Source organism: Macaca nemestrina, chromosome 8 (genome assembly GCF_043159975.1).
Source record: "Macaca nemestrina isolate mMacNem1 chromosome 8, mMacNem.hap1, whole genome shotgun sequence".
Lineage (NCBI taxonomy): Eukaryota > Metazoa > Chordata > Mammalia > Primates > Cercopithecidae > Macaca > Macaca nemestrina.
Window position 1 is genome coordinate 2711924 of NC_092132.1, and position 141890 is coordinate 2853813.

The window sequence follows — 141890 nt, forward strand, 5'->3', positions numbered from 1 at the left end:
GGGGCATGGTGATGGGGAGGGGAGCCCGGACCTCCCGGTCCTATCTTTCTGCTGTGCACCCACAGAAGACCAAGCTCACCTTCCTACGCTGCGCCATCTTGCTGAAGCGGAAGTTCCGGAAGGAGCTGTTTAGCATGTTGGCGTGGGGCCACAGGCTGGGCGCCGAGAACCACATTTTTATCTTCGTGGTAAGATGTGGGCGCCCTCTCGGAGGAGGACCAGCAGGGCCGGGGAGGAGGGGAGGGCTGTGTGCGGGAGCCCAGCACCCTGAGGGGTGTCTATGTGAGGATGGAGCAGCTGCTGGAGGGTCCAGGCGGCAGTGGACACGGTGAGGGGAGCCTTGCGGGCCTCAAGTCCCAGGGCTGACCTGAGGAGGGCCCTCAGCTCACAGAAGCCCACCCCACAGACCCTGCTGAGCCCAGTTCTCTGGCCAGGAGCACGTCCTCGCAAGAGGCAGATGAAGGGGGAAGGGGCGAGTGAGAAACACCACTTCTCTATTTTCCAGCTGCCAATTTCATCTCTGACTGCAGTCTCTCATTCTGTCCTACAAGTGGGGAAGCCAGGGTGGCAGCGCCAGGCTCTTTAGCAGGGCCAAGGTCACTGGTGGGCCCAGCAGGCCTGATCTCCACCTGCACTGATCTCGGCCCACACGGGGTCCCTTTGTTTGGGTACTGGGTGCCGTGCCCAGCGCTGGCTGCGGGCCCTGCCTCACTCCAGCTGCTGGGAGAATTCCTCTGCCTGAAAGCCCCACCAGGCTCCCAAAGGGCTGGGGAGGAGCCCGAAAGCTGGAAGGTTTGCTGTTGTCTGCATTCTTGACCCTGTCACCTCCTTCCTGCAAGGGGATGAAGGGAAGAGCCACTACCAGTGTGAATGCAGAGGGAGGGGAAATCCCAGGGGGAAGCTCCTGAGGCTGCCGCAGCCGCAGTGGCAGAGGTGAGCGGTTAGAGGTCAAAGAAGGCCGTGTTTCTGTGGACAGGAGCAATCAGGGAGAGCTTCCTGGAGGAAGCAGAGGCTGGCGCTGGATGTGGGGAAAGGAACAAACATTTCCTGAGAGGGTGGGGATTTAATTCTCAAAGGCAGGGGAGGGCGGGAATCTGATGGAGCAAAGATTCCCAGGAAGAGATACATTTAGCTTCTGCCGGGAACCCTGAAAGCTGGCGAGCCAGAGCTGGCCGGGCCAGGCTCCTCTGCTGTGAGCTGCCTGTGCAGATCTTCTCCGCGTCCTATATGAGGTTGTCTGTTTCACTCGGAAAAGTGTGGGAATTCTTTCTATGCTGTGCCTGCATCCTTAGCCAACTATTGGCGTTGCAAATATTTTTGCACAGTTAGTGACCTGTCCTTTGACCTTGCTTATGGTGTTACTGGTTGGACAGAAGTTTTTGGTTTTAATGGAGCCAAGTGTATTCCTTTTCTGTGCTTCGTGCTTTGGGGTCTTTTTTATTCTGTTTGAGACAGGGTCTGTCTCTCTGCCCAGGCTGGAGTGCAGTAGCTATCCACAGGCACAATCCTAGCTCACTGCACCCTCAAACTCCTGGGCTCAAGCAATCCTCTCACCTCAGCCTCCTGAGTAGCTGGGACCCCAGGGGCCCGCCACCACACCCAGATGATTTTCGTACTTTTTGTGGAGACAGGGTTTTGCGATGTTGGCCAGGCTGGTCTTGAACTCCTGAGCTCAAGTGACCCTCCTGCCTTGGCCTCGCAAAGTGCTGGGATTAGAGACGTGAGCCACCGCGCCTGGCCGGGATCTTTTTGAGAACTTCCTCCTTGCTCTGTGGAATTGTGCTGGTACTGGGAGGGGTCCAGGAGATGGATCAGCAGTGACAGGCTCAGGGCTGGGAGGGGCTATGCCTTAGGATGTGAGTGTGGGTGGCGCCAAGCTCCCTGCCGTGGGAACGGGATGCTGGCTGCCCACTGTGTGCCGTGGTGCCGTCTGTCCTCAGGCTGTCACCCCTGGTGGATAACAGTGACAGTGGAAACATTGACCTTGGGAGCCCAAGGTCTGCTGCCCTTAACCGCTAGAGCATAATTGGGACGTGAGTATTCTGTATTGCTCGGAGCCCGTTCCTGAGATGGGCACCACACAGCAGTGTGAGCAGGCAAGTGCGGTGTGAAGAATGACTCAGTGCCACGGGGAATGAGAGTTCGAAGGGGCTGGCTGGTAAGAAGTAAAGAGTGCTCTGAAGAATGCAGCAGCGGCAGGAATGACGCGTCTGTCGGACATTAGCGTGTGTCCTGTCACAGAAGGCGGAAGAGCCCCTCCCTGGGCTGAGGCAAGTGCCCAAAGCAGACCTCCTCTCCTGGGCGACCGGCTCCTGTAGCAGAGATGCCAGCGGGTGCAGAGACTGCTGTACACGAGCCCTCTGAGGTGCAGGAGAAGTCGCTCACAGGGAGGCGTCTCGTGGGTGATACTCCCTTGCCAAACCGCCCCAGGGGGTTCGGGCACAGCTGCCCCTTCCCGTGGCTGGCCCCATGCTCTGCAGGAGCTGAGTGCTGGGGCAGTGGTCACAGTGCAGGAGCCTGGCCCTGGAGATCCTGCAGCCCACAGAGCAGAGGGGCTGCCTCCTGGGGTGCCTCTCACTGCTGTCTTCTGACCACACCCCAGGACCCACCAGCAGAGGAAGGTATTCAGGGGCTCACATCCATTTGCACACACCAGGCAAAACGGGTGAATTTGAAAAGGCAAAAGAACCAGAAAAACAGAAACCACTTGAGGGGCACAAAGATCTCACACGTTTGCTGTGAGTGACCTTCTCAGCCTGTTCCAGTCCGTGTGTCTTAAGCGCGGTTTCACATTTTCTATCTCTTTTATCTCTCGATGGTGCATTTTGGGTTATTTTCCCCCGGGTTTATCTCCCAGTTCATTTTTTCTCTATCCCTGATTCACTCTTAAAACATCCGCCAACTTCATCACATCAACAGTGATGGTCTTCACTTTGTCTCCTGCGCTGTGTTCCAGGTGCACCTGTTCTTTCTCTGTAGTGTCTTGCCTTTTTCTTAGGAGTTCCTGTTTCCCACAAATGTAATCATTTAAACAACACCTTGTCATCTCTTCTGCATGGCTCGCTTCTGGGACATTCTCAGGGTCTGGCCTTGCCGTTGCCTGTGCTTTCTCTCTCTTGCTCATGATGGCTTCTCCCCTGCTCACGTTGCTTCTGTGTATCCTGAGCTTCTCCGTGAAGCCCTGGCATTGGGCTCAAGGCTATGCGGCAAGGGTCTTTGTGTTTGCTGCTGATATGGGATGAGTTTCTGCATTAACTCCCCAGCTCTGGGGTCCCCACTGAAAGCCGGCAGTGGAAACTGAAACCCTAAATCCTCCTGTGGGGCTTGACCATGGTTATCAACCCTGAAGAAAGCATCTTTTTCCACAGGCCGAGACAGACACAAACCTCTTTGGTTCTCTCTACCTGCCCTCAGAGTCTTTCCGGTCCAGTTCTTAAGGTGCCTGTTTTAGGCGGGGGTCCCTCTTCCTCCCGACTCCTGGGCCTCCAGGCTGGTCCTTCCCCGGGGTACCTGGGTGGTGGCCTTGACGCCTGGCCTCAGCCTGGGAGATTGCCTGGTGCCTGGGGCAGCTGGAGCTCAGTGCGCATCTGGGGCCCTGGCTCTGTCTCTCTGTCCAGCTCCGCCTTTTTATTTTAGCTGCTTCAGTTGAAGATTTTATGAGAAATTTGTTGTTAACAGATTCTTTCATTTTGGAGGTATTTTTGTGCGTGGAGAGGTATATGCACTACCATTTGTATTTTATTTAAACCCAGTTTATAGGCTGGGCACGGTGGCTCATGCCTGTAATCCCAGTGCTTTAGGAGGCCGAGGTGGGCAGATCACCTGAAGTCAGGAGTTCGAGACCAGCCTGACCAATATGGTGAAACCCCGTCTCTATTAGGAGGTCAGGAGATTGAGACCATTCTGGCTAACACGGTGAAACCCCATCCCTACCAAAAAAGATACAAAAAATCAGCTGGACGTGGTGGCGGGTGCCTGTAGTCCCAGCTACTCGGGAGGCTGAGGCAGGAGAATGGCGTGAACCTGGGAGGCGGAGCTTGCAGTGAGCCAAGATAGCGCCACTGCACTCCAGCCTGGGCGAGGAGCGAGACTCCGTCTCAAAAAATAAAATAAAATAAGATAAACCCAGTTTATTAATCTTATTAATTTATGAAATAGTCCACCTTCTAAAGCATTGAACAGTCAGCACTGCTAGCATTACAATTACCCTTACTAAGACAATTGATCCATGAAAACTCACAGAATTAACAAACTTCTCAACATTTACATATTGCTTACAAACTTATTGACACAACTCTAAAAGCTTAACTACAATCCTAGGTTTAAACATCACATCCTCCCGCGTTTCAGGCACTGCGGACGAGGAGCCGCACGGCGGCGTTGGGACTGTGCGGGTCATTGGGGTGTGCGCCCTCCTTGCCGGATATTTGCGTCCTCCTTCCTTATTATTGTTCTTTCTTCCCTGCACAGGCCTTCCTGGGTTTTCAGGGACGTACCCATTTTCACACCTCCCTAGAATTTCCATAGCTTTAAAGATCAGACCCAACAGAAACCAGCCGCCCCCCTGGGCCATCGCGGGTGTTGGGAGCTGGTTGTCCACCAGTGCCCCTGGGTGAGCGTGCCACTAGGTGTCCCTGGCTGCAGGGGCCCTGACCACCTGACCATTCACCTGCCCCATCACATCAATTCTACTTCTCAAAAGTCAGCGTCTTTCCCTGACATCTCACCTTGTTTAAGTTTCGGCCGGCCGGCATCCCTTTCCGGATGGAATTCCATTCCTTTCATGGTGGTCAGGTGGCCCCTGACCTGCAGGTGTTACTGACAGCAGGTTATGTGTTCATGACCAGTATTTTAAAATAGGCGGCTCATCGCTGTCTAACGCCAGGCTGCTGTCTCATGCTGCACATGGGGGCCCTGCAGGCTGCTTGGGAACATGGGCTGAGCCTTGGCCATGGCCAACCACTCCCTCGAGTCCGCACAGCACCCCGAGGCCCCCGCCCTAGCCCCCAGCCCCGGAGGCAGGGCGGTTTATTCTCAGCCCCGCCTTTATTCTTTCTTGACTCCACTGATGGGAGCAAGTTGATGTCATACCACGAGTAGAAGAAACACAAGACATGCATTTAAACTCTTCCGTTAGTACCCAATAGGTAGTTTTACAATTAAACAAACACAAACAAAAGAACAAAAAATGCTTCCCTCCTTTTGAACACCAGTAGAAATTAATGTGTGTAGTGTGTAGTCTCCCTTCTCTGTGATCTTCTCCTTCCTGTTTACTTTCCGTGAACTCCGCTCTTTGGAGTGATCTCGAGGTCAGGGCCTGCACGTGCTGGGCAGACCTCTGTCACCCAGAACCACATGCCTGGTGGCTCACATCGCGAAGACGCACCCTCTCACGGTTCTGGAGGCCAGGAGTCCAGACGAAGGCACCAGCAGAACCCTGTCCTCGGGTGGCGCTGGGGCGGCATCTGCCCGCCTCTCTCCTTGCTTTCGTAGGTCCTTGGCCTGGGGCGGCGCCGCTCCCATCTCCGCCTGGCGTCCTCCCTCCGCGTGTCTGTGTCCCAAGCTCCTCTTCTTGTAAGCACACAAGTCCTGCTGGACCAGGGCCCACCCTGACGACCGCATGTCACCTTGATCACCTCTTCAAGACCCTACCCCAAATACAGTCACATCTGAGGTACTGGGGTCAAGGCTTCCACATTTGAGTTTGCGGGGACACAGCTTAGCTCATGAAGACTCAGCTCAGTCCCAGGAAGCGCCACACCCATGGTGACCATCCCGGCGTGAATGTGCAGGGGCCACAGCCTGGCCAGCAGCCCCTTTAACCCACCCCTTCTTGCTGTGAGCGTTGCTCCCGGACCCCAGTTTGTGCTTTTGCCCCTGGGCGTTTTTTAAAGCCTCCTTCCTTCTGGTAACATTAGAAGGTTCAAATCCTTCCTAATTTTTTTCCACTCCGAGACACGGGATCAGCGCTTGCAGGGCCCCTGGAGCCTTTGAGTGGGAGGTGTCAAGACAGGCCAGAGTCTGGGCCCCCAAGAACGTGTGAGGTCCGGTGGGGGCCAGCGCTGCCGTCCAGCCCCTAGAGCGGCCCAGAGCAGGGTTGTGGGTCTCTCTAAGGTCATGGGTTCCTGACCGAGTTTCCAGCGTGTGGGCTTGCTGGCGACTGGGATGCTCTTCTGCATGGACAGCAAATTGGAGCTCGTGTGTCCGGAGTGTGGAGACCCCAGGGCACCTTGTGGCTGAAGCTGCAAGTCCAGGCTGCGTCTGGGGCTGTGGAAGGAGAGTGGGAAGTAAGCAGGCTTGGGTGGGAAGGGCCACAGACCACAGGCAGCTCTGAGCTGGCCTAGCAGCAAGAAGCAGGCAGGTGGGTCCCAGGTTGGGCAGGAATGGCCTGGTGTCAGTGTCCCCACTCTGGGAACAGCCCAGGAGCCCATGCCTGGGCATGGCAGTGGTAGTAGCCCAGGGGCCTGTCTGAACTACAGGGGATGTGGTGGCCTGGGGGGTAAGGGCCAAAGTGAGGCGGGATTCCTGGTGTGCACGTGGCAGGAAAGCCAGTGCAAATAGGCTCAGACAACAAGACAAGCTCGTTTCTAAAACCCAAAAGCCTCAGAGGATGCTGGTCACTGAAGAGTTTGTTCTAGCAGGTCCCATGAAGCTCTCAGCACCCCTGCACGCCCACTGCCCCCTCCTTCAAGTTAGCTTTGTCCTCGGGGTTCCACGGTGCCCCCTGTCCTGGACGTGCTCTCCTCTATTGGAAACCTGGGGCCCAGCACACCCCAGGAGGGCGAGAAGCCAGTGAGCCACACCTGCTGTGGGGGCCAGTGTCCTAGGCCTCCCATGGGCTCTGACGGGGCTGCAGACCCAGCATGGGGACAAGCGTGACCGCCGTGGGGTGCCATGGGCACAAGGCATGGGTGGAGGGTGGAGGCGACTCTCAGAAAGGATGACTGGGCCCAGCTCCCTTGACCCGGACTCCCACCCGGGGTGGGGCTGAGTCTTGAAGCTGGTCCTGCAGAGCTCAGCTCTTCCTGCCTCTGACCCCACAGCCTGCCGGAGCCCAGGTGCCAGCTCTGGCTCCTCATGTCCAGGCCATGATCAGTGAGAGGTAGGGGCTGCGGGGGCTGCCAGGGGAGCCTAGGCAGAGCCAAGTCCCAGAAGTCAGGGAGCCCAGTAGGCCCCCAGCCTGGCCACAGGCCATCTGTTCTCTCCTCCCCAGGTAGAGAGCAACTTCAACAACTACCACCAGTTTCTCATATAGGCCTTACTTTACCTGGAGAGCCCCCACAGGAACCTGAAGCTGGTAGCCGTGAAGTTCATTGGTAGGCGCCGGGCCGATGGCCACGTTCATGTCCCCCGGGGCCTGCTCTTGGCATAAATGGCTCTAGGCCCAGCAGGGTGAACAAGGTTGACCCTCGAGTCAAGCACTGCTTTCCTGACCCCTTGAGCCAGCCCAGCTCCCCCAGTGGGCAAGGGGCTTCCCCACCAGCCTCGGGGGAACAGGGCCTTGGCCCACCGCTGCTCCCCACAGTTATCCAGGGGGAATTCTGCAGGGCTACTTTTCCAACCTCTGCTTCTACCTGATCAAAGGCGACGTGAGAGTCCTTAGGAGACTTAAGCCGGGAACTCCACCCTGGCCCGTGGGCTGTGTGACCGAGGAGGGCTCCCCTGGCCAGCCTGTCCTGAGAACGGGACATTGTCCCCTCCTTCACACTGGAGGACGGGACAGGGCTGTGCTCCCCATCAGACGTGGCTCCCGGCACAGGGCAGTGACCCCTCCCCACCCCTCTCAATGGGACGCCCGGGACAGGACTCCCAGGCTGGGGCTGGGCAGGCTATGGTCGTGCAGTCAGCCCCGAGGTCTCTACTGCAGACTCAGAGGCCCTCAGGCAGGACGAGAACGCCATGTGCCGCGAGTTCTCCCTGACCTTCTTGGAAGACGTCATGGGATGTCCCAGTATGTAGCCTGAGCCCTGGGCTTGTTGCGGTTGTCAGCGGCTGGTCGTTGTGTTGATTTCTATCTTTATTAAATGCTGACAGAGTTCGCCACGGCCCCTCCTCGGTGTATCCAGGGCCCGGCTGGGCTCTCCCCTCCAGATTCACACAGCTGTGGGGGTTGGAAGGGCCCTGGCAACCCAGGGCTTCAGAAGCTGCTGGGATGGCTCTTTTGGCCAGTGTGAGCTGAGGACTCACCTGCTGACACTGGGCCATAAACAAAAGGATCCCAGGACCTCGGGGGCCATTCTCACAGCCCCTTCCCCACTCCTCCCTCCCCAGCAGGGCCGTGACCCTTCCTCCTGCATCCACAATCATCCCTCCCACATGCCTGCCCTGCTCCAGGCTCCCCCTGCATCCCCTCCACCCTGCATTCTTCTCCAAGTGATCTCAGGTCCCTCCCACCCTTGGGGGCCTGTTTAAGCCTGGAGTGGCCCTGGGCCCTGTATCTGTGCCTGACCTATATCTCCGCTCCAGCCATTGAGGGTACCCCTCACACTTGCCACATCCAGGCCTACAGAGACCCCCTCCCCGGCCACCCCGCCTCGCCTCCAAAGGGCTGCATCTGCTCTGCTGTCTGAGCTCCTGGTGCAGACGTCACTGCGCCCTCTGCAATGCCTTCCGTCCCTCCCCACCCCTTGCCCAGGGGGCTTTCAGCTGTGCCCATGGCCCTGCTGTCTGTGGTGGCTTTGGGGCCATCTCTGCGGAGGGCATCCAAGGCTCCTCCTAGAGTCTTTGGCCCATGGTCACCACTCAGGGAATGTGCATCGCATGCCGAGTGCAGGCGTTGCTGGGAATGCGGTGCTCGTCCTCGGGGCGCTCTGGGGAGAACAGCAGATGCGTCCTAGGCTGCAGGCCAGGGCATGGGGAAAGTCACCTGGAGACCTCCACCTCCCAGCCACTGCCCCGGGAAGGGAGCTTCCTGGAGAAGTGGTGCTTGAGCTCAGCCCTGGAGGACATCAAGACTGAGATGGAGGTGGGAGAGGGAGGGCACCACACCCAGAGGCCATCTGGGCTGGAGGAGCTGCCCAGGCAAAGGCAAGAGGCCGGGGCATGGGAGGAAAGTCAGCTGAGGGGCCACCGGGGGCCCGGGCCTGAGCCTGCCCGGGCTGTGGAGCCAGTGGGCATGCCGGGCAGGAAAGCAAGAGGGAAGTGCCATTTGTCCTGGGCCTTTCCCAGCAGGCTGAGGGCAGAGGCCTGAGGCCCGAGCTCTCCCCTGACAGCGCCCGCCTCTCAGTGCTCACCCGCGCCCCCCGTCCCAGCTAAGCACTATATGATGGGAGGACAAGCGGCCAGGAGGAGGACAGGTCCGGGGACCAGGTGCATCTGGCCCAGTCAGAGAGGCCAAGGACAGCAGGTGTGGGCCTGGGCACAGGGTCGGCTGAGCCGTGGTGATGGGTGTGCAGCGTCAGCAGACAGAAGACGAGGAAGCCATGGTGTGGAGGAGGCTGCTGGGGGATGAGGGGGCCAAGGACTGCACCTTGAGGAATTCCAGCGTTTCATAGTTACTTGGAGGAGAATGTCCCAGCAAGGGACACTTAGAAGCAGCAGCCGCCGAGAAGGGGGGCACTGGGGTGGTGTAGACTCACAGGAGCCAAGAGGGTTCAGCTGTGAGAAGGAAGGGGCGGCAGACTAGGTGGGGTGCTCCCCAGAGGCCCTGATGAGGAAGGTGGGAAGGGACCCACATCTGTCCTCAGAGTACTGTGGGAGTGGGCGGGTGGACAGGGGCCGGGACGGAGGCAGCACTGTGGGAGTGGGCAGGTGGACAGAGGCTGGGACAGAGGTTTCCAACCTCTGCAGTGTGCAGGCTAGGTGCTCCAATGATCCCCCCACCAAAATACAACTAGGTCTTACATAAATGACAAGAAATGCAGCTTTTAATGTATCCCCAGCTCTCAGAAAAAGCAAGGGAAATCTCTAAAGGCTTAAAAATGAAAGACAAATGGAAGAGCCCAAAACAACTGACACTAGAATAGCGAGTGAAAAACAATGAAAAACTCGGGGTCACTGTTGGGAGCAGGAGCTGAAACTGGGGCTGGGTTGGAAGACAGGTCTTGGTTTCCCAAGAGGAGGGATGGTGAAAGCTGAACCCCAAGGCTGCAACAGGCCAGGACTCTGGAAGGGGCCTGCAGGGCAGTAGCACCCACTGATTCCAAGCAGAAGCAAGTACCAAGCAGCTCTGGAGGGGGCGCTCCCATCCAGGCCCTCTACAGCAGACAGGTTGGGTTAAACCACAGGTGAGCTCCCAGAAAAAGCTGGCAGACGTGAGCAAAGGAGCCCCCCAACTGAGAGTCAGCAGAGAAGTCACAATCACTTTCAGGGGCGGTGGCATGCATGGAGCTGTCCCCTCCTAGGGCAGCAATAGCTTTCCAGGAACTTCAGCTACTGTCATTCACAAATACAGCACACAAAATAGCCATGTATGAGCTCTTCAAAGAAGCAAAAGACAGACCCAAACAATGAGCAAGATAAGGAAATATCGGAAGTGACCAAGCAGATGTGAAAAAGCATCAAACAGGACTTCTAGATAGGAAAAATGCAAGTGGTAAATTTTAATGGCTAAATGAGATGGCATATTAGACACAGCTGAAGAGAGAATTAATTAGCTGAAGGCTAGATATGAAATTACCAGGAATTCTCCAAAATTGATAAAACACAGAAATTCAGGCACAACCTGTATCTAACAAGATAAACAGATTCCACATGCAGACATATTGTGTAGAACGCAAAAGAAAAATCTTAAAAATAGGCAAGAGGAAGAGATTCCCCCCACCCCACGCCCCCACCCAGGGATGACAAACCAGCAGTAGAATCAAGAATAGCAACCATGGAAGCCAGAAGAGGGTGGAACGAGATTTCGCAACTGTGTCTGATCCTGTCTCCTGGGTCAAAAGCCTGGGAGGTGGGCAGACTGCTAGAGGTGGCAATGAGAGGGCAGCTTGAGGCCAGCTTCTTAAGTTCCATTCATGCTGCCCCCACTGGGCCACACACATCTTCCCTTGGGGGTAGTCAGTGTCTGCCCCTTCACTGAAGAACTTGGGGGCAGCAGCCCAGGTCCTAGTGCAGGGGTCCTTGGATGACACTGAGGACTAATGCAAGATGTTAATAATAGAGGAGACTCTGGGGGTAGGGCGAAGGTGTGTGTATGAAACATGATAAAAATAGAATTTAAAAAATGAAAAGTAAAAATGTAAAAAGGACCACATGGAAATTTTAGAACTGGAAAGTACAATAACTGAAATAAGAAAAATTCACTGGTTGGTCTCAATAGCATACAATGGAGATAAGAGGAGAAGAGTGAACTTGAAAATCAATAGAAATTATCAGGTCTAAACAACAGAGAGAAAAGTGATGGACCAAAAATGAATGGAACCTTAGGACCCACAACACTAGCATTCATATTAAGAGGAGACAGTGAATGGTTTGGGAAAATTCAATAAATAGGAGCTCAAATTGCTTGAATCTTAGCAAAGACAGAAACTTACAGATTCAGATATGAACACAAAACAGGATAAACGAAGAGAAATCCATGCCAAGAAACATCCTAATCAAGCTGCTGAAAGACAAAAACATCTTGCGGCCAGCCACAAAACAATGCCGTAGACATATGAAAGAGCAAGGATTTGAAAGACAACGGATTTCTCACCAGAAACCATGGAAGTCAGGGAGCAATGGAGCAAAATTTTTTAAATGCCAAAGAAAAAGGAATGGTCAATATGAATTATCTATCTAGTGAAAACATTCTTTGGGAATTTAGCTGGAATAAAGGCATCCTCTGATGAAGGAGGACTTGGATGTAATTCTTATACCTTATATAAAAGCTAGCTCAGATGGGATGTAAACATAAAATGCAAACCTATCACACTTTTAGAATCAGAGAAGAGTCCTTGTGACCTGGCAAAGAGGTCTTACATATGACACCAAAAGCTCAATCAATGGGAAAACAACTTCGTTCTGCAAAAGACATTCTTGAAAGAATTAGAAGAACAGCTATGACAATAGCCAGCAAGGAATTCTTGAACCATTGTTGGTGAGAATGCAAAATAGAACAGCTGCTCTGGAAAATCGTTTGTCATTTTCTTACAAAGTTAGAGATACACTCACCATATGCCCTAGCAGTTCCACTCCTAGGCATTTGCCCTAGAGACATGGAGATATTTCTACACAAACTCAAGCATGAATGCTTATGTCAGCTTTTTTCATAGTTGTCAAAAACTGGATATAACTCAAATGTCCTTCTATGGGTGAATAGATAAACTATAGTGTGCCCATACAATGGAATTCTACTCAAGAATAAGAAAGAAATAGGCTGACCATGGTGGCTCACGCCTGGAATCCCAGCTCTTTGGGAGGCCAAGGCAGGAGGACCGCTTGAGCCCAGGGGTTTGTGACCAGCCTAGGCAACATAGCAAGACCCCATGTCAAAACAAAACAGGCCAGGCACAGCGGCTCATCCCTATGATCCCAGCACTTCAGGAGGCTGAGGTGGGAGGATTGCTTGGGCCCAGGAGTTTGAGATCAGCCTGGGCAATAGAATGAGAGCTTGTCTCTACAAAAACCTTAAAAAAATTAGTTGGGCAGGGTGGTGTGTGTCTATAGTCCCAGATACTAGGGAGGCTGAAGTGGGAGGATCACTTGAGCCTGGGAAATAGAGGCTGTAGTGATCTGTGACTGTGCCACTGCACTCCAGCCTGGGCAACAGAGTGAGACCCTGTCTCAAAAAAAGGAAGGATTGGTGCACAGCACCGGGATGGATCTGAGCAGTGTGAATGCTGAGGGGAGGAGGTCATCCCAAGGGGCTGCAACCCTGCGTGATTCCATGGACATGGCACTCTGGAAACGGGAAAAGTGCAGTGCAGTGATCTGCTGCATCCTCTCCTATTAGCCAGTGATGGACCATGTGCTGCCTCCCCTCCTGTTAGCCAGTGATGGACCATGTGCTGCATCCCCTCCTGTTAGCCAGTGGTGGACCATGTGCTGCCTCCCCTCCTGTTAGTGATGTGTCATGTGCTGTAACCCCTCCTGTTAGTGATGGACCATGTGCTGCCTCCCCTCCTGTTAGTGATGGATCATGTGCTGCATCCCCTCCTGTTAGTGATGGACCATGTGCTGCCTCCCCGCCTGTTAGCCAGTGATGCACCATGTGCTGCATCCCTGCCTGTTAGTGACGGACCATGTGCTGCATCCCCTCCTGTTAGCCAGTGATGGACCACGTGCTGCATCCCCTCCTGTTAGTGGTGGACCATGTGCTGCATCCCCTCCTGTTAGTGGTGGACCATGTGCTGCATCCCCTTCTGTTAGCCAGTGATGGACCATGTGCTGCATCCCCACCTGTTAGTGATGGACCATGTGCTGCATCCCCTCCTGTTAGCCAGTGATGGACCATGTGCTGCATCCCCTCCTGTTAGCCAGTGATGGACCATGTGCTGCTTACCCTCCTGTTAGCCAGTGATGGACCGTGTGCTGCATCCCCTCCTGTTAGCCAGTGATGTATCATATGCTGCATCCTCGCCTGTTAGTGATGGATCATGTGCTGCCTCCCTGCCTGTTAGTAATGGATCACGTCCTGCATCCCCGTCTGTTAGCCAGTGATGGACCATGTGCTGCATCCCCTCCTGTTAGCCAGTGGTGGACCATGTCCTGCATCCCTGTCTGTTAGCCAATGATGGACCATGTCCTGCATCCCCCCCTGTTAGCCAGTGATGGACCATGTCCTGCATTCCCTCCTGTTAGCCAGTGATGGACCATGTCCTGCATCCCCTCCTGTTAGCCAGTGATGGACCATGTGCTGCATCCCCTCCTGTTAGCCAGTGATGGACCATGTGCTGCATCCCTGCCTGTTAGTGGTGGACCATGTGCTGCATCCCCTCCTGTTAGCCAGTGATGGACCATGTGCTGCATCCCCTCCTGTTAGCCAGTGACGTACCATGTGCTGCATCCCTGCCTGTTAGTGATGGACCATGTGCTGCGTCCCCGCCTGTTAGCCGGTGATGGACTCCATGTACAACGGTGATCTCATAAGATTGTAACAGAGTTGAAAGTGTCTGTCACCTAGTGACATGCTAGTGGCCATTTCTCCCACGTGTGGTGACGCTAGTGTAAGCAACCCTACTGTGCTGCCAGTCTATAAAAGTCAAGTTCATACAGTTATGTACATTACATAATACTTAGTAATAAATGAGTCTGTTACTGGCTTATGTGTACAATACTTTTGTTATTTTAGAGTGTACTCCTTCTACGTATATAGAAAAAGGTGAACTGCAAAACAGCCCCAGGCAGGACCTTCAGGAGGGGTCCGGAAGACGGTATTGCTGTCCTGGGAGGGGACAGCTCCATGCATGCCACCGCCCCGAGGACCTTCTAATGGGACAAGACTTGAAGGCAGAAGACAGTGAGGCGGGTGATCCTGACCCTGTGCAGGCCTAGGCTACTGTGTGTGTGTATGTTAGTTTTTAAGAAGAAAGTTTAAAAAGTAAAAATAAAAATAAAAATAAATTTTAAAATAGAATAAAGCTTATAGGATAAGGATACAATAAAGGAAAATATTTGTACATGTTTGTGTTTTAAGGTAAATGTTATCACAAGAGAGTCAGAAAGTTATAAAAATTAAAAAGTTTATAAAGTAAAAACGTTACAGTAGGATATCGAGGAATGAAAATATTTTTAAACAAACTTGGTGAAGCCTACATGTACAGTGTTTACAAAGTGTCCAGTAGTGCACAGGGACATCCGAGGGCATCCCATTCACTCGCCACTCAGACACTGGCTCACCCAGAGTAACTGCCCGTCCTGCCAGCTCCACGCATGCCAAGTGCCCTATGCAGATGGACCATTTCTAATCTTTTATTTATTCTAAAAATACTGTATTTTTACTGTACCTTTTCTATGTTTAACTATACAAATTCTGTGCGGTTTTTTTTTTTTTTTTTTTTTGAGATTGGGTCTTACTATGTTGCCCAAGGTGGTCTTGAACTCCTAAGCTCCAGTGATCCTCCCAAGTAGCTGAGACTATAGGTGCAGCCACTGCACCCGGTTTGGATACACAGTTTCCTACCATTGTGTTATAGTTGCCCACAGTATTCAGTACAGTCACAGGCTGAGCAGATTTGTAGCCTAGGGGCAACAGGCTGTACCATACAGGCTCAGTGCATCAGCTCGGCCAGCTAGACCTGTGTGAGTAGACTCTGTGATGTTCATGCAAGGAAGAACTCATGTAAGAACACATTTCTCAGAATGCATCCTTGTCGTGAAGTGACACACGATTGTACAGGGATGAAGCATACAGCAGTGGCTGCCCCAGGGGGAAGATGGGGAAAGGATTTCACTAGAAAGGGACCTGCTGATGGGATGTTGGGGGCTGGTGGCACTGTCCCACTCATGGTGACAGTTGCATGGGTCTGCCAGAGCTGTGCACTGTCTGATGGTGGCAGTGGCTGAGTGTATACATATGGCCAAACCCATCCAACACTTAAAATGGACGAATCTTGGTATATTTAAGTTGTACCTCCAAGTTAAACCAAAAATGCAAAATTCAAGTACGCACACCAATATTAGTTGCCATACACAGAGAATGTCATTACATACGGCTTCGTCTCATCTGTGGTATACGTTTGGCTGTATTTTATATTAAAATAAAACACATCAAGAAAAAAATGAAAAAGAACAGATGAGATGCACACATAGCAACCCAGATGGATCTTTTTTTAAAAAAAAGTGCTTATGGAAAAAAGTAAAAAACAGATTGAGATCTATAACGATATAGTTTAAATAAATAGACACTTTGATAATTGTGCCATGGTTATATAAGATGTTAATGATGGGGGAAGCTTGTAGGGGGTAGAGCAATGCTTTCTATAAAATCTTTGCAACTTTCTGTTGCCTGAAATTATTATCAAATAAAAAGAACACTTGCAAAAAAAAAAAAAAAAAAGACACATTAACTAAATTAGAGTAGCTGCTTATCAGTTGGGGGGCAGATTATGGAGATTCAAGAGAATAAGTAAGCAAGAACGGGGCTTCCCATGGGCCAGCATGATGCCAGGCCATGAGTGGGATTAACTCGGCCTTCTCCATGTGGACGACAGAGTTACAGTCAACAGGTGTCTGCCAGCAGGACTTGGAAAGCCTGTACTTTGCGAAGAAGGACAGCATGAAGGAATGGTGATGAAGGAATGGCTAAACGCATAAGTACATATAACCAGGGCTGTCTACTGACAAGGATAATCCTGTCTCACGCATAGGGTTGTACATATACAGCTCAAATCACAGAAGCCCAAGGATAATGAGTAAAGTCTTCCGAGGTCCTTGTACTGTTTGAAAGGGAGTTCATAGATTGACTCATTTTAGACCCGGTTAAATAATGCGTAAAATTTCAAAGGTAAGCTGAAAAGGAATAGAAAGAATCTGTAAGATTTCCATGTGAATAAAAGGTAAAACTGCATTAAAAATAAATACTTTAGGTCAGGCATGGTGGCTCATGCCTGTAATCCCAGCACATTGGGAGGCCGAGGCAGGAGGATCACTTGAACCCAGGAGTTCAAGACCAGCCTGGGCAACATAGTGAGACCCCATCTCTGCTAACAAACAAATAAACAAACAAACAAATTATCCAGGCGTTGTGGTGCACACCTGTAGTCCCAGCTACTCAGGAGGCAAGGGCAGGAGGATCACTTGAGCCCAGGAGTTTGAGGCTGTAGTGAGTTATGACTGTGCCACTGCACTCAGCCTGGGTGACAGAGTGACCTCCTGCCTCTAAAATAAATAAAGAAAGAAATACTTTAAAAATGCAGTCACTTTGAAAAATCAAAACAGGAGTTTTGTGGTTCTCTGTTTTTTTTTTTTTTTTTGGGAGACATGATCTCACTATGTTGCTCTATCTGGTCTCACACTTCTGGCCTCAAGCAACCTTCCCACCTCAGGCTCCCAAAGTGCTGAGATTACAGGTCTGAGCCACCATGCCCAGCTGAGAAAGGATAATTTTTTTAAGTAAAAACAAGATGCTGATGGGGCACTAAGACAGAGTACCAGATCTAAATACAGCAGCCATCACCCAAAAATGGGAAAAAAAAGGTTAAAAGCCAGATTCTCTGATTGGATTATAAAAGTCCAGTTCTATGCCCTTACATGAGACATACCTAAAATTTGAGAATAAACCCACAACAAAGTTATTTAATAAAGGATGATGAGGGTATTTGTATTAATATCAAATGAGATAGACTTTAAGTCAAAAGCAAAAAACATTATTGTGTAGAGAAATGGTTACTTCAAAATGACAAAAATTCAAATATCCAGGAACATATAATAATTCTAAACTCATGTTCCTCAAAATATACAAAGCGGCCGGGCACGGTGGCTCGAGCCTGTAATCCCAGCACTTTGGGAGGCCGAGACGGGCGGATCACGAGGTCAGGAAATCGAGACCATCCTGGCTAATACGGTGAAACCCCGTCTCTACTAACAAATACAAAAAACTAGCCGGGCGAGGTGGCGGGCGCCTGTAGTCCCAGCTACTCGGGAGGCTGAGGCAGGAGAATGGTGTAAACCCGGGAGGCAGAGCTTGCAGTGAGCTGAGATCCGGCCACTGCACTCCAGCCTGGGCGACAGAGCGAGACTCCGTCTCAAAAAAAAAAAAAAAAATATATATATATATATATATATATATATATATATATATATACAAAGCAAAATTGGGTAGAATTACGAAGAAAAAAGAGACAATCTGCTATCATAGTGGGAGATTTCAATACTTCTTTCCAATTCTTGACAGGTCAAGCAGATTCAAAATAATTGAAGGTTGTAAGAGATGAGAAATCCGAACTGAAGTGCTTCTCTTCCTCCCTCTCACAAACTCAATATGGCACATGGCACTTCTGTGACCAGCTGCGAGGTCGTTTCCCCACACACTGAGCGACACTGCAGAGGACACCGGCTGGGTGTCCTCAATTCAATTCCAACGCCATCCACCTGATCCCGCAAGTAGGGGCTCAGTCTCACGCGATGGCCCCACCTCCAATGCTAGTGCTTCTGACCAACCTGCCATGAATCAGGGTTCCTATGACCCCCTCCTCGGGTTTGATGATTTGCTGGAGCAGCTCACAGGACTCAGGAACACACTGAGCTGCGTTTACCCATTTATGGCACAGGCTGTGATGAAGGTGCGGATGCACAGCAGGTGGAGGAGACGCGGGGGGCAGGCATAGGGAGGGGCACGGAGCTCCCAGGCCCTCCCAGCAGCACCCCCAGGCACCTGCATGTGTTCAACTATCTGAGGACTCCCTGAACCCTGTCCTTTTGGGGTTCTGTGGAAGCTTTATTAGGAATGCGTGATTGATTACATCATTGGCCATTGGTGATCAACCTTCAGCCTCTCTCCCCTGCCCGGAGGTGGGGAGTGGGGCTGAAAGTCCCAACCCTCTACTGCTTCCTTGGTCTTTCCAGTGACCAGCCCCATCTTGAAGCTATTTCAGGGCCACCAGTCATCTCATTAACATACATAAGAAATGCTTGTCACTCTGAAGATTCCAAGAGTTTCAGGAGCTGTACGTCAGGAAATGGAGATGAAGATTAAATATACATTTCACAATATCACAATGAGGTAGGAAGCGGGACTCAACTCTGGAGGTGGGGCTCAGGCACAGGACCAAGTTGAGGACTAGCTAAAATAGTGGCAGGGTAGAAAGACCTTTCCAGAACACACACGCACCAGGGTACCTAACGGTTTACTATTGCCATGGCAACACCAGAAGTTACTGCCCCTTTCCATGGCAGTGACCCACTGACCTGGAATTTACCACTCTTTTTCTTGAAACTTCTGCATAATCTGCCCCTTAATTTGCATACAATTAAAAGCGGGTATAACTATGACTGCGGGAGTGCCTCTGAGCTGCTTCTCTGGGCTCACTGCCTACGGGGTAGCCCTGCTCTGCAAGGAACAGTCCCTCTGCTGTTGCTGTACACGGCCACTTCAATCTAAGGTGCTTCTAACACCACCGGCTTGCCTTCAAATTATTTGCTGAACAAAGCCAAGAACCCTTCCAGGCTAAGCCCCGCTTTGGGGGTCACCTGCCCTGCATCCACAAGGGTACAGAGGATTTGAGCAACAGAATTGACCAGCTTGGTTTAACTAACATATAAATAACTACGCACTCAGCAATTGTAAAAGAGGTGTGAAATATTTATAAAAATTGGTCACATACTATGCAACAAAGCAATTCACATACAGATTACATTTTATGACAACATAATTAGAAATCACAAAAAGATAGGTTTCTTAAATCCCATGGTTTGGAACTTTAAAAACACATATAAAACAACATATATCCAAGGAAGCAATCATAATGGAAATTTAAAAACCAATACAACTGAATGGTAATGAAAATAATACATACAGAAACCTTCAGGGGGAGCTAAAGTAACGCTTTGAGGGAAATTTGTAGCCTAAAATGCTTATATTAGACAATAGCAAGGGCTAAAAATGAATATGTTCAGCATTCAGCATAAAAAGTTATCTTCATTCCTAATAAAACCAAAGAAGAAGGAAAGAGGTTATAAAGATAGGAGTAGGAATGAGTGAAGTGGGGGGCATAACACAGGGGAACCACAAAGGCAAAAGTTTGTTCTTTGAAGTGAATGATAAAATAAACAAGTTGAATAACATAAAGAGAAAAGGCACAATTCAAATGGTGTTAGGGGTGACAAAGGGGACCCGATTACAGACACATCAGAAATAAGAGAACGTTAGGAGCAATGTGATTCCAACACATATGAAAACTTAGTTGAAGTAGTTGGATTTCAGAAAAGCACAATGCACTAGAAGTGACTCAAGAAGAAATAAAAAGCCTGAATAGCTCCATAGTTAGTTGCTAATGAGAAGGACTCTTAAGGAGAAAGGCTGGAGAGTGTGGAGAGAGGGAAAGGCCTCGTGTAAAAGACCCTACGAGGAGCTGATGGGGAGGGAGGTAGGCTGGGGCTGGAGGTGCTGGACCCAGCAGAAGCAGAGAGCACAGCTTCTCCACTGCGAGCTCTAGGAGAATGTGAGAGGTGGGGCACGTGGAGCCAGTGCAGCTTTGAAGACGCTGTAGGTGCCTCCCACCTGAAATCTGTGTCAGGGCCTGGCCTGCACTTAAAATTTATTTGACCAGCACTTCGAATAGTCCAGGCCCAGATAATACATCAACATAGGGTCTTACTTCTTGCTTTGTTTTTGGAAATGGAAATTGCTCTATTTTTTCCCTGATAATACTCCTTCGTTACAAATACGTCATGCACAGGTGCTCAGTGTAGACCAAAAATAAAATTCTAAGTCCCCCAACCGACTGAATGGACTGCGCTCTTGGCCAAGGAGATTCCAAAGAAACCTAAAAAGAAAAAACGAGTTCAGGTTATGATGAGAAGGAGGGATCAGACATGCCTCATTATACTCTCCTTTCTTGGGAATTCAGACACAAAATTGATCAGCATTAACATTAAACAGAAATCTTAAGACAGACCAAACAGACTTTTTGTAGAAAAAACATACCAAATTCCAACCTGACCCCAGCAGAGCATCACATGATACTAGGCTCTGAAAGAAATCAAAGGATTTTACCCCAAAGTGTATTTCTTTGACATGTTTTGAAGTGGCCCTGCAAGGCTGTCTCTTGTGGGGGAAATTTACATTCCATAGAGAATCCTCTTCCGTTTCCAGGTCTTTTTCTGACCTTGAAGAGATTAGCTGAGAGTGTAGCCTAACATCTTTTAAAGGTTGAATAGCAAACATTTGCCATCTACTGCCTCTAAAGGTGGCCACCTATGAGATTTCATCTACAAACTAACTTTGCTCTCCACAACCTCTTATCTAATTTAAACACCCTTTCTATTGATTCCAGGTCTTTAGAAAATAACTCTTCCAACCAATTGTGAATCGGAAAATCTTTAAATCCACCTATGACCTGGAAGCTTCTGTTTCAGGGTGTCCCACCTTTCTAGAACCAATATATATGTCGTATGTATTGATTGATGTCTTAAGTGTCCCTAAAATGTATAAAATCAAGCTGTACCCCAATGACTTTGGGCACAGGTCCTCAGGCCCTCCTGAGGCTGTGTCATGGGTCATAATCCTTAAACCTGGCGAAGTAAACCTCGAATGATGACGCCTAAGTACACCACCACGACAGCCTGGATACCTGGGTTTGAATCCCACCACTGGTTTAGCTCTGTGACTGGGCAAGTCACCTACTCGCTCTGTGCCTCAGTTTCCTCTTCTGTGCTGGGTGGTTGTTACAAAGGCCTGCATCACTGTCCCTCATCCCCTTCATCAGTGCCATGGGTAAGGGCACGTGTCATTCTGTGATTCTCTGGTCTTCACTGAGGTCCCTTCTCTGGGAGCTTCCACTAGGAGTCCCTGAGCCACCAGCATAATCTCTACAAGCCTGGTGCATACCCGGGAGGTGCTGCATCGAGACCTGTGGGCCACGGAGACCAACGGGACCCATGAGATGTGAACAGCCACTGCCCTCCACACATGGCTGCTGTTCCTCAGCCTGGACCCCTGGCCTGGCCTCCACCTCGCCCCTCCTCACCAGGCCTGCTCGGCTCAATCTGCCCTCTTCTCCTCCTACGGCTGCCTGTTCCTGGTGCATTGCAGGCACACACCTGGAGGCAGGTGCAGGTGGCCCCTTCCCAGAGCACTCTGTGGCCTCTTTCCCAAGGGCCCCTCTCAGACTTCTCAGCAGTCAGATGCTGACAAGCGCCTCCTCTGAGCATACCCCATGTGCATGCCAGGTTCGGGGGAACCGCTGTCCTGCAGGAAACTGCCTGCCTCCCCGCCAAAGCCTGCTATAAGGCACATGGCTTTGGAGAGACTCAGAGGCAGGGGTGTTGTGAGGCCAGGACAGTGAAGAGGGAGGCACCACCAAGGTTTGGGGCCAGGAGTGCTTCTGGCAGCCACAGGCACAGATTGCCTGGAGGATGGCAACAGTCGGGTGGGGGAAGGGGTTGGCCAAGCGGTGGTCCAGGCCTGAGCTGTGTGACCCTGGCCACACCCCATCCTAGTGACCTGTTAGTGACCTGGGGTGGGCCCAGAAAGTAATCCCCCGCAGCAGCCCCAGGGTGGGGCCTGAGCGCTGAGCCCCTCTCTCCACACCAGCAGGCAGTGGGCTCTGGCGGCAAGCCTGAACCTCCTGAACCTCCTAAACCTTCAAGGGGTACGGGCCCTGGCCCATGCTGCCCATGCTCCCCATGCCGCCAGCCTTGGCTCTGCAGCCACTGGTGACATCAGCAGCCTCCAAGGCTGGCCCTACATGGGTGCCAACCACTGTCCGCCTCTGCTACCTCCGGGTTCAGCCAGGTCCCTGCCTCCAGGAAGCCTTCAAGAGTGGGAGGTCCAGTCCCTGCCCTGCACCCTCCCTGCCTACCCTCAGGGTCCTGTCACCAGACTGTGCCCACCCCTCTCCTCCAACAAAGCAGCCCCTGCAGACCTGTCCCTCCCTCCTCTTCCCTGCCCCGGTGCCCAAGGCACACCCTTGTCCTTCAGGAGGTTAAGCGTTACCCAGTGGAGGAACGGGGGGAGTCCATCAGAAGCTTCCCCTCTAGGGGTGGGGGTCCCTCGGCTTCAGCAGGGGCAGGGAAAGATCAGGAAGGACATGGAGGAGAGGTCGGGGGCGGGCAGCGAAGGACCACCTCACCCCTGTGCACACTGCAAGGCAGGAGGGGATGGGTTCCTGGGGTCCCCAGCACCTGAGCAGCCCTGGAACCCGGGCTTGTAGCCCACCCTCACCCCGGAACTCCTGGGAGGGGCTGAGGGGGTTGCTGCTGGGGGTGCTGCCTCCTGCCTCCCCCCACCTCCCCTTCCTGGACAGGGTCCATATGGTGTTCCCAGAGAGCCATATTGAGCCCGGCGACACCGCCTCTGCCTTCCTGGGAGAGCTGGGAGCCATCCGCCATTCCCCCAGAGGCTGGCCGAGAGGCCACCATGCTGCCCCTAGCCCCAGGGGAGGTCCCTGCTTCTCCTGGGGGCTGGGCAGGGCTTTGGAGCCAATGTCTTCTGCGATTTGGGGGAAGGGTCTGAATTTGATTATCCTAAGATTGCGTACGTTTAAATACAAGTTTCTAGGCTGGGAAATGCTTCGATTCTGTAATTATAAATTTCAGGACCTCTAACGGGAAGGGCTGCCATCTCTTAATGGGCTCCGGGTGCCTAGAATGATTCAGGCTGCCCAGGCCTCTGATCCGGCTGCCGGCCCTCTGGGAGAGACCCTGTGGCTCTGGGAGGGAAGGTTCTGGAACACAGCTGACATGAGTGGTGATGGTTCAGGCTTCCGGCTCTGCCAAGTCCTTATTTGGAGGAGTTTCCGCTGTGCATGGGGTGGGCGGCTCGCACGTTCACCAGCTATTCGTAGACGTTCCTCCCTCCCGATTATTTTTAGGACCTGACAAGATACTCCAGAGCCCGCTGCTTCCGACACCTTGAGAAGCGCCAAGTCACAGACTGCTGGCCCTGGAAGGACCCTCAGCTGGCACCCGTGGGGAAACTGAGGCCCGGACGGGGAGGGTCCGAGGCAGGGCCAGGAGCGGGCCTGGGCAGCCAGGCACCCTGGGAAGAGTCTCACCTGTGTTCAGGTCCCTTCAGGGGCTGCTCTGAGCTGACCCGGCCAGAGACATAGGACACCTGGCGGGCAGAGGTGTGCTGCTCAGGGTCTTCAGAGGGGCCTGTGCCATCACTGCAGGGATCTGAGAGCTCCCTGGGCCACAGGGAGCAGACGGCAGAGCAGGGCTGTGGTGGAGGCCCACTGGCCCCTCCCACTGATGCACTCCTAGGTCTGGGCCTCCAGGGAGGTGCTCGGCCCTCCCTAGGACCATGCCTCAGAGCCAAGAAGCTTGTGGGGCTGTAGCAGGGCTGGGGAGATGGCGCTGGTCAGAAAAGTCTGCCTGGTCCCTCCTGACCCTGCTTACCTCCCAGGGTGGTGAGCAGCTGGAGTGGGGTGGGCAGTGCCTGGGTGAGACACCAGCTGCTCTGTCACCTCAGGGGCACTTCAGAACCCTTGCCAGGGGCCCTCCAGACCCTGCACTCCAGACACAGCCCCTACCAGGCTCAGGCCTCTCCAGGCCCTGCACTCCCCCTCCAGGCCCAGGCCTCCCCAGGCCCTGCACTCCCGCTCCAGGCTCAGGCCCCTCCAGGCCCTATACTCCCCATCCAGGCCCAGGCCTCCCCAGGCCCTGCACTCCCGCTCCAGGCCCAGGCCCCTCCAGGCCCTGCACTCCCCCTCCAGGCCCAGGCCTCCCCAGGCCCTGCACTCCCCCTCCAGGCCCAGGCCCCTCCAGGCCCTGCACTCCCCCTCCAGGCCCAGGCCTCCCCAGGCCCTGCACTCCCGCTCCAGGCTCAGGCCCCTCCAGGCCCTGCACTCCCCCTCCAGGCCCAGGCCTCCCCAGGCCCTGCACTCCCGCTCCAGGCTCAGGCCCCTCCAGGCCCTGCACTCCCCCTCCAGGCCCAGGCCTCCCCAGGCCCTGCACTCCTGCTCCAGGCTCAGGCCCCTCCAGGCCCTGCACTCCCCCTCCAGGCCCAGGCCTCCCCAGGCCCTGCACTCCCCCTCCAGGCCCAGGCCTCCCCAGGCCCTGCACTCCTACGCAGATGCCTCCCCTGCTTCCTGTTTCAGGACAGATCATAGGGAGCTGGGGGTGGGGGCAGCAGGGCTGAAAAGGGAACTCCTGGCTAATGGAAGGTTCTGGAACAAATTCTGGAGTAGGGCACACACTATGCAATTGCTCCTCTGGAGTTGAGCCTTCTGGGAAGCAGGGCCTGGGGAGGTGGGTGGACCCAGCAGGAGGGTGTGGCCTTCATCTTGAATGAGACCAATAGAGGTTAGGGGACAGCCCCACTGAATGGTCATGATGCAGCCCAGACAGTGGTGAGGGGGTGGGGTCAGTCAGGATGGAGAAGGGGAAGAGGGCGAACCAAAGAGCAGAGTCTGCTGAGGGGAAAAGGGGCCCTCACGTTGCAGCACAAGGCATGCAGGTTAGACTCGAGGAAGGACTTCCTGACAGCAAGCTCTATTACTGCTGGATTGGGGCCAGGGAAGTGGGGTGAGAGAGGTGGTTGTGAAGGGCCTTGCCGGAAAGAGCCTCTGGCCTGCCTAGAGACAAAGCCACTTGGTGCAGGGGGTGGGGAAACCTTCTTAGGCTTCCTTCCCCTTCTGGCATTGTTTGTGTCGGTGACAGGAAGGGGAATGAGCAGATAGGAGTTAGGTGTGAAGGAGCTTCCTCCTCATCTCAGGAGTGTGGGTGCTGACGAGACGCACAGCGCCTGGGTGGCTGCCACTCCTGTCTGCTCCACCTCCAGGTGACTCAGAGACTCTAGTCATTGTCCTTATGTATCCTTTCTTCCATCTACCCATCCATCCTCCATCCATCCATCCATCCGTCCATCCATCCACCATCCATCCATCCACCCACTCATCCACCCACCTGTCCATCCACCCACTCATCCACCCATCCATTTATCTACCCATTCATCCATCCACACGTCCATCTATCCATCTGTTCATCACCATCCGTCCATCCCCCATTTGTCCATCCTTTCATCCATCCATCTATCCATCTATCCACCCTTCCACCGTTCCACCCATCCATCCTTCCATCTATCCACCCATCCATCCTTCCACCCATCCATCCTTCCACCCATCCATCCTTCCACCCATCCATCCTCCAGACACTCCCAGTTTATGGGAGTGAGGAACAGAGTAAGCTGGCAAGATAATAATTTCCAAACTTGGCCGGGCGTGGTGGCTCAAGCCTGTAATCCCAGCACTTTGGGAGGCCGAGACAGGCAGATCACGAGGTCAGGAGATCGAGACCATCCTGGCTAACATGGTGAAACCCCGTCTCTACTAAAAAAAGTACAAAAAACTAGCTGGGTGTGGTGGTGGACACCTGTAGTCCCAGCTACTCGGGAGGCTGAGGCAGGAGAATGGCGTGAACCGGGAGGCGGAGCTTGCAGTGAGCTGAGATCCGGCCACTGCACCCCAGCCTGAGCGATAGAGCGAGACTCCGTTTAAAAAATAAATAAATAAATAAAAAATAATTTCCAAACCTATAAGCACCATCATTACAACAGAGATCATGGTGTCTGCTGTCTTGGGCATCACCAGCACCCAAAATCACTCTCCAATATCATCACCGTCACCACCATCATCATCATTATCACCATCATCATCACCATCACCACCACTATCACCGTCACAACCATCACCACCATTATCACCATCAGCACTACTGTCACCATCATTATCACCATCATCATCACAACCACCAATATCTCCAGCCCCAGATCTGTCCACAAAACTGTCACCCCCACCTTTGGCCCCCACAGTGCTCCTGCCTATCACAGTGGCCTCCACCATTCTCAGTCCAGCAGTTATCCCAAGGGCAGGTGCTGCTGATGGTGACAGATGGAGGATGTCAGAGGAGGTGGTCTCAACTTCACCAGTGACATGTTGCTGAGGAGGATGGCACTTGTACAAGGAGGCCAAGACAATAGAGTAAACACAAGGCCCATGAAGATCTTTCTGGCAAACTGGTCAGCCCTGGACTCCACAGGAAAGGAGTAGCTTCAGGTGGAGGGAGTGGCAGATGGATGTGCCACTGGTACCCTCAGGAAAGCACCCCGTTGTGGGGAGGGTCAGGGAATTTGAGGTGGGGGCGCTGCATTGTGGGTATAACCTTGCTCTCAACGCCTGTGGGACGCCAGCCAGCCTGAGTCTGGGTATCCTCTCCTACAGACAGAATCGTGGTCCCTGCCTCGCTTAGTGCCAAGAGCACATCACTGCGAGCAGCTGGATGAAGCAGAGGGAAACCAGCAGAAGTTTGGGAAGAGGCACCTGTTCCAGCTTGGGGCATCTCCATGGCCTCGGGCCCAAAGCACTGACCAGCACACGGCTCACCACAAGAAGGTGCCTGGGGCAGACCCAAGGGTTTGATGAATCTCCAGGGATGATCCCTGGCCAGCTTCCTGCTCTGAGAGACAGGGGAAGAGAGCAATTTCTGTGATGCGTCATTGTGAACGCTGGGGCCAGGGCAGGACACAGGATATAGCTTCTCCTGGCACAGACATGGCCTTCTGGGAGGGGCGGACCACAGTGAAGGAGAAACGGGACTCTGGCTGCCACTTAGTCTTGACCATGGGGACACTGAGCCCTGCCCCAATCACACGTTGAGCCTGACCTTGGCCACACTCTGAGCCCTGATCCCGGCCACAGGCTGAACCCTTATTCTGGTCACAGGCTAATCCCTGACCTGGGCACACTGTGAGCCCTGACCCTGGTCACTCTGTGTGTCTGACCCCAGCAGCTCACACTGTCCCGAGTTGCTTCTGCTCCTGGTCACTCTGTGTGTCTGACGCCAGTGGCTCACACTGTCCTTAGTTGCTCCTGCTCCTGGTCACTCTGTGTGTCTGACCCCAGCGGCTCACACTGTCCTGAGTTGCTTCCCTTGCATGCAGGGCTGTGTGGCTTGGGTCCCTTCTTGTTATTCGTTGTTTTGTTTTGTTGCAGCTTCTCCTGTCACTGGGTGTGAACATGGGGCCAGCAGGTCAGGGAGCTGGCCAAGAACCTGCTCTGGCCCCTCTACAAGGATGGGGTGACCTGAGTGGAAGCCCCACCTCCAAAACCTGCCCCAGGCTCTGTGCTGCCTTCTGCAGAGGGGGTGCTGGGCGCTCAGCGCTTTCTCCACCTGCTCCCAGGGGCCATCCTTAGTTTCTTTCCGTAACTACGGATGAGGAAGGGACCACAGTCCACAGCCTCTTACCTGAAACCCCGGTGCCAAGTGGAAACTGTTTGGGTTAAGAAAGAAGGTGTGATGGCCGGGCGCGGTGGCTCAAGCCTGTAATCCCAGCACTTTGGGAGGCCGAGACGGGTGGATCACGAGGTCAGGAGATCGAGACCATCCTGGCTAACACAGTGAAACCCCGTCTCTACTAAAAATACAAAAAAAAAAAAAAAAACTAGCCGGGCGTGGTGGCGGGTGCCTGTAGTCCCAGCTATTCGGGAGGCTGAGGCAGGAGAATGGCGTGAACCCGGGAGGCGGAGCTTGCAGTGAGCTGAGATCCGGCCACTGCACTCCAGCCTGGGCGGCAGAGCGAGACTCCGTCTCAAAAAAAAAAAAAAAAAAAAAAAAAAAAAAGAAAGAAGGTGTGATGTGTGTGATATTTCACTTAGTATCCTGGGAGGAGCATAATAAAATGCATTAGCATCCCTGCTGCAGAACATACACGCGTGTGCATGCAGCGGTGCAAAGGAGCTTTAGAGATACAGTGTGACTCGGTTTTCATCGGGTTTTGTTGTCCAATCTCGCCAAAACATTCTGGTTTTCTGGGGGTGCTCAGATCTGCGACTCGGGGACTGTGCTTCTCAACTGCTGGAACCCAGGGACTTTGCACCATCTCCTCTGGGTCACTGCAGACACACCGCCCCGTTCCCAGACATCCACTCCACGTCCACCCACTCAGTGCGGTCAGTCATGGCCACACGTGACCATCTGTGATCACCCACGGTCACTGCGGTCACCGCACCCACAAGCACCTCCCCCGTCCCGCCTCCTCTGCTGGTGAGGACTCTGGGGTCAGGAGGCGTGACAAGGCACAGTTGAGCCTGCAGGGGGGCGAGGGGGATGCCAGGCTGTAGCCCCCTCTGCAGCTTGGGGCGGCATTGCTCTCACAGCCCAGTCTCTGTGCAATTTTCTCCTGGTCCTGGGGCCCTGCAGGGTGGAGTGCACAGTCTGAGGGGGGCCCCTCCTTCCCCGCTACTGTCCCTGCCAGCCTTGTGGCTTCCCCCAACCAGCCTCCCTTCGGGGGCTCAGGCTGCCCCCTGCTGGAGACACAGAGGAAGGCAGGACGTGCATCTCAAAGCTCCTGGGGTGGGAGGAGGGTGCAGGGAAGGAGGGGCCTCCGTTTGGGCTGGTGGGGGGGGGCCTAGGAGTGTTCACATGTGCTCCCCATTCCCCCCCGGGCAGACAGGACCCAGGCCTGGGGACAGGAAGTGCTCCCAGCAATGAAGAGGGGACCCAGAACTGTGCCTGCCCCAGGGCAGAGGCAGGAGCAGAGAAGGGCAGGGCCCCAGGTGGGCGGGAAGGAGGGGGGAGCACTGAGAGGGAGGCTTCCTCCCTCCCTTGGAGTCCCTGCCCCCACATGAATTTCCACTGTGTCAGACTATTTTAAAGAATCGGTGTGTTCATTCTGTCCCTCCTGAAAATGACTAAAGGAACAAGGAGAGTCGAATGTGTCCCCACTGAGGGGCCTCAGAGCTGTGTGAAGCTCATGTGCTGAGAAGGGTCAGGAGGGAGCCAAGGGCACCAGCACTTGGGGCTCCCTGAATGTTCCCAGAGCCCCAGGGAGAGGGGACGCCTTGGGAGCCACACGGCCGCTGGCCTGGGAGCCCAAGGCCCAGACGTCCAGGCCCAGGGCAAGGCAGGAGCTGCAGGGCCCACGTGGCCTCCCCAGTCCTCCTGGCCCAGGGATGAGGGGACACCAAGGCCAGGCAGGACTTCACCCCAGCAGCCAGGGCTGGGCCAGGACACCGGGCCACGCAGAGGGAGACCACACAGAGACGACATGGGTTTTTAATTCTTTTTATTGAAGAAAAGAAAAGGAGAGAAAAAATAGATTCCCCCCTGCTTCTTCCTGGAGGGGGCTCAGTCCTGCCCCTGGGGGCCGTGAGGGTCGGAGGGCTGTGCTCTCCACCTGGGTCTAGGAGGGGCCCAGGGCCCTGGAAGGTGTAGGGGGCTGGCTGCTTCCCAAGGGATGGGGGTGTTTAAAAAACGGTGCCAGGCCGGCCGGGCCAAGCAGGCTGGTCCTCCGCAGCAGGAGCTCAGGTGGGCACCCTGGACGCTGGCCGCACTGGGCCTGTCCATGGTCCACAGCCGTCTGCCCATCTGCCCGCCGGGCCTCGGCCCGAGGAGGGCAGAGTCTGAGGCACCTTCAGCCTCTGGTGCCCTGTGCCCGCTGGCCGGGCTGCCTCCTGTCCTGCATCTGGCTCTGGTCCCAGCACCGCGGGCCCTGTGCCTGGCCGCCGTCTGAGCGCCCTGAGGCCGGGGCGCGGGCCTGGCCCGCCGCCCGCGAGCGTGTCTGTGCCCGTCTGTGGCAGGAGCGGGCGGAGCAGCATCCCTCCTCCATGGCCCAGTGCGTGGCCGCCGCCCACCCGCTCAGACCTCGGTCTGGAGGTCGATGATGTCCTGGCCCACCAGCGGGATCGTGGCGCCCGACCTCTCCCACTCCACGCTGCGAAGCTCCAGCGGCGACGGCTGCAGCGGCTCCAGCTCCTTCTTCACCCACGTGGGCGTCCCGTGGGCTTTCCGGAGGCTCTCCCAAGGCCTCTTGTTGGGCGTCTGCTGCTTTTCTGGCTGCTGGGTGGCCCAGTAGTGCAGGAGGGTGGGGCCCGGAGGGAGAGCCATGAGCCCGAGGAGCGGGGGGAGGAGGCAGACACGCATCAGTGAGGAAGGGACGGGAGGTGGGGGACAGACAGGGGACAGGATGAGGCTTTCAGGACAAGAGCCCAGAACACAGCTGGGCAGCGGCAGGCGCAGATCCTCTCCCCAGCCTTGGCAGAGGTTGCGAACCCCATGGTCGGGTCAGGCTATGGGGGCCCTGCGCTGGATTGGCTCCACCCTAATCCAGACCCCTGGCCCCAGGAGCAGGCTCGTGACCGCTCAGCTCCCAGCATGGCCATGGCCTCCAGAGTCTGGCATGGCAGGGTCAGGCCGGCCCTCAGGGACAGGCAAATGAATGAATGAATGAGTGGATGAAGTGGGCAAAGCCAGGGCAGAAGGGAGACGAGGCTTGACCTAAGGGCTCTCCCCACCCCGCCCCTCCCTGCCCTTCAGACCTTGCTGTCCGGGCCCAGCACCTCCTTGTCCTTCTCCGCTGCGTGCTGCAGCTTCCGGTTCAGGTCCTGGAACATGTCTTGGTGCCGCTTCCGGGTGTGCATGATCTTCTGCAGGCAGGGTCTGGACAGTGAGTCCTGGGCCAGGAGCCCACCCTGCCCGCCCCGCCCGTCCCGCCCGTCCCCTGGCTCCCGGGGAGCTGCCTGGCCGTGTGGGAGCTCAGAGCACATCTGGCCCTAAGTGTCTGGGGGAGGGGGACACCAGGACTCACCTCAAAGTCCAGTTCTGCATACCGAGACTTCCGCCGCTGCAGGGAGAAGGGGTTCGTGAACATTCGCCAAGGGTCCCTAAAATCTCCTGACAAGTCCACGCCTCTCCCTGCCTGACACTGAGGGCATCAGGGACTCGCTCATCTCATCCCTGCCTTCAGGGACCAGGCCAGACCCGGGGGACATGCCTGGGGACGCACGGAGGCAGCTCCTCCAGCGATGCGCTGGGTGCCAGCGAGCAGCCCCAGGGCGGGGCTGGGGTGTTCAGCTCCCCTGCTCACGACTCACTCCCCAGGATCAAGGAGACCTGAACTTGGGGCCACATGGCTGGGTTCCCCGACAGAGAATTCAGGGCCACATGGCTGGGTCCCCCGACAGAACTCAGGGACACATGCCTGGGTCTCCCCGACAGAGAACTCGGGGCCACATGGCTGGGTCCCCCGACAGAGAACTCGGGGCCACATGGCTGGGTCCCCCGACAGAACTCAGGGACACATGCCTGGGTCTCCCCGACAGAGAACTCGGGGCCACATGGCTGGGTCCCCCGACAGAAAATTCAGGGACACATGGCTGGGTCCCCTGACAGAACTCAGGGACACATGCCTGGGTCTCCCCGACAGAGAACTCGGGGACACATGGCTGGGTCCCCTGACAGAGAACTTGGGGACACATGGCTGGGTCCCCCAACAGAGAACTCAGGGACACAGGGCAGCATCACCAGAGGCCAGGAGCCAGGTGGTGGGGACAGGCTCCCCCAAAAACCACATGCTGCGGGCCGACTGAGGCCAGGTCCGCTGCAGGCTCCAGGCTGACCTAGGCAGGTACGTGCTGCCAGGCTGCCCCACGGGCTGGACTAATGACTGTGCAAGGTGCAGGTCCTGCTTCATGGGTACAGACTGTGGATCCCTGAGCCCCTTTGAAACGGGGTGAGACCACGCTGCCAAGCCTAGGGTGGGGACCACATGGCAGACATACTTAGCACACCCAGCAGGGCCAGGGGTGGGGGGTGCAGCTGGGAGGCAGAGCCAGCATGCCTGGGTCCCAACACAGTCCGCCCCGCTGACGGCGTGGGGGTCCCACCCAGCAGGGGTGACCCAGCTGCTGCCATCGTTGGCTGGGGTGCAGCCCACCCCTGGCCCCCTCACCTCCAGGGAGCTCACAGACAAGGTGGCGACATTCTCGTTCTTGGTGCTGGGCCCCGTGCTGGGTCCCGGATGGGCCGCAGGCTCCCCGGGCTCCCCCAGGCTGGGGGGTGCTGGCTCCAGACTGGGCGGTGGGGGCAGGGGTTGCTGGGGAGGTGGGGGAGGTGGGGGGGGGGGGCGGTGGGGGCTGGGCAGGGGGCGCCTCAGGGGGCCCGCCACTGGGGGCCTGGCGGGAGGGCGGGCTGCGGGCAGGGAGGCTGGCCTCGGGTGCCGTGCTGAGGTGGATGAGGCGGGTCTGTGGCATCTGGTCAATGTGGATGCTGTACTTGGGCTCCTCCTTGGGCTTGGGCCGCAGCGTGGCCGTGGCCGTGGGTAAGATCACGTAGCTCGTGTCCAGAGCCTTCTCCTGGGCCCGGCTCAGCTCTGAGTCCAGCTTCTTGAAGATGTCCCCGTCACCGACGAAGGAGGACTTGGGCGCCTTGTCCCTCTTGAGGGTCAGTGAGTGGTTGGGGAAGTCGGGCAGGGGCCCGCCGGGATAACGGGGTGAGCCGTGCAGGTGCAGCTTGGACACGTTGGCCGGCAGGCTGTTGAAATTGGTAGGCGGCCCCTTGGCATGGGCCAGCTTCAGCTTCTCCTCCTCGGGCAGAGACGGCCGCTTCAGTGTGCCCGTGATGGTGGCTGTACGGCAGGCCGCGATGTCCTTGTTCAGCACTGCAGGGGCCGCGGGGGAGACAGCGGGGACAGGTGTGGGGGTGAGGACAGCGTAGGACGGTCCCCAGCAGGAAAGCGGCCCAGTCTGCCCTGTGAGGCCGCCACCTCCTGGGAGACCCCGGCCAGGTCCTGCTGGGTCCCGATCTGAGGGCCGACTGCAGGTACCACCCTACCCAGGCCTGGTGCTGCACCCCCTAGGGTTCCTGTGTCCTCAGATGAGGCTGCCACACAGGGTGTCCCTCTCTGCCAGCCCCAAGACGACAAATGGCTGCCACCCACACACTGCCCTCCCCAGCGCTGAGAAGAGCACGCGAGGGCGGCCTCAACTCCCGGAAGCACAGGGACACAGGCAGAATGGCCTGTTCTTGTGGCAGAGCCCAGCCGAACCCCAGTGCTCCCAACGCCCATGGCCCTGGGCCTGGTGTGGTTGGGGGACAGTGTGGGGGAGCCCAGTGGTACTGAGTGCAGCCGTGAGGCCCTGGCCCTCTGTCACAGCCCTTCCTGCACTGCTGCCCCTGGGGCCTGCAAGCCTCCCCACTCTGCCCTGAGGGCCTCCCAGTCCCTGGAGAAAAGTCCCCATACCCAGACACCTCTCGATTCTGTCTCTGGTCAGCTGCAAGGACCCCAGCTGCCCTGACCTCTGAGTGGGGCTCCAGTTTGCCCCCGACCTCCTGTCAATGAATCCAGCCCCTCCTGGTTGGCAGAGAGCCCCAGGCTGACCCTCACCCAGCCACCTGCCCCTGCCAGAGGGGTGTCCACCCTCCACATCCCTCCTTTCTCCAAGCCCCAGTCTCCAAAGATCCAGACCCTGGGACCCTTCCTGGGAAGCCTGGCCCGGCCCGTGTCCTGCCCTGTGCAGGCTGCCAGACGGTTACCCACACACCAAGCCAGCCCTGGATCCAGCCTGTGTTCAGCAGCTACTCCCTTCAGCCACCTTGCTAGGCACACAGGCCCCAGGGTCACCTGCCAGGGGGCACTCACTCTCCCAAACACAGGCTTCCCTCTCCCCCTCAGAGCTCGGCAGGCTGTGCTCCTGGCCCCGTCCTCTCCTCCACCCTCTGGACAGCAACACCCTGCGCCCATCTTCAGCCCCGCCCCCACCATCCCCACCCGAGAGCAACCCGTCATCCTCCCCGTCAACCCACAGGCCCCACCCGGACGGCCGCAGCACTCTCAGGACACACGTCCCCAAGGCCGCCCCACCCCGCACAGACCCTGGGGCTCCCGACCTCCCCCACACCTCACGCTTTGCTTCCCACAAGGCAGAATGAGCGCCTGGCATGTGAGGGATCTGGATGCCTCCCTCGCATCTGCCCAGCTCAGGGCAGAATAAAAGCCAAGCTCCCCCCAGGCCCAGGCCCCTCGCTGGTGCCCCGCCCACCCTCCTCCTTTGAGGAAGCTCCCAGACACTCAGCACCAGTTGCTCATGGCGCATCCACTAGCTGCATGCGATCCAGAAGGCACCGCATACAGCGCACGAATGAGAGGGAATCAGGGGCCCAGAGAGGCCCCCACACACCAAAGCCACCTGAGGCTCCAAGTCCCGGGGCCACCCCGTGGAGAGGCTGTGGGACTGGATCACAGGAGACCCCAAGGGGGCAGAAAGTGCTTTTTGTCCAGCTCCCATTCAGCCCAGCCCTGATGTCACCTCCGCCAGGAAGCCCTCCTGGGGCCCAACTGGTACCAGCACACACTCCCCACCTGGGGCTGTCCCAGCTCCTCTGCCAGGGCTGTTTTTAGAGAACGTGCTCCTCAAATATCTAAATGACCAGAGGGTGCATGGTCCATTGGCCTCTCCACAGCCTAGAAAGCCACCGCCTGTCACTGCCTCAGGACCTGGTTCACAGAACAGTGGTGGGGGCAGAAACAGATCCTCCCCAGTCTGATGCTTGGGGATGGGCGGCAGAGCTTCCTTTATTGGGCAGTCATTCCCTTTTTGCACTTGGTTCCAGGAAGCTCAGCACCCGCCGAGGGCTCCATGGTGGGTCCTTCTCCCCGCCTTCCTCTTGCTCCCCATTGTCGCCCTAGCCCGAAAGCCCCACTCACTTCTCCCCCTGCTGGGACTGGTAATGAGGAAATGAAGGTGGCACAGAACACAGGTGCTAGAGGGGGGCAGGCAGGAGGTGGGTGGGGGGAGGGGTACTGGGGTGGGGCTGTGCTCCAAGCTGGAGGCACAACAGAGGAAGAGGAGATGCCAGGTGGGCAGGGGAGGCAGCCAGGGGCTACACGGGCACCTACCCAGTAGGAATGCCAGGGCGGTGTTCTGGAAGCTTCTGATCATGCCCCGTGGACCCTCCTTCGGCCTTGGGGCGTGGGTGGGGGTGGGAGGCAAGGTGGCCAAGGTCGCTGCCTCGGCTGGGCCCCCAGGGCAGGTCCCCTGGGTCCGGGTGGGCCTGATGGTGTGGCTGGGTGTGGGTGGGGGCGGCAGGGGTGGACAGGGATGAGTGATGTGGGTGATGCACAGGTGGAGGCATGGACTGGGGCCGTGCAGGGGGTCGGGCTGGCACTGTCCTCTCACCTGTCGGGCGCTCACCTGATCTACAGGCCAGATCCACGTCCTTCTCGAAGTCGGTCTGTAGGACAGAGATGGCAGGGCAGGGTGAGCGCCTCTGGGAGCGGGGCTGTGTGCACGCGTGCACAGATCACTCAGGAGGGCCACGGTGCTTCGGCTGCCCCAAGGAACCCCCATCCACGTTCACAGCCCAGTGCCCACGTGGGCGACCGCGCCTCCCTATGCGCTTGCCCGTGTGGGGGGCGTTTGCGTCTCTGGATGGATGCATGTGTGAGTGTGAGCGCGCATGCGTGCTTATAGATATGTCTGTGTATCAAAGTGGTGAATTTGTGTCCCCCTGTTTACGTGTGGATTTATGTGTTTGTAAACGTGAGACAATGCGTCTGAGTGTTTGGTGCATGTACGTGTGTGTATATCTCTGTATGTGGCTCTGTGTGTTTCTGAGGTTGTGTGCGTGCACGCACGTACGTGTGTGTGAGCCTGTCTGTATAGCACACGTGTGCTCTCTGCAAGGCATCTGGGGAGCTGAGGACCTCCCGCCTCCTCTGGTCTTGTCTCTCCCCCTAGGCCTGGGCCTGTGGCACCAGGTCCCTTGGTCCCCCACATCCCTCCAAGGGGGTCCTACCCACGGGCTGGGGAGAGGTGGTGGAGGGGGGTTAAACATGCAATTCAGGGCCAAGGCCAGCACCCACCACCTCAGGCAGCCACAGCAGGCTGACAGTCAGCTGGGGAGGCAGCAGTGGGCGGCCCAGGCCCACCCTCAGGGAGCTCAGGGCCTGCCCAGGCCTGGGGCTGTCCTTCTCCAGGGACCCTGGGGCTCCAGGGGACAGGCCTGCCCTTCACCGAAAACCTGGAGGTTTCTTCCCTGCAAATGCAGGGGTTGGGTTGGCTGGAGACAACAAAATCTTCCCCCTGGGATCAGAGGTCAGGCCAGGAGAAACACGGGGGGGGGCGGGAAGCTGTGTCCCAAAGTGACAAGCTAGCCACTGGCGGACACCTGCGCCCTGGCCGATGGAGATACTGTGGCATGGAGCCGTGAGGGGCCTGCCTGGACGTCACCTGAGAGCCGAGGTGGCCGTCTCACCAAAGGACCTCACCCTCACCCGGGGCTGGACATGCCATCTGTCTGTGAGCTTCACGACCACCATGAGATGGCCAGGCACCCCGGGACCCTGGGAGCACCTCCCGCATGCCAGCCGTGCAGAGTTCACCTGGGGTGTGGCCTAAGCCCAAACAGGTGGCCCGAAAGGACAAGAGTCAGGGAGGACTCCCTGGAGGAGGGACCCACGGGAGCGTGCAGGGTGGGCAACCCCTGGGGTGGAAACTTGGAGGACTCCCTGGAGGAGGGGACCCACGGGAGTGTGCAGGGTGGGCAACCCCTAGGGCGAAAGCTTGTATGAAGGACACAGGGGCAGGAGCAAGACCAGCACAGCTGCGGGTTCTGCTTAGCACCAGGCCAGGGCGTGGATGTTGTTCTGAGGCCTGGAGGGTGGAGAAGGGGGCCCGGCTCCACCCCGTGTGCCAGCTCCCGGGTGCTGAGGCAGGAGGTCTAGTGACGGGTGTGGGTGGGAGCAGACTTGGTGACTAAGAGCCCACCACGGTCCTGGCTGGGCCCCGGGGGCACAGGGCTGCAGGAAGAAGATGCTGAGGTCAAGGTGTGAAGAGTTGAGGCTCCATGGGGGGCTGCTGGGGGCCCTTATGTAGGAGCCGCCACTCGGGCCGCCCTCCCAGGGCCTGTGCGTGTCCTGGGAATGCTGTGCTGTAGAGGGCGGGCCCCAGGCGCGGGCAGGAGCAGGGGTGCAGAACACAGGGCTGAGGACACCAGGACGGGCAGGCCGAGGGCAGAGAGCCCATAGAGGGTGAAGGCAGGATGCCCAGGGGCCACCAGGGAGGGCCACCACCCCTGCAGGGGCTGAGGCCTGGGCAGCACCCAGGGAGCACCAGGGAGGCAGCAGGTGAGAATACGCAGGGTAGGGGCAGGGGATGGGCGGGCTAGGCTGGACTCCTAGGTGGCAGCTGAGCAGGACACTCCTGGGTGGGGATGGAGGGTGATGAGGGTGGGCCTGGGAGGCGTGAGGATGGGGACCTTGAGATGAGGGCTGGGATGCTCAGAGGGCGGTGTCCAGCCAGACAGGCACCGCTGCCAGCGGGGGTGAGCGTGGGGTGGACGCAGCCTCCGCTGAGACCTCCAAACTCAGCTCAGCCCTTCCCAGCTGGAAACCCCGGACCAGGGGTTCCACTTGGCGAGCCTCAGTTTCCCCAGCTGCACACTGGGTTCAGAGCTCCTCTCAGCAGGGCTGCTGGGGCCTAGGGGAGCTTGGGGCACGGTGAGGGCCTGGAGGCACCCGGCGGGGGTACAAGGTGGGTGGGGCAGCCTGAGTCCCCGGGCCCTGAGTCCTACCATGAGCTGTGCGTGGCCGTTCTGGAAGGAGCCTCCCGAGTCCCCGTTGCCCTCCTCCTGCCGGTCAACCACACGGCATTTCACAGCGTCCTGGACCTGGGGAGGGAGAGCCGCGCACCTCAGTGGTAGCTACGCCCCTACCCTGCGCCAGCTCCAGATCAGGTGAGCAGCATCTCCGGGGTGGGGGATGGGGGGGCGGGCGTCTGGGGGAAGGGCAGGGCCCCCAGCGGGAGGCCTCCTCACAGGGCCACCTCTGGTCTGCAGGGTCATGACCCACTGGGTGGAGAAGGGGAAACGAGACCCCAGGAAGGGAAGAGCCTACCCCTCCCCTGAGATTCTCTCTACCGAGCTCCCAGCCGCAGAGAGCTGCTGCAGGCCCTCGGGCCAGGGTCCGCCTGAGAGAACCTGCAATGACCTGCGGCGGGCCGAAGATGTCCCTGGGCCCGGCCTGCATCTCCAGCAGCCTTAGCGTCGTTGCCGCCTCTGAGCCAGTGGAAAGCCTGGCCCTCAGTGCCCTGGGAGTGTCCGCTGGGGGCGTGGGGTGCTGTGCCAGGGACCGTGAGCCTGGCCCTTCCCCAAAGCCACCCCACTGGGAACGGCACACTCTGTCAAGGGGGATTTCACCCTTCGCGGCCACCCACTCTTCGGGGGGACAGTGGTGATGACGGCAGCAGGCTCTGTAGGAGGGGCTACAGAGGAAGACCTACCCAGCGGCCAGCACAGAGCTTATGGACAGGGAGCTCCCAAGGAGGTAAAGACATCATCTAGGAATGTCAACTGTCCCTCCCCTGGGGCCAGCAGCCACCTCCTGCTGGCTGCTCTGGGCAGCACACTGACACTCCGTCCGGTGGTAACAGTGTATAAAGGAATCCTTGGGGGTGGGGGGGCATGAAAACACAGAGGGCTTCCTGGAGGAGGCATCCAAATAGAAGTTGGCAGAAGCAGAAAGAGGGCAAGCTGGGGCTCCTGGTTTCCAGGCACCCACCTACCTACCCACTCAACCACGGACCTGTGGCCCCGTTCCCTCACCCAGTGCTCTGCTTCATGCTGCTGGGGGGCTGAGGACACCCAGCCCACCCCTCTCATCAGGCAGATGGGGACCGAGGCCCAGAGTGGGCGAGAGAATTGTCCATGGCTTCACAGCTGGTCAGAGGCAGGGCCAGGCCTGGAAGCCAGGGTCTCGCTGGCCTCTGATCCCTGGACACCAGCTAAGGACTCCAGGCCGCCATGGCAGGTGTGCCTTCCTGCCATCCTCTCCCTCACGGACTTGCCCTGCAAATGCCTACTGGGCACCTACCGTGTGCCCGGTCCCACAGGTAAGTAGGGAAGTGTTCTTTGTGGGCGAGCAGAGGAGCTGGGGCTCCCCAAGTCCCTCCAGTACCCTCTCCGGGAATGCCCGAGCCAGCCTTAGCCCAGGAGGCCCCGGCTTCATTGGTAGACAAGGGACTGACTTGCCCATCTGCAGGAGTGTCCCAGGCCACAGGGCCGGCTGGGCTGCCTGGCATGGCCTCCACCTGGTCCAGCCTCCTCAGCGCGTCCTCAGCAGCCCTGGCCACCACCCCTGAGGCTGAGGACCAGGGTAGGGCTCGAGGCCCCTTGCTACCAGGCCCAGGCGGAAGCCGTCTCTGGGCAGGACCTTGAAGGCCCTGCAGCATGCAACCCACACGCAGGGGCTGGGAGCTCACTGGGGGCTTCAGGGAAGTCTGGCCCTGGTGTCCTCTGTCCCCAGCCACCATGGGAGCATGCCGGGTCCCCTCCTCTGACCCCATGTGACAACCATGAGGCTTCTTGCACATCTGAGACCCCCAGCGCCAGCTCTCTGCTCCAGGTGGCCCCGGGCTCTGCCTGCCTGGAGCTCCTCCTTTCCACTGTCTACCTTGCAGCTCCCATCACCGGTCAGTTGGTCCTTGGGGATTTGCCTAGTTGCTTGAGAAATCTCTCCAATTTCCATCTTTTCTATTTTGTGAAACATTTTGCCTCCATTTTCCTTCTACTGAGTTTTGAGCTGCTCTCTGTTTTTAATTTCCACAAGTCTCTTCTTGTTCCTTTTTCATAGGCTACTGTTCTTGTTTCACAGAAGCCAGGTGCTGAGGGCCAGGAGTGTGGCCTCAGAGAACTGCCTGGCCTCAAATCCCAGCCATGGTGACAAGCTCCCGTGATGAGCTCCCTGGAGCTGTCCTGTCTGTGGAACGGAGCAGATGGCACCTGCTTTAGGAGGTGTTGTGAGATTCACTAACATGAGTTCATTGCTGGGGCCAGGGCCTGGCCCATGTGTTGCTCACCAGGGTGAGCAACTTCTCCCAGGTGAGGATAAGGAGGGGTCAGTGAGGTTTCTCCTTCCTGGGCTGCCTCTGTCCCCACGCTGTTTTCCTGCTTGTCTGGGTGGGTTGCAGCTCTAACAGGAGCTCTGCTGTCCTCATGAGGAGCCGCTGGGATATAAGTGTGGAGCACTGTCCAGCTGGTGGCTGGCTGGTATGAGAGCCGTTTCACTGCTGGACATCAGAACTCTGGTTCTTCCTCCTGTCTTTCCTCGAAATCAGATTGCCTCGAGAGGGGTGTTCACACCTCCCCGCAGAGGTTTGGGTCTGGGAGGCCAGAGCTGACACGTGACCCAGGCTCAGCGTGTCCACTTCCCCACTTGTTTCCAGGTGGCACCCCCATCTTCAGCTGTGCCGGCTGCCCCAGGCCAGAGCCCCTCTGTTCACTCTGCCCAGAGAGTGAGGCCCAGGCCGGGGAGGTCAAGCAGGGCAGCCCTGCCCTTCCAGGCTGGGATGGAAATTGCCACCTAAGGCCTGGAAAACCAGGGCACCCACGCCTGACGTTCCTGTGGCTGCCAGAGATCCTGGGGAGGCGGCGGGTCCCACTCCTGCCACCCTCTGTCTGGCTCCCTACAGCTGGCCGAGGCCTGAGCTGCCTCCAGTCAGCTGGGGCCGCACTTCTCATCCTGCTTCTCCACCTGCCAGCTCCCCTGCTGTCGGCTTCTCCCGAATTCTTCATCCTTGGGAACCTGTGTACTTTTCAATAGTCCCTCTGTGGTCTCTCCAGGGGGACCCAGGAAGAGGGAGGTGGCCACCCCGCTCCTGGGCCTTCCGCCCTTCTGGTGCTGATCTGGAAGCTGGTGTCCTCGTCCACTGAGGTCGACATGCAGCTTTCCCACACTCCAGCCTCCGCAAGAGCATCCCGATTGTGGCCACCAGGTGGTAGCTGGGATGTAGTTTGGTGAAAACCTTCTAGTGACACCTTCTGGAAAGATCCAGAAAACGCCAGAAGCAGGAGTCTCTATTGCCCTGGAAGCTGTCTACTTCTGCTGCTGGCTTCCTTGCTCCTGTAGGCCCCTTGAGGATGGGGCCCCTTGAGGATGGGGGCCCCATGTCCTCCACACCCCTAAGCCAGGTGCAGGGCATCCTTGGGAAGGTGCTGCACTGCCTGGGCCGCTCCCAGGGACAGTAGCGGGGACACACTCACCTGCAGACCCCGCTCTGTGGACCACTGAGGCCTGCAGATGCATCAGGGCCACGGACGCTGCGCCTACCCACAATCTCCCTGCCAAAGTCCTCGGGGAAGGAGGAGGCCACCCGGCAGCCCCAGGACCCTACAGGAACCCGGCCCGAGAGAGGCTGTCCCACCCACCTCTCTACGGAGGATACAGTGCACCATGACGATGACAAAGCCCTCCAGCGAGTCGAAGACGGCGAAGAGGATCTGGAAGAGGGCGGAGCGGCGGTCGGTGACGGCGAGCACGGCCGACATCCAGGTCAGCGCCAGCAGCGGCAGCACCACGCAGGAGCTCCACAGGGAGGCCCTGGGGATGGAGGGCGTCAGCGCTGCCGCCCCAGCCCCTGCCCCCAGGGACACCCTGCCCTGAACCCTGCATCTCCAGGCCTTGGTGGGGACCCGGCCCTAAGGCCCCGTCTCTGTCTCTGGGGGCCTGGGTCAAGCAGTACATCTTCTCTGGGGTGAGTCTCCCTAGGGGTCCTCCACCGCCCAGGCTGCGTCTGCACCCTCTCTCCTCCCTAGGGCTCCCCCAATCCTGTCCCACGCTCTGCCCCTTCCCTCTGGAGCCCATCCCCCAGGCTGGGGAGGAGCCCACCATCAACACTGAGGTCCCAGCACCCCCTCTAAGCCCGAGGTCTCTGAGGGGACCCAGGGACTCAGGAGGGAGGTCCTGGGAAGCTGGGCAAAGGGGAAGGGCTCTTTGGGGAAGATCCAGGTTCCTGACAGTCTAGGAGGTGACAGGGGAGGGGAGACAGGCTGGAGGGAGATGGGCTGTCTGGTGTGGGGGGGCCAAGTAGGATCCCCTGGTCCAGGACCCTCAGACAGCCCACAGGCCCCAGGCGAGGGGTCCAGGCCCTGAAAGGCACAGTAAGATGGCCATGGTGGGGAGGGAGGGTGGAGCCCAGAACTCAGAGACCTGGAGGGAGGGAGAAGCTTGGAGGGAATGAGATAGAGGACGGACGGACGGACAAAGCCAGCAGGGGAGGAGCAGAGGAGAGACAGAGACAGGCGACAACAGACAGACGGGCAGGCGCCTCCTCCTCTTTGCGGGCCAGCTCCGCCCATGCCTCCTGAGCCCCAGCGGCCACCTGCCTGTAGACCTGTCCTGCTGCCTCTGCCCCTCAGTGCCACCCCCTCTCCCAGGGAGTCCTCCAGGAGCCCCACAGCAGCCCTCGCCCCTGCCCCTGCAGCCCAGCCTCGCTGGGAGCAGTGAAGACCTGGGCCCCTCCCCACATCCACCCACTGGGTTCTGTGGTGGCCTCTGAGCCTGTGCTCTCCTCCTCACAGTGGGGACACCAAGCTGCTTCCCAGGGCTGTGGGACACCGACAGAGGCCAGCAGGACCCCGGCCGTGGCAAGTGCTCAGGAGGTGGCCCTGTGCCTGCCCGGAGGGGGCCCCACAGCCTGCAGGACTGTCATCGCCACCAGGAATAGGTGCTGGTGCCAGCTTCCCTCCTTCCCTCCTCCCCTCCTCCTGCACAGGATTGCCCTGCAGGCAGGGGGAGCTGGGGCAGGAGGACTGAATAGGGAGTAGGGGATCCATTCTGGGCCAGAATGCCAGGCAGGAGCTGGCACATGAGGGCTGGCAGGAGAGATGCTGGAATGACCTGAAGTCTGCCAAGACAAGGGCCCCCAAAACCGCATGCTCTGCTCCTCAGCCCTCTCCAGCGTAGCTTGGCCACCAGTGCTGCTCCCACCCCTAGTGCCGGACATCCGTGTAGGGCCCAGCCCCCAAGGGAAATGTGTCCCCATCTCTTGGGACCTCCCAGCAGGCCCAGCCCCCCATGCCACCTCCTGGACTCTCTTCCTCCCCTCCTCCGCCCAGCCCTCTACCCCAGGCCTGGGCCTGCTTTTCTTCAGTGATGCTGTCTGGTGGTGATCTGTCTGGCCCCAGCCTCAGGTGTTACCACAAACCCATGGCTAGGACACGTGCAGGCCCAGAGCCCGGAGCAGCACCAGGACAGAGGGCCTGGTCTTGCACAGCCAGTGCCTCCCAGGTCTCAGGGTACGGTGGCCCTGGCCACACAGCTGCCCCTCCTGCTCTTGGGCATAGGATGGGCTCTAACAGCCTCATGGGACTCCCTCTTCCCTGCACAGCTTTGGAGTCTGCTAGAGGCCCCCAACCTCCTTCGCCCTTCCTCTGGCCCTGGAGAGCCTACCCCTGCTCCCCCCGCACTCCCTGCCTGGGAACTTAGGCGGCCAGAGAGGCCTCCCTTGCCCATGATGGTGCCACTCCTTCCAGGCTGCAGCAGCAGACAGGGCCCCGGCTGTCACTCACTGCTGTGTCCCTGCACCTGGCACAGAGCCTGTGATGAGGAGGCCCTCCATCCATATTCACAGAGCCAAGGAATGACTCACTGACACAGAGTAGGACCCCTCGGCTGGGGCCTTGGTTTTCCCATGGCTATAAGCTGGAGAATCTCTCTTCTCCCTTCCAAAGCTGGTATTCTTTGAGCCAGGACCCTGGACTCCTCACCCAAGTTCTGAGAGGGGGTGCAGGGCCTTGCTCCCCATGGAGACTTCTTTGCCTGCTGCCGGTCACCCCCGCTGCTGCCCAACAGGGGGCTGGGTCTCCAGGCCTGACATTTACAGCCTGATCTGCTGCCGTTGGCAGGCGGCCTGGGGCCCCGTAAATTACTCCCACACCGCAGCTCGGCCTCTGTAGCTTGGAAACATTTCTGCGGAGCGCGGTGGGAAGGAAGCAGAAAGGCCCGGGAGCCGCTGAAAGGGGAGGCCAGGAGTGCCCAGCTGCACCGCACCTGCTCCCGTCTGGAGCGGCAGGTGCCCGGGGTGTGGGGAGAGGCTCTGAGTAACTTTAAAGGGAACATCTGTGTGGCCTCCGCTTCTCTCTGATGGAATGAGACAGGGCCGATCTCACAGCCTCCGCCCCATCCCTGGTGTTGAGACAAAGCAAGTGCAAACTAGCCCCAAAGAACCGGAACTTCCCAGGGCCTGGCAGGCCAGTGTGGACGCCACCCCAACTCCGAGCTTACTCCTCCCACCCAGGCTAGCCTCACCCCGACTCGCATCTGCACAGCACCAGGGCCCAGAGCTCTTTCTCCCATGGCTCCTAAAACCCTGGGCCCCTAGTGCCTGGCTCAGGGAGCAAAGCAGGAGGGTACAGGGGTATGCGCCTGGGGGTGCGGCCATGAAGGCTCACCTTGGGTTGAGGGAGGCAGGGCATGGACAAGATGACCCCTCAGGCTGGAAAGCCCAGACACTCTAGGCCAACTGGCCCCACCCACCTGAGCCCAAACCGCCCTCCCTACACACAGCCCCTAAGGCTGCCCAAGCCAGCAGAGCAGCCACTGACTCTGAGCACTTCCTTCCCTGTTCCCTTGGCCCTGGTTGCTTCTTGCTCTCAGGCACACATGTGCGCGCACACACACACACGCATTCACACACTCACCTATAAACACACTCCCACATACACAATACTCACATGCAGACCCACATGCACACACTTGCACACACAGACACACGCCCGATTACACACACATATACACACACGCCCACACAAAATACCAGGTTGCACTCACACACCATGCACACCCACACTTACACACACTGGGTTGCACTCACACACAGATGCACGCTCACAGGTACACACACAGATGCACGCTCACACATATGCATAGATGCACGCTCACACACACATAGATGCTCATACGTAGGCACACCAGTTGCGCTCACACAGATGCACGCTCACACATACACACACTGGGCCGCACTCACACACATAGATGCATGCTCACAGGTACACACACAGATGCACGCTCACACGTACGCACACATAAATGCACGCTCACACATATGCACACATAGATGCACGCTCACATGTACGCACACCGGGTTGCACTCACACAGATGATGCTTGCACACATCCAGGCACATTCTCACACCTGTACACACACTTGCACACTTGTGGCCCCAGAGGTGGCAGCAGCAGAGAACTCCACACTCAGTACACCTGAGGGCGTGCCCAAGGGGGTACTGGGGCAGTAGGCTACAAGCGAAATTAAAAGCCTGGAACGAAAGTAAGTGCTCTCACATGGGCGTGCGCACACACACCTGGTCATGCTCTCCCACACGAACGCACACCCATGTACATTCACATATGCACTCATACACACACACACACGTGGTGACACTCTTGCATAGGCGTGCACACACCCACTGGCATGCATGCACACTCACATGCGTGCACACACACCTGGCCATGCTCTCACATGCGTGCTCACGTGCACTCACAGGGAGGGAGGCTTCCCATTAGGCAAGCCAGGGCCAGTCTCCTCGCCCCACCACAGAGCTGTGGGGCTGTCAGGCGCGGACCCCTGCCCAAGCATCAGCCATCCTGGGCTCCATGCCAGCAGCACCAGGGGTGGGGGTGGGGGTTCAACTCCAGAACCAACAAACCGCAGCTTGCGGCCTGGCACACACTCGGGCCCTGGAAGGACAGCACTGACCGCTCCTTCCCAACCGCAGCCCGGCCCACAGCTGCACTCCACTCGTGCCCAGGCCCGGCCCCACGCCCTGCACCCGCGGTGCATTGTGCTGCCAGGCCTAGAGCAGGCCTATGGGCAGGACGGAAGGAGGAACTGGGGGCAGTGGGTCGGGGACAGGAGTGGCCTAGAAACCCAGAGTGGATGGCAGAAAAGGAAGAAATGAAAGATAAACATAAAACAAACAAAAGGTGACTCAGAGAGCGCAGAGCCCCAAGGGTGGGCCTAGGAGGGAGGTGGCAGCAGAGGCACTAACATGGCGTTACTGGTGGCGTCGGAGGTGGCATCGGCGGCAGAGAGGACTCCACACTCGGCACACTTGAGGGTGCACCCGAGGGGGTGCGGGGGCGGCTGACTGCAAGTGAAATTAAAAGGCTGAAACAAAAGCAAGCGCTCTGCTCTCGGAACCCAGGCGGGAGGGGCGGGGCCAAAGTGCAAAACCAGTCACTCAGGAGTCTAGCCTGGGCTCCGACAGGGATGGTCCTGGGGGCTCTCGGCCACTTCACGAACTCAGGCCTTGGGCGTGGGCGCTGTGGTGGGCAGGGCTGTGAGCTGCACGTGGCAGGCGTGGGGGGAGGCAGCATGGCGCTCCCGTGCTCAACTGAGGGTAGACCCTGACTCCGTCTGCACAAAGTGGCAAAATTTCCAAAACGAGGCCACTGCACCTTCCGCTCCCCTTCCCGTGTGTCTGAGAGGGAGCTGACCTGGGCAGGGACCTTGTGCAGGTCCTCCTGGCATGTGTATGCCCACGTGTGTGCGCCCATGTGTGGGCGTGCGTGCACACATAGACCAGTGTACTGGGCACCCCTCCACCCCAACCTCCATCCCTGTCTACGCTACACGGCCACGCAGGCGAGTCTGGGTGTGCTCCCGGGATGTGTGCACCTCACGCAGCTGGCCCGTGGCACACACAGGGCAAGGTGGGCAGAGTACGGGCCGCCTGGGCTTGGCTCTAGTGTGTGCCCACCTGGGCTGGAAGCTCAGCTCCACCAGTCACCCTCCCTAAACCTCCATTTACTCAGCTGTAAGATGGGAACATAACCACAGAATCTGCCACCATGGTTATTCTAAGCAGCAAACAAAACATCCACACTGGGTGAGCACCCGAGATCACTGCTGCTTTTACGACCAGGTAACGGCAGGCAGTCTGCCATGCTCAGACCCCGGATGTGCAGCCCTGGGGACCTCTTCTGAGTGTGACTGCTGTCTCGGGAGCAGTGTGGGACAGGGTGTTACGGGGGCAGCTGGGGCAAAGCCTTAGAGGAATCTGTTCCAGCCTCCATTTCCCAGGCCAGGAGACAAAGCACCAGGACTCCCACCCCGAGTGACAGACCCCAGGGCCACTCCACATACTCAGCATCAGAGGCCAGCTCGGCTGGTTCCTAACCAGGACCAGAACCCACAGGCACCCAAGAGAAAGGCTTCCTGAAGCTTCTGTTCACTGGGGACAGGAGGAGCCAAGAAGAAACAGAGACAAGAACAGAGAGAGAGACAGAGAGAGACCGAGCATCCAAGCAAGACTGGCACGGAGGGGAGGGGCCCACACAGACACCAGCCAGGGCTGGAAGATACAGAGAAGCAGGCAGAGGTGAGGGGCGGGGGGCCGGGGGGGCGGGAGGACAAAGAGGGGCTCGTCCACCCTAGTCAGCTCCCCACACCCCACAGCTTCCCCCCTGTGCCCAGGACCTTGTCCCTGTCCCTGAAAGGTGGGCGCAGCCACACATCCCAAGCGCCTCCACTCTGCTCCTGGGCCCTGTCAGCTGCTGTGCTGAGAGCACTCCCTGGGCTTGGGTTCCCCGGAGGGAGGAGCATCAGCTCCACCTGTCTCCTGCACCGTCCTCCTCATGATGCAGATCCCACAAGGACAGGGAGTCTCTGCATGGACAGGTGACATCCTTCCCCGGCCATGGAGCAAACCTTGTGGGAGGGGAGTGGGAGGCCAGGGACCCGCAGCACCCAGCACTGGGGGTGCCCTGCTGCCACCCTGTGAGCCGGGCAGAGGTGGGGTGTCCCTGCACAATCAGTTTCACCGCTTCGGAGGACTTTACGGGGTCCACCCTGCCCAGGTCAGATGGAGCAACCGTGGCACAGTGAGAGGGGCTGGCTCAGCCTAAGGGGCCTTTGTACTCAGTGCCTCCGTTTCCCCACCCGCTCCAGGGTCCCTGGACATGCAGTCTCGGACTGGGCATGGAGCATCCTCCATCCCCCGGGACCCGGGGCTGGGTGGGCAAGGAGCCGCGTGGCCCTGGTCCTACCCTGCCCGCTCCTTCAGCTTCTTGTCCGTGATGCCGTCTTTGGACACGAGCTTGTTGAACACCAGGATCCCAATGACCATGTTCACCTGCCGGGTAGAGAGGGATGGGAGTGTGGGGGTGGGGGCCGCCGTAGGCTCAGGGCCGACACTGGTTGGACTGACGATGGCTATGCTGACCATGACCCCCTACCACACTCAGGGTCACCTCCCGTGCCTCCATCACAGGAACCCCAGTGCCTGACGTGATGTCAGGTGACCTCCAGCCCAGCTGCCAACCATGCAGGGCCCTCTCTGTGTGTCACCCGCACCGTCAGCACCTCTGCTGTGCTCCTTGCATCCCTTCCACCAGGGAGTTCCGCACCCACAGGGTCCAGAGGCCCTTGCCAGCCTGCAGCTGAAACCTGCCTAAGAGACACCAATCCTGGCTCTCCCTGGGGCCACACGCCTCCTGGCTCTCTGCTCTGGGCAGGCCACCTCCTCTCTCTAGACTTCCTTCCTGATCTCCCTTTTCTATTCATCAAACTAACTGCCCACCCCGTAAGGGCCCCGGCTGGGCGCCTGCACCCAGGGAGGCTCTTCTTGGGCTCCAATATGAGTCTCCCATGCCTGTCACTGTCCAGGCTACCACTCAAGACAAGAGCTGTTCCCGGAGCACCCCGGGGAAGCCACTGGCCCTGAGCATCTGGGGGTCTCCTCCTGTCTCCCGGCCTCCTCTGCTAAGGGGAAGGAGGAGTCTCAGGCCATATTCTCTGCTCCCCAACTGCCAGAGGCTCCCTGAGGCCCTCCTCCTGCATCCCCACTCTGCAGAAAGATGCTGCCAGGACCCCGAGGGGCAAGGCCTGACTTCCTCAGGCCCAGGTTCCAGAAGCTGGAGGCTGGGAGACCCCAGGACTCCATGGACCCCTGAACTAGGCATTTCACGTCCAGAAGACCAGGGTGGTAGACTGTGCAGCCCTCCAGCTCAGGGCTCACGACCACACACCCGGCCTGCTTTCCACAATGGATGCAGTTCCCAGACACCCACATCACAGCCTTGGCCAGCCTGATGGGCGGTGGCCTCTTTCCTGGGCAGCCTAGTTTTCTGATGTGGCTGGAGCAGAGAAGAGAGGATGGGCACCAGTGACGGGCCACTGCCTGCAGTAGGCTCTGTCTGGCCTGCACCACATGGTCCCAAGGACAGGAGGGGCTGCAGGGGCTCAGGTCCCACAGCCGCCTGAGTTAGACTGCCTTCCTGACACATCCTGAGGAGGGGTGTACGGGGGTAGGGCTCCTGTCTCTGTCCCCTTTCGCACAACCTCCATCCCCAGGTGCCTGGGGCACTGCCCAGATGGCACTGACGCCAGCTCTAGAGGTCCTGACAGGTACCCCACTCCTCCCCTGCCTCCTGGCTGGAGGAAGGAATAAAGAAGGTGGGATTCCACAGCCAGGACTGTGAGGAGGGGTCTGGGGCTGCCCAGGGATGGCGCCCCACTGCCTCTCCAACCCCCACTAGGCTCCCCAACTGCCCCTACAGGGCTAGCACCCCCTCACCCCCCATGCATGTTTCTCTGCTGGGCCCAGCCTGTGCCTGAGTCCCCACTAGAAGGGGGTGTGGCCCTGCAGAGACACCACTCATGATGGCAGGAATTACTGGACAAGGATGGCCTCTCCTGGGGGAGAGGGGAGGGGAGGTGATGCTGGGTGTGAACCCTGGTGCTCTGCCAGAGTAGAGGGACGGGGACTGGCTAAGCAGGCTCAGAGCTGGACCCAGTAAAGGCCAGTGACCCCAGGCAGGTCCCCCAGTCTGCTGCAGCTCATCTGTGACCCCGGGACAGTGACCCTGCATGCCACCTGCCACAGTCTTGCCTTCCTCCACACAAAGGTGGGAGAAGAGTGGGAAGGAAAGTCCAAGGACCCACACAGGGAAGGTCCTCACTGGGGCCCCCAAAGGGGCAAGCAGCCCTGGTCACCAGCCTCACATCTGGCGCTCTGGGGCCAGACACCCACAACCCAGGTCTAGCCTGCAGCTCCCCGCTGCTCGCATCACCTGTCCGTCCCCAGCTTCCTCCCATGCCACTCACCACACCCGCGGGGATCTCCTGGCAGGTACAGCTGGCGCCCAATAATCAGGCAAGCTGAGACTCACAGGTGTGAAGGGTCACTGCCCTGGCCCAGCCCCTACACCGCACGCTGAGGGCAGGTCAGAGCGGGGCTGTGGGCACCCCCACCCCCTGGTGATGAGGGCCGTCCTGAAGGGACAGCAGGTGCACAGCCTAGGGCAGGAGAGAGCACCGAGGCCCAGGAGGCAGGTGGGGGGCCCGGGCAGGGTTGCAGGGAGTGGGGTCCAGGCAGGTCAGTACCAGCACAACGGCAGCAGCCGGTCCCACGAAGGCATAGAGCAGTCCTCCCTCCAGGGAGAGCCAGCAGCTGGGGAGGAGACAGGCCATCAGCACCGCCCACGTGCAGAGGGGCGTGCAGAGGGGCACTACCGGCCTCTCAGTAGGGGAGGTGAGCTGGGAAGTGGCAGAAGAAAACTAGCACTTATTAAGCGCCTTCTGCGTGCAGGGCAGGTCACACCCGCTCTTTAGACTTAGAATCCTCAGGACTCCTAGGCAGTCATCGTCACTCCCATTTTACAGATGGGGATAGTACCAGAGTGGGGGACCCATCTGCTTAGAGCCACACAGCAGGGGCACCAGGCTGGCAGGGCAAAGGTCACCTGACTGCCCCTCCTTCCCCATGCCTGGACCCTTCCCGGCTCTTCTCTTGGGGTCTCTGGCAGACCTTCCTTCCTGACGTGATACTCGAATGCCAGGGCTAGGTCCCTAGCCCACAAGGCTCAGGCCCCGTGGCCTCAACACCTGGTCCTATGCTCACACATCTGGTCTGCATCCTCCCCACCACCCACCCAGTCAGTAGCCCCACATTCCCCAGATCTCTGGACACCACCTGTGGTGCCCATGGAAATCTGAAACCCAATAAGGACTGTTCCCTCTGCCCTGAGCAGCCTACCCCATGTCGTCTGTCAAACAAACTCCTCTTCATCCTTCAGAACCCCACTTCAATGTCCCCATCCCCTCCTGATCCATCCCTGGCTCCGGCAGGCCAGGTGTTTGCTTCTCTCATCTCTGGAGACAGTGTTTGGATTTCCCTCTCAGCACTCACCCCCTGGGCCCTCAGCTATGTCCACTCCCTATGGACACTCAGGGCAGGGCTCCAGGGGGTGCCACATCCTGTTCCCAGGGGCTCCAGAGTGAGCCAGGCCTGCTCCAGTCCTCCCACTCAGCCAGCATCGGTCACTTCCTCCTGCCTCTCGCTTCCCACTGCTCCCCTCCCTGCAGCCAGGCCCTCCCTCCAAGCCTCGGTTCCCCTCCCCCACCCCAGTTCTTCTGCCCATCCTGAGCCCCAGACCCTCTCTCCCCACCTTGGGAACCACACTGCTTTTGGGATGACAGCAAGCTTCCTGGCTTGCCATTTAAGGCCCCAAGGACCTGGTTGAGCTGACCCTTCAGGGTCTTAGCGATGTCATCTGTGAAATAAGCCTCCGGCCCCTGCCCTGCCTGCCACAGGCCTGCTGTAGGGGTGTGCCCACTGTGCCCAGAGCGCTTGTGGCTCAAATAGCCCTCCCTCTCATCAGCACCATGCAGAGGTGGCCTCCCCACCGAGCAGATGGGGAAACTGAGGCTCAGAGTGGCTAATGGACCAACTGACCAAGGGGGGCCCTGCAAGCCTGGTTTCTTTCAGTGCCACTGCCCACTGCTTGCTGCCAGGGTGAAGCTGGCTGACCAACAGGGAGGGGCTGCCCAGGGGGCTCAGCCTCCAGCCCCTGGGGCTCCACCCTCCCTGAGCCTCTGTGAGATGGTCAGGGTCACACAGGGGGAGGGCATGGCCAGCCCTCACCCTCCAGGGCAGCAGAAGGCTCTGGGGGCCATGCGGCCATCCACCACACCCCCAATGCCCCGACTCACTAGTTCATGGTGCTGTACCCTTTGGCCTTGGTGAATCCCACGGAAATGGCCACCACCAGTGCAGGGAGCCCTGAAGGAGCAGAGAAAGGGCGTTGGCCCCACCCAAGTCCCCAGCCAACCTCCACCTCCTCCCAGCCCTGCCTTGGAGGGCAGGGGCCAGGCTTTTGAAGCCCCCAACAGAGGATGGGGCTGAGCAAGAGATGGGGCAGGAGATGAACAAGGCAAGGGCCTGGGGAGCTGGGCGCGGGGCGGTCCCATGAGCAGAGAACGCACAGGGTGCCCGGCACAGCTGACTCGAAGAGAAATCAGGAATCATCTTTTTGTATATGTAAGTCCCAAACAGTGCACCGGACATACTCGTGCTAGAAATGTTTCTGTTATCTAGACATGAAAGGGAACTGGGTGTCCTGTGCTTTACCTGGTGACTCCATGGAGGAAGGAGGGCCCAGAGGGAGAAGAGGGAGAAGCCCACCCAAGCAGCAACTGAGTCCCCAGGGGTCCACAGGGCATGGGGAGAGGAGGGGCTGCCAGGGCAGAACAAGCAGTCGGGGCCAGGAGGAAGAACATCTGCCCAGGAGGGTCGGGGAGGCCGCGGCTCACCCCAGCCCAGGCAGAGGAAGCGCTTGCGGATGAGGCGGTTCCGGAGGTGGCCCGTCACGGCCATGTAGGACTGCCAGGCCTCGGTGAGCACCCAGCAGAAGGAGGACAGGAAGAAGAAGTGCAGGAAGGCGGCCACCAGCGTGCACACCACCTGCGTGGGGCCGAGGGCAGGACAGGCTGGGCAGGTGCTCCCCGGCCCCATGCCTGCCCCCACTGAGTGCCTGTCTGCAGCTGGAGGCCCAGCACCCAGCACCCTCGCTGGGACCCGACCAGGTCCCCAGGCAGAAGGCAATCCAGAGATCACCTGGTCCCTGCCCTGAGATGGGTTGTTGACCGTCTAAGCCCCCTTGGGACAAACAGACCCTCCCTCTCCGTCTTCCTCAGCACCATTCATAGCCACACCAAATGCTAAGCAGGGGCCTTTTAAAGTCCAGGTGCCTGCCCATGCATTCAGGAGGTAGTAAGCCCAAGGCCCAGGGAGGGCATGTCACACCCCGAGGACACACAGCAAGTGGCAGGCAACCTCACCCACGCCGCGGCCCTGAGCTTCTGCCACAGCACACGGCAGGCCCTGGGCCCAGGCCTTCTCCGTCTCCCTGCGGGCCTCTTGCTTTATTTTCTCTCCTACACTGTCAGTGTGGCCCCTTGAGGAAGCAGAGGCCCCCAGCCAAAGGCTGTGCCTGCCACATTTAGTGGGATGGGGCGTGGAGACCACAGGGTAGGAACCAGGGATGGCAGGTCTGGGGAGGGCAGGCAGGGGCCCACCATGAGCTGCCAGCTTCAAGGCTGGCGAGGGTGGGGGTGAGAGGGTGGACCATGGGAGCCTCTGTCACCATAGTGCCACTCTTCTTGGGTGCCACTCCCCAGCCCTGAGGCAGCTTGAGCTGAGGCCGAGTCCACTGCCCACAGCAGGCTGGGCAGGGCTGAAGCAGGCTCATCCTAAAGGGCAAGTCCAACAGAAACACTGGGATACAAGCTGCCCTTCCAGCCGGCTGACCAGCCCCTGACAGGCTCCAGCAGCCACAGCAGAGGGCGGGAACTCCCTGTAGCTGGGGCAGCCTCCTCCTGCCCCATACCCGCCTGCCTGAGTTTCCCAGGAATCCCACGGCCCAGGCCCCTCCTGGGGTTCATCCTCACCGCCCGAGGATGCTGGGAGGTGCATGACGGGACACAAGGCTGCCTACCTTGTTTCGGGTCTGGGTCTGCCCGATGAGGATGAGGGCATTGGAGGAGATGATGGACAGGCAGAAGTTGATGAGGATGACAGAACGCTCCGAGCGGATGTACCTGTGGAGAGTGTGGGGTCCCAAGGTCAGCACCCAACAGAACCCCATCTGCACAGGAGCTGTGGTCCTGTGGCACCAAGACCAGGGCCCCACCCCATTTCCTGCAGGCATTGTCAACAACAGCACCACCACCATCACCATCATCATCACCATTATACCATCACCACCATCACTACACAATTACCATCATCACCAACACAACCATCACCATAATCACCACTATCACCACCATCACAATCAGTACCACCATCACCACCATCACCACCATCACCATAATCACCATCATCACACAATCACTACCACCATCACCACCACATCACCACCACCATCACCGCCGTCACCATCACACCACCACCATTATCATACAATTATTATCACCATCACCATTATCAACACAAGCATCACCACCATCACCATCACAATCGTTACCACTATCACCATTACCAACACAACCACCACCATCAGCACCACTATCACCATCACAATCACTACCACCATCACCATCACATCACCACCACCACCATCACCACACCATCACCATAATCACCAGCACCACCAACACCATCACCACCACCACCATCACCATCACAACCATCACCATCACCTCAACCACCACAATCACTACCACCACCACCACACCATCACCACCACACCATCACCACCATCACCATCACAACTACCACTGCCACCATCACCATCACCATCACAACTACCACTACCACCATCACCATCACTGCCATCACTATCACCACCATCACCATAATCACCAGGACCAGCACCACCACCATCATCACAACCACCACCACCACCATCACAACCATTACCACCACATCACCACCATCACCATCACAACCACCACTAGCACCATCACCATCATCAGAATCACTACCACCACCACCCCCACCCCCCATCACAACCACCACTACCACCATCACAATCACTACCACCACCGCCACCACCACCACACCATCACCACCACAACCAGCAACTACCACCATCACCATCACTCCCATCACCACCACCATCACTACCACCATCACCATCACAACCATCACCATCACAACCATCACCACCATCACCATCACTACAACCACCACCACACCATCACCACCATCACAACCAGCAATTACCACCATCACCATCATCACCACTACCATCACTATCACCACCACCATCACAACCACCACCACCACCACAATCACCAGCACCAGCACCACCAACACCATGACAACCATCACTATCACCATCACTACTATCATCATCACAACCAGCATTACCACCATCACGATCATCACCACCACCATCACTACCATCACTATCACTACCACCATCACAACCACTACTACCACTATCACCACCACCAGCACCACAATCACCAGCACCAGCACCACCAACACCATGACAACCATCACTATCACCATCACTACTATCATCACCACCACCACCACCACCACCACCAGCACCACCATCACTACCATCACCACCACCACAATCATCACCACCACCACCATCATCACTATCACCACAATCACCAGCACCATTACCACCATCATCACCATAAACACCACCACCAGGACCACCATCACCACCACCACCAGCACCCCTTGGGGACTGAGGTCCACCCAGGTGGAGAGTAGAGGGCACAGGGCTGAGCCTCAGGGGCTCTGACATGACCCTGATGTGCTGCATGACCTTGGGCACGTCATGTTCTCTCTCTGGGTCCCCACTTCCTCATGGGGACCACAGAACAATCCCTGCCGGCAGCTCACAGGGCACAGGGATGGCCAAGAGAGCTCACCAAGGGAGATGCTTTGAAAACTGTCGGCAGAAAACCTCCTCAGAACTCAGGACATCAGAGCTGAGTTCAGAGGCCCTGAACCCAATTCCCCAGATGTTTTGTGAAATCAAGGCCCTAGGGGAAGGCAGGTCCCAGGAAGAGGAAACACCATGGTCCCCCTAGAGCCCAGTGGATGCTGTCCCGTCAGGCAGGACAGTGGAGGGCTCCTGCCACTACTCACAACCCGGTCACTGTCTCCAGGAAAGCTCAGCCACCCTTCCCCCGCCAGCCACATCGACCTCCCAGTGCCCGATCTTGGGCAGCAGCCAGGCAGTCAGTTCCGATTATCGGCTGACATCGTGCTGCCTGCAGAGTCCCCACTCAGCTCCATGGGCAGTGAGTGACCTTGAGTCCTTGCTCCCTGTTCCACACTTCTACTCAATGGGACAGGAGCAGATAGCGGGGAGTGCCTGGAGGCGCGTCCACACACTCAACAGGCATGTTACTGCTCAAACATGAGCTCTCCTCCACATCTCGCCACACCTGCCCAGGCGGCCTCAAAAACCCACTGGCCACAATCAGAATGGAGAGCAGGCTGGGAGCCCTGTGGCCCTGGGGAAAGGGAATTTGGGGTGGAGAGTGAGCAGGGATTTGGGGCCTTAAGGCCTGACGGGGGGTCTGGGGAAGGCTGTGGCCTGGCCTGCAGGTCTGAGGGTAGACAAGGAAGCCAGGAAGCGCAGGCAGAGGGGGCACACACAGCTGGGGAGGGAACTCAGGCTGGCATTGCCAGGGAACACGTTCAGGGGAGGGACAGCAGGAACCGGGCCCCACCCCCTGTGTTTGTGCAGCATGGACATAGCATGAGTGTGTGGGGTGGCCTCAGGAACCTGTGGTGGCCTTGGAGGGGCCACAGCAGGGCTGGGTCTGTGGCAAAGGCGGAGGTGACTGGGAAGGTGAGGACAAAGGGAGGGAGGGGCTCCCGCGACCCCACCCGTGACCTCGAGGGGAAGAGGCGTGGGACGCAGGAGCCATGGCCGCCCGTGCCCAGCACCTGCGCGGCACCCACCTCCACACGGACACGTAGATGATGACCAGCATGAGCAGGGTGAGAGAGGACACGCCACAGCCCACGATGAGCGTCACGGACGGCAGAGTCACCTTCTCCATGTTCTGCGGGGAGCCAGAAGAGACCGCGGGGAGTGAGGCAGCCCGCACGCCTACTAGGCAGACCCAAAGACTGAGGCCTGAGAGCCCACAGCCCTGGGTCACACCCCCAGCGTCCAACCCAGCCCCTCCTCCACCTCCCCGCCCGCCCCCTGCAGAGGAGGGGTTTCCTCTCCAGCCCAGGCCCTCGAGAACTCCCTTTCAGGGCTGTGCTCCGTGAGGATGGGCCCTTTGCCCATGCCCCACAGTCATAAGCCAAGCCCGATGGCAGATAAGCCTTTGCCGCCATCATGGCAGGCGCCAGCCCCGCACTGCAGACGGGCCAGGGAGGTGCCAGGTCCAGGCCCACCCACCCACACAGTCCTCTCAGGCCCAGGCTTTGAGAAACCCAGGGGCAGCAGCCACTTTGGCTCTGGCCCACCCCATCCGAGATGCCATCCAGCCAGGCCCTGACACCCCACACCCACCCGTCCCTCCACAGCCCCGACACAACCCAACCAGCTTCCTTGCACCGAAGCCCTCCCCCCCACCCCCCCCTCTGCTTCACAGGTGACTCTGTGTCACCTCCATAGCCCCTCAGTCCCCTGCAGCCTCTAGGCCCAGCCGCCAGCCCTGGCCCCAGTCTTCCCCACCTCTAGCCCTGCCCTGTGAGCTCTTCTCCAGCCACGGCAGGGTTGGGGAGGTTATCAGCGCACTGGAGGGCACCTCTGCCCTGCTCAGAGGCAGGAGAGTATGGGAGCTGGGGTGTCATCCGGGTGCTGGGGTGACCCGAATAAAGTGGGCCCTTCCTCCTCACCACCTGGGGGGTAGTTTAGGTGACTGCCCCTCCCTAGGGAGGGCCCCCATTCCTCACTGACTCTTCTGCCCTGGGCATTGTCCAAATGCCCCACCCAGCTCTGCAAAGGCCACTGGACTGGCCCTGGCCCTGCCCCTGGCCAGCCTGCCTTTCCTGAAGAGAATGACCCTAGCCCCCGAGGCCCCCTGGGTCCCCTCAGGGCTCTTCCCCAGCGGTGCCCCCAGAAGACTCTTCCCCACTTGACATGACTGTGCCTCTGGCCACTGCACTCAGCTCATCCCCTCCTCAAAAGGGCCTGGGCCGGTGACAGATCCCGTCATTCCTGACTCCGTGGCCCTGCACAGCCCCAGTACGCCAGGCCTGAGGACAGACAGGGAAGTCCGGTGGCTGAAGGGCATGCACAGGTGGGGAGGGGCCTCAGGCTGGCATCGCTTCTGTGTGGATGAATTCACCCTGAGCAACTGCTCAACCCATGGCCCGAGTCATAAGCCAGGCTGAACCACCATGCCTGAGGCTTGCTGGCACACGGCAGGTGGGTGTATGCCTCGGGGGCATGAACACAGGCTCCCTGCACACAGAGCTTCCAGACGACTGGAGAACTCAGGAGAAAGGGGGTGCAGTCCGTCTCCAGGCCCTCGGAAGGAGGCAGAGGTGGTCAACTGGGCAGGAAGGCGAGGCCTGGGGAGAAGGGGGCGATTCGGGGACCCCTCACCCTGAAGCTGACGTCTTCCTGGCCCCCGCCCCAAGTCTGCTGACCCTGGCACGTTGCACTGTCTCCTAAAGCCCCGCGCAGCCCTTCTTGCCCCTCAAAGTGCTCAATGTCCCCTGAGCCAGCCCAGCTGCCCTGCGGCCCCACTCACCCCAGCCTGGGCTCCCCCTTCCCCTCAGTCCCCACACTGCTCTGTGCCCTCCATCATGAACATACTGCTCCTGCAGCCTGTACTGCCCTTCTCTGCGTTGCCTCCTCCAGGCAGCCTTCCCTGCCTCCCAGGCCCTGCTGGCATCCCCCTGATCCAGTCCAAAGCTAGATGTGGCTACTATCCCCACAGCCGAGTGTCCTCCATGTCCCCGAGCCCCCGAGGGCCCTGCCCAGCAGAGATGCTCAGTCGACATCATGAGCCAGATGAATGAAGATGGGGAAGGCAGAATCCTGAAAAATGGGGGAACTTGTCCAAGATCACCAGGTGGCACAGCAGAGGGTCCGGCTCAAACACAAACCTTGGTTTCCAGACTCAGAGCAGGGCCCTGGGGATCGGGGGCTCAGCATCTTTGCCAAGACTCCTGGCTCAGCCTAGCTCGCCTCTGCCCTGGCTGGGTAACCTCAGGGTCCCACCTGCCCCAGCCTTGTTCTCTGCGGGCTGCCTCGCTGCCATCTCCCTGGGCCAACCCCGTCCTCCTGCCCTCCTGGGCATGCCTGCCCCAGCTCCCAGCAGTCTGCACTTCTGCCTCCATGAAGCCAGCCGCCTGCTGGTCTGCGAGGCCGAGGGCTGCAGCAGCCTTACCTGAATCAGAGTGTGATGGTGGAGCCCTGGGGAGTGCCATTCGAAGCCCCTGTCTGGTGAGGGTCTTGCCCTTCGAGGACTCCCTATCCCCCACACCCCCTTGCTCCTCCCACCCCTAGCTCCTCCGAACGCCACTCCAGGCCAAAATGAGGCCTAAGTTCGCCCACTTGAGGCTCTGTCCTTGGGATGGTACAGGCCACACCCCTGATGTGCACAGACACACGCACCTGGGGCCCACACACACACACCTGGGGCCTCCTGACACACACCTGGGGCCCGCACACATGCACGCACCTGGGGCCTGCACAGACACATGACTGATACCTCCCACACCTGGCACTTGCCTCCAGGGCCAAGCTGTGCTGCCCAAGCATGCCAGGTGCCACAGCTCCAGCTGTGCCTCCCGGGAACGAGAGTCGCCTTCTCTTCGTGTGCAGAAGTACTTCCAACCCACTAGGCTTTCAAAAGCCACTGCCTCCAGACAGGCCCCTTGAACTACCCCAGGTAGCGTTGCTCACCTCAGTTGTCTAAACTACGCTCTGGGAGGGCAAGATGGGGATGGTGATGCTGTGCCCGGCAGGGAGCTCTGCTCAGCACCACTCCTGCATGCCACAGCCTGGAGCTCAGGCCTCAAACCGGTGGCCCTCTGGGATTGAAGTCCCATCACCCGATCACCCAGTAATTCTCCCATCAAAACTCACCCGCCAGCTCTCCCCCCGGCCCGCCTGATCCCTCCCAGCCTGGCCCATCAGTCACCAGTAATTTTACCAGTGCAGAGCTGAGGCCCAGGGCCAGGAGGCCAGCTGGATAGGGGCAGGTGGGAGACAGGGTGACCCCAGTAAATATTTCCAAGACACTGTGCTGGCCTGAGGCCGGCCGGCCACGAAGATCACAGGCGGCCGAGGAAGTGTCTTGCGCCTGCTCTGAGGCTGGCTCGGGCCCAGGCCTCTGTGGCCATCTGCTTCCGCCTGCCCTCGTTAGGCCTGGCAGCCGCAAGCCCGCCAGCTCTCCCACTGGTCCACCTGATCTCTCTCCTCCCTGCCTGGCCCATCGGTCACTCCTGACGGCCCTTGCTCAGCAGGTTCCAGGCGATGGAGAAGGGATGGGTGGTGGCCTGGGCAGGCCCAGGGGTCCGAGGCCTTGCTAGGAGGGGTAGACCAAGACCGGCCTCAACTCACGCCAAGGGGATGCAGAGCCAGGCTGGGCCTCTGCCGGAGACTGGCCCAAGCCAGGCACAGCTCAGCCCAGGCCCTCGCACATGCCAGGTCCCCTGCCCTGCAAGCCTTCCCTGAACTTCAGGCGCCTGGCTCTCCTCTCAGCAGAGAAGTCACCACTTCACAGAAGCCCTCCCTGCACACTAGGTCTGAACCAGCCGGCCCCTCTCACCAGTGGTTTTTCCTGGGGTGATGGAGTGTCTGCCAGTTTCCACCACATGAACTCCCACTCCCAATCTCCTCCTGAACCCAATATCCACACTATGCCCCCTAAGGACTCATTTCTACCCACAGTACCACCTTCGTCCTGCCACTGCCCCAACACCATCTATGGCTCCCAAATGCCCACAAAACTAATTCCTGTCTCTAGTCATAGACTAAACCCTGAACCCCATCATACACTGACCCCGACCCAGATCATACCCGAGCCCCAATTCTCATCACACCCTGGGCCCTGAACCCAGCCTCACACTAAACCCTGACCCAAATATATTCTGAGCCTTGATCTCGGTCATACTCTAAGCCCTGATCCCGGTCACATATTGAGCCCTGAGCCCAGTCACACCCTGAGCCTTGATCCCAGTCAGGCTGTGAGTCTTGATCTTGGGCACACACTGAGCTGATTCAGGTCACGTGCTGAAACCTGACCATGATCACACCCTGAAACCTGACCCTGGTCATACACTGAGCCCGAACCTGGTTGCAAATGAACTGTGACCCTAGTCACAACCTTCCAATACAGTCTGAAGCACATCACAGAAGTAATACCAACAACAACTGTCCTTTTCAGACTGTTTACTACATGCCAGACTATGTCAAGTGCCATAAATATATCACCTAGTTCAGTCCCCACCACTCCGAGACAGGTGGCATCATCCGCCTCACAGGTGTGACTCAGAGTGGTTACTCAACCTTCCGGCCGTCGTAGGCCTGCAGCGGCAGAGCCCGCATCTGCGCAGTCCGCATCTGCACCGACACCCTGGCTCCAGGCCAGCTCTAGAGGAGGACTCCTGGGTCTCATCTCCCCTTGATCTACCACCCTGGCCGGATCTCATCCCACCCTGGCTCCCAGGGTGCCCACGTACCCGCCTCTACCACCATCTCAGGCCCCTGTCCTGGTCAGCAGCCCCTGCAGGCCACTCTGAACCCCCAATGCCAGAGCCTCTGCCCACTCAGACCAGAGTCCCCATGCCCAACGTGTCCATCCAACTCCAGCAAGGCCAAGCTGGGCAGCACCCCTCTCTCTCCCTGCCCAGCCAAGCTCACTTCTGGCCACCTCCCCAGCTGCCAGCTGGGCTCACATTCCTCACTCCTGCTGGGACCCCTGGGTAGCCAAGCCCGACTGTTCTCTTACTTCCCAGCCTGCCATCAGTCCATTCTGTACCTGGCTCCTGGAGGAAGCTCAGGCTTCCCCCAGCCCCGCAGGCCTTGCTAGCCACCGGTCTCTCTGCCTCTCCTGCCTGCTGAGCCCACGCCTGTACCCACTTCCCCGCAGCTTAATGCCTTCCTCATCCTGCAATGGCTGCTACTCACCCTACAATGCTCGGCTGGCAAACTCCTGCACATCCCTCAGGATCCCACTCCAAGCCTCAGCCCCGTGCACTTCTCCCCCACTACATTCAGGAGGAGAGGAGGCTGTGGCCATGCACCCAGAGCCCACCCACAGCCTTCCTCCTTTCCGCCTGGGCGGCTGCAGACCTCTGTGTGCACACACCTGCTTCCCATGTCAGCCCACCCCATATCCACCCCAGCCCACAGCCCTCAGAGGGGTCAGCACGGTGGACACAGGAACACGCCAGGGACAGGCTGCACCCAGAGGGCAGTCTCCCTTCACTCTCGGCCTCTCCCTGCCCAGCATCAAAGGCACCAGCCCTTGCTGGAGCTGTGGTGTGGAAAGGAGAGGAAGACCCCAAGGGGCTCTGGTGCCAGGGAGTACCTGCTGGAGGTTGCAGCCACTCTGGCTTCTTCCTGGCACTCCGGCTCTCAGCTCACACCCCTGCTGGTGCCCAGAGCCCAAACTGAGCCACATAGTCTGCCCTTGTGGCAGAGCCAACCACCCTCCCATCGCACAGATGAGGACACTGAGGCTCCCAGGGTCCAGGCAGCCTGCCCTCAGTCCCGTGGCTCTGTGGACACTGTCAGCCCCTGTGCCCTGGCCTCAAGTGTCCTGTCTGGGATGGGGGACAGGGCACCCAACATGCCTGCTGGCATCCTGCCCTGTGAACACCAGCGTGGGAGGGCTGGGCTAACACTAGAAGCTTCCCCCGACAGCAGCCGCAAACCCCCTGCCAAACAAGGCCCAGGACTGTCCATCTGGCTGCCTCTACCCCCGCCCCCCGCTGCCAGCCCACAAAGAGACCACTTCCTCCTCCTCATACACTGGGGTACATAGTGGGGCTCCTCCTGGAAAGGCCCCTCGGCATCAAGTCCCCCACTGCTGAAATTTCAGGAGCACCTCCTTCGGCCCATGTACCCGCCCCTCTCTGAACAAGTTCCCTAAGCCAGGCCCACTCAGGAGCTCAGCCTGGTGACCGACTGGGAGGCCACTGCCTGGGGACTGCCCCATTCCTGGGACTCTCTCCGAGTCATCTGTGTCCCTCCTCACAGCCGGTCCTGGGCAGTCCAGGTCCCCTCCCTTCTACAGGTGAGGAAACTGAGGCTCAGAGGGACTTAAGGGGGAGCCAGCCCAGGGTCACAATGTGTCAGAGGCAAGCCTGTGTTTCCAGACTCCAACACTGACCTGCTGCAGGCCTGACACTGGGCTGGGAGAAGGGGCAGACGGGGCACACAGCACACCAGGGTCCCTCCTGCCCAGGTCCTCCTCGAACACCCACAGGAAGAGCAACACCCGGAGACCAGAGGCTGGGCTGTGTCTTGCCTGGTCCAGCCTCGCAGGGGCCCAAAAAGGCCACCCAGTGAAAGCCATAATGTCTGTGGCCTTCTACACAGAAGGCCGCCTCTTCCAGGGAGCCTCTGGGATGGCCCTTCGGACTGCTGCCTGCTGGGCTGTCTGCAGAACCAGCAGCATTAACAGTCTCGCTTGAGGGGACAGCCCGAGCAGGGGTGCACCAGGGTTAGGGACACAGACCCCTGTCCAGCCCAGACTCATCCAAGACCTTGAGTAAGGCCCTCTCTCTGGGCCTCAGTTTCCCTGTCAACGGAAGATTTTACTGGCAATGGCCTCGAGGGTCCCGTCTGGCTCTGGCACTGTGGGAGACCCCAGCTGCCAACATTACCTGCCCTCCACTTTCCAGAGAACACAGCCGGGAGGCCGAAGTGTCCTCCAAGAGGCTGGGCGCTACCTTCTACATCGAACCCAGGGTTCCCCAAGGGTCAGCAATGCCATCTCCAACACCCAGGAAGGACAGGCCCCCTCCGAGGGCATCCTCCACCCCTACGGCCCCCGGGGCTTCCACACGAGGTCTGGGCGGAGGTACCTGGTGAGCATACGCCCAAGGCCCTTTCCTGCTCTGTGGGCTGTCGTGGGCCTGGGCCTGGGCTCCAGCAGAGGGCTGCGGCCCACCTCAGGCCAGGGGGTGCAACTTGGCCGGCCCGAAGCAGGAGAGCCCACCCACCCCAGGGAGCTGCGCCCAGCACCCAGGGCCCCTGCCAGCAGCTGGCCCCAGATGCCGTCTCCATAGAAACGGGCAACCCCCACAAGAATCACAGGAACAAAAAGGAGGCCCCGAGGTGCTGAGGCCTGGGGGGCGGTGGATCTGGGCCAGGGCCCCTGCCTGGGGCCACCGCCACCTCCACGGACCAGGCTCTACTTGGGGTGGGTCGAAGGGCTCTGCCAAGGCGGCAGCTCCTCCTCCTCCCTCTCCCTGGCAGGCGGGGAGGACCAAGGGAAGGGGTAGCCCCTCCACAAGCGACGCCTCCCAGCCCCCCGGCTCAGAACCCAGCCTCTCCCCAGGCCTAGGCTCCCTCGGAGATCCCGGGCCTCCAGGCCAGGAGAGATGGGACCCACCCATCAGTCACTTTCCAGGGGTCCGGCTCCTCCCAGACCCGTCCCCAACTCCACACTGTCACCCGCTCCCTCGGCGCCCACCCACCCTCTCCAGAGGCGCATGGACCCCGCCGCCCGGGCCAGGCCACGGCGGCTGCAGGGCGCAGCGACCCCTCCGGGACAGGACGGGTGCGGGCCCTCCCCACCCGCAGGCCCGCCGGCAGCCCCCGCCCGAGCCCCTTCCCGCGCCCCTGCCCGGCGCCCCTCCCGCCGGCCCGGCCGGGGTCTCACCGCGTCGGCGCTGAGCTGGGCTAAGATGGCGAAGGTGGAGAGTCGGTCACAGAGGCAGCGCGTCCGGAGGGCGTCGAGGGGCACCGTGCGGCAGCCGCGCCACGACCAGGGCCCGAGCTGCGGGGGGGCGGAGGAGGAGGGTCTGGGGGCGGGCGGGACACGGGAGGAAGACAGGCGGAGCGTCAGCGGCGGCGGGGACGCGGGCGCCCCGGCCCCCGAGCGGCGGCTCCGCGCCCCGGCCCCGGCCCGGGTCCGCCGCCCCGCACCTGCGCCCGCAGCCGCGCGCCCGCCCGCCCGCCGCCGCCAGGCCCCGCGGCCCGGGCGCCCATGCCGCGCTCCGCGCCCGCCGCCGCCGCCGCCGCCGCCGAGAGCCGCGGAGCGCAGCCCGAGGGAGCGCCGGGCGGGGGAGCCAAGCGAGCGGGGGCGGGGCGGGGCGGGGGGCGAGAGCTGGCCCGGGGCCCGGCAGCCGCCCGCCCCGCGCCCCCGCCGCCCCCAGCTCCTCCGGGGCCCGCGCCCCCGGCCCGCGCGGGAGGGAGGGGCAGGCCCGGAGGGGCGCGTGGGCGCACGTGGAGCGGGGAGGGTGCGAGCCGGGTGTGGCCTGGGGGCGCGGGGCGGGTAGAAGCGCGGCGAGGGGCAGCTCCGGAGCTCTCCGGCCCCGCGGCCCAGGGAGCCAGCTGGAGCTGACGACCTTGGGACCGCTCCATCCCCCACAGCCACCTCCCCCGGGCCTCATCACCCCTGGTGGCTGCGGCTCATCTCCTGGGACAGACACAGTCTTCCCCGCGGGGAGGTTTGCCACTGGAAACTTCCCTCTGCGGTCTGACCCAGCCGCCCGCTGTCTACGGGCCGCGACTGCCCCGGTTTTCATCTAAGCACGCATTTAAGCACAGGACTTGTTACTTAGGGCACCAGGGACTGACCTGCTCTGCAAACCCCTCCTCCTCTTCTCCACCCCCAACCTCCTCCTCCTATTCTTCCTCCTCCACCTCCTCCTCTTCCTCCTCCGCCTCCTCTTCCTCCTCCTCCTGCTTTGGAGCCGAATTCCCCCACCTTTCAAGGCAGCCCTCCTGTCCGGAAGCCACCGTGTCTCTCCTTCACAGACCTGGCCCTGGAGCCGGGCCTGCCTTCCTACCTGCTGGGTCTTGGCTTCCAGAAAGTGCCCAGGGGGCCCTCTCTGAGGCTGAGTCCCCAGCCCCACCCAGGGTCCTGCCTGCCTGGTGAAGGAGGGACTCCAGGCCTCCTGAAGAGATGAGCCCCAACAGCTTGTGGGTGCAGCTCTGCAGCTGCAGGAGCCCCAGCTGCTGGTCTCCTTCCAAAGCCACGGCTGAAAAGGCCTCACCCCTCCCTAAGTAGCTGGGACCCAGCCCCTGCCCCCAGACTTCAGGAGAAAAGCCCAAGTCCAGGGTCTTCCTATGGTCTGCCCTAGAGCCTTCATGCTGCAGTTTTACCCTATTCCCCGCCCAGGAATGAGTGCGGCAAGGTGCCTTGCAGCTCACCTCTTCCATCCCGCCCCACTGTACCAACGGGGGACTGAGGCTAGGAGCCAGAAGGAACCTGCCCCCGTGACCTGTGGACTGGCGCTCTCTCCAGCCCGCTATCCCTAGAGGAGCCTGCAGAGCCGCCCACACACGCAGCCCTGACCCCGCACACACAAAAAGCCTGGGCGAGCCGCCTCTGATCAGACACCTGGCTTTGAACTGTGCCTCGGCTGTGTCCTAGCTATGTGACCTTGGGGAGTTACCTATATCACCTATTGCTTCAGTCTCCTCCTCTTTAAAATGGGGGTGGGGGTGTCCAGAGGGAAGCACCCAGTCCCCTCTGGACAGTGCCGAGTGGCACAGGGCCGGGCTCAGAGCATGCATGGGGGGGTAACCAGTGCCCATGTCTGATAACCCAGAGCAGTCTCTATTGAATTGGGGCTGTAGCTCAATCTCCTTCAGCAGCAGCACTTCCTGAGATTTGGGCCCAGGGGAGAAGGGACATGCAGTGAGCTGGCCGGCCAGGGAGACCCCTGAGAATGCCCTCAGCATGTGCTTTTATTTCTTGCATCTTCTCCGCCTCCTGGGGGAAGGACCTGCTCCTGTTTTACAGGGAAGGAAAACTGTGGCAGAGATCACAGACAAGGCAAAGCTGAGAGGAGGCCTGGGAGCCGGCCTCAGGCTCTGCAGGGCTGGCTCTGGGCTGGGTGGCCCCGGGAAGACCCCTCCCCTCTCAAGTGCAGTGTGAGGCCAGGTTCTTGTTTCAGGGTGCCAGGGTTTAGAAGCACGAGGCTCACTCATCTCCAGGACCCTCTGTAAAAGGAAGCCACAGAGGCACGTGGGAGCCTGGAAGGGCCCTGCAGCACCTTCCAGAGTGCAGAGGCTCAGAGGATGCCTCTGTCTGCGCCGGGGGGCCTCAGCCCATGTGACCTTCACAGGCTCCAAAGGGCAGCCACCCACCACACCTACCAGCCACTGCAATGGTGGCCAGGGACCCAGGCTGCTCTGCATCCCTAACACAGGATGGCCCAAAAATCACAGACCTGGGGCAGAGACCCTTCCACCCTCTCCCTGAGCAGAGTGCAGATCCTGGTAACCACAGAATAGAATCCAGGCCCCAGGTGGGCTTTAGGGCTATGGAGGGAACAGGAAAGGGAGTATGGGGTCCCTGGAAAGTCCTGGTGCTCCAAGTGACACCCCAGATCCTACATCCTGACCAGAGGGTTTTCCAAGGTCTCATTCAGGTGCACAATGAACATCCACTCACCACCTGTGTCCATCCCCCACACCCTCCAGGGCAGAAGGCCACTGTCGCCACGTTGCAGACGAGCAGGTGGGGCAGGGGCCTGAGACCCACGCTGGACACAGAGCCACTGAGCTCTGGCTGGTGGCTGTGCAGCAAGGGAAGCTTGGGTAACTCCCAGGAAGCCTGCATTGACTAAGTTTATTTCCTGGCTTGGGATGGGTCTCAGGTTGTACCTGACGGTCCCTTGCAGACCTGCAGTTCAAGTCAAGGTTCAGATGTAGGCCCTGGGTGGGAGAGGGCATGTAGCCAGACATAAAAACTGGAATCCAGACCCACTGCTGCCTTGCTGTGTGATGTTGGATAATCACTGCCTCCCTGAGCCTCCCTCTCTCACCGAGAGGGCCCATCCCTGTGCCTGGGGAAGGGTGTGCGGTTGTGGTCTATACCTGCCAGCCTTTGACCAGACACCAAGACGGCCGGCACAGTACAGGCCAGAGGGCACCCCAGGAAGAGTCCTGCAGACCAGACCGCTTTTCTCTGTGCAGCTGATACTGGGTTCCAGTCACAGCTCCGCTTCTCACGGGCCAGGCACAGCACAACCCAGGCCAGGCACAGCACAACCTCAGCCCTCTGCTCTGAGCAGTGGGCCCTGGAACCCAGCTGCCCACCTGCCTGAGGGTTGCTGGGAGCACTTCGAGGGTGCAGGGAGCCGGGCTGGCTGGGGCCAGCAGCCTGGCTGGTTCCCAGCCGCACTGGCCAGTCTGCAGGGCGCCAGGCTGACAGCTGCCCGCCACTGCCTGGGAGAAGACCAGCCTAGGAGCCAGCGCCCGGCCCCCAGGGCTCCTGCTGTGGGTGCTGATTCGCTTATCAGCCTCTGGGGCAGGGAGAGAGATGGGCTGCTACCTACTCTGCTGAGGGTCAGGCTATGGAGGGCCCAAGAAGGCACTTGCCCCTGGCCCAGAGAGCCGGCTGGTCAGGCTGGCAGCTCTGGAAGCAGGCAGCTCCTGGCCATTCTGTAAGGGCCTGGATCCTGGGGTGGGGTTCACTGGGACCCTGCAGGCCTGCAATGCAGGTGCCCCCTCTCAGCCTCTCCACCTCCTCCGTCCTCCTGGCTCCACAGGCCTTGGCAATGTGTGTCAGGGGAACAGCTTCCCAACACGCAGCCCAGGGACAGGGACCCTCTTCTCGCCCTTCCCTGCACCTCCACGATAATGGCTTCCACTCGGTGCTAAGGGCTTTCTGGCAGTTTATCATTTGATTTCTGCAGGAACCCTTAGGCCAGCTTTGTAGATAAAGAAACCAAGGCTCAGAGAGGCAGCGATTGTTCAAGGTCACACAGCAAGGCAACAGTGGGCCTGGAATCCAGTTTTTGTGTGTCTGGCTGCATGCCCCCTCCCACCCAGGGCCTACAACATCTCAACCTTGACTGAACTGCAAGTCTGCAAGGGACTCTCAGAGGCAACCTGAGACCCATCCGAAGCTGGGAAATAAACTCAGCCAATGCAGGTTTCCTGGGAGTTACCCAAGCCTCCCTTGCTGCACTAGACCTCAGCCAAGGACTGGCCTTTAGCAGGACAGATGGAAGGGTGGGCCCTGACCTGAGACCCTTGTGTGCATCTTAGATACATGTTGACTTTGGAAAGGTGGGAAATTTGGCCTCAGACCTCCCTCTTTCAACAATATCTCTAGGATGCATCCTCTTGTACAAGATCCTGACTTACAACAGCTGGAAGTTCCCCTGAAAGTCTGACTGAAATCCTTCCTGCTGCATGGGGCACCTGTTCCCATCTCTGCAAACAGGCCAGTCATTCCCGTCTCGCACACAGCCACTGCTCCCGCACGTGGGAGACCATTTGCCATCTCTCGTCTAAGCTACAGAAACTTGGAATATCTGGGTCACAGAGCGAGGTCCCCTCCTGAGCCCAGGCCTGAGGAATCTGGGTCAGTTACACCTGCTCCCCACCCCCACGGGTCCAGGGTGAGAGCAGGAGCTGGGGCAGTGACACCACCCAGGACCAGCTGAACAGGGCCCTGGCTATAGCAGGCCACCTTCCTGCCCAAGAGTGGGGACCTAGAGGGACCTGGGACCCTCAGACGGGAATCCCAGAGCAGGGCTGTGCCTTTCCCCTTAGATAGGGCCCCATGACAGGTCCAGCCACTGCCCACCCCTCTGCAGACCACCAGTGACCGCCACCATCAGGACTCCTCCCACTTGGCTCCTGCCAAGGTCGCCAAGGACCTCCATGCCAAGAAACCCAAGGGACAAGTTCTGGTTCCGTTTACTCCACCTCGGAGTCGCCCAGGTGCTCATCAGCACTGTGCTTGCACATGTGGCCCCAGGGGCACATTCTGGTGCATGACAGTCCCACAGGAGCCCACAGCTGCACACTAAGGCAGGGCGCACAGCCAGGATGCCTGTGCGTGAATGAATGGGGAAGGCATGGCCAGCCCGCCACTGCTCACCTGGAGCCTTGGGTCCCCCTTCACCTCACCCACCTCCCTGCAGCTGCCCACCAGCAAATCCCACCAGCCTTTGTCTGAAAATGCATGGAGAGCCCCACAGTGCCCACCCTCCACGGCCACCACCCGTGCCTCTGGCTACTGTGGCTGCTGCCCTTTGCCCTTCTTCGCCTGGCTTCCCAGGGTGCCAGTCATTTGAAATATGTCAGGCCACATGGCCCTCAGCTTCGAGCCTTCCAGCGGTTCCCTCTTTACCCAGAGCAAAGGCCACAGTGCTCGCAGGGCCCACAGGGACTGGCCCCAACCTCCCTCACCCAACCTCCCAACTCTCCCCTCCACCACAGTCCCGTCAGTAACCTTGGCTCCCAGCAGACCCCTCCAAACCCAGTAATGGCTGCAGCTCCCAGGCAGCCCCCAATCCAGTGTGGATCCCCACCTTACGTCGCCCTCAGCCCCAGTGCAGGGCCACAACCTTGTCCCTATGTCCTAGGGAGGGTAGCTCAGAGAAGGCCTCCCCAGCTAGCTAGTGGGGAAGGGCCTGGGCCCAGCCCTGCTCGGGCAGCCCCCACAGGCACCTCCCCTGAGCCCGGGACAGGTAGGAGGCCTTGGGAGAGCCCACCGTGGCTCCTGTGCTCTTGGGGCCCCTGCCCTGCACCCCTGGCAAGCGCCCAGATGATGCTTGTCCAGCCCGGCAGGGGGTCCAGCAGCCAGGTCTATTCTCACCCTCGGAGTTCAGCTGCCCCTCCTGTGAAGTGTGCCCAGATCCTCACCCCACACCGGTCCATGGGATGGCAGAGCACGGTGCCCGCACAGGGCCTACTCATTCACGGGACACCAGGGGACAGTGAGCCCACCTACCCACCCACCCACCAAGCCAGAGCCTTCACTGCATTCACGATGCCTCCTGCCGGCCCACGAAGCAGGTGCTATTATGGGACTGTGCGCTGTCGGGGTCCCCTTGGATTTGATGGGCTAATTCACACTCTAGTGTGAATGACTCACAGGGTGTCCTCCCACACAACAGAAAGAAGCCAGGAGTGGGCACAGCACACTGCAGTGGGGGAGTTCAGGCGCTAGGCAGGGAGTGGAAATGGTGTCTCTGCAGGCAGGGTCTTCAGCTTCTAGGCCTGGCCTCCCCAGTGCCCCTTAAACCAACACGTGGCTTGGTTACACCTGGGTACAAGCCCCTTAGTCATGCTTCATCCGGCAGGAGTGCCTGCCTCCCACCTCTGCCCATTGACTTCTCGGCCATAGATCAAGACTGGCATTGCGTCCTCCTCCAGGAAGTCTACCTGGATAACCAGACTTCTCCCCTTCCCTTCCATGAGCTCCTGGGCATTGCTCCTGACCCTCGGCCAGACCCTTCCCTACTGCTGTGCTGGGCTCCCCTCCCTGTGTTCTACCTCCCCCAGCAGCCACAGCCGCCCGTGACCATCCCAGTGGGCCCTCCCTTGACCCTGGTGGCCTTGCCTGCACAGGCCAGCCCAGCAGGTAGCCCAGCAAGCACATGCCCTCTGCCGCCTCCAGGCCTTGGTCCTGGCTGGCCCCCTGGCCACAGGCCCCAGGTCCTCTGTGACTCAGCCTCTCTCTCCAGGTTCCCTGAGCCACTGCCTCCCCTAAGAAGCCTCCTTGCCTCGCCCCCCATTGCCCAGCCCCTGTCTGGCTGCTGGTCTGTGAGGATCTCCAGGGCAGGCCTGGGTCAGCTCTAGCCCCTCCCAGCTCGGGGCCTAGGGGCAATTGCCTGGGGTCCTGAGGGGATACTGGTCGCTGTGACCCATTGACTCTGGCATTTGAACACCTGCCTGACCTGGGTCTTACTGAGCCCAGCTTGCCAGATGACGCTGGAGCCTGCTCAGGCCAGGCGCACTGCCTATGGGGCTGGCTGGGCTTCTCCCAGAGCTGCCCATGTCTGAGCCTCCCTCAGCACCGACAGGTCCACAACCAGGGCCTCCAGGCCTTCTCATGTTCCTCACAATGCAAGATGCCAATCTCCTGGCTCCCACCCGGCGCCGCCACACTGAGTCAGGGCTCCTGGCCACGGGCTACCCCTGGGCTGGAAACCCAGCCCTCCCCAGGGTCCGGCAGCTCTTCTCCTGACCTACTTACCCACCTGGGCAGAGGCACAGAGGCCCCAGGCTGTCTGCCAGGCAGAATGGGGCTCCTGAAGAGGGCAGGGTGCTGGCTGCCCAGTATGGCAGAGAAGTGACCTGGCACAGGAGGGCTGGGGTCCTGCAGGGCTGCTCAGCCTTCTGCCCCTCCCCAGCAGGAGGCTGGCACTCAGAAGCCTGCCCCGAGCCCTCTCCCCTCATGCAGACCCGCACCTGCTGCACCTGCAGCCCTGCTCTGCCTGGACTGTCACCTACCCCTGCTGGCGGGGGGCCACTGCCCAGACCTCACACCCTTTTACGCTCCAGCCATTGGTACCCAGTGGGAAGGTCAAAGGGCCAGCACAGTCCCTCACTCAGCAAGTGCCTCCCTGGCCTGGCCTGTGCCAGGCCCTGTACTGGGCACTGGGCACCCCTACGAGATCTGCCCTGGCTCTAGCAGATCCCAAACCTTCCCCCATTAGAGTCAGCCCAGCCTCACCTCCTCCCAGACCGCCATGACCTCGGAAGCGTTCCCTTGGCTCTCCTGCCCATTTCCTCACCCACCTGACCTGCTATCTGCATGGCTACTGGGCTCTGGCTCCTTAACTGTGTCATGGGCGGGTCTCACTTCCCTTTGGGGACTTGGGCTGCAATTTCACCTAAGAGCTGGGCCTACCACCACCACGACTTGTCACCACAGCCTCCACCCTCATAGCTACTGCTGAGGCCAATCACTATTAACACCATCAACAATAAAACCAGGACCACTACTGTCACCATCGCCACCACCCCCCCATGTTGTCACCATCGCCACCACCATCCCCCATGTGTTATCAACACCATCATTACCACCAGGTCCCACCCCCACTACCAACAATACCATCAGCCGTCATCAGACCACAGTCATTATCTCAAGACACGATCATCAGCATCATGCCATCAACAATACTGTCACTACCACCACCCACTCCATCATCATCAATAACACAACCATTGCTACCACACCTTCACCACCATCGATGACACCATCAACATCATAAATACCACTCTTTCTTCCACCACATCACAACCACCACCACTACCAACCCCATCATCAGCACCAAAACCACACACTACCAACAATGCCATCCTCACTACCATCAGCCCCAGCATCATCACCACCACCCCCATCTTCACTACAACCACCACCCCATCATCAAAACCACACAATCATCAGTACCACCACCCTGTCATCACCACCACCACCTCTGCCTCCATCCTCAAAACCACACAACCATCACTGACACCACCCCACCATCACCATCATCACTGTCATCATCAAAACCACACAATCATTACCACCACCCCATCATCACCACCACCACCATCACCACCACCACCACCACCACCATCACCACCACTGTCATTAAAACCACACAACCATTACTACCACCACCCCATCATCACCACCACCACCACCATCACCATCACTATGCCACCATCACCATTACCACTGTCATCATCAAAACCACACAATTACCACCACCCCATCATCACCACCACCACCACCGTCACCACCACCACTACCACCACCATCACCATCACTACCACCACCGTCATCAAAATCACACAACCATTACTACCACCACCCCATCATCACCACCACCACTCCATCATCACCCCCACCACCCTACCTCCATCCTCAAAACCACACAACCATTACTACCACTCCATCATCACCACCACCATCCATAATCACCACCCCCACCCCACCTCCATCATCAAAACCTCCATCATCAAAACACAGCCATCACTGCCACCATCCCACCATTACCATCACCACTGTCTTCATCAAAACCACACAATCATTACCACCACCCCATCATCACCACCACCACCACCACCACCACTACCACCACCATCACCATCACTACCACCACTGTCATCAAAATCACATAACCATTACTACCATCACCCCATCACCACCACCACTGCATCATCACCCCCACCACCCTACCTCCATCCTCAAAACCACACAATGATTACTACCACTCCATCATCACCACCACCACCCATAATCACCACCCCCACCCCACCTCCATCATCAAAACCACACAGCCATCACTGCCACTATCCCACCATCACCATCACCACTGTCTTCATCAAAACCACACAATCATTACCACCACCCCATCATCACCACCACCACCACCATCACCACCACCACTGTCATCATCAAAACCAAGCAACCATTACTACCACCACCTCATCATCACCACCACCATGACCACCATCACCATCACCACCACCACTGTCATCATCAAAATCACACAAGCATCACTACCACCATCCCATCACCACCACCATCCCATCATCACCACCACCACCACCCCATCTCCATCATCAAAACCACACAGCCATCACCACCACCACCTCACCATCGCCATCACCGCCACCACCATCACCACCACCACCATCACCCTCACCATTACCACCACCACCACTGTCATCATCAAAACCACACAACCATCACTACCACCATCCCATCATCACCACCACCATCCCACCTCCATCATCAAAACTACACAACCATCACTACCACTATCCCATCATCACTACCACCACCCCACTTCCATCATCAAAACCACATAAACATCAATACCACCACCCCATAATCACCACCACCCCCACCTCCATCATCAAAACTACACAACCATCACTACCACCACCATCACTATGACCACGACCGCCACCACCACTGTCATCATTCAAAACCACAAGTGATGATTGCATTACTACCATCACCTCCATCATCACTACCACCACCACCGCTGCCATTAACAGCACAGTCATTACCACCACTGCCACCACAACCGTCACCATTACTGTCCCTTTGCAGTCATCACAATGACCACCAGTCACCCATGGTCACCAACATCACTCTCCACTATGAGCACATTATCACCCTCGTCTCCAACACTGCCATTGTCTCATCAGAACCAGCTCCATCACTGTTCCTGGGACTGACACTAGCCTGATAATGACAACAAGCGTTTATCCCGTGCTCACCATGTCCAAGGCGCAGTGCAAGCAGAACCAGGCTGGCAGGAGGGACGGCCACCACCATCACCAGCAACAGGGCATCCACGCCATCACCACTGCCTGTCACACCCGACACCCCTGCCCTCCAGGAATCTCCAGGCTGACCCCACTCCCAAAGGTGCAGTCCTCTCTGGTAACCTCCAGATTGTTCCACCATCCCCTTGCTTCCAGGCACCTCTGCACCAAGGCAAGGTCAGAGAATGGACACTCACAACCACTCTGCCCCCCCTGCTCACGTGGAAGTCCTTTCTTTTGTCTACCTCATATCCTGCCTTCCCACATCCTTCAGAACAGTCAGTCACCACCCTCCCCCTCTGACCTCAGGGTAACACTGAGGGGCCTGGTAAGATGGGGCTTTGATGAAGCCTTTTCTGCTGCCCTAAATGAGCCATTGTGCTCCTGGGTAGAGGGACACGGGTGCTGAGCGGAAGAAGCTCACAGGCCCATCCCCATGGCTCGGACTCCTGCAGCCCCTCCACCTGCCCTTGCCCCAACGAGGCATGGCTGAGAGGAGCTCCCATGGTGGAGGAGGGCACGGGGGCGCGGTGGAGGAGCGGCACGGGGCGGAGGCGGAACACAAATGTCCAGTCTGCCTGCCCCGATCCCAGGCAGTGCCAGACGGGAGCCATGGGACTGGCGTCTTGCATTGTGAGGAACATGAAAAGCCCTGTGGGGCCCAGTCGCAGGCCTGTTGGTGCTGAGGGAACCTCAGACATGGCCCAGGAGCCAGCCCCACAGGCAGGGCACCAGGCCTAGGGCCAGCTGAGATGGCTGCCGGGGGCCATCTGGGTGCAAAGGAGCCGGGTGGGCATTGAGGAGTTGCTCCCCCTGGGCCCAAACCCATAAGCCTGCTGTGACCCCATTCTGAGCGCCGGCTTCTGGTCCAGGTCTGGGCCTATCTGGCTCTTCCAAGCTCCCGGCAGAAGGCCTGGTACGGAGCAGGCACCCAGGAAGTGGCAGCCCTCTCCTTGCACGCCCCCGCCACCCCCAGCTATTCTACCTCTGCTCACCTTCAGGGCCAGAGAGCTCACCCTGTCTGCTTCTAAAAGGCGGCATGAGGACGCAGGCAAGGGGCCCCTGGAGGCCCAGGGCCTGAGCAGACCCACCCACCCCAGCCGCTTCCAACCCCACATCTTGCAGACACCTTGCAGGCAGCCCTCCCACTGTGGCTCTTGGCCTCTGGGCCTTTGAGGCGCCTGGGGCCTGGAGTGGACTCCAGCTCCCTCTTCATAGTCGGTGCACGCTCCCTTCCTCTAGGAAGCCCACTCCCAGAACTGGCCCCAAATCCCAGCACACAGGTGGCCGTACCCCAAGTCTCCAGCCCCCAAGGGTGGCGCTCTGTTGAGCGGCTGCCTGCCGTCCTCTCAGAAGCCGTCCTGGACTTGGAGGGTAGGACGGTGCCCACCTGCTGAGTGGCCCTGTTCCTGTTCCTTAACAGTCACAGCAGCCTGGCTTTACAGACACAGAAGCCAAGACTAGAGAAGGGGAAGTCACCCACGGCCACCCTGCCAGTGAGGAACAGGGCTGGGGCTGGATCCCTGCCCCTCCCAACTGCCAAGCTACCCTGTGTGTGTGTGTGTGCCAGTGAGGGGCCTGCCTGGAGTGGGCATTCCCAGCCCACAGGCTCCCCCACTTGGCACAGCTGGGGCAGGTGGGGGATGGATGGCACTGCCCAGCAGGAACGGGGTGAGCAAAGGTCTAGCGCCTGTGGCTGGGGCAGGCCTGGGAGCCACAGTCAAGCTCCCAAGAGAGGGAGAGGGAGGCTGGGGCCCCGGGGAGGCAGTGGCACAGGGGTCTGGCAGGCAGCCTAGAGGGTCTGTTATGCCCACCAGTCCCCTCCTCCACTGCAGAAGCCCCTCCCAGCCATGTCTCATGGGGCTGCCACAGGCCATGCGTCTGGCAGACTTTCTCTAGAAGAAAAAGAATGGAGGCAGGAGGGGCAGTGTGGGCAGGGGAGGTGTCCGGGGAGTGGTAGGCAGGGGAGGTGCTGCAGCCCTGGGCCCTTGCTGGTGGCTGGTGGTCTCCAGTTGCCCAGGAAGCTCCCTGGATGGGGAGGAGGGCAGAGACTCTCACTGTATGGTCCCTCACCTCCTGTCCCATTGCATAGTTGAGGAAACTGAGGCCTGGGTGTTCACAGCCAGTGCGGTCAGATCCACGAATTCTGTGCTTGAGGGAGGGGCTGCCCTGGCTGCCAACCCCACCTGTAAGACTTGCATGCCCCCAGCCCTCAGGACACAGGGGCCCAAGCAGGCACCCGGGGCAACTCACAGCTGTGTCTTGGGCAGCCTGGGCTCTGAACCTCGCTCCTCAGAGGGCCCGCTCCCCACCTCTCATGGAGTGGGGAGCAGGTGGACTTTCCAGGGCCAGGCATCTCTGGTGGATGTCCTGTTAGGTACACGGCGTGGCACCTTGACAGTGAGCCCTTGCTGCCGTGGCCACATGTGTTCAGGGAATGAGTGCATGAGCCAATGAATGTGGAAGCCCCCAGCCCCAGAGAGGGAGTGACCCTGTTAAGATGGGGCACACTCGGACTCCCTGAACAAACACCTCCTGAGGGCTGCTGTGTGCCTGGAGCCACAGCAGAAACCCGGACCCTGCCCTGGGGGGCTCCTGCTCTGCTGGGGTAGGGCAGACAGAACACAAACACAGATCCAAGGATTCGCTGTGATCTGGGCCACTGCCAGGAAGAAAGAGACAGGGGTGGGGGGGGGCAGGGCAGTGGGCGGAGAGACCTGGAGCAGGTGGAGAAGAGGGCACTGGGCAGGGACAGATGGGGTCCCAGAGTTCCCGAGCAGGCCCTGTGGGGGAGTAAGAGGGCCTGGGGAAGGGCAGCTGAGAGGCCCCTGGGCTGGGCAGAAGAGCTGGGTCCATTCCCAGCTGCAGAGACCTTGGGCAGGCCCAGGGGTCTGTCCTGGACTGGGAGGAGGCTGGCCCACTCCAAGTTCAGGCCATAGGGACTTGCCTGCAACCGTGACCTTATGACCTGGTCCATTCCCTCCAGCTCTGAAAGCTGCCAGGAGCCCCTGAATGGGAGAGGACCCTGCACCCAGAAAGAACAGGCCCACACAGGCCTCTGCCAGCCCCTGCTGCCCCTACCCAAGGGCCAAGCAAGAGGACATTCAGAGAAGGGGCTGGTGCCAGGCCCAAGCTGCTGCAGGGGCAGAAGCTAGGCCAGGGTGGGCTCATCTCTGAGAGCAGCACTCCACCCCTTCCCTGTTCCCCAGGCCCCACCCAAGCTGGGACAGGCTCATCCTCCTCCTCCCTTCTCGATCATGGTGCAGATACTGAGCCTCTTCCCAGGCCACCAAGGAGGCCTCTGTGTTGGGCGCGTCCCCTCCCCCTGCACCCCTCCCCCAGCCTCCTCTGCCCCCATCAGGAACCGGCCGGCGTGGGAGAGACTGAGCTGGGAACCGGCTGCTGACAGCGACCCGGGGACCCTGCCAAGTCTTCCTTCCGCTTCCCCCCCTTGGCCTGCCCCCTCACTGCCCTCTCCAAGGAAACCAGGAAAGGGGTGGGCGACGGAGAGGCTCTTAAAGGGACCAGGATGCTCCCTTGGGCAGGGGTCCCAGGGAGGAACCAGAGTCTGGGTGCCGAGCCAGGACAGCCGAACCTGGCGGGGGCCCCACACGAGGCAGGGCTGGAGGCCCACACAGACCAGATGGGAACAACCCATGAGGTAGCCCTGGATCTGTCAGTGAGCACTCTGGGCCTCAGTCTCCTCAACTGTAAAATCGGTTAGTAAAGATGTGTCAGCCGAGAAAGCCTGTGTGCACTGAGTGAGGCAGCTCTCATGGTGCCTGGCCTGGGGCTGAGCTTCAGGAAAGGAGCCCAGCAAATATCCCTCTTACACGTCCTCCTTCCACACACGCCTGCCAGGAGGGGACCATGTCCGGCAGAACAAGGGTTCTGACAGCCTGCAAAGTAGGGAAACTCCCAACCCAGTTGGACAGGAGTTTCCTACAGGACTTCTCAGGGTCATTATGGTCAATACGGACCTGGGAGCACATGGAATGCTGCCCTTCCTAGAGCCATGAGGATGGGCTGGCTGCCAGCAGAACACCCCATAAACGCTAGGGTAGCATGGCAAGGGCTTCATGCCGGTGGCCCGGCTTCTACTAACATCCCCGCTCTGGGACCCCACTGAACCATGTTTCGAGCAAAGACAGAGTGCATGATCTCTCAGGATCTTGCTAACTCTGACTTTTATACTCTGTAAAACTCTAGGTTATTTACATTTTTTAGAGGAGTTTTAAAAGACTGAAAGATACTTGCCAACTCTCACGTGTGAAACACCCAAGGAGCTGTCCTTTCAGAACCACGGAACCTAACTCCCAGTGTGTGCTACTGGCCGCCATCAACTTCCTGTCACCCACCAGCGCATCCTTTTCTCCACCCATCATTCACTCATCCACTCGTGTATCCAGCCACCCACCCAGATATCCATACCTCCATCCACACATCCAGTCACCCGCACACCTATCCACCCACCTATTCACCCATCTACCCATCTATACATCCAGCCAGCCACCCACCCATACCTCCATCCACACATCCAGTCACCCGCACACCTATCCACCCACCTATTCACCCATCTACCCATCTACACATCCAGCCAGCCACCCACCCATACCTCCATCCACACATCCAGTCACCCGCACACCTATCCACCCACCTATTCACCCATCTACCCATCTACACATCCAGCCAGCCACCCACCCATACCTCCATCCACACATCCAGTCACCCGCACACCTATCCACCCACCTATTCACCCATCCACCCATCTACACATCCAGCCAGCCACCCACCCATACCTCTATCCACACATCTAGTCACCCACACACCTATCCACCCACCCATCTATTCACCCATCCACCCATCTACCATCTATACATCCAGCCAGCCACTCATCCATCCATCCATCCATCCATCCCTCCATCCACACATCCAGTCATTCATGTACCCATCCACCCACCCACCCACACACCATCCACCCATCCACCATCTGTCAATCCATCCATCCATCCATCCATCCCTCTATCCACACATCCAGTCATTCACACACCCACCCATCCACCCATTCACCTATTCACTCATCCACCCATCTACCATTTACACATCCATCCAACCACCCACCCACCCACTCAGGCATTATTCTACCCATCCATCTACTGATCCATCCATCCATCACCCACTTCTCCCCAATATATGTCCAAGTCTAACCCCCAGAACCTACAAATATGATTTTATTTGGAAACATGGCTTCTGTAGATGTAATTGAGTTAGGGATCTTGACTGATACCACACTGGGTTTGGGGGGGCATAGATCCATGACTGGGGTCCTTACAAGAAGAGGAAAGTACAGAGATACACAAGGCAGAAGGCCAGGACAAGATAGCAGCAGAGACTGGAGTGACGCCACCTCAAGCCAAGGAACACCAAGGATTTCCTAGAGCCACCAGAAGCTGGAAGAGGCAGGGAAGGAATCTTTCCTAGAGCCTTTGGAAGGAGCATGGCCCTACTAACACTTTGATTTCAAAATTCTGGCCATCAGAACTGGGAGATAATAGATACCTGTTTTAAACCACCCAGTTTGTGGTAATTTTGGCAGTTTGTTAGGGCAGCCCTAGGAAACTGATTCTCTATCCCTCCAGCCACCTTCCATCTTCTTTCCTTCTCTCAGTCCCATCCATCCACCCCTATCTCTAGCCTTCCATGCATGCTGTCATCCACAGTCCGCCCACCCACCCTTTCACATGCCATCCATCACTGGTCACTCACCCAGCCATGCGACTGTTCTTCCGCTGCTTCCCCATCCCCCAGCAACCCACAGCTGCACCCTGGGTGCATCTCTCTGGCAAACAGCCGGCTCCCACAGATTATCCACACCCCCGCTTGTCCACACTGCCTACCAAGAACCCCCTCGCACATCCATTTCTGCACTCAGCCACGTAATCACTGCCTTGCTCATAAACCACTGTTGATTCTCACTGGGTCAGCACTCAATCCTAGGGATACAGACATGACTATGACATAACTGCTACTGTCCCCCCCACCCCACTCCAGTAGAGACACATGTGGTCAAGGAACTATACAGGGATGGGCTACAGTACAGGCAGTGTCTATGGCTTGGAACATTTGGGAACTCTGCAAGCCCCCACCCGCTCTGCTTCCCATTTTCCTCCGTAGCACCCCCAGTCCCCAGGCCCTCACCACCACAAGCCAGGCTGGTGCAGGAGTGTGGGGGAACAGGAGCACTTGAACCAGGCTGCCAGGCCAGTGTTTGGGACCAGATGATCCAGGATGTTAGGGCCTGGGAGGGTGGGGTTTGGTTACATATCTGGATGCTGGGGTGCAGGGACACCAGGTACTCTTAGGGCTCAGGGTTTAGAGCATGAGCAGACACCATGGGCTTGAGTGTTGAACCCATGGGCGCAAGTGTGTCTGCACACCCAGGGTAAGGCAGGCAAGTGATCTGCACTGCAGTGGAAGCCTGTAAGTCTTTCTAGGCTGCGCCGGTCACATGGTCAACTGCTGTATGTGGCTGGAAGAGGAGGTGGCCCTACAAGCACGTGACACACACAAGTCATTCCAGCTAAGACACCAGAGCAGGACTCAGCCTGTGACCAGGATCAGGGCCCAGTGTATGACCAAGGTCAGGACTATGTGTGGCTAAGATTTGGGCTCAGTATATGAACTGGACCAGGGCTCAGCCTGTGACCAGGATCAGGGCTTAGTATGAGACTAGGATCAGGGCTCCACCTATGATCAGGATCAGGGCTTAGTATGTAACTAGAATTAGGGTTCAGCCTGTGACCAGGATCAGGGCTCAGTGAGTGAGTAGGATCAGAACTCAGTGTGTAAACAGGGTAAAAACAGTCTGAGTTTGGGATCTGGGCTCTATCTGTGACTAGTTCAGTTATGAATAATAATTATGGCTCTAAGAGTTCACTACTTCTCAGCTGATGGTGACTGATGGCTCTCACTCCCCTGCCGCTACAAACCACTGCACTGCCCACACACGGAACCTCTCCCCAGATGCATGAGATTCTTTCCCATCCAAGTGCACAACCGACACAGGCCCACACCAGCTTGCACCCAGTCCCCCTGGGCCCCTGCCCATGGTCTCCACTTCAGGTCAACTGGGAAACTCAGCTCCCCTGAGTTAGTTCACAGGGTGAAGAGTGGCCCCTGCAGCAGTCAAGGGAGGTGCCATCCAACTCAGAGCGGAGGGGAGGCGAGGGGCAGAAGGAAGGGGACCGAGATCAGCCCCGGTCCCTCCTCGCCAGCCTCGGCCCACCCTCTAGGGCTCCAGGCTGCCCAGTTCCAGTGCTTTCAGCGGGACTGCAGGAGTCTCACAGCCTCAACACCTCACAGACAGCAGGTGTGCAGCATGGCCTGGCTCCCGAGCAGGGTCAAGGACCCAAGAGGCAACCTGGGCACAGTGCTGCCAGGCACTGCCTGGGCCACACTGGCACCTGCCTCCTGTCCTCCTATCCTGAAGCCCTGGACCCAGGCACCAAGACCTTAGCACTCAGCACATCCAGCCAGTGGACCTGTGACTTTTAGGGTCGACTCAGGCCACGCAGACACCAAACACCCTGAGGCCTGGACCGCAGTCCTGCTGTCCCCGCCCCTGCCTAAAAGCAGGCAGACGCTGGCCACAGGGTCAGGAAGCCAAGGCTTCCAGGGTGCAGGCTCTGCCCAAGGCCACGCAGCATGTCTTCTTCCACCACAGTCTGGGTCCTTGGGCCGGGTCCTTGTCCCGGCTCACTGGACAGTCCCCTCACAGCCTGCTGCCCTGGAGGACAAAGGGGATGCTTTCCTTTCTAAAAAGCAATTTACTATGCAGGCCCCCCAGGGGCCCACAACCTCCATCTGATAAGACTGCCTGGGGACTGATCGCCAGGGAGCAATCAGAAGTGCGGGTGGAGGTGTCCTCGCAAGGACGCTGGTCATGCTGGCATTTATGTTGGTGGAGAGGGAAGGCTCCTGAAGGCCACCAGCAGGGGCCGGTTGAGTGAGTGAACCAGGGTGCTGCCCCCCGAGAGCTGCAGCAGCCAGCGAACGGCCCGGAGGGAGGGTTTCGGCACCGTGGGAAGAGGCCTGTTCTGGTGGAAGTGGCTGCGGGGATGAGAGACCCACCTGCAGCCCCCGCACTGCCACCCCCTGAAAATGCAAAGCCCTGGGGTTGGCCTGGATAATGCAAGCAGGGGAGGTTTTTTCTCGCATTTAATTTTTCCACCCTTACAAGAGCTAGAGGGCTGGCTCCCCAGGGCTGCAAGGCACCCAGCTCTCCCCAGCCCGGCTGCCAACCCCAGACCCAGGGCAGGAAGGACAGCAGAGTCCACCGTGTGGGGTGCAGAGAAGGCAGGAGCCTGGCGTGACCTGCCAATCCCACCTTGAGGCCTTTGCCTTGGCTGCTCCTTCCCCTGCGACGCTCATCCCCAGACATTCACGTGCAGAGCCATGCTTGCCAGGCCTCTGCTGAAACCTCCCCTCCCCTCGGAGGCCTGCATGACCCTGCTTGCAAAGGCCACTCCCCACCTGCATCCAGCCCCTGCTAGCTTCCCTTCCTGGCCCATGCACAGCCGGGCATCACCACACTGCTCTGTCTGTCCCTGTTCCCCATCCCTCCTCACTGGGGAGAGGAGACTGAGGGCTGGGACCTGCCAGAATAGTGCCCGTCAGAGGGCAGTGACTGCCGGAGGAAGGGTGGTGGGCAATGGGTGATGGGCGGATGGATTAAAGAACAGGCAGATGGAGGAACGGGTGGATGGGTGGATGGGTGGTGGGTGGAGGGTGGTGGCAGTGGGTATAGATTAAAGAACAGGTGGACGGAGGAGAGGGTGGATGGGTGGTGGGTGGAGGGTGGTGGCAGTGGGTATAGATTAAAGAACAGGTGGACGGAGGAGTGGGTGGATGGGTGGTGGGTGGAGGGTGGTGGCAGTGGGTATAGATTAAAGAACAGGTGGACGGAGGAGTGGGTGGATGGGTGGTGGGTGGAAGGTGGTGTCAGTGGGTATAGATTAAAGAACAGGTGGACGGAGGAGTGGGTGGATGGCTGGTGGGTAGGTGGAGAATCATGACACCCGGCCCCCACTAACTGTCCTCACCCTGCCGCGGCCTCCCCTGAGCCCCTGCCTGCCTCTGCCTGCTCCTCCTGGCCGGCTCCCTGCTCCTCATGCCCTCAGCCTCCCTGCCCTTGCTCCAGCTGTCTCCTCCTGAGCCGCCTGCCTCCCTCTCCCTGCCAGGCAGCCTTTTCCTCCAACGCCTGCCACTCATGGAGCCTTCCCTTGCCTCTCAGGACACATACTTGTCACTGCACTACGCAACACGCAAGGGACCATCACATGTGCCACTGGCGCCCAGGTGGCCACGCAGACCACACACTCAGCCTGGGAAAGGGGTGCAGGGAGGCTTGAGGCTGGTGATGTCAGAGCAGCCAGGAGGGACGGGCTGAGGGAGCCAGAGGAACACCCTAGGAGGAGGCGGGTGGCAGGGCGCACACACGCAGGTCCCTGACCACACACTGCAGACCCCTCAGGCTGGAGCCGCAAGTTCGGACCCGGCCGCCATTGCTCTATCCATCTCCCCATGTCCTGGCCTAGCTCAGCCCCGGGCGCTGGCACTTCGGGCCTTTACACAGACTCTTCCTCTGACTGGGCAAGGTTCTCTTCGCTGCCCTCGCCTTGCTGTCTGGGAAGATGGCCCCACTCTGGTACACCCACCAGGGCCTCGAGATGGCACCCCATAGCCCGACTGCTCCTCGTGGAACCCCACATAGGGCATGGAACTTGCTCCAGCTGTGCCACAGTGCCTGGGCCAGCTGGCGCCCAACAAGTGCTTGGCCCGCAACTGCACAGGACACATGGCCACTGAAGACCCCAGGGGCCCACGCCCCCATCTGATGAGCCTGAAGTTCCAGTTCCACCTCCTGACGCCCTGGTCTGCCATGGCAGCTTCCGCAGCCCCTCAGCGCCTGGCACCCACTTGCAGACCTGAATGCCAGGATTCCACCTGCTCTGGGCATGGGGCTAGCAGTGGGGGTGGGGGGCAGGTCAGGACACCTGCCCATCACCTGGCCTGGGGTTGGACCTCCATGTCCGCTCCTCCCTGAACTGTGGACGTCCCTGGGAGGGGGTGGGAGGCAGCCTGGTGGGCTCCAGAGCCAGACAGTGAGTGACAGGTGGTGACAGGGAGGTCCATGTGGGTACACAGACAGCTGGGGGGCCAGCGGCCGAGACCTAAAACCTGCACCCCTCCCCTACTGAGTCAACCTCCCACGAACCCCACCCCAGACCCTCAAGGCCATGAAATCCAAGTGAACTTACACATCCGTCTCATCCCACAGGATACAGGTCTGGTTGGTGGTGCCCTGGGAGAGAGGAGAGAGGAGTCAGGCAGGGCCCCTGGCGGCCAGGACCAGCCCCCACCCTTGGGTCACCATGGGAACCACCTACAGGTGTGCTGCCAGGCATGCTGCCTGTGCGGGTCCTTAACAGACTGCGTTTTGTGAGGAGAGAACTGAGTCCAGGGTGGAGACAGCAGTGGCCCAAGGTCACCTGGCTTGGCACAAGTCTCCCAGAGCCCAGGTCCAGTGGCCAGGCTGGGCAGCAATGGCTGAAATCCGTCTCTGGTATGAAGTAGGGTGATGGGAAGACCCTTCTTCCAGGGCCTAGTGAGCAGGGGTCACCGGGCACACAGTGGCCTCTGTAAGCGCCCTGCACTGTTCTGACGTCCTACTAGCCTTCCTGGGACACAGCCTTGCCAGGCCTGCCACACACTAGCACTGCCAAAATGGGGCTGTGACAGCAGGGAGGGCCAGTGTTCCTGAGGCTGGATCTAGGGCGTGGCCTGCTCTGAGCAGCTGTGAGACTCAGTCCTCACCCAGCCCTATTGTTCCCACTTGATAAGGGAGGGAACCATGGCACAGAGAGGTTGAACAACTCTCCCAAGGTCACACAGCTAGAAAGGACAGGGCTGGGTTCTCCTGTGGCTTCTTACAGCCCTGGCCTGGGCTGGAGGCCTGGCACTGCTCAGTCCTGGTACGGTAACCCAGGCAACGTGTTCCCTGGGGGCCCTGGTTCTCAGCCCATCAGAAAGGCATCTCGGTCCCTACTCCTCTGAGGCCCAACGAAGAGCTCTATAGAGCTCCAAGGAGCAGGGTTGGGACCTGGCTGGGGTCACATAGCAGCTGTGGCCTGAGGCCGGGGCTTCCCGCCCGGGAGTGCTGGGAGGATGCTCCTGTGCTGAAATCCCAGGGCCCCTGTAGGCGAGGCCTGGCGTCAGCCCTGGCGGTGCCGGCAGAGGTGTACTTACACCCCCCGCTTCTCCGTGGCCGGGCATCTGGGGGCCAGGAGTCATGGGACAGGCTCCACTTCTCAGAAGGGGAACAACCAGGCCAATAGTGGCTGGAGGGCAGAGCGGTTGGAGCCCAGGTGGGAAGTCAGGCACAGATGGAGTTTCAGCACCTCACCTGCTGTGTGACCCTGGGCAAGTCACCGCACCTCTCTGAGCCTGTTTCCCCACCATAATCAAGGGATAAAAGCAGCTCTTGCAGGTTAGAGCTGTTGTGAGGAGGCCTCAAAGGTTTACTGGCTGAGGAGTGGGACAGAATTCACGCATGTGTGTTTCTGCAGGCATCAGAGTGTGCGCGCGGATGGCACTCACATTATACATGTGGGCAAACTCGATCTCCAAGGGTGTGCGCAGGGAGCGAGGCGGGGGCTTCACAGTCACGGAGATCACCTTGGAATTCAGGACGGTCGTGTTCCTGCAAGAGACAGAGGCACAGGTGTTGGGGGAGCCCTCCCAGCCCAGGCTCCCCCTGAGGGCCCCTGCACCCCTCGCCACCCTCTACCCCCAGCCCATCATCCACACCTCCAGGCTCCCTGGCCTCCCCGTTTACCTCCTGTGGCTGGGGTCCTGCCCACCCTACCTGCCCTGCGCTGCCCACCTCTGCAGGGCCAGGAAGCTGCCCAGGTTCCGGTACAGCACGGTGCCCACCACAAACACAGATGCTTCATCGGCCTCTGGAAGAAAGTGCACTGTCAACCCCAGTCCCCGTCCCCACAGCCAGGGCGGGACTTGGCAGCCTGACCCGGACCCCGCTGTTGCTGGCCTCTGCCGCCCATCTTCAAGGTCATGTCCAGGGCCCTGGTGGATGGTGAGGCCCACGCACCCGCGGACACAGTGCTGCAGCCGGGGAGCTGGGGCAACAGCCAAGTGCGAAGAGGGAGACCGGGCCATTCCCTGGGGCATCCTGAGAGCTGTGGGCAGGCAGGACGTGCCCCTCTTCCCAGTAACAGGGTCCTTGACATGTGACTCCCTGTCCCTCCCTGAAGTGAGGTGGCTCATCCTGACCCCTCTGCCTGGGCCTCAGGGTTGATCCACAGGCCCTGGCCCCAGAGAGGGCAAGGAGGGCTTCCTGGAAACGGGGAGCCCCTTGAGAACTGCCCAACTCTGAGGCAGCAGCTAGACTCCAGAGGGGTGGTGACCACCCGACTCTGGGGCCCACGTTCCCCATGAAGGTCCCCCGGCTCCCTGAGCCCCTCACCTGCCAGCCCCGTGGAGAAGACACTCTTGGACACAGTGACCCTGTCCTCCGGCACCTTGGCCCAGTCACCGGTGGCCCGCCAGCCCTTCATGGGGAAGCTGATGTCAGTGGCTCCGCTGGCTGGGAGCTTATGGATGCTGAGGACTGGGTGCAGGGTCAAAGGGGCGAGAGATAGAGAGAAGGGAAAGTCACAGACGCGGTGGGGCCTCAGCTGCAGGAGTTGAGGCGCAGGCCTGGCAGTGCAGGGTGATGCCGCGGGGAGCCCATGGCTCAGAGGCAGTGGTGTGGGGGCCATCTGCCCCAGCCCCAGCCCCCAGGGTACAGACCCCAACTCCCTGCACCCTGGGCCCTGTGCAGGCTCCACACTCCCTGGGTGGGCCTTGTCCCCAGACCTCGGTGAGGTCCAGGAGCAGGGACAGCAAGGAGCACCAGGCAGAGGCTGGGCCAGGTCTGGTCCTGCTGAGTTGGAGCCTTGGTGAGGGGCATGGGGCATGGGGCCTGCCCCTCCCACCCTCCATGGCCCAGAAGGTTGTCAAAGGCAGATTCTGGGGTCTGTCCTATGGCCATGGAGGGATTCGCAGGGACCAGGCACCCCCTCAGCGACCCCCACTCCCTCCTGGGACAGGGGACCCCAGTTTCCCTCCAGCTCTGTGACCTGATCCCGCCTCCCCTCCCTCTGTAGAAGGGGGATGGGGGCTTCCCTGCCTCAGGGCTCAGGCAGCAAAGGGCAGCATGGGCCATGGTGAAAGAGGGGATCCAGTGTTCCCTCCCATTCTGCAAAGGAAGGCGTTGGGGGTGCAGAAAGGCCCTGAGCTCAAGGTGGAGGGGCATGGGGACAAGGCAGCAGGTTTGGGGCAACTGAACGGGAAGAGAGTTTGGGGAAGTACTGCTGGGGTGGAAGCAGGTGCTGACAGGGACCCACCACTCTAGGGAACCTGGCCCTGGGGCTGTGGCCTCAGCCCTAGCAGGCCCCAGTGGAGCCTCAAGAATGCAGCCCAAGATGAGGCAGGGAGAGGAGGAGACGGCATGAGCATCAGTAGCGCCAAATGCAGTTGGGGGCATGGAGGCCCAAGAACAGGGTTTTGCACCATGGATGTCACTGGCAGCCTGAATGGAGGGCAGAGGGAATTCGGACTGGGTGGGCACCCAGTGAGAGGAGGGGCAGGAGGGACCAGCAGAGAACCGGGGTTGAGGACAAGAGGAAACATGCAAAGGACAAGTGGCCTGCACAAGGAGCTGCTGGGAAGCCGCAGTGGGGGATGGGGGCAGATGGATGCTGGAGCAGCGCCCTGGAGCAGGTGAAGGGGTGGGAGGCTGGACACAAGGTCATCGAGGGGCGGTGGAGGGCTGGCGTGGGCACCAGGGTGGGCTGCAGCAAGTGTGCCCGGGTAAGGGGCAAGCTTTTAAATCTTTCATTAGAACAGGATGAAAAGTGGCAGAATTACTGAAATAGTAGCAATCAGTCATGTTGATGTTTCTAGTTGAAGCATTTCACTATGGAAAAAGCAGAACTTTGTCTTTGTTTGTTTCTTAATGAGACAGCCTATTGCTCAGGCTGAAGTGCAGTGGTGTGATCACGACTCACTGCAGCCTCACCTCCTGGGTTCAAGCCATCCTCCCACCTCAGCCTCCCTAGTAGCAGGGACTACAGGCGCACCACCATGCCTGGCTAATTTCTCAAAAAAATTTGTAGAGACAGGGTTTCACTGTGCTGCCCAGGCTGGTCTCAAACTCCTGGGCTCAAGCGATACTCTTGCCTTGGCATCCTAAATAGCTGGGATTACAGGCATGAGCCACTGCGCCTAACCTCAGTCTTTAATTTAAAAGGTTAATGCTAGTTAGCCTCCCAAAGACATTATAATAAGAATGTCGATCCGTCTTGGGCATGTTTTAGTGGGACTTGTTCGAGTACAATAGGCATGAAGCTATGGTTTCCACCAGACATGTCTGAGTGCTGCCTGCAGTACAGGCCTGGTCGCATGGAAGTTAGGGTTGCTTAATTTAAAGGTCCTCGGACTGTTTTAGGCCTGGGGATGCGACACCTCAGGAGTGCCAAGCACCTTCTGACGAGATGAATATTGAAATGAACATTTCTATTGGTGAAACCACTGGGTCATCAACCCGGTCATGGCAGGTCTCTGGGTTTAAGGCTGGCTGCAAGGATCAGAGTTCAAGCCTTCGTAGTCTGTCTACATGCAGCTTGTGTCACTGTGGCCTACAGCTCTGACGGTCGGGAGGGATTATTCCTTTCACCTGGTATGCATAAAGAGACGCCATGGGAAGCCGCTCTCGCTGGCGTCCAGTTCTTGGCAGCTGAGTGAGGGAGGGATGTAGGGGTGGGGGCCTGGGCAGAGAAGCAAGGTCCTGGGAGTGAGTGAGGCTGAGCACGAGTGAGTGGAGCGTATGGGATGCACAGGGCGTCTGCGGCGTGCTACAGCTTGAATGTGTCCTGTAAACGCTTACATGTTGGAAACTGAATTCCTAATTTCTTTTTTTTTTTTCCTTTGAGACGGAGTCTCGCTCTGTCTCCCAGGCTGGAGTGCAGTAGCCGGATCTCAGCACACTGCAAGCTCCGCCTCCCGGGTTCACACCATTCTCCTGCCTCAGCCTCCCGAGTAGCTGGGACTACAGGCGCCGCCACCTCGCCTGGCTAGTTTTTTGTATTTTTTAGTAGGGACGGGGTTTCACCGTGTTAGCCAGGATGGTCTCGATCTCCTGACCTCGTGATCTGCCCATCTCGGCCTCCCAAAGTGCTGGGATTACAAGTTTGAGCCACCACGCCCGGCCTGAATCCCCAATTTCATCTGCTAATGGAACTTGGGGGTGGGGCCTTTGGGAGGTCATGAGGGTGGCCCCCATGATGGCTTTAGTGGCATTATGGGAAGGGAGACTTCAGCGGGCATTCTTGTTCCATCTCTCATGGGCTGCCTCTGCCATGCCATGCTGCAGCAGGAGGGCACTCACTCACAGCTGGAGCTATGATCTTGGACTTTCCGGCCTCCAGAATCTCTCATCTTTATAGATTACCCCTTCAGTGACAGCAACAGGAAACGGACTGAGACACGGTTATGAAGCATGTGGGGTAACCACTGTGCTCAGGGTTCGAAGTGTGTGCTGGCCATTCCGAGCACCCTGGGCCGTGCCGAGCACCCTGGAAGCTGGCCACCAGTTATGTCCTGGGCACCAGGCAACGCTCCAGGGTGTGTGTGCTGACAAAGTTCAGCTGATCCTGGTCATATCACTAGAGGTTAAACATCCTCACAGGGGAGGTGACACTGTTCCTCCTTGGGGCTCTGTGGATCATAGCTGGGGCCAGCATCCACTCCTGGGTCCTTTGCTTTGAGAGACTCTCTGACCAAGGCAGGGAAAGTTTGGGAAATGTGGCTTTTGAGAGGTATCTGAGGGCACTGTATAACAGTCACTAAACAGAATTGCTGTGAGTGTTTGTAATGACAGTCACCTTTTACCCCGGGGTTCAGGCACTCACTCGCCTCATCAGTCTCTACCTCCCCGTGAGGTGGGCACTGTTATCATCGCATTTTAGAAACGAGGAAACCGCGGAGCTGGGTGGGGTCCCGGCCCCTCTGGGAAGGCACTGCTGGGACTGACAAGCGGGAAGGTGTGGGCTGCACAGCCCCTGCCTCTGAAGCTCCACAGGGAGGACACCGGGGGTGACAGGCAGAATGAGCCTCGGCTCCCGGTGGGTACATGCGAGGTGCTGGCTCGGGAATGGAGCTCCCAGGTCCGCAGCCCCTGGGCTGTGTCTGATCCCCTCCCAGGTCACATCATCAACCCTCAGGAGACTGAAAACAGGACCTATCTGAGAAATTGGCTGGGAGAGCCCACAGAGGCTGTCTGGTCACTGCCTCTTTATACAGACGAGGACGCTGAGGCCCAGGGCTGCAGAGCAAGGCGTGGGGGGTGGCAACAGGCAGGCAGGCTTACCCAGGTTGTCTGTCACCTGGTATGCATCCCTCAGGTCCTTCATACGGAAGCCGATGACGTCCACAAAGTCCTCCACCAGCCGGAACAGCTCCTTGGCGTTGGGGCCCGCCTGGGGGGCAGGGGGGTGAGCAGCCCAGGGAGGAGGCCCCGCCATACCTCAGCCCCTGCCTCCTTCCCTTCCCTGTCCCTCCTTTTCTTATTGGCCATTTCCTAACATTTCGAGGAAGTGGGGCTGGTGACCTCTGAGTACTCCACTTTGGGGATGAGAACGCAGATGCCCAGAGGGGCTGCTGTGCCCCACCCATGGGAAGCCCAGGCTAGGGGAGAGTCTCTGGATACCCACAGCCCCCATGCCAGGTGGAGTGGCGGCTGCTGGAGGTCAGCTTGGGGGAGTGAGCACTGCCACTGCCCCCACGTGAGGAGGGCCCTATGTCCCAGCCGCCTCGGCGTTCCCATGTGCTCAGTGTTCTCCCGAACCTCCTCACTGAGCCCCGTGAAATAAATGACTGTCCTCAGACTAACGAGGAAACAGGCTGGGAACGCTGAGCTTCCTCAGTGCCACCAACACCAACAAGAGGCCATCCTGGGATCCCAACCCGGAGCACCCAGCGGGACCCCACCCCAGGCCAGCTGGAGACCAGGGAGGCACCAGCTGTGCCTGCACCCCTCCTGAGGCTGCTGACTGTGGGGGCCCCAGGCCCTACCAGTTGGGCCTCCTCCCACTTGTCCCGATTCTCCTCTGCCAGCAGGTTGCTAAGGATCTGGACAAAGTTCTGGAAAGAAGAGGAAGAAGGGCCAGTGACAGAGAACAGGGCACAAAATCACCGTTCACTGTGACCAGGGTCAGGACTCAGTGTGTGACCAGGGTCAGGGTTCAATATGGGACCAGGATCAGGGCTCAGCATGTGACCAGGGTTGGAGCTCACTGTGACCAGGGCCAGGGTTCAATGTATAACCAGGATTGAGGCTCAGTGTGTGACCAGGGTCAGGACTCAGCATGTGATCAGGGTCAGGGTTCAGCATGTGACCAGGGTTAGGGTTCAGTATGTGACCAGTGTCCAGGCTCAGTGTGTGACCAGGATCAGGGCTCAGTGTGACCAGGGTCAGGGATCAGTGTGTGACCAGTGTCCGGGCTCAGTGTGTGACCAGGATCAGGGCTCAGCATGTGACCAGGGTCAGGGTTCAGTGTATGACCAGGATCAGGGCTCAGTTTGTGACAAGGTTCAGAACTCAGAGTGTGACCAGAGTCAGGACATGGTGTGTGACCAGGGTCAGGGCTCAGTGCATGGCCAGGATTAGGGCTCAGCATGTGACCAGGGCTCAGCATGTGACCAGGATCAGGGCTCAGCTTATGACCAGAGCTCAGCGTGTGACCAGGGTCAGGGCTCAGCCTATGATCAGGGCTCAGTGTGTGACTAGGGTCAGGGTTCAGTGTGTGACCAGGGTCAGGGCTCAGCATATGACCAGGGCTCAGCATGTGACCAGGATCAGGGCTCAGCTTATGACCAGAGCTCAGCGTGTGACCAGGGTCAGGGCTCAGCCTATGATCAGGGCTCAATGTGTAACCAAGATTAGATGAGTGACAAAGGTCAGAGTTTGACCCATGACATGGGTTAGGGCCCGGGCTGTGGTCAGGGTTGAGGATCCATCTCTAAGGTCCAGGAGGGCTCCCCAGACACCTTCCTGACACCCTCTTCCAAAATCTCCCTCGGGGAGCCCACCTGTACATCCCCAGGGGTGGGGCTGTAGTACGCCCTTCGGAAAATCTCTGTCATGTTCCTCAGGACATCGATGGTGGACAGCAGGTCCCCACTGTAGCTGGTCCCGTCCTGAGAGATCTCCACCAGTGTCTGGATGACCTCTGAGACCCCCTCCCCCGGCAGCCCTCGCTGAGCCTTGGCCAGGTGCTCCCGGGTCTGCGGAAGATGGAGAGGGCGGGTGCCTTCACCTCTGTGGGACACATCCAGGCAGCCACCCAGGACCTCCCATGCCTAGGACGCTCTGCAGGATCCCGACCTGTGTGGCCGGGGTGGTTGGGGAGGGGTTGGGGACCCCCGGGAACTGGCCCTCACCATCATCTGGATGTTTCTGTAGTCAATGGAAACACAGCGGATGTAGGTGGGGGGCTCCCAGTAGGCGATGCCTTCCTCGTCCAGCTCACACCGTCGAAGGATGAGTCCTGGGGAGACCTCCCCCTTCTCAGGTGGACACTCATTGCCTGGCCCAGGAATCCCACCCTCGGCCCCTGGCAGCAGACCCTCTGGATGGGACCCTGTGGGCCCCAGAAACAGGGACTTGCCCCTGGCCTCACACGGAGAGCTGAGTCCACACAGGGACCTCATTCCCTTCAACACATTTCGAGCTGCTACCTGCCCCAAGGACTCAGGACCCACCAAGAGCTAAGCCTTCAGGAACCCCGCCGCATGGAGGTGGAGCTCTCGGCTGCGCAGGGGCTTCAGAGTTCAGCCATGAGCTCATTCGGAGCCCCTTCTAACTAACCCAGAGCCCTGGAGGGAACCAGCACCCTGGGCCCCGGCCTGGCTGCATCCACCGGGCTACAGGGGCCTCAGCCTGGCCCAGAGACATGGGGGCAACCTTGGGGTGCTGCTGGGCATTAAGGGGGAAACAGCCTTAAACATAGCACACCCTGTGATACAGAGCTCACTCCCAGGACATCATCAGAGAAACAGGGACAGCTGAGTGTTTATAGGGTGGCGGCAGCCACAGAGAACTGTCACAAGACAAGTTCAACCCCCGACAAGAGCCGCGGGACTGGATGCAGAACCTGGTTTAGATGGGGCCAAAAATGAGGGGCACCCGGAGACCCAGCCATGCACGTGGACCAAAGGCCAGGGGAGGCACGCCACCGTGCGGCATTCACGTGCTTCATTTTGCTTCTCAGCATTTGCAATCTGCTACCAAGAACATGCTCTGTTCTGTAATCAGAAGAGCGAGGGAGGAGCAGCAGCTGCAGCTGGCAATACAGGGCCCCCGCCGCCGTCCCCCACACCTCCCCACAGCAGCTCCGAGCAGAGGAACCCCGACTGCTCTCATCCTACAGAGGAGAACACTGAGGCTCAGGGAGGTTAAGTCAGTTTCTGAATGTCACACAGCAAACAAGGGCAGAACCAGAGTTTGAACCTGGGCTCCCATCCTCCCTGCCTGCTGCCTGTCAGGGACATAAAGCACTTGTACTTCTTCAAAAAGGAGGGGCGAAGGAGGCCCGCCCCTAGTGCAGTGAGCCCTTCCCCATGGAGCCCTGCTTTCTCCTTGAGGCTGGCATTCAGCGGAGACCTCCTCTTCCTGTCCCTGCAAGCCCAGGGCAAGTGCATTCACTTCCCTGTGCCTCAGTTTCCCAGCTGTAAATGGTGGCGGCTTCTTGGGTTGCTGAGACTCCACGGATGTCTTGCATTAGGGCGGAGCATGGGTGCCAGCCCCTAGCGAGTGCTCGGAACAGCGGCTGCCACAGAGTTCTCACACGGTGCCCCGGGCTTGTGGCCCCACCACCACGCGCCAGCGCACGCAGGCTGTCTGGGCTCCGTGCCTGGGCCGTGTCCCAGTGCTGACAGCACCTCAGCGTGGGCATCACCATGAGGGCAGGATGGGAGCCTCCATACACCACGTGCTCTCCAGCGCTCACCTGTGGCGTTGCGGGGACACCTGACGGCAGCCACCTCTCCCGCTGGGGTCTCCTTCCAGATCACAGCACCAAAGTTGTCCTCATCACAGATCTCATGGGGCTCTGCCAAGGAGCCCAGGACAGGGGTTCAGGAAGGGGTACTGAGAGCCAGCAGCTGGCTCTGGAAGGCCCAGACCCTTGCAAGGCGCCTGGAGCGGGCATCACTATGAGGACGGGACGGGAGCCCCCAACACACCACGTGGGTGACAGCAGAGCCCGAGCCTGCCCGATTGCCACCAGCCCTCCCCACCGCCCAGCCCAGGTGGGAGGGGCCTCACCAGGACACCGCTGGGTGCCGCACTGCCGGTACTCATCCTGGGGGCCCTGGCAGACTGCTCCCCCGAAGAAGGGCCCGGAGCAGACGCGCTCCCGTCGCTGGCTGCCAGCCCCACACGTGACGCTGCAACTGCCCCATGACGCCCAGGCCTGCCACTTGCCATCCACTGCAGGCACAGCCAGACACAGGGCACAGGCGACAAGGAGGGCGGGGTGCAGGAGCCACAGTGACACAAGGACACAGACAGGGACGCACACAGAGCCGTGCGGCAGTGAAACACAGCGACCCAGGGATGTGGGGCAGGAGGTCAGGAGAAGGGAAATTCAGACCAGGAGAGGAGAAATCAGTCAACAGCCTGATACAAAATAAAGCAAACTCCCACATGCAGCCAACCCCACCACCCTCCACGCCTCACTGTACACCCCGCTACCCCACGGCCTCCCCACACTCCTCTTCGCCATGGATACCCCAAGTCCCACTGTACACCCTGCTACCTCACAGTCACCCCACACTCCACTTCCCCCACAGACACCCCAAGTCCCACTGTGCACCCTGCTACTCCATGGTCACCCCACACTCCACTTCCCCCACAGATACCCCAAGTCCCACTGTGCACCCCACTACCCCACGGCCACACTCTACTTCCCCCACAGACACCCCAAGTCCCACTGTGCACCCCACTACCCCACGGCCACACTCTACTTCCCCCACAGACACCCCAAGTCCCACTGTGCACCCCACTACCCCACGGCCACACTCTACTTCCCCCACAGACACCCCAAGTCCCACTGTGCACCCCACTACCCCATGGCCACACTCTACTTCCCCCACAGACACCCCAAGTCCCACTGTGCACCCCACTACCCCACGGCCACACTCTACTTCCCCCACAGACACCCCAAGTCCCACTGTGCACCCCACTCCTCTCCCAATGGCCACCCCATGCCCCACTCTCCTCATGGCCCCCCCCCACCCCACAGTGCACCTCACTCACCCTGCAGCCACTCCACGCCCCGTTTCCCCCACGGCCACTGCAGACCCCACTGTGCACCCCACTCCCTCCTCAGTCACATACCAGGGCCCATGGTTACCCCCACCCGCCGTGGGGCTTGTCCCCTCCCTAGAGGTTCCTGCTTGTTAGGTGCCCCCAACCCCAGCCCGGCGCACCCCTGACCTGGGCACTGCTGCAGGAAGCAGTCTCGGGTCTCAACCCAGTGGCCCTGGCACTCGGCGCCCCCATAGGAAGGCCCGTTGCATTCACGCGTGCGCTGCTGTCGGCCCTGGGAGCAGCTGGCGGAGCAGGCGCTCCAGCTCGACCACTCGTTCCAGTTTCCATCCACTGCCCGGCCCGGGGGAGGAAGGGGACACGAAGTGGGCGTGAACACCCGGCACCCCAATGCCTGGCTTGGGATGTGGGTGTGAGCACCCTGGAGGCTACTGCTTCACACTCAGCCTAGGACATAGGTGAGAACACCCTGGGGGCCACTACCCACACCCAGCCTGTGACATGGGTGAGAACATCCAGGCTGGGACACGAGAGAGTAAACCCCGGGGGCCACCACCCCATACCCAGCCTGATATGGGTGTAAACACCTTGGGGCCCACCAGCCCACACCCAGACTGTGACATGGGTGTGAACACCCTGGGGGCCACCATCCACGCCCAGCCTGTGACATGGGTGAGAACACCCTGGGGGCCAGCAGCCCTCACCCAGCCTGGGACACAGGTGTGAACACCCTGGGGGCCACCACCCCACACCCAACCTGGGACATGGGTGGGAAATGCCCCAAGGTCACACGTCAGCCTGCTTCCTGAACCCAGTCTGAGGTTCCAACCTCTGAGCACCCTGAGGTGGGTCTGGAGTGGGCAAAGCTGGGTTCCCAGGCCTGGCCAGTGGCCTACTGTGACCTCTCTTTTCTTCCCTTCCTCCCTGTCCCCACGCCCTCCCTCTCACCTACCAGGGCACAGGGCGATGTTGCAAAACTTGGTTTGCTTCTCAGGGCCCTCACAGGGGTTGCCTCCAAACTGGGGGGGCCTGCAGGTGCGCGTGCGATCCCGAAAGCCACGGCCACAGGTGCTGGAGCAGAGGCTCCAGGGTGACCACTCGTCCCAGGCACCATGCACTGCAGAGGGACGGAAGGTGCTGCTGCCCTCTGCTGCCACGGTCCCTGAAGCCCTGGCCGCCCACTGCCCCAGCCCCCTGCTGCCCTGGCCTTCTGCTGCCCCAGCCCCCCACTGCCCCGGCTGCCCACTGCCCCAGCCGCCCGCTGCCGAAGCCCAAGTTCCCACCCACCTGGGCACACGGCGGAGTTGTTGCACAGCCGCTGCTCGCGCAGGGGTCCGCTGCACTGCGTGCTGTAGGAGGAGGACACGCAGAAGCGCGTGCGGGTCTGCCAGCCCTCGCCGCAGGTGCTGGAGCACACGCTCCACGGGGACCACTCCTCGGCTGCTGGGTCACCTGCAGGCCCCACTACAGCGTCACAGGCCTGCCGCCCACGGGGCTGCAGTCAGACCGGGGCCGGATCCCGCAGCAGGAGGGCTGCCCTGCTGGGGAGCAGGCAGCAGGGCTGGGGCAGAGCCCCCGGGCCTTCGAACCAGGCTGATCTCAAGAACTGGTCATTTCCCCTACAAGGCTGGAAGCCCTGAGAGCCGGTCTGTGCCATCCCTGGGCCTCTGGGGTCTGGCCAGGGACAGGTCTCCTCACCTTACACCAGTTCCCCTAATGCCAATCAGTCAGGAGACAAGAGCCCAGCACCTGACGGGTTAGTCTAGTTGTTCAAGTTACTACCCATAACTAGTGGTGATTGTTAACTTACAGTATTTCCCAAAGCCCTAGTCCTGCCCACCCCCCTCCCGCCAGCTCACCGGTCTGGGGGGCTGGGAACCCAAACTGCTGCAGCTCGTCCCCCAGCTCCTCACGCCGCCGGGCATCTGTGGACCGCAGGGACTGGCTCCGGGAGCTGGTGCGCCCAGCGGCTGCAGGACGGGCTCAGGTCAGCACGGGAGCAGTGCTTTGCCCCCGTCCTCTCTCTCTGTGGCCACAGTGCTCTGAGCCCGCCAGCACTGGGCGACCTGGCTCCACTGGGCAGTTGGGAAGCCAGGGACCAGAGCGCCCAGCCTGGCACCAGCCCTCATCTGGTCAACAGGGGACCCTTCCTGTGGGTCCCGTCTCCCGTACCCTGCGCCCACTCCCTCACTGCCTTCATTGCCCACAGGCCAGCATTCACCTGCAGGACGGCAGCCCGCACTAAGTGGTGGCTGCTTTCCCCTGCCTGGCACCCCAACAGCGCCCCTGCCTCCGTCCCGCAGGCCATCTGACGCCCCAGGCCCCTCCCCAGGCTCCTGAGAGGAGCTCCTCTCCCCAGGAAAGTTCACCAAGGAAAAAGCCCAAAGACAGTCTCATTACAACGTGATTTAACTTCATGGAAGCAGCTAAAAAATGCATGGGGTCATTAGAGAGCCTTATTAGAGAAATACATTCTGGAGGCAGCATCCGGCTGGGGCAGGAGGTCTGGCTTGGCCAGAGCTCCCACAGCCAGCCTTCCGCACACCCTCCAAAACCCCCAATCCACAAACGGGAAGAAAGCCCCATCTAGGCCGGGTGCGGCGGCTCATGCCTGTAATCCCAGCACTTTGGGATCACGAGGTCAGGAGATCGATACCATCTACTAAAAATACAAAAAATTAGCCGGACGTGGTGGCAGGCGCCTGTAGTCCCAGCTACTCGGGAGGCTGAGGCAGGAGAATGGCGTGAACCCGGGAGGCGGAGTTCGCAGTGAGCCGAGATCTTACCACTGCACTCCGGCCTGGGTGACACAGCAAGACTCCCTCTCAAAAAAAAACACCAAAAAACAAAAAAAAGAAAGCCCCATCTAGTCCCACCCAGCCCCAAGCACCACACTCTTCGGGGCCCTCACCTCTGCTCCCCCGGCTAGGCCCCACTCCCACGGGCCAGCCCCGAGTTGAGGTCCTGCTTCTCAGAGCCCAGACTCACCCTATTCACTCTTCCTGCAGGCCCCGCCCAGCGCCTGCCAGGCCCAGGCCCCGCCCCTACCTGGTCCCGCCCTAAGCCCCTCCCTCCACCGGCCCTGTTGCTCTGGGCCCTACCCCTCCCTGCCCCCACCAGCCCCTTGTGCTCGAGGCCCCTCCTCTCCAGGGCCCCGCCCCTCCCCCACAAGCCCCGCCTCTCCAGGGCTCTGGCTCCGCCCCGCCCCGCCCGCACTCACGGCCGCAGGCCTCGCGGTTGCACTGGCGACCCTCCTCCAGCACCCCCTCGCAGCCGCCGCCCTCCACTCCCGGCACGGGCAGGCAGGTGCGCGTCCGCGTCTGGAGGCCTCCCCCGCAGTCCCGCGTGCATTCGCCCCACAGGGACCACAGCTTCCAGCCGCCTGGGGGGAGACCAGAGGACGGGGATCAGGGTAGGGCAGGGGCTCGTGGCCTGGACGGGGTAAATCATGGGGGTGCTAAGCCCGCCGAGGCTGGCCCGGGTCGGGAGGGGCCGCAGTGCCGGGGACAGCCTGGCCTGGGAGGACCTGGGGGTCCGGTGTCTACCCAGCTCCCGGGTCCACTCTGGAGAGCTCAGGTCACGCCTGAGCCGGAAGGGTCCCCGTGTGCCAACCGCCGCTGGACAGGTTTGCTGCCAGGATGATGAAGGGATAACGACCTTCGCCCACTCGAGGGCTGCCTCACAACTCAGCGTCCTGATGGTGAGCGGAGGGTGGAGGGGCCTGGCCGCCAAAGCTCTCCTTCCTGGCACGCCTGGAAGCCCCCAGGCTCCATCCAGTTTCTGGCCAGGCCCTGCTCATCAGAGCCTCAGTTTCCTCATGGGCTCAGCGGAGGGTCGCCATCCTCATCACCAGGGCTCCACATTTCACACCCCAGCTGTGACCTGCAGCCGCTTCCTCACCCCACGCAGGGATACCAGTGGTGACCAAGGCCTCACACCTGGTATCCAACCAGGGCCTCGAACCCAGGGCACAGCCTGACTGAGCCTGCCCTGGACCTGGCCAGCTGGCCACACGAGGGAGCCTGTGACAAATGCCTGCAGGCCCCTTCCCACCACACCCCTGCCCTGACCCCAGCCACTCTGTTCAGCTTCTCTGGTGGGTCTTCCTCCATCCCGGCCCTAACAGTGCCCACGGCCTTTATGGACCTGTGTTCCCCCAGCAAACCAGACCTCATGCCCCAGGAGTCTCTGCTCCCCGGGGGTCCTCGTGCTGCCAAGAACACTTTGGGCCACTTGGAGTGCCCGTGGTCCTGGAGCACTGGGTAGCCATGGAGGAGCACAAAGCAGGAGAGGGCCACTGCCATCTGTGGGCCAGAGAGGGGCAACGGCACCAGGGGGCCGGGAAGGGGCTGCCTCGTCCAGGCATCCCGTTTGGGCCTCCTGCCCAGCACTCTGGGCTAATGCACACCCAATGCAGCAGGGTCAGGGCGACTTGGAAAGGGCATTCAGCCCTTGCCAAGTGCCTGCTCCTGGCCAAGGTGGCGAGGAGACAGCTGGCGGCCACCACAAGGGGACCCACCATGAAGTTGGGGCCACTGCCCCATGCTGCCACTGGGGAGCACTGGGGATCTGGCCTCTCGATCCCAGGCACAGCAGGGGAGGCCCCGGGGCAGCAATCAGGCCAAGCACAGGCCACCCTGACCCACCAGAAGGGCCCCAGGGCCTCTCAGAGCCTCAGGGAAGGGGCCCTGCCTCCCTCAGTGGGAGTGTGGACTGAAGGAGACCCCAGGGGAGCTCCAGCCGCCAGGTTCCCCCAGTGGCTCCACCACCCACTGGCCTCACTCCCATCATTTACAACATGAGGATAGTGGCTGACCTCCCAGGACTGAGCAGTGGGAAGGCAAACAGCAAAAATGCATGTGGGGAGGATGGTGTGTGGGCATTGTCATTTGGGTCAGAGTTGATTCCTGGGGCCCCACTTTGATTTTCAGCAAACTCAGTGTCCAACCAGAGCGCCCCCCACCCTGCCCCACTTCCCCACACCTATGCCAGGACTGACCAGCAGGGGGTGCCAGGGGCACGGGGATGAGACGCAAGAGAGGGACTTGACCTGCCACAGCTGTGTGAGGAGTGGGTGCCTCATTCTCCCTGCTGGGGACCATCGGGTGGGGGGAATCTTCCAGGCCCCCACACCTGCTGCAGAACCCTCTCCCTTCCCTTACAGAGCCACACTCCCATAGGTCCCAGAGAGGAGAGCACCTGGCTGCTTCCTCCACAACGTGCTTGGCCCATGCCATGCCAGGGGAGGTAGGGGACCCAGCACAGCCTCCAGGGCACAAGGGCAGGACAGGGTGGCATGTGCCCACAGCACAGGAACAGGTGACAGGCCCTTCGTGGCTGCCCTGTCACATGCCCTAACTCAGGACAAGGAGAGGAACCTGGACTTGAACTGGTGGTCAGATTCCAAACGCCCCCCCCATCCCCCAGACTACGGCCTCCTGCCAGGACTGACCGGGGCCCAGGCGCTCCAGGCCTCAGTGGTCTCCCCTGCTGAAGGCATCTCACCCCCCGATTATGAGGCAAAGGCACAGACGGGGTCCTGAGAGGCGGGCCTGGCAATGGGTCAGGGTGGTACGTACTGCAGCACCCCCCTCGCCATCCCAGCCCAACCCCCACGCGGAAGCCTGAGTGACGTGGAAACTGGCAGTGGGTGGGAGAGAGAGGGTGTCCAAGCCAGGCTCATCGGAGGATGCCACTCGGTTCCCATGGCAACTGCTGCAGCGCGCAGCCTTTCAGGATAGACCCAGGTTAGGCCTCAGCTGCCAAAACACCCACTCATTTCAGGGCTGGTTACCTTGGTGACCCAGGTGGTAAGGATGTGGTAGGGGTAGAAGGGGCGGGGGCACATCAGGAGAGGCTGTGCAGGGGGGACACTGGCCCAGAGGATGGATCACCCTGCCCCCACAAACCAAGCCCTGACCCTGGTCACATACTGAGCCCTGACTTTGGACCTGTGCTGAGCCCTGATCCAGGTCACAAGCTGACCCTGGATGCATACTGAGTCTGGATTCTAGTCACACTGATTCCTAACCCTGGTCACATACTGAGCCTTGATCCTCATCACAGACTGACCTCTGGTCCTGGACACAGAATTCCTGATCCTGTCACATTCTGAGCCCTGATCCCAGTCACAGACTGATCCTTCATCTTGGTCACACTCCTGCCACTAATAAACACTGAGAAAACGGTAGCTGCTATTTTTATTCTTGGTTTGTTTTTTATGTGTGTCCCCTCACATAGCTGACACTCAATAAGTGTTTGCCCAGTGAATGCATCAAAGCCAGGATGGAGCCCCTGGGGTCTGTAGTGCAGGGCGCAGAGGTGTTCAAGCCACCCTTTGCTGGGTGGCCACAGTGTGTCTGAGCTGGGTGGGCAGTGAGGGGCAGCAGAGGAGCAGCAAGCAGGCTGGGGGGTGGGCTGCCCCTCCAGGCCCGGAAAGAAGCCGCCTTTCTTCCCCCACTCAATGCCAGCTCTGTCTGGAAGCCTCATTTCCATCTCATTAAGGGGATGAATAGAGCCAATTAACGGCCCTAGGCAGCCTGGCCACCCAGGGGAGAGGGTGTTTGGTGAGAGGCCTCCTGGTGTCCTTCCCACCCTGGCGCCCTAGACTGGAGGCTGTGAGCTCCCCACAGCCCGCACCCTGAGTTGGCTGGGATGGGGGTGCAGGGGGGCGCAGGGGGTGTCCCTCCCTCCAGCTGGGCCTCCCCAGCTTCCGGCCTCTCCTCTGGAGGGGAGCTGTGCACTTCTGTCTGTAGCCAGCAGAGGTCTCCCGAGTCCAGCAGGTCAGGCAGCACCGGGGCTGGAGGGTCAGTTCCGCCATTCCCGCCCTGCTCTGCCACCAGGTCCCGGGCACCACAGTGTGTCCCAGGGATGACCCCACCCCCAGCCCAGGCTCTGAGTTAGGGTCTGTCCTGTGGCACCCAGACTTCTCCTCTGAGACCTGGACCAGGGCCCTCTGCACGGACGTGGAAAGGAGGGCCCCAGAGGGCAGATGGGGCTCCCTGTGGCCTGACTTAGCCCACCTGCTGCCAGTAGCTCCTACAGGCGGGGCCCAAGTGGCCGGCCCTCATTCCTCCCGCCACAGAGGCGGGCACCAGTGGATCTCAGGATGGGACTGAGAAGCCGAGCCCACCATCCGGCAGGCCACTTCCCAGGTGAGCCAAGAAGAGCGATGAACCTTGTAGGGCAGTGGGGTTCCCCTAAACCTGTCAAGGCTCCATCTCCTGAAAGCCTCACATAGGCCCTGCAAGCAGGTAGTGTCCTGTCTCCAACTCTCAGGAGGGAAACTGAGGCTCCCTGAGCTGGCCGAGTCTTGTGGCTTCCTTTTTTTTTTTTTTTTTTTTTTTTTTTTTGAGACGGAGTCTGGCTCTGTCGCCCAGGCTGGAGTGCAGTGGCGCGATCTCGGCTCACTGCAAGCTCCGCCTCCCGGGTTCACGCCATTCTCCTGCCTCAGCCTCCCGAGTAGCTGGGACTACAGGCGCCCACCACCTTGCCCGGCTATTTTTTTGTATTTTTTTAGTAGAGACGGGGTTTCACCGTGTTAGCCAGGATGGTCTCGATCTCCTGACCTCGTGATCCACCCGTCTCGGCCTCCCAAAGTGCTGGGGTTACAGGCTTGAGCCACCGCGCCCGGCCTGTTGCTTCCTTTTCTTGATCAGGCAGGTGCTCCCTGGCCTGAGAATGGTGCCCTGTTTACAAGCCTGAAAGCTCAGGGCCCATCCCGGAGACCTTGGACAAGTCTCTGCGCACCTCCCAGGCCCCGACCCCGGCTGTCTGCTGCCAGCTGCACATCCTTTCTCCCCATCTTTCTGGGAAGTGGAACCCAAACACAGGGCCCTGACTCAGCCTCTCTTGCAGCCGGGCGGGCGTGGGGTGCGTTCTGGTTCTGAGCGGAGGAGGTGAAGGGCTGAGGGCATGGTGGGCCCATGCATATCATTCCCAGCGGGCCCCATCCTGCCATCCCCATCTGAAATGGGTGTTGTCTGTGATGGGGACTGAAGCCTTCTTGTTTTCTAGATTTTTCTAAATTGGCCCTTGTGCAAAAAGAGTGGCTCCCCTGTCCAAGCCAGAAACCCCTGACAGTGGAGGCCTTGGCACCTTCCCAAGTCCCTCAGTGCTCCCTGTCACCGTGAGACTACCTGGAGTCCCAAACTCCACTCCAGTCCTGACTCCCCTCCAAATTCCAGTCCAGCCTTTGCCGCTCCCTCTGCCCCTGCACAGCCCAGAGAGGCCTCCAGATGCCTCTTCCCAGGACTTCCCGGGCTCCCGCGGTTGGGGCTGAGCCTGACTCTGTCTCCAACAGCCTCAGGAGTGAGCGAGGTGTCACTGGACAGGTGGGCCTGGGCTGAGCCTGACTCACCCTGGAGGCAAGGCAGGGACGGGGAGGTCACCCTAGCTCCGTGGCCGGTCACAGCCCCTTGGCCAGCAGCACAGCCTCCCACTCCCCTGCGGGATCCAGGAGCCCAACAGAAGTGTGGGTTCACACTCCACACCCAGTTCCAGCCCAGCCTCCATACCCACTCCCTGTGGGTACACGGAGGACACACACGAGGACACACACCACACACAGGATGCAGGGACACACACCACACAGGGACACACCACACAGGGACACACACAGGGACACACACACCACACAGGGACACATAGGGACACACACACAGGGACACACACACACACACACAAGGGCACGCAGGGACACACACACTTGCTCCCAGGCCCCAGGACGCTGCTTTTTCATTATCTTCCATGTCGCTTCTGCAATAAAATTCTTTAATTAAAACATGAATATTTAAAACAACCCTTGAGAGAAACGGCCCCATCTCACCCAAGGCGGAAAAATGCAAAGGGAGGCAGTGGCGAGATGAGGGCCAGAGAGAGCCGGCAGGAGGGGCCTGGCAGCCTGGGGGGCCGTGGAGCGTGGGGCAGTGCAAGGTGGAGGGGAACAGTTGCTTGGCCTGAGGAGTGTTTGCAGAGTCTGACGCATGACGTGGCCATGTGGCATTTGGACAGGCCGTGTTGGGGGCAGGGCTGAAAATGGGCCACGGGCTGGCCTGGGCTGCCTGCTTGCTCCTGCACTTGGCTGTGCGTTGCCTGCTAGGGACAGCGACGGATGGACAAGCCCGTTCCAGTGTCCCCGGGGCCCACAGCCAGGGCACAAAGCTCTCTGGGCACAGGTCTCAGCTGGCAGGATCTGGGGTTGACCCTGCCTCCACTCAGCTATGTGTCTGCTGAATGGTCACCTGCCTCTCTGGTCCTCATGACACCCCATCCCCCACACGCACACGCACACGCACACACGGACACATACGCACTCACATACACTCACACATGCACTCACACATTCACACTCATACACATGTGCACGCACACACACATTCACACACGTACATGCACGCACTCACATTCGCACACATGCACACATGCACGCACACGCACTCACACAGTCACACACATTCACACACAGGCACACACATGCACACACACGCACAGCTCTGAGCAGAGCTCACTGCAGAAGCCCTAGTGTTACCACCCGGTGGCAGCATCAAGTAGCTCTGCCATCAGTCTACCACTTACAAGCCGTGTGGCCCTGGCCGCTGCCTTAACATGTCTGTGTCTGGTTTTCTCCAACAGGGACTGACTGAGTGCCTGCTGCTCCCAGGTACTGTTCTACACTCTGGGGGGCACATCAGGAAACCGGCAATGCCTGCTTTGTGTTGCTTACATCCTGGCCTGGACAATCAGAAGTGGACACAACAAATAAGGGAAATTATGCAGTATGTTGAGAGGTGACACATGCATGCAGAGACAGAGGCAGGATAAAGGGCCAGAGAGTGGGGCCAGAGCTGCTGCCATTTTAAACAGGACGTTCAGGGTAGCCTGCACTGAAAGGTCACATCTGCCTGAGGACTGGAAGGCGGGAGCCCCGCGGGTCTCTGGGAAAGACTGTTTCTGGCAGAGGGAACAGCCACGTGGAGGCCCTGAGGCAGAGGGTGCCTCCACGGGAGCTTATCTCAAGGGGTGTTCAAATGCGGGTGCCTCCGGCACAAAGTAAACACTCAATAAATGACTATTACTACTGAGATCACTTTTGCTCCTGTGGTCCTGGAAGCATCAGGGCCTTCTGGGCACAGGGCATGGGCACTAGGGTCTGAACAGTCTCTGGGCCCGGGTGACCACATTCCACTCCCTGCTGCACAAGATGACAAGCTCCTGCTTCATGTTGCCAGCAGCCGAGTCAATGTACCCTCCAGCCATCTTTCCATAAGGCCAATGGCCCCTGCCCCACAGCCTTTACCTGTGTTCTGTCAAAATTGCTGCACAGAGCCCAGCCTCGATACACACATTCACACCATGCATGCATGTGGCGCACACAAGCACGTGTGTAATGTATGCACACATGCACACACACACTTGCACCCACACTTACATGGGTGCACACACACTACATAGATGCATGAGCACATATGCACACACACATATGCCATGCATGCAAACATGGGCACATGCCACACTTGCACACATACATGCGTGAACACACATGCACACACAACATACTTGCATGAATACATGCGTGAACACACATCCTCCCACCTCCTTCTGAGCACCACTTCCAAACATTCCCTTTCTCAGAATCTCCCTGCACACCCCGAGCTGCTCGAAGATCCCTGCCTCCCGTCTGTCTCTGCTCCCTGAGCCCTCTAGAGTCCCCCTGCCTAAGAATACGAGAGGATATTGATATTTCATCGTCAACATCACTTCTGCTCGGAAACACTTCACCCCTGTTCTCATTCCTCAGGGCAATCTAGGAAACAAGATATTTTTACTCTTTCTGTTTTAAAGATGAGGGGCCTGAGGGGATGAGAGAGCTGATGGAATTGGCCCAGGGACACAGCAAGCCGGGTCACGCTGGGATTTGAACCCAGGCCCTGGGGCTTTGCATATGTGGCTCAGAAGCTATTTTCAAGCATCCATTGCCCCTCCCTCGCCCTGTCCTGGTGCTCCAGGTGTCAGAGTTGCCTGTTCACGTGACACTGCCAGCTGGCTGCCTCACGGGCAGCTCACACTCAAGTCCCATTCTGACCTCCAGATCTTTTTCTCCCTGCCACCCCAGCCCCACTTCCTCAACTCAGCCGACATCCTCCTTTCTGGTGGGACACCTGGGAGGAGCTCCATGCCCATGCCCACATCCTTTCATCAGTAAGTCGATCATCAGCTGCACCCCCAAGGACCTCCTCTTCCCTCCCAATGCTGCTGCTACGTCCTGACCAGGCCAGTGGCAGTCCCCTCCCGAATGCCTGCACCGGCTGCCAGCCTGTCTCAGGCTTCCCCTTGGGGCTGGCGTCTGTTCTGCACTCACAGCCCAACCATCTGGCTCTTCTGCCCAAAGCCCTGCTAAGGCCCTTGGGTTCCCAAGATAATGTGGGATCTCCCACGGGAGGCCCGACCACCTTACACCCCAGGGTGCCTGCACTCAGTAGGTGCCCAGTGAGGAGTGAAGCTCGGTGCTCCCTCCGACACCCACGTCACACGGTGCCCCAGCCTCTCCATGCATCACATGCATCTGTCTCGCCAGCTCTTTCCAACAAGCTCCACGATGCTCCGAGCACTATTAGGAATGGCAGAGCTGCTGCCCCCTGAAGCTGCTAACAACCAGCTCTCAGTAGTGGGTGTAATCTTGGGCCGGGCCCTTGAGACCCACCAATCAGAGGGAAATACCCTGCCAAGGAGTCGGTATTCTGCCAAGGAAGGAACCAAGGCTCCGAGGGGTTAAGTGACCAGGAGTGGCAGAGCAAGATGCACGGCCAGGTGTGCCTGTGACCGCTGGGCCAAGTCCTCCTGCAGCCTCCCACCTCCCAAACCATCCACCGCCCCATCTCTGCTCCCTGAAAGAGCCCTCCATACTCTGCTTTGTTCTCTCCCCAGTCCCTCTCAGGTGCTCATCCCTGCCATACCGTGGAAGCCGCCCTCGCCAAGGCCACAGTGACCTCCACTCTGCCCGGTGGGGGCTTGGTCCTCAGCCCCTCCCACCCAGCCACTGGCGGCACCTGACACAGCTGATGTGCCCACCTGTCCCGACACGGGATGACCACTTGGCTTCCTGGCCCCCCACTGCCCAGGGGCACTGCCTCCCTCCTCCTCGGGCCACTGGAGGGGTGGGCCGAGCCTCATTCCTGTCCCTCCTTCCCCTGGCCCCTCTCTAGCCCCGCTCACAGCCTCACAGAGGCTTCTCATCTGGGATCCATGGCCCCACGTCATGGGTAGAACCATGCTCCAGCATAACTGGCTTCCTTTGTAGCCCTGTGTAGCCTGTTTTGTGCCTTTAAACACAAAATTCTGAGGAGGAGTCCACAGGCCTCACTGGCCCCAGAGAAGTCAAGGCCCCTGGATACCCCTAAGAGTCCCACTGCCCCAAGATGGCCCTCCAGCCTTGAGTACACAGCCTGGCCTCACCCCCAAACACTCGATGTACGCAGTCAGCCCCCGCCTGGCATTGCAAACTCAAACCCCTCCAATCCCCCAATCCTCCCAGATGCTCTGACCAAAACCCTGGGCTTCCTTTTCTTTCTTGCACGTCACCCGTCAGCAAGGGGTCTCCATGCCTTAGGTGTGCACAGGACCCATCTCCTGCACTGAGGCCCACTGGGCCCCCACAAGGCTCTACCCCGAGGACCCTGCTCCTTTGCAGGTTCCTACCTCATTAGCAGGAAAAGTCAGTGTCCCAGCGGCTGGCAGCCCCACAGGACTGGCCCCTGCCCCTCTGTGCCCTCTGGGCACAAAGCCACCCAGGCCTCCGCACTTGCCGTTCTCTCTTCCTGGCATGAGGTTCCCCCACCTGTCCCGAGCTTTGAACAAGGTCCCTGGTCCTCACAGCCTCCCTGACCTCCAGGTACAACAGCAACCCTGCCGTGCCGGGCTGGCCCTGCCTGGTTCTTGTGCAAGGTTCTCATCGCTGCCCGATGCCTGGCTGCTCGTGTCTTCTTGCTTAGGGCTTTCCTTCCTCCCTTATGCAGCTTCCTGAGAACAGGGATCTCCAGGGTTTTCACTGCTGCAGCCCCGGCCCCAGCACCCAGAGCGCATGGCAGATGTGATTCATCCACCCAGACCACACTCAACCCAAAACCTCATCTCCTGACCGCATCTCCACAGAGCCCACCTGCCCACCTTTCCACGCAGCCGGAGTCCCCAGGAGCATCATCCAGCCCCACAGGCTCCTGCCGCCCCCAGCCCCCTGCGGCCTCTGACTCATTAAAGTTGTCCTGCCGGAGAGAAAGGGTGGGCCCTCTCCTAGCCAGGAGGATGACCCTTTCCCATCCTGGAGGAAATTAGGCCTTCAACGCTCAACAAGCAGCCACCGAGTGCCCGGGCTGGCCCTGCACACTTGCAGTGACCTTCACTCTTACTCTGTGCACAGGTGGATGGAGCAGGCGCCTGGGAGGGTGCCAGGGTGCATACTCCCCAGACAGCGGTGCTAACCAGGGCAGCCCTGCGGAAGAAGACCCTCACCCACCTCTCCTGCCCACCCACCTCCGCCTGTCCGCCCACCTCCTCTGTCCGCCCATTTCCTCCATCTACCCGCCTCCCCTGTCTGCTCACCTCCCCCTATCTGCCCATCTCCCGTCTGAAGGTTTCCCCGCCAGTCCCTCACCTGTGGCGCTGTGCCCGCCCCGGTCCTGGGTCAGGCTGGTGAGGCAGTTTTCAGGGCCACCAGCCACCGCATCTCTCAAGCAGACATCCCCGCGGGGGGTCAGGGGGCCCGCGGCAGGGCCGCCCGCCTCGCCGCCCAGGCAGGCACAGGGGGTCTGCATGATCCCGCAGGGGTGCGAGCTGCGGCTACCGGCCAGACACGCGTCCAGCCAGCGGCACAGCATCTGACAGGCGGCACGGCTGGGGTTGCGGTTCCCCACCACCAGGTACTCCACGGAGAAGTCGTCGCTGGGGCCCGGCGGCCCAACCCGCGGCCCGAGTTCGTCGTCCTGGGGCGGCTGCTGGCGCCGCATCTGCAGGAACTGCTTGCTGGCCTGCAGGAAGGCCAGGGGTGCGGAGGGGTCGCAGAGCCGCAGCACCTCGTCGAAGCTCTCCACGCCCAGGTAGGTGCGCGTGGACTCGAGGAAGGAGTCGAACTGGTAGGTGCGGACGCGGCCGGGGCCGCTGCAGGGCACGGGCGCCTTGGCCACTTTCATGTACAGAGTGTAGCGCCGCGGATCCGGGTTGCGCAGCGTCCAGGAACAGCGCGAGGCGTTGGCCGGGAACACAGCGGCCGCTGAGAAGTAGCCGAAGAACTTTCCCTGCACCAGCGTGGCGCACGGCTCGGGCCCCGGCCCTGCGTCTGCTCCGGCGGCAGCCCGCGCGCGGCGCCCCAGCAGCAGCAGCAGCAGCAGCAGCGGGGCGAGGATCCAGACGGGGCCCGGGGCGGCGGCCTGGCCCCTCATCCTAGCTCGCGGGGCCGCCGGGGTTCCGCGGGCTGGGCAGGCAGGCACGGACCAGGCCTTGACATGCCAGGGTCCGGCGGCGGGCAGGGCCGGCCCGGCGGGGGCAGGGAGGCGGGGCAAGGGTGGGATGGGAGAGGGCCCCGCTTCAGGTGACAGAGAGGGCAGCAACGGCTTCTAAAGTCCAGGGCCCTGGTGCCAGCCTGTGGCCACCAGCAGCATCTGGAAGAGAAAGAGCAGAAGGTCAGAGTGAGCCCCTGGGGAGTCGTGGGCTCTGGGAGGAGGGGGCTGTCTCAGAGGAGGCAGCTCAGCCACCTCCCAAAGAGGGCAGGAGGACTTTGGGCCACAGACACAGGCCCTGGCACCCTCCCAGGCACCTGCTCCGTCCACCTGTCTGTCTGCCACCCACCAGCGTGACCACCTGCAGGGGCAGTGGCCCAGCTTGGGGAACAAAGTACCTCCGCCTCTACCCAAGCCTGAGCAGGGAGGGGCTGGCACTCCACCTGGGGCTTTTGGCGGTACCCTTTTGCCCAGGCAGCCTGGCGTGGCTCCCGGGGGCCCTGGCCTGCCTGCCTGCCCGCTCCCCTCACTCTGCGTGGCTGCCCCTCTGTGAGTGAAGGGTGCAGCTCTCTCAGGCTCTCTCTCTCCTACTGACCTTGGTCCCTCCTCTCTAACCTTCCTTCTTCCCGGGAAGATTCTGCAAACCCCGTGGGAAGGGAAGTGGGCCCGGAGCATGGGAGAAAGGTTACTCGGGCCATTCCCCAGCCTCCAGTTTGGCCCCCGAGCCCCTTCTAAAGGCTTGGGGAGCAGGAAGGGGGTGTAGAGCCTCAACAACAGTGACTGGATCTTTGGGGTGAGAGGGGTTCAGATTTGGTGCCCCCAGGACTGCCCTCTGCAGCCTCCAGCGTCCTGTACCCAGCTGGTGCTCCTGCCAGGAAGCTCTCTTTTGGCCCTCCCACGTGGCCCTTCATGCCCTAAAGCTACAGGCACAGGGCCTGGGGAGGGATGGAGAGGGGGATGGAGCCACCAGGAGCCACCTCACCTTCGCCCTTGCTCTGCAAGGCTAGCATTACTTCCCATCATTCATGATGGGAAAACTGAGACACAGAGAGAATGCATAATTGACCCCGTCACAGTGAGTGGGTGGGAGAACCTGTACATGAGCCTCAGGCTGACCCCAAATTTGTGCCACCAGGAGACACCTCCCAGCTCCAGGAGAGGGCCCAGGTTGAGTGACTGCCCACTCACACTGGCACAGGTGAGCAGAGGCGCAGCGAAGGCCCTGGATTGGGGGCTGCCCTGGGCCCAGCGGGCATCCACCTCGCCGTGGACCCTGGCAAGCTCCTTCTGCCTACAGACCTCAGTCTCCTCACCACCTCCAAGGCCTCTGGCCAGGCCGTCCATCCCACCCAGCAGCCAAGCCAGTGCGGGAGGGAGGGGAGCTGCAGCCAGTCTCCCTCCCCGAGGCCACCCGGCCTCCTGGTGGGGATGCCTCCGCTCTGCTGACCACGCAAATGCTGGTTGCCCGCCCACGGGACTTGCTGCTTCCTGCTGCCCAGGCCCAGCTGGCCGGCAACACAAGGTCAGTCACTGCTCTGCAGTCCCCTCCTGGCGTCCTTCCTGCATAGCCTTGTAGGCAGAGCAGGGAGCTGGGCCCAGGCAGCCTCGAGGCCTGGTCCCGGCCTGAGCAGAGGCTCTGAGCCCATGGGAGCCAGGAGGCCGGAGGCTGGACTCAGGCTGTGCCCGGGACTGCAGAGTGGCCCCGGACAAGTCTCACCACAGAGCCTCAGTTTCCTCATCTGTAAAGTGGGATGGGTGTCCCACTGCTCTCAGCAAAAGATTAAGAGCTGGGTAGGGGAATTTTAGCCAGGGGGGTGCAGGAAGTGCTCCCAGCGGGGGAAGGAAGCTGGCTGGGGCTTCTGGATCCGGGGACAGACATGGCCCAACCTGCCCTCCATGGTCTTGTTCCTGGCAAACATTCCGGGCTCCCAAGAGAAAAGCTTTTTTTAAAGGGGCAAACCTACAACACAATCTTCCCATCCTGGCGCCTTTGTGGCAGACCTGGGAAGGCGCTGCCATGTCCCCTGCCTCCTGGAAGCCCTCCTCCAGTCCTGCCCCCAGACACGCTTGGCTGGGTGGGCTTGGACAAGGCATGGAAGAGCTGGGCTGTCCTGGGCGCCCCCCACCATCCCATGGAGAGACAGTGGCTGTGGGCAGGTCCCACCTGCCTGTGTGAGTCCCACCCAGCCTCACTTCGAGCTACAGTCCCAGGTAAGCCCAGTCCTGGGTGAGTATCCGTAGAGCCTGGCAGAGCACCAGTCCCAACTGGTGCTGACCCAGCATGACCTTGACCCCTCCACAGGCCAGCCAGCCTCACTGCCCCACATGCCCCTCCAAGTGCCAAGGAGGCCCCAGGCAATCCTGTTAGCCCTGACCCTGAGTTGGTGTCACCCCCAGATGCACCACCTTCTCCCAGAGGGACCCGCACAGCTCAAGATGCCGGGGCCCACCTCTCCCCTCCTCATCCCAGGCCCTGGCAGCTCCACCCCACAGCCTTTCTAGGGTGGGGCAGGTTCCTGGGGCCTGCGGTGCCAGGAGCGGGCACAGGAGCTGGGGTGTACAAGGACCAGCCTCTGTGGCCTTTGGCCGGGCATGGAGTCTTTAGTGCCTCGGTCATCCCATCTGGAAACTGGTACAACCTGGCAGCCTGGAAGGGGGGCATAGCCTTATAAGCCCAGCTGGCCACGATGCGGCTGGTGTCCGCAACGCCATGTGGACTGTGCAGGCCAGGGAGGGGTGTCCCAGGACAGGCTCCAGCTAGGTGAGAAAACACAGAAGAATCCATCCCAGGTTCACAGGGATTCAGGGTGTGTGCCAGGCACTCTGTCGCTGAGGCAGCCTGTTACAGATCCAGTTTGCAGATGGGCACAGAGGGGCCATGCCTTCGTGGAGGCTCACAGCTGGTATTGGGCACCTGAGCCTGGAATTCAGCTTGGGCCTGTGGGTCACCACCCATGCTCTCTGCACAGCATGGCCCAGCATGGCCCCAGAGCAGGTGGACCAGGGCCTACCCCTGCCACTTTCCCCGGGCCCTTGAGAGCTGAGCCGAGTGGAGGCCTCCTGGCATACCCTAGGGCCTTGGCATCACTGGTCACCCCTCATTGTCACCAGCTCACTCCACTCCTTGAGCCCTCTTGCGGATGTGAGTCTCACCCTGTAGGCAAGAGGTGGCAGAGGGGATGAGAAGCAGCCGGTGCCCCTATCAGAACTGCCCCTTAGAAGGCCCACCCTGGCAGTGCCGGGGTCACCCTGGAGGTGATGACCCGAGGGAGGGGTGTGAGGGCCAGGAGTGGCCATGGGGAAGGAGAGTGCTCAGGAGGTGGAAGGAGGAGGCCCCAGCACCAGCCAGGCATGGAAACTGTGCATGGCCCACTTCTGGCCTGGAGAGGGAGGAGGCAGGAGGTACCTGCAGGGAGGAGGGGCTAAGGGTCTGGCAGGGCAACGCCCAGTGCCCCGGCAGGGACCTGGGACCTCAGCGGACTGTCTCGGGGTCAGGAGATGACCCAGAAGTGCCCATCCCTGGGATTCTTAAACCTTGAAGCCCTGGGGTTCCACAGGAGGGACCACAAGGGCCATCAGCAAGTCGAGGGGGGGTGTGGGGAAGGAGGGCTCAGGTTACTTCCTGGATCCCCAGCGTCCCCTAAAACATCTCTGACTGAGCTGCTCCCCGCGCAGGCCTTGGGAGAAGCCCTATTGGCCAGAAGGCCGGCCCAGCTGACATGAATTTGAGACCCACAGAACCGGCCCGACCCTGCCTTTTCTGGTTGGGCCACTGGGCAACGCTGGGCAGGAGCTCAGGCCATTGTCTTGGCTGATAGCCCCTGAGCCTGCCAGTGGGCACGGCCCCCCCCCAACCTGCCACACTCACCCTCTGCCCTGCCCCCAGCAGACCCACCCATCCCTGAGCCAGCCGAGGTCTACTGCACCCCACCTGCCCACAACCTTCCAATGGGACCACTCCAAGACAGGCCCAGGCGGGCAGAGAGCTGGCCAAGGCCGGGGTAACCAGGGACCACCTCCTCAGGCTCCCGTCCTCCCATGCCAGGCCCGAGCCAGGCTCTGCAGCCCAGCTCACATGGCTGCAGTGTCGGCTGACAGTCTAGCTGAGACGGGGTGGGGCATGCAGGGGAGGCTACTGATCCTTCCTGGCACCCAGGGTGGCATCCCAGAGGGGTCAGCACCTGAGTGGGGCCCTGAGGATGAGTGGGTCCCTCTGCCTGCTGGGGGCAGGAGTGGGCCTGTGTAGTGTCCAGGCCAGGAGGAAGGTTAATTCGGACAGGGTCACAGGAGACTTCCAGTGTGCAAGTGGAGGAGGGGCTGGTGGCCCCTGCTGAGATGTGGACGGGGAGAAGCAGATGTGTGTGTGTCAACGTGTATGTGCACAAGTGCATGTGCATGTGTGCACACATATGTGCCTTGTGTGCCCAAGTGCATATGTGTGTGCACATGTGTGCCTGTGAGTGTGCATATGTGAGCGTGAACACACACATGTGGCACATTTATACAAGGCCACGTGGCAGTGGGACAGCCTGGGCTTAGTGCTGTACTTGCTGGGATGCGGGGCCAGAGATGGGGCTGGGAGAGGAGGGCGTGCCCCACAGGGTATGTTTAGCGAGAACCACAGTCACAGCCTTGGAGAAAGGGGTCCAGGTCTGAGGCCAACAATGGCTCCACCCTGGGGCAGCTGCTGTGGTATCTGCACAGCCGCACCTCCGGCCTCGGCTCCCCTGGGCTGGCTCACCCTCCTCCCCTCGGCCACACAAGCTCCCAGGTCCCCTCGGTTGGGAGGATGCCCCGGGGCCCCGGTGGTTGGCCCTGGCCCCTCAAAATCCAAGCTCTGTGCTTCTCCAGCAGGTGCCTTGATTTCCCCAGCAGGCCTTTCCAGCCTCATCCTCCAAAGGCCTGCTCTACGCAGCAGTCAGGGACCCTGAAGGTTGAGGCCTGGCTGACCCCTGAGCCCACCCCATGCCAGGCCTCCACTATGAAGACAGAAAGCTCCGGGCATCCAGGCCACAGGTGACAGGGTGGGAGAGGCTCATGGGCTGCCCTCATTGCTGGGGGACCAGTGTGGGGGCTGGCCACTTCTGTCTCTAAGTGTTACAATTTAGTGGCAAAACCGTCATCAACTGTCTTGCAGAGAAGTGAGCAATTGTCTTTGTCCCCAAACCACAGGCCACTTCTCTGGTCATTGGTTTCCATATCTCCGCCTGGGTAACAGCAGTTCCCGCTACCCACTGCCCCTCAGCTTCCCAAGGACAGTGACCAATTACCAGCAAAGCCCTCACAGGTTCCTGCCTTTCTCGTCACCTTCTCCAGGGTCAAACTGCCCTTGTTGTCAGGAAGTTCTTTCTGCTGTTTAGCCCCCATCTCTTCTGCTGCAGAGGAGGCTGGCCAGCTTCTGCGAGGTGGCCTAAGGGCAGGGCGGGGAGTGCTGCTGGTCTCTGGGCAGAGGTGACAGGGAGAGGGCCTGGGCTGGCAGACAGGGGACCCAGAGAGGTGGGACAGCAGGAGCCAGCCACGCTGGGCCAGGGAGCAGCACTGGGAGCTATGGTGAGGGGAAGAGGGCACCAGCGTTCACTACGCACTGACCGCAGGCCAGCAACGGGCCTGAGATTATACACGAACCCCTCCTTCAATATCACGGCTTCTGCATGAGGTGGGCAAGGCAGTGACCCCCATCACAGACACCCTCAGACGAGAGGCACCGCAGCCGCCTCCCGCTGCCATCCTGTGCCTGTACAAACTGCAGACACACATCCCACCCTGCCACCAGGCCTGGGTTCCAATCACACCCTGCACCTCGGTTTCTCCACCATCCCACCCGGGGCGGTGGATGCTGTCCAAGGCCCTTCTCTCGGGCACTGGGGCTCCTCCATGAGGCTCAGCATCCCGAGCCCACTCTGGGTCCAGTCCACACCGGACAGACCCGACCCTGGGCCCAGGCCTCCTGCGTCCCCTCCCCGCCCACCCCAGGCCACCAATGGCATCCCCAGACGCCAGCCACAAAAGGCACTCTGTTGTCCTGCCGGCCGTCTGAACAGTGCCCGCCTGTGTGTCCTGAGAAAAGGCTGCACTGGGGGAGGGGTGGGGTGGGCACCCTCGGCACCGACTGCCCAGGGGGCTGGGAGGCAGACGGCTGGCCTTCCTCGTTCAGGGTGCCTACGGCTCCCATTCAAGCGGCCTGGTCACCGGAAGCAGAGGCAGCACCGTCCCCCGCCTGTGAGGTCCTGGCAGGGGCCCTGACACGGGCCCAGGACAACTTATTTGTGTGTCTCAGGGGTTCAGAGCCATGAGAAGTGGGCCAGAGAGTCAGGGACTAGACAAGCCAAGGAGGGGGTGCCGAGATAGCCTCCCCGCCACAGGGTGACCCCCAGAAGCCACCTGCCCTACCCCAGCTTGTGCCAACTACACCCCCACTGGCCAACCTGCAGGGTAGCTAGGCCTGCCCATAGGGAGCCCAGGTCATGTGCCACCCACAGCAGAGGCAGGCCGGGGTGGGCAGGGCTGCCAGCAGGGTCGGACCCCCTGAGGGTGGGCCCCCAAGGGCGTGGGAGTCCACCATGTTCACAGGGCCTGCCAGGCCCAGCCCCACCCAGCTGCCTGGGCACAGGTGTGCCCAAAGAATCTGGCCAGAGCCGCTGGCGGGGAGAGAAAGGCCCTTCCTACAGAGACCACTGCTGGAGCTGAGGCAGAAGGGGCCCTGTGCTGTGCCAAGCTCTGCTCTGGCTGGCCCCATGCTCTGCCCTGGCACACAGACCTTCATCCGACCCCCCACCCACAGAGGGCAAGGTGATCGCAGCCTGCAGTTCCCCAGACATGGATACAGGCCCAGAGGGACCAACCGGCCCCCAGTGACTCCAGGGGAAGATAGGAGCTGTGTTATCCCTCATCCCACCCAACTGTCCCAGACCACCTTGGCCCAGCGTCAGACACCAGCTTTCCAATGGCCCTCAGGCTCCGGGCCTCGCTGCACCTCCCCTAGTCTAGGGCTCATCACCCCAAGCCACCTGCGGGCCCTAAAGATGCTCCCTGTGCTGAAGCTCCTGGACCTCTGTCCCCACCCTGCTGCACTGAGGTCCCAGGCACACTCCGGGGCCGGTCCGAGGCCAGAGTGAGGAGGGCTACCTTGCCTAGGAGTTGCCCTTTAGGGCAGGGCTGCCCGGCCAGGCGGTGAGCCGCTAGCAGCAGTATGGGGGCCCGAGGAGGAGGCTGCACTCAGCCTGGACTCCACAGTGGCTGGTCTCCTGGCTTGAGGACCCCTGAGAGGAGGCTGTACCCCGGGAGCAGGCCCCAACCCAGGCCTCCACCCCACCACGGCGGGCAGGCAGTTACGTGGCAATGGGGAGGAACAGCTGCGGCCAGGGTCCAGCATCTGGGAGGAGCGAGACCGAGGGAGACAGCAGGTGTGTCCAGCAGGTGAGCAGCCTTGGCGCAAGGCGGGGTGGAGGATGCACGTGTGGCTGTGTGTGCTGCCCGTGTGTGTGCGTGCGTGTGTGCATGGGGCGCTGAGTCCAAGTGAAAGCTGTGCAGGTGTGAGTGGTGTGTGTGTGAGCGAGTGTGGGGAACAGAATGCGTGTTCCAGCTGAGCTACACACGTGAGTGTGCACATGTGTGTGTGCTTCGGGGGGGTGAGGAAGTGTGTGCACGTGCAGGGTGAGTGCACGCTCCTTTTGTGAGTTACACGTGTGTGTGCACTGTTCAAGGGCTGTGCACACGCATGTGTGCAGGTGTGTGAGCAAGTGTGTGCACACAGCGAGTTGCCAGCACGTGGGTCTGCACGCGTCTTGCAGGTGTGCGAGGGGCAGGGCGGTTCTATGTGTGCATCTGGGTGCAGGTGGTGGAGAGGAAGTCTTTCTGGAGGAGCTGCCTGTGAGATCCGGGCCCGGCACTGGGACAGGCTCTCTGGGACTGGGGAACAGGGAGCGGGTGCAGAGTGCAGGGGCCCTTCTCCTCCCTGAATCCCGTTCCTTTCCCCTGGAGCTCTGAAATCCTATTTAAATGCATTCCTCTGGGGTGGCCATTACCCCAGAGGAGCTGGAACTGGGGCCTCGCCAAGACTTGTCTGGACAGCCCTACCTCTCCCTGGCACCTCACAGGGTGATGGTGTCCCGGACTCTCTGGCACTCTCCAGGACAGGCAGGTAGGGCCACCCACACTCCTGTCACAGAGATGCCAACTTAGCCTCAGAGAGGTGCTGGCCCAAAGTCGGCCTGCCAGCAGGCGGGAGTGAGATGCCACTGACTGTGTGCCCCCAGGGCCCGGGAGGATCTGCTGGGATGCATGGTGGTCGGGGATGGGGTGTGGGCTTTGCAAGGCTCCTTCCCCACCTCGCACCCAGGCCAATGCCCAGCCAGTGCCATCTTCTCAGCTCCTGGCCGCTCCTCTGTGTTTCTTATTTCAGGGATCCCTCAACCACACATCTCAGTCAAGAGTCAGCACCCTCAAAACTGGTCCATAGCTGAGTGAGGTGTGGAGGACAGGCACCAGGACATAGCGACTGTCTCATCTCAAGGTCCACCCCGGTCTCTGAGCTCCCAGTAATCCCCGGGTCCTCCTGACCTCAGCTGCGCTGGCCGGAACAGCTCCATTGCTTGGTGGGTACAGGGGAACAGCCTGCCGCATGCTCCTCTCCCAGGAAAGCAAGTAGCTGGGGGCCCAACAGTGAAGCTGCAGAGAGGACTTCTGCTGTGCCCTTCCCCTGACCAAGCCCCAGAGAGGGATGCCCTAGAGAACAGAACGCCATAAGCAGGAGGTGCTGGCAGCAGGGTGTGGCTGAGGTGGCCTGGGGGGCAATGGTCATGGGGGTGACGGGGTGGGGTGAGATGGTACGGGGGCAGTGAGGGTGCTAGTGTAAAAAATGAGGGTGCTACGGCTGTCGAGCAGGACAAGGGACAGAGGGTGGGTGTGTACATGTTTGCATTTGTGAAACCCATGCAGGGAAGGAGGGAGGAGGGGCAGAGGTCCCCACGGGTCCATCCAGGCAGGGTAGCCCCGGACAACAGAGCCTGTAACAGGGGTGGCAGGAGGCGAGGGGACCAGGGCTCTGCAGAGGAAGGAGACTAGTCCTTTGGTACTGATCCTATTTTTTGTTGCTTCCTCAATTAACAGAAACGAGTTAGTATGAAAAAAGAAGAGAGAGGGAGGGTGGGGCAGGAGTGGAGACGTCCGGAGTCCCTCCTCAGCGGCTGTGCTTTGTCTGTGGGGGAAGGGAGATCCTCACCGTAACCCCAAGGAGCGGAGCACAGATGAGGAAAGGAGGCGCCGGGGCCTGATGAAGGTCACAGGGCAGAACACAGGGCCAGCACCCCCTGGGTCCCACTCCCAGTCCCTGCCTGCGGGGGCCTCCCTGCCCCATCCCTGGACATCAACATCCAGGCTGTGTCCTCCGGATCGTGTGTTCTGTAGGTCTGAACCTCCCCTCGTTCCCCTCTGCGTGTGTAGACAGGCACACATCACGGGGCGGGGGTGCCGTGTGCACCCCTGTGTGCACCTCACGGTGTGCTCGTGCTGATGCGTGTTCTCGTGAGCCCACAACAGGGCGCAGGTTTTTGGGTGGTGGCACCCTGGCGTTCCGTGTTTTTTGCCTTTGTGGGGACACGTGTGCCTGCTCTGGGTGTTTGCCTGCGCCTCACACCGGGGTGTGTGTTGGTGTTGGGTCTGCTTGGTGGTGCTGGGGCTGGCTGCGGCCCACTGTGATGAATGTGGCGTGCATTTTGTGCAGTGCAGCTATGGGTGTGGCAGTGGCACTCAACAGGCTGTGCACTCAGCCTCCTGACGGGTCCTATGACCTGCGGCCCATGGGGCACCCCATCTCTTCGCCATCCCCATCAGGCCAAGCCACCTACCCAGTTCAACACCCTCCTGTGGCTCCTGCCAGCAGCTCCCAGGACATGGGCCAAGACCTTCACGGCTCAGGTCTGGCCCTGACCCCTCTGCAGCCCCCTGTCCTGCCTGCCACCTTCCTCTCCAGCTCTGGTCTATTTCTCACACCCACGCTATGCCCTGCCCCAGGGCCTTTGCACAGCTGGCTCTTCCTTCTGCCCGGACCTCTGACCCCTTCATCACCCACCCACCTGCCCCTCCGTGGGATGCCTCCTGGCTGAGCTTCACTTCTAGGCGTCTGTAGGCTGCTTTCTTGCACTCCCCAGAGCCTCCTTGGCAGAGCTGGTCAGGGGCTCTTTCCTGCATATTCCGGCAGCCTCAGCGCTTGGGTTGGGGGGATTGCACAGGACCACGCCCTCCCCCTTGCCCCCTACCCTGCTCCCAGTGCGAGGGTGTACACGTGGGCACCCACGCATCTAGTGAGTGCCACTTCCTCTGTGTGCACGCGGGCTGTCTACAGGGGGATCCCGGGCCTGTGCGTGTTTACCCAGAAGTCACAGCTCTGCCGATGGCGCAGCTGCAGCCAGGGAGGCCGGAGGCTTCCAGAGGACAAAGGGAGGGCGTGGGCTTGCGGGCCGGGAGGGGTTGACAACACCCTGCCGGTTCGGGGTCTTTGCTGAGAGTCGGGTGTTGGGGCTTTCCTCCCAGAGTCCATCCCGTGCACACACAGCAGACCCGGGGGCAGCCCAGAGCCAGAGCCGACGGTAAAACGGGGTTTGACTAAATCCTGCCATCCGGGGCCACACTGGCGTGAGACCCGCCCCCGCCACGCACACACATGTGCAAGTCTGCATGCCTGCACACACGTGCCCCCAGCCTCCCGGACGGGCACGCACATGCATGCGCGGCACACATGGACACAAGCACGCAAACGCGCGCTCACGCCAGCGCACCGCACACGGGGACCGGGCCGGGCCGGAGAGGGGGGCTCTGGCCGAGACGCGAGGCGCATCACGGGACCCGGCGGCGGGAGCGGATGGCGCGCGGGCTGGCGGGAGGGCGGGGGCGGCCGGGGCTGCCCAAGATGGGGCCAGAGCCGCGGGCCGGGCGCGGAGGAGACGGAAGGGCGGGCAGGGCCGCGCGGGCGCAGTGCGGGCGCCCTCTCCCGGCAGTCAGCGGCAGCGCGCCGGCCCTCCGCCCTCCGCCACTGCGGCCCCGCGCCGGCCGCCTGGGCCTGGAGGCCCGCGGCGTCCACGGAGGACGGGCTCCGCGCCCCACGACCCACTCCCGGAGGCGGGGTCGGGCTGGTCCGGGGCGGAGGGCGCCGCGGGAGGCTGCTCGGACCCCGGGCGCTTGCTTGGCCCTGCCCGGGGCCCTTCATGCTCGGCCCCGCGGCTGTGTCCGCAAGCGCAGATGGTCTCGGGACCCGGGCCGCCCGGACGCCGCAGACCCAGCACGCTGCGGACCTGGCACGTTGGATCTCGGTACCAGCGCGGAGGGTCGGGGGCTGGAAGGTATCCGAGAGCAGAGCCCGCGCCCCCATTTCATGGTCGCGGTCACCGAGGTCCGAGAGGGGCCGGAGCCTGCGGGCAAGGGAAGGGCCTCGGAGGGCTCCGTAACTTGGCTGCGCCCCCTCCCTAGCCCAGGATCCGGAGGAGTGCTGCCTGAGGCCGAGGCGACGGATCGCCCCCTCTCCGCCCCCGCGCGGGACCCCGGCAGGAACAAGCGCCCTTCCCTGGGATCAGAGGCGGCAAACTCCCGGCTCGAGCCCCTAGCGCAGCGCCCGCCCGCGGAGCCGCGCGCCTCTCTGGCGCATCCCTGGACTTCGCGGCTCGGCCCTCAGCCGCCGGGGCTCCCGGGCCAGGCTTCTGCCCCCCAGATCGAGGCGCAACAAGTCTGAAAGCAGCGCCAAGGAGCAGCTAGCGAGCCGAGAGGGAGGGCGTGGGGCGCCGGGCGCTCCGGGATCCCCGAACGCGCGCAACGTCCGCCTCCGGGGACCGGGCGCGGGCGGCGGGCGCGCGGGACTGGCTGGGCCGGCTGCCCACACCCCCTTCCAAGGCCCCGACTGTGCGCGGACGGGGGCGCGCCCAGGAACCCCCGCCCCCTCCTTCGCTTGCTTGACCTTGCTGGGTACTCAAAGCCGGACCCGGCGGCACCCCGGCGTGCGGGCGCAGAGTTTCGCTGCCGCCCACGGGAGGGAGCGGCTCGACCTCCCTCGTTGCCTCCTGGGCAGCCGGGGTCGCAGAGGACTGGAAGACATGAGGGTTCTAGGAGACGTGATAGTCGCCTCCCCAGACCCCCCACACCGTATACCACCTCCCTCCCAGATACGAAAAGGGACCCAGCTCCCCTCTCCCCCGCCTCCGCCCGCGCGGCCTTTGCTGTTCCCCCGCGGCGGCTCTCGCTCCGAGGGGGCGTGTGTTTGTGTCTGTGGGGGAGAGCACTAAGGGTCTGCTTGGGTTCCCAGGGTGGAGCGGGAGAACTGACCTTCCAGCCCCCTCCCCAACACAAACGCCAAGGGGCTCCTCTGGGGCAGGAGTGCAGGCCCCCTACCCGCCCACACGCCTTCCTGCCTTTCAACTACTCCGGAGTTGCAGCCCAGGAATCTGCGCCCCAGACCCGGAGGAAGAATGGGGAGGTCGCGGCGGGAACGGATGCTAAAGGAGGGCTGGCTTAGGGCTCTTCGGGTCCCAGCCTGGGCGCCTGCGCTCCAAGAAACTTAGAAGCCCAAAATAAAAGTGGAAAGGGGTAAGGTGCCCAGCGGCCTGGGGCTGGGGTGCCAGGTTAGGCGTTCTCTTCAGGCTGCCGGGGAGTGGCCAAGCAGGAGCCGCCGCGGCCAGGAGGAGGGACCCAGGATCGGAGCCGCAGCCTCCGTCAAGCCCTCCCGGTCACATCGCTTCGCGGTGATTCTCAGCTCCGCCGCCCCCTCCCGAGGCCGGAGGCGCTCTCTACCTTGCCCAAGGGGTCGCGGGAACCTGGGGAGAGGACTCCTGGCCGGGTCCAGAGCCCCCAACCTCCCCAGGAGGGGGCGGGGGCCGTGCTCGTTCCTCGAGGCAGCTCTGCGCGGCTCCTAGCTAGCGCGGCGACGGCGGAGGGCCGGCGGCCTCCGCTCGCCGGGGACGCGGACCCGGGAGCGCTCGGCGCTTGGAGCGGAGAGGGCACAGGGCCGGCCCAAAGTTGAGAGTGGCTTATCTGCGCGGCCTGTCCGACCCAGTGCAAAGGTAGACAAGGAGGGAAGAGCGAGGGCGTTCGCGTGGGGGTGGGGGGCGCAAAAATAGCCCTCCGCCCAAAGTGGGGGAGAGAACCTCCAGGGAGTCTCCACCGCCAATGCCAGGTCTACAGGGGAGGGCTTCTACGGGCGAGGGCTTCGAGAAGGAGTCTGGGGTTTTCTCCTGCCTGCCCCAGGCTCTGTGCGTGGGGGGAGGACGTCTCGGGCCCCTACAATGTCTGTAGGGGCTCTGGACGTGATTAGCAGGAGGGGGACACGCTCAGGGGCTCTCCGGAGCCTGCTGCGTCTGTGTGTGGCTGTTGGGGGCCGTGGGGGCTCCCTTAGGCCCCCGCCAGCGTGTGTGTGTGCTGGGGGTACAGCGGGAACGCCCTCCCCGGCCTGCCCTGTGCATGTGATGAGGAGGGGTGCCAGGCTGTGGTGTGTGGATCGGGAGGAGGCGAGCAGAGCCGAGGAGCCTCTCCTGCGTCCAGGGTCGCCCCCTCCTCAGCCTGCCCAATGCGGGCTCGCGGGGACCTGCCACATTCCATCGCCACCGCTGGAGGAGGCAGGGGCTAAGGGGGTAGGGGGTGGGGGTCCAAACTCCCGAGCTCTGAGCGCAAAACCTCGGAGCTGCGAAGCCCCAAACGGCGAAGTTAGGAAGTCTGGGCGCCCGCACCTTCCCCGGCCCCCTCCCACCCTCGCTGCGCCCCCACCCGCCGCGCCCCCAGCCCCCGCCAGAGCCTTCCTTACCTTCCCCAGCAGCAGCGGCCCCGCCGGCGAGGACTCGATCCGGCGAGTTGCAAATCCCCGCGAGTGCCTAGCGTCGCCGGCGGCCAAGCCGGGCGCCCGACCGGAGGTGGGGGGGGCTCTTCCAGCCGCCGCCGCCCCCGGCCCGCTCCGGGCCTCACCGGGACGCCCCCTGGAGCGCACCCGCCGGCGCACGCAGGCCCCCTCCCCTTCCCCCGCGCCTGCTGGAGCCCCCCGGGCGCCCAGAGGGTCCGGATGCCCGCGCTGCGGACGATGCTGGGCGCGCGGGCCCGGGCCGGGCCAGGACGCGGCGCGGCCGCCTGTGCTCCCGGCTCGCCGGCTCCGCGCTCGCTCCGCCGGGGCCGCCGCCAACGCCGCGCCCGCCGCCGCCGCCTGCGCCCGCCGCTCCCTCTCTGGCCGCCGCCGCTCCGCTCCTCTCGCCTGCCCGGCTCTTCTCGCCTTTTTTCCCCTTCCTGAGGGGGGGGGGCGAGCCGAGCCGAGCCGGGGGCGGGGCGGCGCGGGGAGGAGGAGGAGGAGGCCGAGGACGAGGAGAAGGAGGAGGAGAGAGGCGAGTGCTGCTTCCCCCCACCCGGCTGCCGGCGCTCCCCAATCTCTCGCTCTCTGAAACTGGATCCCGAATCGGGAGCCAGAGACTGCATGACGGATTACATCAGGCTTTATAGAGCTTCCAGATCACACATTAGAGGGGGAGCGCAAGCGGGGGGCGGGGGCGTGGGGGGAGGGGAGCGAGATAAGGGGGGGCGGATAAAATGCACACACGCGCGCACACCTAGGAGAGCCCGGTGCCTGCCCCGCGCAGCAGAGAAGCCAAGAGTTGGGTCCCTGCTTTCGGCCTTCTCCAGGAGCAGGGGAGTGGCCCCACTGGCTGGCTGGATGATGGATGGTGGACGGCAGGACGGACACACAGATGAATGGAGGGAAGGAAGTGAGGGGTTGTGCCTAGGCAATGCAGGTGCGTGGGTGGATAGACGGTGGACGGATGGATGAGGTAGGTGGGTGTAAATGGAAGTGGGGTGGACGGATGGATGGACAGATGACTGGAGAGCTGGCGAGAGAACGGTGGGGTAGAAGGATGGAGGGAAGAGATGGGTGAGGATGGACGGGATAGGTGGGTAAGTGAATGGGCGGCACCCAGTGGAGGGCTGCTTGGCGGAAGGCTGTGCAGGTGCAAGGACCAGGCATGGATGGGGGTGAGAGCGGGCTGAATGGGGGATGGGCAGGAGAGAGATTGGAGGCATAGACTCCTGACCCCATCCAAGAGGGTCAGAGGGAGGGGGCTGGGCGGGGACTGGGCAGGGCCAGTTGAACTGCTCAGGTGGGGGCTTGTCCAGTTCTTCCTCATGGACCCTGTGCTGAGAGATGCTGAGGGGAGTGCCTGGGGAAAGAGTCAGGAGGTGGATTTGAAGGTGAAGTCGAACCCACCACTGACCCTAGGTGGCTGTTCCCAGGCACTTCCTCCCATTGTCACCATCCATCCTCCTTTGACTCGGTGACATGGGGGACCTCCGAGCCCCATATTCAGGTTTTGTTCTTCATCAGCGGATGGAGACGGCTCCTTCGGCTGCCTTGAATCATCCACGGCCCCTCTTCTGCTTCCACGACCGCTGGCCAGGTACCCAGAGAGAGCCTTCCCAGAAGGAAACCAGGACGTTGGAGAAATGACTGCGGGATCCTTCTCCACCAAGACACTTCTACCTCAACCCCTTTCTCCTAGCTCTCAACGTGTGGTCCACTCTGAGCGCAAGTCCTCCCGTGTGGATGTCCAGCACTCTGAGCACAGGTCCTCCTGGGTGGGTGTCCAGCACCCTGCACAGTGAACCATCACAGCAGGTCACACGGATGCTGCTACCCAGGCCCACTGTCAGCCTGGCTGCTTCTGTCAGCCCATTAGCCAGAGTCTCCATTGGGTACCACCACTGCCACCACCAACACGAATTCACAGGGACTGCCACCACCCCTACCTGAATGTCAGCACCCGCCCCGCCCCAGCCTCCCGTGGCCCTCAATGGCAGTCACCACCGTCACAACACAGGTCACCAGGATAGGAGGGAACTCAAGCCCACTGAGCCCCTGGGCATGGCGCACTGCTCACCGGACACAGTTGTGTCCATATCAGTCCCCTCCGCAAGGTCGATCTGTGGCCAAGGCTCCTAGGGGTGTCCAGAGGGACTGGCCAGAAGGGGCCCGGAGACACAGGCCACAGGGCAGCCAGGAAAGGGGGTGGGGGCGGTCCGCTTCCCGGTCCAACCTCTTGGGCAGTGTCACACCTCCTTCCTCCTGGGGAAAAGGCCTTCTTCTCCAAGGCTTTGACAGGATTGTTGACAAAAGGGCAGGGTGCCGGGGCTGCCTCTGAGGATCCCCTGCCTAGTGGCACCCCCTCCTCCCATCCTGGTGGCGATGCCCTGCCTCCTCTCCTCGCTGCACCAGCAGTCATGGCCACCAGGGGGCGGCTGATGTCAGGCCAGAAGGCCAGCAGCTCTGAGTCAGGACTCAGCCTCCCTCCTTGGAGCGCCCAGAGGGTGGCAGCGATCCCGGTGCCTATGCTGGGGAATCCAGCCCCAGGTTCTCAGGGTGATGCTGGGGCCCTCTCCAATGCAGCCATCCAGGGCGAGGCAGTCTCCCTTCTGGGCCCAGCTTCTCAGCAGGGCCTTTCCTCTCCCTGCACAGGGCCTTCTCTGTTTCCCTCCCCAACTCGCCACTTTTAGAAAATCATCCTCTTAGCCCAGCTCCTGATCCAGGACTCAGAGGGTTCCACCTCCCATCCCCCGGCCCAGTCCTCAGCCCCTCCCCAGGGAGGGAGAAGGTCAGGCATAAGGAGTTCTGCCCACCAAGACCCAGCTCCCAGCAGAGCGCCCTGAAGCAGTCTCGCTCACCCCACTTCAGCCCCGTCTCCCTGATGGCACGCGTGTGTCTGAATGGCTTTGAAGGTGTCTTCTAGCCCAGACACTCCAGGTTTCTAGAACCCTAAACCGGCAACTGACTTTCAGGAGGCTTGCCTCAGTGTACACCCTGAACTCCGTTCCCCTCACCTGCTCACCTGACCCCCCAGCTGCACCATCTCACTCCCAGATCGTCTTCCTTTCAGAGTCCTGTCCACAGCCTGAAGAACCCAGGGTGGGCCCAGCACCAGGAGGCTGGAATTGATGGTCCCTGCTGGGGACCACCCCCAGCTGGACACCGGGCCCTAGAACCTCCTCACGAAGCCCAGAGGGAGTGTGACCTGTGGCATCTTCTCAGTGTTCTCCATAGCCACAAAATAATCCCTGGCCACAGCCAGACACTCAGCTGTGACCCTGCCCCCGACATTGGAATCACTGACCACTGATCTTGGCCACACGCTGAACCCTGATCCTGGTCACACACTGAGCTCTGGCCACACACTGAACCCTGATCCTGGTCACACACTGAGCTCTGGCCACACGCTGAACCCTGATCCTGGTCACACACTGAGCTTGGTCACACACCGAACCCTGATCCTGGTCGTACACTGAGCTCTGGCCACACGCAGAACCCTGATCCTGGTCATACACTGAGCTCTGGCCACACGCTGAACCCTGATCCTGGTCATACACTGAGCTCTGGCCACACGCTGAACCCTGATCCTGGTCATACACTGAGCTCTGGCCACACACTGAACCCTGATTCTGGTCGTACACTAAGCTTGGTCACACACCGAACCCTGATCCTGGTCGTACACTGAGCTCTGGCCACATGCTGAGCCCTGATCCTGGTCGTACACTGAGCTCTGGCCACATGCCGAGCCCTGATCCTGGTCACACACTGAGCTCTGGCCACACACTGAACCCTGATCCTGGTCACACACTGAGCTCTGGCCACACACTGAACCCTGATCCTGGTCACACACTGAGCTCTGGCCACACGCTGAACCCTGATCCTGGTCACACACTGAGCTCTGGCCACACGCTGAACCCTGATTCTGGTCGTACACTGAGCTCTGGCCACATGCTGAACCCTGAGATCCTGGTCACACACTGAGCTTGGTCACATGCTGAACCCTGATCCTGGTCACACATTGAGCTCTGGCCACACGCCGAGCCCTGATCCTGGTCACACACTGAGCTTGGTCACACACTGAACCCTGATCTTGGTCATACACTGAGCTCTGGCCACACGCTGAGCCCTGATCCTGGTCACACACTGAGCTCTGGCCACATGCGAGCTTCCATCCTGATGTAGACTGAACCCTGATCCCATGGCTGCTTTACACATCCAGAGCTTTGGTCCCAAGGCTAAGTGTGGACTCTAAGGCGTCCCTGATTGATGGGAAACAGAAAGGGGGACATGAGGCCTCGGAGGGGGGCAGCAGGAAGTGTGCCTCAAAGTCCTGTATTTCCAGCCATTTTCACATAGGACTGTCCCATCCTCAGGGAGGGGAGTGTTTGTTTGAGGCCACAGTGGAGCCAGGGCAGCCTACAACCCAGCTCCCTGACTCCCGTTTCATGGTCCCCCAGAGCTGTCAGCAGGGACCCCCAGGGCAGAATGAGGGCTCTTTTTATCAGCCAGTGCTTCTCAGGGCTGAGGTCGTATGGGAGCGCAGGAGGAAGGGGACCCCTGGTCCTCTCGAGGTACTCAATGAACTTTGCCAGCCAGAGGCTGAAGGGCCTCTGTGTGGGGGTGACCAGCATGGTGAGTACTTAGCCGACCCACATGCAGAGTCGTTAACTGTGGATGCAGCAAGTCTCTATTAGCCTCCCAGTCAGGACCCTTGGAGCCCCTGCCTATCACCATACAGGACCCTGAGGCCCTGCCTTTGCCCATCCTGTCCTGGTGTATCCCAGGATCCCTCACCCCCAGCTCAGCCCGAAGGTACCCCAAACTGTGCAGATGTTGAGGAAGGATGAGAAAAGGAGAGAGACTCTCAGAGAGCTAGTGATAATGAGGGCAGCGGCTTCTGCTAACAAGGGTCTAACAGTGTGGTGCAGCCAGCCTCCTCTTCCGGGAAGCCTCTCCTGGTCTTCTGGTTGGCAGGCATGGCCCCTTCCTGTGTCCCAGGAACATTGCAGATCCTCTGTCTCAGCACACCCGTCAGTCAGCAAAGGCAAACATGGCCGGGAACCTTCCTGGTTCCTCCGCCCAGAGGCCCCATCTCCTGCCTGGATTCAGAGGAGGACAGCAGCCAGTCCTTCCACCCAGGGCTCTGCATCCCAAGATGGGGGACAGAGACAAGGCACAAGCTGGCTCCTGGGCAGCTGCATAGCCAGCTTCAATTCTGTGACGTTCTGCAGTCCCTCTGTGGCTCTCAGCCTGCACCCAGGCCAGGTAGGGTGGGGACCCGTGGAGGTGACTCGGGCGTGGTCTGCTCTCCAGCCATCCCAGTTCAGGGCCTGAGTCATGGGGAGGAGTCACGAGGTGGCCTCCCGGCTGCCACCAGCCCAGGTTTCCAGGAAGACAGAGAGGACCCAGGGAGGCTGCCTTTCCCTTCCCCCATCCCGCATCTCCCATCCCCTTCCTCTCTTCCTCCGTGGCCTCCCCTCGCCTCTGTCCTGGACAGCCCACCCTGGACAGGGGCCAGCAAAGGACAGAGAAAGCCCAACCCTTAGGCCCAGGCATCCAAGTCCAGAGCCAATCTCTGGATGCCTCTGTCCATGGAACTGCCTATGATGGTGGCAGCGTTCTGTGTCTGTACTGTCCAGCATGGCCACCCCTGGCCTTAGTGCCTACCAAGGGCATGAAATGTGGCTTGTGGCCTGGGGAATTGAATTTTTTGATTTGACCGACTAGAATACATTTCCAGTTAGATATAGCTACATGTGGCTGGTGCCTACTGTATTGGAGGGTATTCATTCCAGCCGGGTCCAGCCTCCACCCAGGTCCTGAGGCTTCCTCCAAGGTGGGGTTCCCAGGCAGGGGGTGCCTGACACTCATCACTGCCTGGACTCCAGCAAGTGCACCTCCTGTGGCTCCAGGTTGTGCCACCCAGCGCCCCTCCCCATACCAGGGACCCTGGGGGCGCCTTGAGAGGAATGGCTGGGTGCTGGCCCCTCCCTGCTCCGGCTATGAACTTCAGACCAGTGGTTCACTCTGCCTGCACCTTCCCTGTTTCGCCTGTAAAGAGGAGGCAGCGACAGGACCTACCTAGGCAGTCTTTCTTATGATTAAATGAGCATCCATGATCCTGGCCTGGACCGTGGTCCTTGCTCTGCAGCCAGGGCCACCTGCCCTCCATGTGCACTTCCCCACCAGGCCCACTCCCAGCCCTGGCTCTCCTGCCTCGCTCGCTCAGCCGGGCCCTGCTTCCCTCCCTCTGGGTTGGCAGGCATGCCTGTGCAGGTGGAGGCTTGACCTCATACACCTGGTCCCCCTTCTGCTCCGCGCCTTGAGCTCTGTACCCCCACCTGCCTCCAGTGCCGCAGAACTGCGATTTCCCGGGGACCCACTGTGCACCCCTCATCCAAACCCCACTCCAGCCCTATGGGCCCATCTGGTACAACCCACCCCTGAGGGAAGCCTGTGCTAGCTGACTGAGGGATGCCCCAGTCTCTGCTCCCTGGAAAGGCAGGGATCCAGCAGCCCCGTCAGATGCCAGCCCGTAGCACTCCTCCCTGCGCCTGCCCTTGGCCCTCCTGCTCCAGCCTCAGCCCAGGCATGTTTGGAAAAGTCTTCTCCAGGGCCTTACTCAGAAGCGGTGGGAACTGATGGGACATTATTGCCCCAAATCTCAGGACAGCCGCCTCCTCTCACAGATTAAGGAAGCCATTTGGGAGATGCAGGCTGGAAAGGCTGAGGTCCCTGCAGCCCACGCAGGGCGTGTGCTTCCCGTGGGGGCCCTGGGAGGTGGGTGCCAGGGCCGGGCTAGCCTCCTGAGGGTTCCCGCAGGCTGGGACAGGGGCAGAGGCAAGGCCGGGGTGGGTTGGGGTTAGTGGGAGCCAGCGTCCAGGCTTTGTACTCTGCCAAGCCCGCCTGGGATGGTGGCTGCCCCATTGGCACTGGGCAGGGCCATTCCCTGTGTTCTCTGGGAAAGGTGTAGAGAAGTGCAGGCACTGGCCAAGGCCACGCGGCAGGCAGGTCTCGGTCTTGGGCACCCAGGCCCAGCACAGGCAGCTAGGGAGGGAAGGAAGGAAAGGCATCTCCACAGCAGGTGGTGGGGGCACTCAAGGCCAAGCATGCTGGGGACTTCCCTTGCCCTGTCCTCTGGGCCCCTGGAAAGTCTGCAAGTGCCCAGGCCTGCGCCGGGCAAGGACCTCTGGCTGTGGGGCAAGGTGGTGCCCAGGTTCCTCCTGGGCCTGGTGCTGACGCTGATCCCTCAGCCTTCTCCCGAGGCCAAGGCCGAGCTTATGTAACCCAAGTGGCCCGGCCCACTCCGCAGGTGCCCTTCTCTGCCTGCCCTGCTCTCTCTGGTAGAGGAGGAGGCGGCGGGCGGGGGTATTTTCGGGCTATTTTCGACCACTCATTTTCACAGCTCTCCTTGTGAGAACCAGGCGTGATTGGCGGGTTTTCCTAACACCCTTTTGGGGACTGTGCAGAGATGCAGGTCAGGGAGAGGCGACGTGGCACCAGCCAGGCAGCCACTAGGGCTACGGGGCTCCCGAGGCAGGGCTCCCTTGGGGCCTTCAAGACCCCTGCAAGTGGTAAACCTGGGTATGCCTTCTCCTGACATTTCCTCAGCAGCTGTGCTGACCAAACTGACTTCACTCGCTGTCCCCATCTGCCCTCACAGCCATTACCAGATGTGGCCAGGCATGGTCCCATTCCATGGAAGGACCGCGGCTCAGAGGGGTCGTGTGTCTTGCTCAAGATCATGCATGACCAGGGGCCAGGATTGACACCAATGTTTGCACTCTGACCACAGCAGGGCCCGAGTCATGGACTTGTTCTTGGAGGAGAATCTTCAAGATTGACCAGGCAGAAAGGGAAGAAGAGGGGGAGTGTTGCCTGGGGAATGTAACCTCCTGGGCCAAGAACAGCACAAAACACTTCAGAGCACTGTTTCCAGTCCCCACAACATCCTGGCTGAGGCCTGACCCTGTTCCTAGAAACCTCTGGTCTCTTGTCACCATCTGAGCCCTGGCCCTGGGCACATATTGATCCTGATCCCTGATTACTGAGTGAGCTTTGATTCTGGGCACATACTGGTCCTGATCCCTGATCCCAGACTGAGCTCCGGTCCCTAATCACTGACTGAGCCCTGACTCTGGGCACATACTGGTCCCAATCCCTGATCACAGACTGAGCCCTGAGCCTCTGGGTATGCTGGTCAAACCCTGAAGATGGGCACCAACTGCCACCATTCATCCAGTATTTATCACACCCCTCTTTTAGGCTTGGCACTCTGCCCACACCAGCCAATCCTTCACCCCATCCCCACAGCCCTTGCTCCCAAAACAGAGGCTGTGTGGACTTCAGGGCCTGTGCAGGCCACTGCCCCAGCTTCCCCTTCAGGCTCTCATCTGGGCTTAGTCAGTTGTAGGAATAGGGGATGCCAAGCCAGCTCTGGGAGCTCTCAGTGGAGGGAGATTAAGCATTTAATAAACACTGCAGTGAAAATCAATGCAATCAGAGAGATCGAGGCTCCAATAGGAGTGGGGACTGGAGGTGGGGCTAGCCAGCTCTGCACTCTCACCTGCTCACACTCAGTGCATGTCAGGCTCCAAGTGGTATGGATAGTGAGTCAGGGGGAAGCTATGTTCTCTCCCAACTCAAGCTGTCTCAGGCCCATCACTCAACAGCGTGCACTCCTCCACAAAATATCCAGCGCCACGCTCAGCACAGAGACCCCAGGCATCCGAAGAAGACCCTCGGCCCCTCTTGGGTGTCCACACCCCAGGCCCTGATGTCCAAGCCCCACCAGGGCTTCAGCTGTCACTGGGTGGAGTGACCGGTCTGGGTACCCCAGGACACAGCCCAGCCTGGGAGCTGGGTTGACAGAGGGCAGGAGACACACAATCCCATGCCAGAGCGTTTCAGAGGAAGGCCTCAGACCCCTTGGGAGGCATGGAGTGACATTCTGGGAGTGGGGCCCAGGGGGTCCTCATAGCCCTGAAGCCTGAGAGTGACTCAGGGGACGATGGGGCTGGGCCCGGGTCACATGAACAAAACCCTGTCCTCTAATGCCCTGAGCCTCCAAGGCAGTCCTTGGCCCTGCCGGGCTGTAGTCCTCTCTTCCTGTCCACTGTGCCAGCAGGGCCTCAGCGGAGGTGGTCCCACGTCCTCACTGGATCCCCGCACTGTGTCAACAGTGCTGACACTGTTGTGCCCCGTGTGTGTTGACAGCACTGACACCAGAGCTGTCATCTGTCCCTCTTACAGAAAGGAGAGCCGAGGCTGGCCCTAGGGTCCCCAGCTGAAGTGCTGGAGCCAGACCTTGAACTCTGCACCCACCCCCACCTGACCCCTGCCTCCCCACCTGCCACAGAGGGGCTCGCTGGCTCGGTGCATACGTTCACTGGGGAGGTGGTGCCTGAGGAACCGCCCGTGGTGTAAGACCCACAGCTAACCCATGTGCTTTGCAGAGCCCTGGAAGCCTGGAGGTAGAGACGAGGCCCCCATCGTGGAGGAAGCTGAGGCTCTGGGCCATGAGGTGACCTCCCTGAAGGTACATAGCAGTGAGTGGAGAATCCTAGACATGAGCCCAAGTCCCCAAGACCCCGTGAGCCCTGGGCATCCCTGCACCCTCCTCAGGTCAGGGAGGAAAGTCTTCAGTTCAGAGGCCTGGGGTGCTTTTTCCCTTCCCAGGAAACGCAGAGGGAGGCAGTCTCAGGAGAAGCTCAGCTCCTCTGCATCCTGGGGCCCCTGGGGCTCCCATCCGTCCTTCCCCTTTCCTCAGGTGGGTGGCACTGTGAGGGCAAAATGCTGCCAAGCTCCGGGCATCACATCTTCCCACGACCACCTCTAGAACAGGAAGAGAAGAAAGGAGGCAAAGGGGCTTCTACTTGCACATCTCCCACTTCTCAGGGGTGGCTGGGAGGACCGTCGGGCCAGCTAGTAGGAAAGTGTGGGGACCCCACGAGAGGTGAGGTTATGGGTGAATCGCGCCCCTCAAAGATTCCTATGTTGAAGTCCCAACCCCCTGAACCTAAGAACATGACCTTATTTGGAAATAGAGTTGAGATGGGGTCACGCTGGAGTAGGGGAAGCCCCTAATGCAATGTGACTGTGTTTTTTTTTTTTTTCTTTTCTTTTTTGAGACAGGGTCTCACCCTATTACCTGGGCTGGAGTGCGGTGGTGCAATCTCAGCTCACTGCAGCCTTGACCTCTTGGGCTCAAGCCATTCTCCCGCCTCAGTCCCACAAGCAGCTGGGATTACAGGCATGTGCCACCATGCCTGGCTAACTTTTTGTAGAGAGGGGTTTTGCCATGTTGGCCAGGCTGGTATCAAACTCCTGGGCTCAAGCAATCTGCCTGCCTCAGCCTCCCAAAGGTCTAAGATTACAGGCATGAGCCACTGCACCCAGCCAACTGATGTCTTTATAAAAAGAACATCACTTGGAGAGACAGGCACTCAGGGAAGCCACGTGAAGAGGCAGACACTCAGGGAAGCCACGTGGAAACATAGACACTCAGGGAGGCCACGTGGAAACATAGACACTCAGGGAGGCCACGTGGAAACATAGACACTCAGGGAGGCCACGTGGAAACATAGACACTCAGGGAGGCCACGTGGAAACATAGACACTCAGGGAGGCCACGTGGAAACATAGACACTCAGGGAGGCCACGTGGAAACATAGACACTCAGGGAGGCCACGTGGAAACATAGACACTCAGGGAGGCCACGTGGAAACATAGACACTCAGGGAGGCCACGTGGAAACATAGACACTCAGGGAAGCCACGCAGATACACAGATGCACAGGGAGGCCTCATGGAGACAGACACTCAGAGACATGTAACTCAGGGAGGCCATGTGGAGACACAGACACTCAGGGAAGCCATTTGGAGAGACAGTCAGGGAGGCCACATGGAGTGACAGACACTCAGGGAGGCCACGTAGAGAGACCAACACTCAGGGAAGCCACATGGAGAGATGGACACTCAGGGAGGCCATGCAGAGAGACAGATGCTCAGGGAGGCCTCGTGGAGACAAAGACACTCAAAGACAGGTAACTCGGGGAGGCCATGTGGAGAGACACTCAGGGAGGCCACACAGAGTGACAGACAGGGAGGCCACATGGAGAGAGAGACACACGGGGAAGCCACACAGAGAGACGGACACTCAGGGAAGCCACGTGGAAGACAGGTAATTGGGGAACCACATGGAGTGACAGGTAATCGGGGTGCCACGTGGAGTGACAGACACTCAGGGAGGCCATGTGGAGAGACAGATGCTCAGGGGGGCCACGTGGAGACACAGACACTCAGGGAGACCACGTGGAGAGACAGATGCTCAGGGAGACCACGTGGAGAGACAGATGCTCAGGAAGGCCATGTAGAGAGACAGACGCTCAGGGAGGCCACGTGGAGACACAGACACTCAGGGAGACCACGTGGAGAGACAGATGCTCAGGGAGACCACGTGGAGAGACAGATGCTCAGGAAGGCCATGTAGAGAGACAGACGCTCAGGGAGGCCACGTGGAGACACAGACACTCATGGAGGACATGTGGAAGGACAAATGCTCAGGGAGGCCTCGTGGAGACACAGACACTCAGGGAGACCACGTGGAGAGACAGATGCTCAGGGAGACCACATGGAGAGACAGACACTCAGGGAGACCACGTGGAGAGACAGATGCTCAGGGAGACCACGTGGAGAGACAGATGCTCAGGAAGGCCATGTAGAGAGACAGACGCTCAGGGAGGCCACGTGGAGATGGAGGCAGAGGGTGAAATGATGCATCTGAAGCCACAGATCACAGAAGATTGCCAGCAACCTCCAGAAGTGAGAAGACAGGGAACACATCCTTCCTCAGAGCCTCCAGAAGGAGCCAACTCTGCTGACACCTGGATCTTGGGCTCAGGGCCGCCAGAGCAATAGGGGTGAATTTCTGAGCTTGATACTCGGCCACAGCAGCCCTAGGAAAGCAAGGCAGGGAACAGGTCTCCCCCTACCTAGTCTCCCTCTTGCATCTCATTGGTCAGAAGGGGATCACATGTTCCAAGCTGACCAATCATGGGAAAGGAAACAAGGGTTGCTTCTCTGGCTCAGATCAATCGTGGTTCATCCCCTGGGTGGGGGGTCCCTGCTGGAAAAGTCAGCCAGGTTCAGGGGGCAATGGCATGCAGGCAACCCCCAAAGACCACCCCCATGCCAGCAGACCAGGGCACCCTGAAACCCTTTTCTCTAGGGGACAAGAAGGTGCTTGTCAGAAGGGCAGGAGTTGTCCAGGGTTTGGGTAGCTGGAAATGTGGCAGATTGGGCTTTTCAGAAACAAGTGCAATGATAGCTCCCACGATGCTGACGCTACTCCACCCAGGGTGGGGTCTGCCTCTCCTTCTCGTGAATCTGGGTGGTCTTGGGACTGCCCGGCCAGAGGTGACGTTGCCTGGCCTAGGTTCTTTAGCTCCCACCTGGTCGCTAGAGGACTCACTTTTGGAGTCCAGAGCTGCCATGTAAAAATTTGACTTCATTAAAATTAAAAACTGCTCTGCAAAAGACACTGTCGAGAGAATCAAGAGAGAAGCCACAGGCTAGGAGAAAATATTTGGAAAAGACACACCCAATAAAAGACATAATGAAAACATCCGAAGAACCCTTAGAACTAAACAATAAGAAAACAAACCACCCAATTTAAAAACGGGCGGAAGATCTGAACAGACACCACCAAAGATACAAGATAGCACAGAAGTGCAAGAAAAAACATTCAATAGCATATATCATTAGGGAAATGCAAATTAAAGCCACACTCTTCAGGTGGCCAAAACCTGGAACACCAACAGCACCAAATGCCGGCGAGGATGTGGAGCATCAGGAGCTCTCACGCGTTGCTGTTGGGAGCGCACGCTGAGCCAGCCACTGGGGAAGACGGTTCGGCGGTCTCTTACAAAACTAAACATGCTCTTACCTTATAATCTGGCAATCATGCTCCTTGCCATTTACTCACATGAATTGAAAAGCGAGGTCCACAGGAAACCCCCCATGTGGATATTCATAGCAGACTTATTCATGGCTGCTGAAACTTGAAAGCGACCAGCACGCCTGTCAACAGGTGAGTGGATGAGCAAACTGTGATACATCCACGTAGGGGAATATTCAGTGCTAAACGAATGAGCTATCAAACCATGAAAATACATGGAGGCAGCTTAAATGCATCTAACTAAGTGAAAGAAGCTGCTCAGAAAGGCTACATACTGCATGACTCCAGCTCTACGACATTCCGGAAAATGGAAGACTGTGCAACAGTAAACACATCAGTGGTCCCTGGGGTAGTGGGGAGGGAGAGGTGAATGGGCAGAGCACAGGGTTTTTTAAGGCAGTGAAGCTCCTCTGGGTGCTGGTATAAAGGTAGACACGTGTCACACACATTGGTCAAAATCCATAGAAGGTGCAATACCCAGAATGAAGCCTAATGTGAACTGTGGACTTTAGTGATCATGTTGTATTATTGGCTCATCACTTATAACAAATGAACCACACTGACGCAAGCTGTAAAAAATAGGGGAACCTGTGTGGGGAGAGGGAGAGAGTATCATATTTTCAGATCAACAATAAGACTAACACTGCTCTAAAATGTAGTCTGTTGAAACAAAGTGCGACCCAGAGCTCACCATGTGTTGAGGAAGCCCAGGCCACTTGGAGAGACCACACTGGTCACTAGCTGCACTGGTCCCTAGCTGCACTGGTCACTAGCTGCACTGGTCCCTAGCTGCACTGGTCACTAGCTGCACTGGTCACTAACCACACTGGTCACTAGCCACACTGGTCACCAGCCGCACTTGTCCCTAGCCATACTGGTCACTAACCACACTGGTCACTAGCCACAGCTGGTCACTAGCCACAGCTGGTCCCTAGCCACACTGGTCACTAGCCACACTGGTCACTAGCTGCAGCTGAGTCCCTGGAGACAAGCCGTCCCCCAGGCCTGTTGGAAGTCCTGACCCACAAACTCCACGAACACCACAACCTCGTGTTCTCAGGCTGGAGGTCACGGGCTGACTTGCTGCAAGGCAGCGCTAACTGGAGAAGAGGCCTTGGGCGAGAAGGGAGCAGGAGGAGGGTGGGGCTGCCTTGGAAGGTGTGAGTGCCTGGCTGGGGAGTACAGTCTTTATCCTAGGCCTGGGAACCCCTGAAGGGTTTGAAGTAGAGAGGGCGATGGTCAGATCCACAACCCGACAGACCACTCTGGACTGGGAGCAAAGCAGTGAGACCAGCTAAGAGGCAGGTGCTGGGCAGGGGTGGGTCATGGGCATCTTTGGGGTGCTTGGGACAGGGGTCTGGGCAGGGGTAGGAGTTGAGGAGGCATCAAGGTGGGGGCATGAAGTCACCCTGAGGGACTGTGTGCCCAGGAAGGTAGAAGAGAGGAGGTGACACCACTTTGACCCCCTCTGCCTCCTGGGTACAGGCCACTCTTGTTTTCCAGTGCCCCTGTGCTTAGGTGAGGCCATGTGACTGGTCCCAGCTGATGGAGTGTGGGGCCATGAAGACTGAGCTTCCAGAAACTTCCCAACCTGCTCCATGCACCCGCTGCTGCCTGGGGGCTGGTGGGGTCACAGATGAGGAGCCTGGGTCCTGGTTGTTGTGGGGTAGAGACCATCCTGCCATCACAACGACCCTGATGAGCAACACAAAACATCTATGCAGTTTAACCTGTCGCATATCTGTGGTGTTATTGCTACGGCAGCCCTGGCCTGCCCGCCCCAACTCGCACAGAAGACTGGAGGCAAAAGAAAGACCTGGGGTATTTCTGGAGCAGGCAGTGAGAGGAATGCGTATGCAAGACTGCACATGTGTGTGTGAAAGTGCATGTGTGAGTGTGTGAGTGTACACGTGTGTGCAAGTATGTGCATGTGACTGAGTGCACATGTGAGTGTGTGCATGATAGTGAATGTGTGTGAAAGTGCACGTGTGTGTGAGAGTGCTCATGTGAGCATATGTTGGTGCACGTGTGTGTGAGAGTGGATGTGTGAGTGTGTGAGTGCACATGTGAGTGTGTGAGTGCACGTGTGTGTGAGAGTGCACATGTGAGCATGTGTTGGTGCACGTGTGTGTGAGAGTGGATGTGTGTATGTGAGTGCACTGTGTGTGCGTGATGGTGCATATGTGAGTGTGTGTGAATGCACATGTGAGTGTGAAAGTGCACGTGTGAGTGTGAGTGGGTATGTGAGCATGTGTGTGAGTGCACATGTGTATGAGTAGATGCATGAGAACATGTGTGAGTGCACTGTGTGTGTGCCTGATAGTGCATGTGTGAGTGTGTGTGTATGTGTATGTGTGCACACTGTGTGTGAGCACGTGTATGAGTGCACGTGTGTGTGAATGCACATATGTGTGTGAGTGGATGTGTGAGCATGAGTGTGAGTGTACGTGTGTGTGAGAGCGGGAGTGTAAGCATACGTGCGAGTGCACTGTGAGGATGTGTGCATGGGACTGCATGTGCCCAAGTGTACTGTGCCTCAGTATCCCAAGGGAGGGTCCCTGAGCCCTACCGCACGCCCCACCCGCCCAGCACCAGCAGAAACTTGGCTCTAACATCCTATTGGAACAGGGACCTCAGTGGCCCTGCAGGTGGCCTCAACACAGCCAGCTCCTCCAAATGCAGATTAATTTTTTTTTTTTTAAAAGGAAGATGAACTTGGGACTTGACACAGATTCCATCACAGGTGACTTCATGGATGGGCGCCGTCTGCACCCAGACTGAGATCTGGGGCTGTCCGAGGCAGTGTGATTGCTCCTGGCCACCCAATGGGTGGACTTCTCCGGCCCAGGTCCCCCACCCACAGGCAGAAGGTGGGTGCCCCCAGCTGGCCACAGCTGACACTACAGCAACCAGGAGCCTCTACATGGGGCCCAGGTGACGCGGGGGCCAGTTTCAGGCTCTTGGCTCCTGTGCCAGCCCCAGCAGAGAGGGCCCTGGAGATCGGCACAGGGCCTGGGCTTGGACTCCGGAACCCTGTCCCCCCGAAAGGGATGTGCACACCGAACCCTGCCCCACCTGAAGGCACAGAAGAGCCAGGGTGCAGCAGGACTGTTAAATCCCTCCTAGAAATCCCCAGAGGACCCTCTCACCCATCACTCTGTGGATGAGGCCCAGGAGGCAGCCTGGCCACCCACATGCCCCTGGGAGGCATCCTCAGCCTGTGCGGGGCAGAGCATGCTGGAGGGCTCCCGGGAGCTGTGACATGTGGGTGTGAGCCAGCCATTGCCTGCTCCAGACTCTTGTGGGTTCCGGGGAAACCAGTCAATTCTTGAGGGCTGTGAAGGGGCCGCTGGCCTCCTCACCTCCAGTGCGCCTTGCCCCAGGCTATCTTTCCTGAGGGTGGCTGTGACCTGCCAGTCCAGGACTTCAGAGCCTTCGGTGGCTTTCTTTTCTTCCCATGAAGCCCAAGCCCCTCCCCACTCATGAGGCCTGTCCTGGTCTACCTGGCTGCTGGCCCCCCTGACTCATCCCCAAACCCTGCTGGTCACCACCCCTGCCAGGCTCTCTCTTGTCCTCCTACTCCTTGTTCTGCTGAGTCCTTTGTCCAGGAAAGCCTCTCTCTTTGGGCTGCCTGGACCACATTGCCCTAGGGAGAAAGCCTCCCTTTCCCCAAGGTGAGGGCAGCCCCTGCCTCAGTGTCCCCACGTCACTCTGCGTATTGACACGCTGTGGCCTGGGCCCGTGGGATGGGACCTTGGTGGGGAGACCCTGGTGGGGGGATCATCTCCTCTTGTGTCTCTCCTCAAAACCAGAGTTCCCACCATAGGTGGAGAGTGTGTCCAGAGCCTGCAAGAGTGCCCAGGAAGAGCTGGATAAAGGGAGGGAGGAGAGAAGACAGGGAGTGAGTGGCTGGGAGCTGTCAGGGCGGAGGGAGTCAGATGCTGACAGGGGAGACAATGAGGGAGGCTTGGGCCTCTGTAAAGGCACAGCTGATACTTTGCAAAACAGAGACAGGGCAGCAGCATTGGCCAGGTGAGTTCAATCAGGTACTGATGTGTCAATGCCTTTTCCCTCTGATTTCCCCAACTCAGTCCCTCCCCATGTTAAAAGCCAGCGGCAGGGCAGCGTGCCCCAGAGAACCAGGCTGGGATCTCCCAAAAGAACAGGGAAT

At 59.8% G+C, this 141890-nt stretch overlaps 1 protein-coding gene across 1 annotated transcript; it reads right to left on the bottom strand.

Annotated features, from left to right (window-relative positions):
* Nucleotides 1-29567: 29567 nt before the first annotated feature.
* On the bottom strand, nt 29568-111019 carry LOC105488412 (adhesion G protein-coupled receptor B1). Its single transcript, XM_071067705.1, is given in 31 exon segments — nt 29568-30354; nt 30837-30944; nt 31106-31141; nt 32249-32422; nt 32424-32956; nt 35490-35529; nt 37870-37965; nt 41500-41671; nt 48121-48206; nt 50459-50525; nt 52067-52136; nt 52667-52817; nt 53851-53953; nt 56796-56899; nt 64643-64784; nt 85329-85372; nt 86668-86770; nt 86954-87029; nt 87554-87697; nt 91499-91607; nt 92203-92271; nt 93220-93414; nt 93571-93677; nt 95139-95240; nt 95456-95620; nt 96629-96793; nt 97413-97577; nt 97748-97912; nt 98320-98430; nt 99681-99842; nt 110109-111019. Coding segments are annotated over 31 exon segments (4746 nt in total). The 5' UTR covers nt 110893-111019; the 3' UTR covers nt 29568-30156.
* Nucleotides 111020-141890: the final 30871 nt, after the last annotated feature.